General features: G+C 43.4%; 7 protein-coding genes and 2 long non-coding RNA genes across 19 annotated transcripts; 6 read left to right on the top strand and 3 right to left on the bottom strand.

Moving 5' to 3' along the window:
* Positions 1–20,439: 20,439 nt before the first annotated feature.
* On the bottom strand, positions 20,440–24,345 carry LOC120670107. 2 transcript variants are annotated; one of them, XM_039950102.1, is made up of 6 exons: positions 24,019–24,345; positions 23,111–23,745; positions 22,779–23,035; positions 22,119–22,696; positions 20,822–22,025; positions 20,440–20,747 (listed from the first exon to the last, which is right to left on the bottom strand). In XM_039950102.1, exons 2-6 carry the CDS (start codon positions 23,739–23,741, stop codon positions 20,652–20,654), a joined length of 2,766 nt encoding a protein of 921 aa, XP_039806036.1. In that variant the 5' UTR covers positions 23,742–23,745; positions 24,019–24,345; the 3' UTR covers positions 20,440–20,651. The 2 variants fall into 2 exon arrangements, with proteins under 2 accessions (XP_039806036.1, XP_039806035.1); XM_039950101.1 differs by having other exon boundaries at positions 20,822–22,696.
* Positions 24,346–24,817: 472 nt separating this feature from the next.
* Positions 24,818–30,290, top strand: LOC120670286 (probable sulfate transporter 3.4). The gene is made up of 10 exons (XM_039950377.1): positions 24,818–25,401; positions 25,558–25,606; positions 25,955–26,162; positions 26,240–26,411; positions 26,604–26,669; positions 28,387–28,494; positions 28,623–28,739; positions 28,863–29,553; positions 29,641–29,717; positions 29,853–30,290. Exons 1-10 carry the CDS (start codon positions 25,000–25,002, stop codon positions 29,988–29,990), a joined length of 2,028 nt encoding a protein of 675 aa, XP_039806311.1. The 5' UTR covers positions 24,818–24,999; the 3' UTR covers positions 29,991–30,290.
* A 17,269-nt stretch (positions 30,291–47,559) lies between these two features.
* On the bottom strand, positions 47,560–57,358 carry LOC120669596 (coatomer subunit beta'-1). 2 transcript variants are annotated; one of them, XM_039949387.1, is made up of 25 exons: positions 57,184–57,358; positions 57,039–57,059; positions 56,855–56,916; positions 56,695–56,749; positions 55,746–55,782; positions 55,322–55,647; positions 55,092–55,223; positions 54,858–55,006; positions 53,986–54,054; positions 53,318–53,468; positions 53,174–53,239; positions 52,832–53,020; positions 52,148–52,288; positions 51,992–52,066; positions 51,701–51,877; positions 51,485–51,576; positions 51,286–51,402; positions 50,774–50,888; positions 50,562–50,633; positions 49,879–50,075; positions 49,708–49,801; positions 49,488–49,594; positions 49,145–49,289; positions 48,743–48,915; positions 47,560–48,107 (listed from the first exon to the last, which is right to left on the bottom strand). In XM_039949387.1, the coding sequence occupies exons 1-24, from the start codon at positions 57,184–57,186 to the stop codon at positions 48,775–48,777; spliced, it is 2,733 nt and encodes a 910-aa protein (XP_039805321.1). In that variant the 5' UTR covers positions 57,187–57,358; the 3' UTR covers positions 47,560–48,107; positions 48,743–48,774. The 2 variants fall into 2 exon arrangements, with proteins under 2 accessions (XP_039805321.1, XP_039805322.1); XM_039949388.1 differs by having other exon boundaries at positions 48,822–48,915; positions 57,184–57,295.
* Positions 57,359–61,366: 4,008 nt separating this feature from the next.
* LOC120669639 (DNA-repair protein XRCC1-like) lies at positions 61,367–65,367 on the top strand. 2 transcript variants are annotated; one of them, XM_039949443.1, is made up of 8 exons: positions 61,367–61,544; positions 61,685–61,920; positions 62,006–62,194; positions 62,318–62,429; positions 63,213–63,307; positions 64,045–64,155; positions 64,299–64,385; positions 64,732–65,367. In XM_039949443.1, exons 2-8 carry the CDS (start codon positions 61,795–61,797, stop codon positions 65,056–65,058), a joined length of 1,047 nt encoding a protein of 348 aa, XP_039805377.1. In that variant the 5' UTR covers positions 61,367–61,544; positions 61,685–61,794; the 3' UTR covers positions 65,059–65,367. The 2 variants fall into 2 exon arrangements, with proteins under 2 accessions (XP_039805377.1, XP_039805378.1); XM_039949444.1 differs by having other exon boundaries at positions 61,374–61,544; positions 61,691–61,920.
* Positions 65,368–65,399: 32 nt separating this feature from the next.
* On the bottom strand, positions 65,400–69,867 carry LOC120669640. 3 transcript variants are annotated; one of them, XR_005672728.1, is made up of 5 exons: positions 69,816–69,860; positions 69,229–69,293; positions 66,112–68,070; positions 65,947–66,022; positions 65,400–65,844 (listed from the first exon to the last, which is right to left on the bottom strand). It is a non-coding gene; the product is annotated as an uncharacterized LOC120669640 (long non-coding RNA). The 3 variants fall into 3 exon arrangements; XR_005672727.1 differs by having other exon boundaries at positions 69,229–69,867; XR_005672729.1 differs by lacking the exon at positions 69,229–69,293.
* A 442-nt stretch (positions 69,868–70,309) lies between these two features.
* Positions 70,310–74,323, top strand: LOC120669960 (UPF0548 protein At2g17695). Of its 6 annotated transcripts, none has more exons than XM_039949892.1 (5): positions 70,310–70,512; positions 72,248–72,282; positions 72,830–73,137; positions 73,247–73,445; positions 73,518–74,067. In XM_039949892.1, exons 3-5 carry the CDS (start codon positions 72,857–72,859, stop codon positions 73,701–73,703), a joined length of 666 nt encoding a protein of 221 aa, XP_039805826.1. In that variant the 5' UTR covers positions 70,310–70,512; positions 72,248–72,282; positions 72,830–72,856; the 3' UTR covers positions 73,704–74,067. The 6 variants fall into 6 exon arrangements, 5 of the variants coding, with proteins under 5 accessions (XP_039805826.1, XP_039805823.1, XP_039805822.1 ...); XM_039949891.1 differs by lacking the exon at positions 70,310–70,512 and adding an exon at positions 71,058–71,344; XM_039949890.1 differs by lacking the exon at positions 70,310–70,512 and adding an exon at positions 71,058–71,344 and having other exon boundaries at positions 72,248–72,309.
* Positions 74,324–81,390: 7,067 nt separating this feature from the next.
* On the top strand, positions 81,391–84,052 carry LOC120670450. The gene is made up of 2 exons (XM_039950548.1): positions 81,391–81,825; positions 83,684–84,052. The coding sequence occupies exons 1-2, from the start codon at positions 81,391–81,393 to the stop codon at positions 84,050–84,052; spliced, it is 804 nt and encodes a 267-aa protein (XP_039806482.1).
* A 7,558-nt stretch (positions 84,053–91,610) lies between these two features.
* Positions 91,611–92,295, top strand: LOC120671026. The gene is made up of 2 exons (XR_005673473.1): positions 91,611–91,673; positions 91,746–92,295. It is a non-coding gene; the product is annotated as an uncharacterized LOC120671026 (long non-coding RNA).
* A 7,323-nt stretch (positions 92,296–99,618) lies between these two features.
* Positions 99,619–102,280, top strand: LOC120670449. The gene is made up of 2 exons (XM_039950546.1): positions 99,619–100,053; positions 101,912–102,280. The coding sequence occupies exons 1-2, from the start codon at positions 99,619–99,621 to the stop codon at positions 102,278–102,280; spliced, it is 804 nt and encodes a 267-aa protein (XP_039806480.1).
* The last annotated feature ends 13,598 nt before the right edge of the window (positions 102,281–115,878 follow it).

The following is a 115,878-nucleotide window of genomic DNA, read 5'->3' as shown; positions in this document are numbered from 1 at the left end:
AGCTCATGTGTGATGATCAAAAGTAGCAGTAGTTTTCTCTTACAACAAACCAGCACGAGCGCCACCAGCCGCAACCAACAGAACAGAGTGAGAGAAAATTACTCCTGGCTGGCTGGTAGCTGGTGCTGATTTTGTGTGAGAGAAAAACACTGCTGGCTAGCTGGTGGAGCAGCCAGTAGAACAGAGTGATTATTTCAAGCTACTTTTGATGACATCGCTAGTGATCCACTTTGTTGGTACTTTGAAAGTATTGAGTTGCATATACCGAGTACTGACCAATCCAATCTTAAAGTCTAAGGATCGGAAAAGGTGGGCAGTTCTCTTAAACTTTCAACGGACAAAAGAAAAAAAGTAAATTTCACCGTTAAAGGTCTAGCGATATACATAAGGTTTGATTTTTGAATTACATAGACAGAGAGACGCGAGTCGAAGCATGCTCGCCCAGTCGCCCTGTGTACATGTTTCGTGGCATGCATGTTCGTTTTAGTTTGGAGTTATTTGCATTGAATGCTCAAATAATCATCCAACTTTCATTCAGAAAAAGGTTAAAAACGAAAAAAAATTACCCAGTTGCTAAAGTAACTAGCGATATGTGAGATGACAAAAAGCTTCTCAGGAGAGAAAAGGTCACGGATCTGACTACTCTCGCGTGACTCGTGGCGCTCTAATCTTAGGACCAATTGTCTCTGCCTGACGCACACTCTGCCTGTTCAATGCCATTATTATTAGTGTGCCTTTTGCAGTAGTGCAATAGAATTCCTGAGTCCTCACTCCCCAGTGATGCCTAAAAATTGTGGGCACTGGGCAGCTTAGTAGAGCTAGTATTGGCAGAGCAACACGTGTCCCGGCTCACGTCAACAAAAAAGACATCCATTTCATAATAAAAAAAAGACATCCACAAATAAAGATGAAAGTAACATTTCAATATTCAGTCCTTCCATTTTCTTTGTTTCGACCCTTTATTATTACTATCAAATGACTCAATGAGCTGTGACAGAGGCTATTTTTACTATGGTACTCGGAACTTTTCAGAGACTGCAACGTATAAGATTCTGAACCCCTCGTGGAATTTTTCAGAGACTGTAAAAAGACTCTGTTACAAACGTAAACATGTGGGAAACTGAAACAAAACCAAGGTGCAACATTCAATACTTCAATTCCTTCCTCCAGCTAGATTGTTACTATATCTGCTGCCAAACCGTGAACTAAAAGTCCCCAGGTACTATGACTACTTAAGCTGGCTTTTGACTACTATTCGCGTGCATTTAGCCGCAAATCCATCATCCATGCACTTTAAATCTCTTTATCGCATCAAATCCAAACCCTTTTTGGAGCTGCAGGTCGTTGTCTTTGCACGCTCGCTAATTCAGTCCCGCATTTCTTATGTGCACACCTAGTTAATTGTTTACCTTGGCACGCCTAGAACAGTGGATACACCAAACGCACAACCCACTTACTCCAACTGTACCAAACCACACATTTTATACTGCAATCTCGCATGTACCTTGTACCATGCATGCCAGACATCCGAGAAAAGCAGAGGGTTTATTTCTGTCCTTCAAAATTTGTTAAAGAAAGATGCAGCGACGACCCTTAGACGTAAGCATCGTGTAAATTTTTTCACAGCGTTTTATACTTGCCTTTAGCAAAGTCAGATAAAAAAAGGACGAGTTTTCTTCTCAAGGAAATGAGTTGATAAGAAAACAATCAAATTAAGTGGACATATAATATAATCCATATTAAATAATTTGACTTTTGATAGCATCTTAATTAGGTGCCCTTGGATGGACTTGCTTGATAACATGTTCACTCTCACCACAAAAGTTTGTACCATGCATACATTGGGAGGACTCAAGGGCTTGTGCTCCAGAAGGGCACAGCAACAAATTGAAGGTAACTGCTTCATTTGCATTTCAATTAAATACTAAAAGAGATATATACAAAAACTATTTTTCAATTTTCTGCAAATCAGCTAGAATTCTAAATAGTCAAATACCCAGAGTTAACTAGACTGAAATCTTGATCCATAGTTTCAATTATTGAACCTAAAGAAGACTTTAGGAAATCCAGCAGACTGCATCTACCATAACCTTGTTCAGCTGAGACCTAATTAAACTTTTACGTTACGCCGGGCTTATTTCAGCTTTGTTTACTTTCGGCTTATTCTCTCTTACACAATACTATTAAATCAGTCAGCTTATTTTCTCTCACACAATACTATTGAGACCTCTTAAGTTTGAACAGGAATTATTGTCTGACAGCTCCTACACAAAATTTTAGCTTGAAAGAATAAAAAAAAAGGTGAGCCAGATTTGGATAGGAATTTGCAACTTTCAACATACGACTCCAGCATAACAAAAGGGAATATAGTTTGGTGGCTTGATGCTACTTCATCGGCAAAGGATTGAGACGATGATGATGGTGACACACTGACACTGCCGAGGCACGTACTGGGCGCAAGCACGTGAGTCATGACGTAGATTAGTGTATAACGAGGGATATTATAGCTACCTAAACACATGCTCTAAACTAACTCGAAGTGCATTCACATACTCACAGACATCAGCCATACAAAGCAAAGGTACATGCGTTTCAACATAAGATACCCTCATTGTGGGCAGCTCGGCAGCTCCTTTTTCCTATAGCAAAGAAAGATGCACAAAGACGGATTTCAGCAAAGGAAAACATGGAGTCTCTGTTAGCAGTTCCTAGTTTTGGTGCTCCACTCCTCTACCTATTTTGAGGGTGCATTTGCTGGCCGACAGTGTCATGTTGCCAAATTGTATTATTGTCCTCTAATATCAATTAGGGCCATATCTGTATGCATCTCACATGGTCATCCACTAGTTTATCGTCTTTCCTTGCATTCAAAATGTTTCTCAACGTTTGCAAGAAAATGTAGGGCGATAGACACTTATAGGTCACCTTTGGAAGGAACGTGTAGGCTATTGACTCCAAGGATGGGTAAATGAAAGATCCACTCTATGTGGCAAGTGATACATCATAGGCTTGCCTTGTCATTGAAATATAGCGGTTGGTATCTGAAAGTGATCGGACCATGCTCTAACCTAAGAGGGGGAGGGGGTGAATTATGCAACTTAAAAGCTAGACCTTTGGCTCCAACTAATATTAAAATAAAACATGCTATCTATATGTACAACTAAAGTTGTTCTAGAGTGAAACCCCTATCCCAAAGGAGTTTAGCAACCTATAGCCTTTCCTATCAAGAAACTACTATATGAAAATAAAGGCAAACAAGAGTTGCTAGTATGAAATGCGGAAGCTTAAAGAGCGGGATAGAGGGAAGCAAACTCTCGACGCGGGTGTTTATCCCGTGGTTTGGTTAGCCACAAAGGCACACCTACATCCACGTTGTTGAAGCACTCACTAAGAGTATCGTTTCTCGGCAATCTAGTCTCTTCCGCGGACTCAACCACGATCACCTTGATCCCGGGTTCCACTAAGGAGCTTCTCCACAAAGGATGAGGGTCTCTATGTCCCTCGCACAAGGATGTCGTCGCCACTCCACACCAAGTCGGAGGATCGATGACGTGCCGGCGAGCCACCAAGCTCCAAGGGACTGGCGCACCAAGATATCTTCTTGGTTCAACAAAGAACCACATCACAAAGGCTCAAGACCTTGCTTTCTCACTCACTAAGAGCTAACCTAGCACTAACACTCTCAAGAATGTGCTAAGGGCTAATGATATGATCACTAAGCTCTTGGATGGCTTGGAGATATTCATGGATGTGGGTGTGATGTTCTTGAACTCCAGCAACCTTGAAATGCCCGGGAGATGGCAAATATATAGCCCACCAAGTCCATGGAGCCATTAAGAGCCGTTGGGGCTTTCCTGCGTAAAGCACCGGATAGACCGGTGGTAGGGCACCGGTGTATCCGGTCACTCACGGCTCTGACTTAGCCGTTGGGCCTTCTGACAGACCACCGGGTAGACCAGTCAGTTGCACCGGTAGTGCACCGGTTCAACCGGCCATGAACATTTTCTCCTCGGCCTCCTTGATATTGCACCGGTGCTTTACTCCGGTGGGGCACCGGTGTATCCGGTCATGAAGGCTTGCTTGCTGGCCACTTGACATGCTCTCTGAGTAATAGCATGGTGGTTGCACCGATGCTCCCTTTTGACATCACCGGTGCATCCGGTAACACTTTGCTTCTCTTCACATGGCCTGGGCATTGCACCGGTGTATCCGATGCCAACCGGTTAGACCGGTGCTGTGTCACCGGTGCATGCGGTGCCACTGTTTTTGCAGAACTCGTCCAATTCGGCGTTTCTTTGAGTTCTTTATTCGTGTTTTGCTTTGCTTGGCCTTTTTGCTTCATCTCTGGGATCTATTAATGTTCTGTTGACGCAAAAATCAACACACTGGAATCCGAGGGAACTGTTCGCCGAGTCACGGAAAGTCAACCAAGCGTGCCAGTCAATTTGACCTGAAATTGACAAGGGAGAAAACAAAGTCAAATTCGAGAGCATATCGGCTGGGATTCCGAATATCTCTCAGATAAGCGTATCGGCAAGCTTTGCCGATACTATAGATGACAAAAGATATTAAATGCAAGCGCATAGTAAATGAGCGTATCGGCAGGACCAGGCGATACACTAAACGACAAAACTGGCTTTGGACAGCCGATCGTGTATGTATGACAAGATTTAAGCTACGAATGTGTAACTCAGATGATGTGAAGCTAAAAACAGATCTAAACCGGCTCTTGAGATAACAAAAGTGTTACTCCAAAACCTAAAGCCGATCTAGTATGTTTTTAGATGTGATAATGACAAAAAAGCATAGGAAAACCTACAAATCTAGCCGATATCGATTATTGGTGAATAAATCTAGACGAGACGACAGCGATGCGCCCGGAAGTCAAAGTCTAGATAAACTCGATAACTTTTGAATAGATTTGAATGAAGACACAGCGATGCGCCCGGTAGCTAAAGCTCAAATATACTCGGTAAAACAAAAACTCACCAGCAAATCAAGTCGCTCGAATGTGAGGCATCCTTGATCAACTTGAAAGAACTCGACGAAAAAAGAAGAGAAAAGGCGAAGTCGCCGAAAAAGTACAAAGGAATTGTAAAGTTTGTTGTATTGGATGTGTATCAAGTTTTTTCCGGTCCCTTACAACTGATATATATAGCCTAGCGCTACCAAGTCCTAGCCGATTACGGCAAACATTACTTGACCCTAAAGAAAAGACTAATCTAAAAGATAGACTACTTAAAATGTTACAACCGAATCATCAAGATTTTCGTAGAGTCCGGATCCTCCTCTCCTTCCTTGATTTCATCGGCAACTCTCCATCGGACGAGCACCAGAGCTAACAGATCAGTATCTTCGTAGAATATTCCTCTGGCCCATTGGACGGGCTCCATCGGCCAATTCCAACCCTGTGTATCTTTTGGTTTCTTCCAAATCAGCTATCTTCCCTTCACAAGAATCACCTTCCTTGACACGTGTCAAAAAACAGTGTCAACACATGCCTCCCAGTTTCGAAGTAATAGATCTGTTGCTTCGAAATTAATGTTAATTATTACTGCCAACGTTCAAATTTATCTAAATCTCCCAATTAGACGGTGTATCGAATTCCCATTTTGCCCTCGAGCAAAGGTTATAAATATCTCCGTCTTCCCTTCCGCTGGCACATTTTCTGTAGCACCTTTGGCTCCTCTCTTACTCATGAACACATCTGACCTGCCGCCGCCATCGCAGCCTGCTAGGGTTTCAAGGACCCAAGTCCAAGAATCAATCTCCTGGCAATGGCGTCCATCTCCGAGGTTCCAGAGGTACGTCTCCTTTCTTCACCCACAGCATTTGCTTTTCATTCCCCTTTTAATTTCTTCAGTCGCGTCATCTTATCTCTATCCTTTTCTTCTAGAATCTTAGGGGCAATATGATTATTCCGCTAGAGAACCAACCCAGCATGATCTATTTAGGCCCTATGGGAAACCCAGATCCGATCAACATAATCAATCTAGAAACCAACAGAATCCCCCTGAAGTCCTCCGATATGAATCTAGATTGGTCTCAGGCCTTTAGGTCTTGGCCGAGTGTCACTCCTGGGTGGAGAAATTGGTTTCGTAGGATGACCAATTCTCAGAGAACCAATTGTGAATAGTATGATATCAGCCAATGTCTGAAGTTATCTTTATCTGAAATGATTAGAAATGAGCCGATGCTCATATCAGCCACTTATTTTTGGTCTGACGCTGTTAATGCGTTCATGTTTAACCATGGGCCAATGACACCTACCCTGATGGATGTTGTGATGCTCACTGGCCTGAATATCAATGCTCCCGATAGACCTTTCCGTTTGCTAGAAAAAGCATCTTTCAAGATTGAAACAAAAAGCATCGGCGGACACCTCCAAAGTTCGAGAGCAAGCCCCGCTATTTTCATCAAATTTTGCACATGGACAGAGACTTACGTGGAAGAAAAAGTTGATATTCAAAAGCCCCATGAAATTTCCGTTCCAATGCATCCAAGATCAATGAATTTGAAGACCCGTACAAGGAGATATGGCAAGAACATTGGACGTTGCGCGTTCTGAAATTCGTCGGGACAGATTGCAGCGCTGGGATGAAATGGACATAACTCTCTTGTTCGGAATCAATTTTGGGCGAATGAGGACTTGTTGAAAAGGAAAATTCATGCACTTCGCAATGGAGCAATGTTTCAGTACATGTTATGTTCTGGAAATTGAAAGAAAAAATTTGTGAAGATGAGGTAGCAATGGGACAACGAGGAATTGAAGGAGGCGACGACGATGTGAAGCAATGATTGGGACCATGACGTAGTATAAGAAGAAGTTGAAGAAAACTGAGGCAACAAATATGAAGACACATTGAAAATGATATTCATACACATGAGGGGAAGGACTTCAAGAATTGCAAGATGATCCATCTTCTCCTTTCACGCCTAGCATCATGCTAAGCATGGGGGAGGATTTCGTTGACAAGGAAGAAAGATCTCATGGAGTAAGATAATCACGGTTGCCACAAGGTGCTAATGATTCTTTTTCCATGCTTATCACAATGCTTAAGTATGGGGGAGGCCGCGCTACACTTCATTACGAGCATCGAGAAGGACGGTAATTCTTCCTCAACTCTCTCTTTTTCTAAATGCTTGTACATATATGCCTTCAACCATAGATGTAACCTTTGTTTATCTCTCCCTATAATAACATGGCTACTAGGAGTACAACCTAGATTTGTTTTTGTTTTCAATGAATGATAACCACCATCACCTTGAGCTCACCACGATGATATTCTTATATGCTCTTGTTTATGGAAAAGTGATGAAAGTTGCTGTTTTGTTTTACCTATGCTATGTTGTATATGACTTGACCATTTGCTCTCAATTAAATGGAATTAAAATGATTAAAATACCGGCTCTTTTATTTGTGGAGGTTAAATGACTAAATTCTAGACCCACATATTCTATGTTGCTCTTTGATTTAAGTCTACCGATTACCTTACACCTTGTGTTGTTTAATTTGAAAACTTAATTCCTATGCTATCTACATTTGTGAATCTCTTGCAAATTTCTACCTACCAAAGCCTATACATACATATACTTTCTTGATGAAACCTTTAGATTGCAAACTTATATTTTGATGAGTTGGATTAAGATTGATTTCTTTGGTATGAGACTAAGAAGCTGGTCATTCTATTTTTTTTGTGTAACCTTCTTTTTGCTAACCTATTTATCCATGCATTGTGAGTTTCTACATTGGGAATTTTGCAAACATCGCTGGATATCCACCCTAAACCAAAAATATCTTTTTGTGATTACCTCATTGACCACAACCCAATTTGAGTATGGATTATCATTTTGACGGAATCAAAAGAATCAAGGGCACCATATAAAGAAAAGTTTTGGGAGACAAGGCTCCCCGGAGATTCAAGAGGTTCTACAATGAAGAAGGTGAATTTGAGATACTTACCCTAACTAGTTGGTTCTCCCACTATTCATACTCGAGGACGAGCAGTCGTTCAAGCATGGGGGGATGGCTGGGTAAGTATTCTATGTTATCAAAAGTTCTAAGGAGCAAAAAGAAAGAAAAATAGAAAAATAGAAAAAAAGAGGAGAAAAGAAAAATGAAAGAAAAAAAGAGAAGAATAAATACTCCTTAGTTCTTTTTGGCTTCATTAATTTTCCAAGTTACTTTGAAGAACTATTCCATAATCAAATCTTCCAACCATGTGCAATCCGATAATGAGAACTTCATTTGTGTCTCGGGATCATCCATTTGTCACTTGCACATGTCCACCTATCTAAATGTGTGTGTTTCATCTTTCTCCCTCTCCAACATTATTTTCCAATGGCCTTTTTGACAAGTCTTAGTAAATCCAATAGATCTCTCTCTTAGTTTGACAATATTTCAGATATAATGTTTTGCTAGGATTGTTTTTACCTACCAAGCTCCACATAAGCCTTCCACTTTTATATATGAGTAGAATAGGTTGAAGACAATCTAATGTAGGCTTGAGAGACTTGATGAGATGAGTATTTCCATGATCTTTTGCAAGAGAACCTCACTTATGTTTGATATGCATTCTTTTGAAAACTCTTCACGATGAAACAAGGTAAATGTTTGAAGTTCGCTTAAGTTTGAGAGCATTGCATTTATTTATTATTGTGACTTGTTCTTTAATTGCTAGTCTATCTTCCATAATGAAAAAGTAGCCAGTCACAACATGAACTTAAATGCTAAATACTTGAGAGCAATATGTCTTGTTATGTATGACTAAGTGCAGAGAGGACATTAAGGGGCAATGCTGATTTCTTTATAATCAAAGCTCCTAGACTTACTCGAGGATGAGCAAGGTTTAAGCATGGAGGAATGTTGGCACTCCTTAAGTACCCATTTTATCCCTTGTTTATCCTTGATAATGGCATGAATTTAATATAAAAATCACTGACCGTCCTAACCCCGGCCTAATTATTGGTCATTTTCATATTTGCACATATATTTTGGAGGAACTTCGTTTTTGCAGGTTTTTGGCCTATTTTGGAGCATGAAATGACGAGGCCCGTGATCGAACGCTAACACGGAGAAAGCCGAAGACCAAAGCCCAAAGGAAGGACCAATGCCCATGTTAATTTGAAGCCCATTCATGCACATCCATCCTCCAAGAGAGCCCAAAGGACCAAGCCCACAAAGATGAGATCAAGATACTTCGGGATTAAGCAAAGCAAATGAAGATTTAAGGAAAGATTCCCTATCATATCCTTTCCTCGAGGATATCTCCAAGATAACGACGTCCAAAGGGGTGCAATCGTGAAGGACATAAACTCTAGAAGATGCGAGGAGTCTACACGCGAAAGAGGAGACCGAGGCGGTCCCGAAAGAGGGTAGGCCGGCCGGTCTAGGCCCATGAGGCCGGCCGGCCTAGACCGTTTCCGAGGCGGTTCGGCTTCCCCTTAGACCGGTGGCTTCCTCGGCTTATAAATAGCTCGCACCGTATTCAACTCGGGGGATCAATCCACCCAGAACTCGACAAAAATCTATGGCCAAGGCTGGAGGGAGACGACGGCCGCCGCAAGTCTTCGAAGGTACCTAGGAGATGGCTTAGGCCACCCCTAGCCGCCATGGCCTCCCTGTGAGGTTGTGCCATGGTGGAGTTCGGGAGTCATCCCCAACATTCGTCGAGGTATGTACACACACGATGGTGATATCAATCTACTCTTTATTCTAGTTGTCTCGACTTTGGTCTACTTCAATGCATGCTTTCTTTCTCATATGTGATGCATCCATAAGTTCATAGTAAGATTAGATCTATTCGTGGTGATTAGTCTATATCTTGCGGATACGTTGAGGTAGCGTGTTTTAGCTAGTTGGTTGATTACCCCGGTGTGGTGACAGCATGGCAGAGGGAAAAGCCCTAGCGACGACATGATGTGGAATATGATCGATGGCGAGTATCATGGGAGTCGTTGTGTGGCCACCAAGAGGAGGAGCTTCGAGTAAGAGCACTTGGTGGGCGTTTGGGGTAAAGCTTTGGGAAACCTTAGGCATTAACACGCACCTCGCACCGGCGACCTTGGGAAAGTAGGCTGCTTGCGAGCCGTCTTTCTGAGAGATGATTTCGTGTACCTTTAGTTGAGATGTAATCTATGTTTTGATCACCTTTTTGACTAGAACTGTACCTAGAGACGATATGCCCTAGCTCCTTGGTTGTGTTATCTCATCTACGGTTGTGGGTGTGATGAACACTTATGCTTCATTCATATCTATCAAGTGTTCAGTTTATATGCAATCTTCGCTTCATGTTTAGGATAGGTTCGATAGATTAGATGGTAAACCCTAGTCGGTTCGCTTCCGATCCACGGATTGATAAACCTTGGGGGAGTACTCTAAGCGAAAAGCTATCACGATCCGTGCGCTTGCGGTACGTAAATTGGGGCTCTAAGGAGTGTCAACACCATCATCTAATGTTGACTTGGCCTCCCCCTAAATCCATCATCCCCCTTTGTTTTTCCCATTTTTGTTACTTCTTTGTTTCCCCTTTGGAATCAAAGTTGCTCCCCCTTAGGAAGATACTCATTTTTACCTTGCTTTGATCCAAACTTCTCCCCCTTTGTAATCAAATCACCTAAAAAGGCTTGGCAAACCAAAATAGCTCAAAGGGAAAAGTTAGTAGTCTAGGGAGTTAGTTCCATGAATTATGATTCACTTGTATGATATCAATGAAGATATCAATTGAGCAAGTGCTAAAGTGGATCACAAAAATACGAAACTAGCATGACATGAGCTAAGCTTTTCACAAAGTATGTGCACAAAATGATAATGTGAAAATCAAGTGCACAACTAGACATTTGAAAGAGAAAGCTTAGATCATATCATGCACGGAGGTAGCCCTAAAATAACAAAGAATTGACAAAGATACCAATTGAAGGGATTAAAGACCGTGCATTCCTCCGGGGGATAGTAGTTACCTTGCATGTACCAATTTGAAAGTGACTTATTTCAAATGATACCAATTGAAGTTGAATATCAATTGAAAATCTTTGAGGTCAAAAATACTTGGTACACCAAGGTGAGCAAATACATAAGCACATAGCCTATTAACTTAGATATGGAATTTTAGTTCAATAGACCATGGCTCAATAAGAGACTACAAAAGATAAGCTTGTAAATATGTTAGTCTCAAAATCACAAACCATAGGATGAACTCCCCCTAAATATGTACATTTAGTGTTTGAATCACTAATCAAATGTATGCACATTGTTTTTGACAACAATGGGAAGTTTACCCTATAGTTTGTGCTCATGGTACACAAATGAAACACATACCTCATGAAGTCCAAGTACCATGAAGGGTAACCTTGTGTAGCTTTCTACACACTTATCAAACCATGTAGGTTGCTCATGGGTTAGAATCATGACACAAGCAACCCACCATATATAACACTAGGTGATGCAATGCAAACAACCTAGAAAGGGCAATGAAGCTACATGATGCTTGAATTGAAATCTAGCTATCATTATCTTATGAGGGACTTGGGCAACAAATGTCCAAGATGCGAGCTTGTCTTCTTTAGCTTGAATTCTTCATCCTCTAGGTAGCCAAGCCTCCAAATCCCCCTTAAGTCTTTCTTGGGCTTTAAGTCTCCTTTGGAACCCACACCATTTGAGACCCCTTCATATTGGTGATGACATCCTTGGGCATCCAAATGGAGTGATTCCAACTCCTTTCTTGCTTCCCAACCTTGTGAGCAACCACCTTGTCATTTGTATTCTTATTGATTACATAGGAGGTGCTATTGCTTTTGTTCCTCCGGTTAGGCTAGGTGTAGATGAGAGAACTCTTGATTGTGAGTTTTCTCTTATTCTTCTCATCCGAAAGCTTCTTCTTTGGTTGAGTGCACTTGTTGGACTTGTGACCTTTATGATGGCACTTTGACCAAGTCATGGTGGACCCCTTCTCAAGCTTCTTCACCATGTCATCACGGTTATCTTGAGAAGGTTGGACATTGCTTTATACTTTTAATCTAGCCAAGTCTTTCATGAGCCTTTGTACTTCTTGTTTGAGTTCATCATTTTCCTTGGCAATGAGATCATCACATGATTCTACAATAACATTCTCATAGAATTTCTCATTGTAAGGGTTAGACTTATCAATTGAATCAAAACAAGAAGTCGAAGCATTATTAGTGTCATTAATGCTCTCAATTTTCAACTTGAGCACTTCATGCTCTTCGCTAAGCAATTTGAATTTGCATAACAAATTTTCATAATTTGTAGCGAAAATAGCATTAAGATCATTAAGAGCATTAATATTTTTAATTTTATTTAATTGCTTCTTAATTACTTTTTGGTGCTCATGAACTAGTTCAAGAAATTCTTCATATGAAGGAGAGTCGGAGTCATCATCACTTACATCGCTTTCCATACCTTTGGCCATAAGACAAATGTTTGATGATGATCCCATATTGGTGCGAGTGGTGAATTTCTTGCTTGATTCATCACTTGAGTTTGCGCTCGATCCTTCACCATCGCTTACCCATTCACCAAAGATGGCAAATGATTCATGTTTGGGCTTCTTCTCCTCCTTTTCTTTCTTCTTCTTAAACCTCTTCTCAACCTTCATAAGTTGGTGATGAGGCCCATCTTTGAAAAAAACCATATACCCCATTGAGTTGATTTCTTGCAAGTATTTGTTCATCTTTTTGACTTGCATGTAGAGGTTGGGGTCCATTGGCTCTTTTTCATCATTTGAGGAGTTTTGGCATTCCTGCTCTTCTTTCTCTTCACTTGAGCTACCTTTAATGGCCATCTTCTTCAACTTCTTGACTTGCTTGCATGCAAGTACGCTATGTGTTGGTGAAGAAGATGTCACTCTTGGTTTGATATCATGGCGTAGCTCGTGGGCGATCACCTTGTTGAGAACTTGATTTGGTGTCAAGGTGTTGATTTCCTTTTCATAAAGAATTGTGATCACCAAATCATAATCCGGCCTTCGGAGAGAGTGAAGAATCTTGCGAATGAGCTCCAAATCATCAATTTTCTTCACATCTAAAGAGTTAATCTCATTCACAAGAATATTCAATCGTGAGTACATAGTTTTGGCATTTTCATCATCAAATTGCTTGAAGCTATTAAGTTTATCAATGAGAACATGATATTTTTCATTTGCAACACCTTTTGTGCCTTCATGGTTCTCACTAATAGTTTTCCAAAGATCCTTAGCATTTTTACAAGCAAACACACGGTTAAACACATTGTCACCAAGAGAGCTTAAAATAGCACATTTGGCTATAGCATCATATTGCTTCTCTTGTTGACTATTGCCCTTCATTCCCTCACTAGTTACCCTCCAAACATTTAGGCCATTTGCTTGGAGGTGGGATTGCATTAAGATCTTCCATCGATGGAAGCCAGTGCCATCAAAATGTGGAGGAGGTCCTAAAGAATCCATCCCTTCCCCAAAGAGCTAACTCACTATGCAGCGAAGTCTAACCGATCAAGTGAGCCGGTAAACACAAATTACCAATGGAATTGACTTTCTTTGTGAGAGAAGTGAGTCACGGCTCTGATACCAATTAAAAGTGATCGGACCGTGCTCTAGCCTAAGAGGGGGAGGGGGTGAATTAGGCAACTTAAAAGTTAGACCTTTGACTCCAACTAAATTGCATAATATTAAACTAAAACATGCTATCTATATATGCAACTAAGGTTGTTTTAGAGTGAAACCCCTATTCCAAAGGAGTTTAGCAACCTATAGCCTTTCCTATCAAGAAACTACTCTATGAAAGTAAAGGCAAACAAGAGTTGCTAGTATGAAATGCGGAAGCTTAAAGAACGGGATAGAGGGAAGCAAACTCTCGACGCGGGTGTTTATCCCGTGGTTCGGTTAGCTCCAAAGACACACCTACATCCACGTTGTTGAAGCACTCACTAAGAGTCGCTTCTCGGCAATCAAGTCTCTTTTGCGGACTCAACCACGGTCACCTTGATCTCGGGTTCCACTAAGGAGCTTCTCCACAAAGGATGTGGGTCTCCACGCCCCCGCACAAGGATGTCTTCGCCACTCCACACCATGTCGGAGGGTCGATGACGTGCCGGCGAGTCACCAAGCTCCAAGGGGCCGGCGCACCAAGATATCTTCTTGGTTCAACAAAGAACCACAGCACAAAGGCTCAAGACCTTGCTTTCTCACTCACTAAGAGCTAACCTAGCACTAACACTCTCAAAAATGTGCTAAGGGCTAAAGATATGATCACTATGCTCTTGGATGGCTTGGAGATGTTCTTGGGTGTGGGTGTGATGTTCTTGAACTCCAGCAACCTTGAAATGCCCGGGGGATGGCATATATATAGCCCACCAAGCTCATGGAGCCATTAAGAGCCGTTGGGGCTTTCCTGCGTAAAGCACCGGATAGACTGGTGGTAGGGCACCGGTGTATCTGGTCACTCACGGCTCTGACTTAGCCGTTGGGCCTTCTGACAGACCACCGGGTAGACTGGTCAGTTGCACCGGTGGTGCACCAGTTCAACCGGCCATGAACATTTTCTCCTTGGCCTCCTTGATATTGCACTAGTGCTTTACTCCGGTGGGGCACCGGTGTATCCGGTTCTGAAGGCTTACTTGCTGGCCACTTGACATGCTCTCTGAGTATTAGCATGGTGGTTGCACCGATGCTCCCTTTTGACATCACCGGTGCATCCGGTGACACTTTGCTTCTCTTCACATGGCCTGGGCATTGCACCGGTGTATCCGATGCTAACCGGTTAGACCGGTGCTGTGTCACCGGTGCATCCGGCACCACTGTTTTTGCATAACTCGTCCAATTCGGCGTTTCTTTGAGTTCTTTCTTCGTATTTTGCTTTGCTTGGTCTTTTTGCTTCATCCCTGTGATCTATTAATGTTCACTTGACAAACTCATTAGTCCCATTAATTGCGCTGTTACTTAATCACCAAAATCATGAAACAATGGCCTAATGGGGCCATTTTCCTTATAGTATCATAGCTTCTTGGTGCACCTGTCACAACTGACGGTTCAGAAGTTACTAGCTCAATTTGTCTCTAGTGTGATGTAGTACTGCACCCAATAGTTACTAGCTCTTTGCTTTGAGTTGTCTAAGGATATATATAGTTTGGCTGCATTTATTCTTTGGGAAATTGTAATTCTACTACTAGTAGTCAATTATTTATTTTTGCTCATCAGTTAATAAGTCTAATTAAGTTAATAATCTCCTCCTGATTAACTGGCATAATATAATATCAAGCTTCTTGAATTATGCGATCAATCTACAAATATTTTTGTTTCAAAAAAAAATCTGCCAATACTTTTAGAACCCAATAGAATTTATTATAGAGATTTGGAGAATGGATACGATCATTTTGCTTTTTTTTTCTTTAGTAACACACGCTTTCCCAAAGTAACCATGGATGGGTCAAGCATGGATCTGCTCCAAACATCACTCCTAACTCCTCAGGCTACACACGTTACTTGCCTCCCCACACATGTGAGCCCAACAGTGCACACGTGGCGCCGACACGTCACCCAGAATCATTCTCTAATGCTTTCACTAATCATAGCTGAGCTCATAATAATTGAGCATGGTCACCGGATGGATATACACGACCGTTAAAATTGGGCACCCCACTAAGAGTGAGCACAAAAGCTAAGTGATCTCTGGGAACTTACCCCACCAATTGCGGGGAACCATTCCAGTATCCATCATCCAAGGGCCAAAAGGTATTCACCTTCCACCATGAGTTTCCTCCCTTTTTTTTACAAAGAGTGGTGAATCTGCTGCTTCTTTTTAACTAGGGGCGGCACTGGATTCGAGGCAGATTCACTGCTAGAGCAGAGAGATGATTTATGTTTTACTACCATGTAGATTCGGTTTCATCAGGAAATAAATTAAAAAGAAGCTGACCAGCAACCAGTACAAATTCAGACAAGGGTGAGAGACTAGAAAATCGGGCATGTTTTACTTGTGCAATGATATCCAAACTGTCAAGGTGGTCAGGTAATTTTACTACTAAGACCCCGTTCCGACCGGTTAGAGTTAATAGAAGGGATGTTAAAAAAAAAACTCTAGTATCACCTCCCTGCTTAGAATTACCCTTGAGAAAAAGAGAGGGGAAAGAAATCATGTTGCGACAAGGCTGTAGCGGTAAGGATTAGTTTTGTGCTGGTCCATCCGTTTCAGTATATTTGTCCATACCCTCAAGCGAATTCATATCAAACCTTCTGTCAATAAAAACGAATCCACAACACATGTATGAAACTGTATCCACTATAATTTCCAAATTAATGCTGCAAAATAAAAAAATGCTAACATATCATCAGTGTTATCCTAAATGCTAAACGGTAAACAGTCGGTCACTTTCCGTTTAGCCCATTATTCGAGCAAAACGGGTGTTTAAACGGGTAAAACAGCTGTTTAAACGGTCAAAATAACGGATTAAACGGAAACGGTGTGCCACTGTTTAGCGTCTAAATGGTGTGTAAATGGGCTAAACGACTGTTTAGGCGAACAGTGCATATCATGTCATTTAAGGCCAGTTTGGATCCACTTGGGCTGCGGAATATCCAGCCTTTCAAACTCTAGCGAATATAAACAGGCTATCTAATTTCCACAAGTTATCGTTCATAACCTGTGCATATATTGGGGCTTTTAAAACGGCGCTGACAAAACAAACCACCTAGCTAGCTGTTGGTGCAGCTTTTATATCCCCACAAGCCACAAGCTAGTTTCCTCAATCAAAATAGATTTGGATGGCCATTCCTCATTAATTTGTTCTGGATTTAAGAGATGGAATATCTAAAAGGGATATTAAAGTCAAATAAGCATAAAAAATTAAGAGTCGAGACTCCTCTGCAGTACTACAGAGGACTCGTCCCACTGACATGTGACCCACAGTATAGTTCCGCAGGCCAGTGGCACCAAGTCTATACCTGTAGTACTGCAGAGGAACCCGTTCCAAATTAAGAGACAACACGATTACACAGAATGAGAATTCCTTAATCCCAAGAGTGTTAGGTTCCCTGTGCCTCTGATTAATCCTCACAAGGCCGCCAGTAATAGACGCACCCAAATTAAGCACCCACACACCCAGGGGCGAAGCTAGAGCTAATGGGTGGGGGGTGCCGTGTGCACACAACTTCATCAAGATATAGTGACTTATACTCTCATAGTATAACTAATCCACAATTTTTAACATCAAAATTGAACTTCAATAATGGCAATATCATTTTAGTCACTAGTCAATACATTATACATACACAAATAGGCAGAGGATAGGGCAACAACACTTACCAGCAGTCGCCATGTATAGCAAAATAAATAAAGGAACACGACATTGATCACTTTAGCCAAAAGCCCGAAACGTTGACAAAAGAATTTCCATATAGCAAAATATATGATTCAACCTAAAGGAAAAAAAGAACAAATAGGTCAATTATTTAGCGAACAAATATGCTTTATGCTTTTTCTCACTATATTCAAACCAAGGGCCAAACTCATCAAACCATTCTCCAATAAATCTTCTTTGCTTCTCTTTGTCTCCAACCTTTTGCAAAGAGAAATCTATTGTGCGAGGTTGACAAGGTCCATTCTCCAAATATTTTTTTTCTCACCTTTTCTCTAAGGTTAGAATGATTAGAATCAATTTCTTTCCTTAAAACCGGGGTCATCCCAATTGATTTCATCTTCAGCCGGACAGCTAGCTTTCTGTCTAAAATACCTCTCCATAATAACATATAATATATTCATTTGCATAACCAAAATGAATTCACATGATGCAGATCAAAAATGGTAAAATGGATACCTAATTACCTAAACAATAAACTAAATAGTTAATACAAAATACATATGCTGCTAGCTACGCACCTAGAATCTGGAGAAAGACACGGACAACAGTCAGCAAACAGAGAGCAGAGACGACGGTTCTTGAGGTGCCTCTGATGGTCTCTGCTTAACTGACGTCGGAAGAGGTGCTTAACTGATGTCGCCTTTCACAATCCAGAGAGATGGTCACCGGAGACGCCAGATGCCGTCAGTTAAACAGAGAGCAGACGACGAGATCGAGAGTTCGAGACGGGCTGCAGACGCCGGGAGACAGGGACAAGGGCGGCCGGCGGCGGCGCGAGCGCGTGGTCGCTCGAGTCGTGGAATCGCAGGCGTCTGGGCGATGGGCGATGGCTTCTGGCAGGCAAGGCCATGGTAGGATCGATCATTTCGACTAGCGACAACAAATGGGCGGGCGACGGGGAGGCACAGAGTCGCGAGCGTGAGGGCAGCGACGTGAGTCTTCCGTCGAAAGCTAACGTGCTGGCGTAGCGTGAGCTGGCAGTGGGCCTTTGACTTTCTGGGCCTGAGGATGGAGGGCGGGGGGGTGCCTCGTGTTGGGCCGGAGGGGGTGCCAATAGGGCCGAGATCTACATATTGTAAAGGATTTCAAGAATTCTGGGGGGGGGTGCCTGGGCACCCACGGGCCACTATTGGGCTTCGCCCATGCACCCACCCGCCAATCCTATATATCTTCCGGAAGTTTTTTCTTACCCATCTTCCAGTGTTTGAGATTCGTGCAACTAATCCCATCCATCCATCCCCTTCACTCAACCTAACCCTCCTTCTCCTTCCTTCCTTGTGCGTCGCACGCCACCACCACCATGCGCCGCCGCCGCACCCCCGGAGCTGCTGCAACGCGCCGGCTCCGCGCCGCACCCCGGAGCTGCTGTCGCGCGCCGTCTCCGCGCCGGCTCCGCGCCGCACCCCGGAGCTGCTGCCGCGCGCCGTCTCCGCGCCGGCTCCGCGCCGCGGGCTCCCTTCGCCGTCGCCGCCGGCCGTCTCCGTGCGGGCTTCGCACCACGTGCCCCTTGCACCGCCGCCGCCGCCGCCTGCGACCTCCGCCCTGCGCTGCGTGCCTTGCACCACCGCAGCTCCGCGCCTGCGCGTGCCGTCGCCGCCGTGGTGCCTCCCTACGCGCGCGCCGCCTCCCCTGCGCTCGCCGGAGCCCCCGCCGGCACTGGAGAAGGTGAGGATTTTTTTTTTTGAGATTCAACATTTCAACATATTGATTCAACATTTTTCATATATTGGTTCAACATTTACAAAATATTGATTCAACTTTTTTAGAATATTAGTTCAACATTTTTGAAATATTATTCAATATTTTTCAGAAAATAAATTATCAACTGAGCTTTGATGCAGGAAGCTGATTTTACGGTTGACCGCATGTTGCGCTCGCTACGGTCGACGCGCATACACGTGAGATCCAAATGCTGTCCGTGCCTATTCTCCTCGGTTCCAGTTTCACCTTCTATTTTCTTTCTTTTCTTTTCCCATTTCATGTTTTTCCGTCGGATCCAGCACCATGGTGAGAGATAAGGTGACACCGGCACCAACAGCAGCACGGATGAGCGAGGCAGTCATTGGCCCGTGTTTTTTCTCTTTTTGCTGCTAAAATTTTATGCAATTTTCCCCCTTTTGCGTAATTTTTCCAGAACTTTTTTTTTGCTAATTTTCATGTTTTGGAATTTAATTTCCACCACTTTTTTCTTTTTGTTTTTTATCTTGCAAATTTGTGTCCAAACTTTTCAGCTGCCAAATTTTTCTTGAACAAATTTTTTCTAGACTTTTATTTCCAAATTTATCTCATATCCCATCCATTTTTTTATGAAAACTTATGGTAAATTTTTTCTTTAGAAATTTTCAAAGCTTTGTTGCAAATTTTTTATAAAAGTGATTTATAGAATTTTAGTTTATACAAACTTGTATATACATGTGCTTTTATCTAGTTAATATTTGTGTTTGTATAACTTTTGTAACATATAAATATGTTACGATAGAATAGAATATTGTTTAATTGAAGAGGGGAACCAGATAAGGTGACGTGAGGGGAACCAGATGAGTGACGTGACGGAAGGGGAACCAGAGCCGGTGAGGTGACGTCACTGACATGAGGAGAAGGGACGAGCGAGACGAGGCGCCAGGCGCGGAGTGATTTTGGTGATGTCGGAGATCGACTGTAAGGTTGATCGGAAATCGACCGTACGGAACCGGTGCGTACGGTTGACCGTAAATTAGAATGGCCCGCTTTGATGGGCTTTATAGATGAATTGGTTAACCATGTTCCATAAATGTATATAAGAGCCCCCGCCAGGGTTCACCTTACCGACGGTAAAGCGATTTTCGCCAACTAGCGGTATCGGTAAACCAGCGGTAAATCGCCGGAAACCGCTAGAAACCGCTCGAAATGACACTTCAAATTCAAAAAACCGGTAACCGTTGTGTACCGACCGGTAATCGATGTTTACCGACCGGTAACCGTCAGTTTTAACCGGTAAAGACCGTATGACTTTGGAAAATTAAAAATTTTGGCAGCATTTCACCGTAATTTTGTAAATATCATTACTGATGGTATATATTAAATAATTATATAACATTTACACATACATAGAATAGAAGTTCATATCCATAAAAATAGAAATTCACATCCATAGTCCATATAGATCATCACAACAATAGTCCATGCAAATCATCACAACTACAGTCCATACAAGTCATCACAATCATAGTCCATACAAATCATCACAACCGTAGTCCTTACAAACCATCATCGTCAATATACATAATACATAGTAGTTGACACGATACATACCACATGGAGTTTATTCTTCAGTCTCATCCTGTTGATATGAGCTATTGCCATAGGCTCCATAGGCCCCATATGCGCCATAGGCACCATATGTCGCATATCCTTGAGCCTGCGTATTGAACGTGATGAAATTTTGATGAAACAATAAAAATAATACAAACTAGTTGCTAAACCGCCATTTACCTGCACATTGTAAGCATCTTGCATGTTGGTGCTTGTATAGCCAACATAGGGGGGTGGCAAATAGGGTACTCGATGTGATGATGGATATGCATATGGTTGGTCATATGGATAGTGTGGATAAGTATAGTCTGTGTTCACTGAGCTAGAGCTATCATCATCATGGGGAATAGAATGACGTGCACTGCTTCTAGTCTGTCGTTGTGAGCTAGGTGCACCATGATCCGTATCTTGTGTGGCATGAGTGAACTGGCTCTCCCCGGTAAACCTCATACCCTCTCCACCTCCAACTACATCATCACCCCCGCCACCTCCGCCTACATATCCCCCACTGCCAATCCCATCATCACTAGCATCGGTGCTGCTGTCGTCACCCCCATCATCATGATCATCATCATCACCGACACTAGGATCAGGTGTGCTGTCATCTGTTCTAAATTCTTCCTCTTCAATGTCATCCTGTCTTTTTCCTTTCTTCCTTTGCCGATCCGATGGTCCAACACGTGTCTTTCTCTTACCAACATGTGTGTCACCAACAGTCTCTTCTGCCCATTCACGTACATCCAAATTCCGTAGCTCTGGAATATCACGTGCAATATCTGTAACGATGGTGCTAGGAACTGGGGTGTCACTTAAATCAGAATCCTCATCCAAAGCCGGCGCTGCATTGGACCTCCCTAGCTCCATCCACTTGCGAATAGCTGATTGTTGCCTATACAATGAGAGGTCCATCATACCGGCAATAGGATCGAAGTCACTTGGCTCAGGTGTGGCTTTAGCACGCTGGATACGAAGCCGAAGGTTGTAGTTGACAAACACCAATTTGTGGAGCTTCTTGTGACCCATCCTATTGCGTAGCTTTGTATGGATGAAGGCAAACGTACTCCAATTTCTTTCACATCCACTTGAGGACACACATTGTGAGAGTAGACGCATCGCTGCCCTCTGAAGTGTTGGTGTATCTGATCCAAACATAGACCACCAACTAGCTGGCGAGGTGGAGCGATCCATTGCCATCCTAATAGCTAAGTCGCTCCCAAATTCTCCATACTTCCTCCTGAAGTACTCATACTCCTGAAGTGCTTTGGTCGCTCTGGTTGTGTCAAACATCATTTCCATCCCCCTCTTCATATCTCCCAGTACACCGTCCGTCACTCCACTTACATAATTGACATATGGATGGAGTGTACAAGCAGCTTGCACATATGTGCCCATCATCACAGTAACCAGCCTTCGAGCGATGATATCATTTGTGATCTTTCGAAAACGGGCCTCATCATGAGCAAATTTGCTTGCATATGTTTGCCTTGTGTTTTGATATTCCATGAGCACTTCTCCCAAAGTTGGAGTCTTGTCATGATCAGCAAATCTCAAAAAAATGTATAGAGGCTCAACATCATCAATAACACTCTGCATGGCATTCCACCAGTCAAGTGCTGTGAGAGACCGAAATGCATACTGACCTTCAGGTGACTTGAAATGGCGTGAATTTCTGAATTCTGGAGACACCATCCATGCCATGAATTGATCCTTCTTCCTCAAAAAGGTCTCTAGAAACATGTAATTGGTGCCAAATCTAGTTGCATTCCATTTAACCAACTCACCTCCTATGGCTTTACTCATCATGGCATGTAGACTGTTTGAATTGTACATCCAGCTGCATATCCTCTGGGCACTTTTGATCATTGCATCGTGCTCAGGCCATTTCCCTATATCCTTCAACATGAGGTTGATGGTGTGTGCAAGACATGGCTGCCACACGATATGGTTGTACTCCTCATGCAACAACGCACATGCCTTCTTGAAGTTTGAGCCATTATCTGTGACAATCTGCACAACATTTTCGGGCCCAACATCACGTACAATTTTTTTGATCTCCTGCATGTGATAGCAAAATATAAGATTCAAGCATTATGAAGAAATGTACATCATCCCATGGTCTTGTGAGTTGTGAACATACCGTTAGCAAGAATGCATGGTCTTGAACCACACCAGTTGCATCGACAGACTTCCAAAAGTACATCATCCCATTGCTATAAATTAAGAAGTTGACGACACTGTTACGACTTACACCGGTCCAAGAATCACACATAATTGTCAGACCATGTTGTGGCCACTCTTCCTTCCACTTCTCTATCTCCTTTTCAATCTCAGTTATAGTAGCGTCCAAGTACTTGCCATCTATCTCCTTGCCAGTTGGCAGCTGGACACCAACTCCTACATTAGAACAACGTATTAGCTCAATATTTTGATTTATGTATACTCCTGCATTACAACAACACATTAGCTCACCTTGGTTTTGTGTCTCTATGATGGCTACCCTGAAATAGGGGTCATCCACTTTCCTACCAGGTATACCAAGTGCATGCAGTGCCTTTGCCCAAGCTTTTCCCACCCTTTCCTTCGCACTCCTACCCTTGTTGGTCCATGGTCCAGTATCTATCCTTGACTGCCGCGGTCCAGAGACGGTCGCTAGGTGGAAATCTCTAAGTCTTTGAGGGATCTGTGTCTGACTCCTCGTCAATCTTGGGCCACCTCCTGAACCAGAGCCACCACCCCTCTCATACCGTGGACCGGCCTTCTGCTGAAATTGAAACTCCTGACGTGATTGATGTAGGGCCTCTTGCATATCTGGATCATCTTCCTCATCTTCCAAGTGCACATAACTACTTCTAGCTGCCTCATCGGCCCTCATCTTTGACCGCTCCCTTTCCATCCTTTTGCCTCTGATCCTGTCAAGCTCACGGTTAAAAAACGTCTTCACTTCAAGAGGGACCGAAGGACAGTCCTTCGCATCCTTCCCACGTTGCGCCAAATGCTCCTTAAGCCTTGTTGCTCCTCCCCCATTCCTCTGTTGATGGCAATAGTTGCACTTCCATCCATTACCTCTCTTCTCTCCATGCTCCCACACCGGATCCACCATTTGCCTACAACCACGATACAACAAATATTAACACAACTATATATATAAAACTAACATGAAAATATATGTACATATTGCAAACATGAACACACATCTTTTTTATTATAGCTACCATGAACAAATTAACATCTAAATAACATGTATAAAATAACATCTACATATATATGCATAACACAATTATTAGTCCCCACTAAACCAACGCACAAACACATATCTACACAACAAACATCTAAAAATCAATGTTAAATCAATAAATACTCGGCAAACCATTGCTTACCGGTCCAAAAGCGACGAAAACCGCTCGGGAATCTCCAAATACCGCTCGGTATTAGCGGATCCCGCTCCACGACGGCCACACCGGTTTCTCTACCGACACCGTACCGTCGGTAATCGCCGCCTTACCGCCGGAAACCACCGATTTACCGACGTTTACCGACGTCCGCGGCAGGCCGGCGGCCGAGCGAGCGATTCCCGCTCCTACCTCCCGGCTTCCGCCGCCTTACCGGCGATAAATATCGTCTTGAAGCCGAAATCGACGGGGATCGCCTTGATATCGCCGGAGCTCGGGCGAAAGGGGTGGAGGGGGAGGGGAAAGTGACTCACGGGTTAGATGGGGTCATGGGGGTGTCGGTGGGGTAGTAAAAAAAGCTAATGGGTTAACGGGTCTTAACGGGTTCCGAATGTTTTTTTATTTTTTTCGGTGCCCAAATGGTCAAATATTTGAACATGTTCTATATCAGAATGATGTATGTGATCTCTACTTTCTTACCATATTTTTGCGTAATTTATTTCAAAATTTTTTGAAAATTTTAAACTTTGGCGAAATTTTTCATAATTTACCGCCGGTTTGTGTTATCGTCTTTCACCGGTATCGGTAAAAATCGGAGGTAACCGCCGGTTACCGATCGGTAAGGAAAACCCTGGCCCCCGCACCCACCCCACCCACCACAGTAGTATGTGCGCATCTCTCTTGGCTTGGAGATCTCTTCTTCATTCACTCGTCCACACCTCCGCGTGGCGCGTGCCTTCTCCCGCCTCCCGCCCCCTCCCTATAAAAGGCTCCTCCGCCTCCTCCGCAAGAATCCATCGAGCAAGCCCACAAGGCAACAAACACCGCCCCCCTCTTCACTCTCCCTCTACCTGCAGCCCACGCCAAAGCCGACAGGGCCGCGTCGGTCGCCGCCGCCGGCGGTCGATCGATCACCGACCACGCGACCAGCAGCAGGCGGGGCTTGACGACACCACACCAGCAGCAGGCATGGTGGTGAACAACAAGGTGGACAGCCTGTCCTACGACGTCGAGGCGCCGCCCCAGGGCGGCGCCGCGGCGGCTGCGGCGGCGCCACCGCCGGCGCCGCCGGCTCGGCACCACGCGCCCGCGCCGCCCGCGGTGCGGGAGGGCGCGGCGGTGCTGGAGCTGCACAAGGTGTCGCTGCCGGAGCGCCGGTCGACGGCGAGGGCGCTGCGGCAGCGCCTGGCGGAGGTGTTCTTCCCCGACGACCCGCTGCACCAGTTCAAGAACCAGTCCTCGGCGCGGCGCCTCGTGCTGGCGCTCCAGTACTTCTTCCCCATCTTCCAGTGGGGCTCCGCCTACAGCCCCCGCCTCCTCCGCTCCGACCTCGTCGCCGGCCTCACCATTGCCAGCCTCGCCATCCCGCAGGCACGTGCTCCGTCCATCTGCCCCTGCTTCGTCTTCCTCCCTCCCTCTCTCGCCTTCATTCAATTCCTAGCTACTTTTGGCACGGTTGTTTATGGCATGGCACGGCCCCAAATATGGGCGGCAGCAACTGACACCGGTCGTGGCCTCGCCGTGCAGGGAATCAGCTACGCCAAGCTCGCCAACCTGCCCCCAATCATCGGCCTATGTGAGTTTTCGTTTTTCATCCTAGCTGCAAATCGGCCGAGAATTTTTTTTCGATTCATCGGTAATTTAATGTTTGGCCGGCCGACGATCATTCCATGGATTGCTAATCTTGACTTGTTGGCGGCGGCGGCTCGCCGGCCGGCGCGCATGCGAGCCAAGGTTTTAAATCTCCCGCTATAGTTTTCGCTATAGCCCGCTATAGCTATTTGAGGCATGGTACCGCTATTTGAACTCATGTTTAATTTAGCCGTTATAGCCCGCTATAGCTTCATTTAGCCCGCTATTAGCTGTTTTTTGAGTCCAGCCACTAAACTCCTTAGCCCGCTATTTAAAACCATGATGCGAGCAGATTCCAGCTTCGTGCCGCCGCTGATCTACTCGCTGCTGGGGAGCTCGCGGGACCTGGCCGTGGGGCCGGTGTCCATCGCGTCGCTGGTGATGGGGTCCATGCTCCGGGAGGCCGTCTCGCCGGACGAGGAACCCATCCTGTACCTGCAGGTCGCCTTCACCTCCACCTTCTTCGCCGGCGTCTTCCAGGCGTCCCTCGGCTTCCTCAGGTCCGGCCATGACCATTCCCAATCCATCGTCGACCTCCACTAGTACTGCTCCATTGATCTCGATCCATTCATTGCAGGCTGGGCTTCATCGTGGACTTCCTGTCCAAGGCGACGCTGACCGGCTTCATGGGCGGCGCGGCCATCATCGTGTCGCTGCAGCAGCTCAAGGGCCTGCTCGGCATCGTCCACTTCACCTCCCACATGGGCTTCGTCGACGTCATGCGCTCCGTCTTCAAGCGCCACGACGAGGTACGTACGGCGGCGGCGGCCTCGACGACATGCGCGGCCGCCGCTTGGCTTTGTCGCCGCCTGCCGCCCATGATCCGTCCACCGCCAACGACAAAGCCCAGACCTTGTCTGGCTCTGGCGTGTGCTCACGTACGTTTTAGCCCAGCTACGATACAAAAATATAACGCAGTCGTGCTGTTGGTGACGATGCAGTGGGAATGGCAGACCATCACCATGGGCACCGCCTTCCTCGCCATCCTCCTCTTCACTCGCCAAATCGTAAGTTCTCCTTCTTCTTCTGCTTGATCCCTTCTTCACCATTAATTTGCGGTTAACCGCGCGGCCTTCGACTAATCTCCATCATCGAATCAATCGAAAAATAAAAAAAAAGTAAAATCATTGAGCTAAAGTGATTGCTATTAGTAGCAAAAGGTTACATAGACACGACTAGGCGCCAAAATAGTAAGAGAGAAAACAAAGCTGGAGTTAACAATGGCCGCACGTACACAAAGAAGCAAGGTGATGTCAACCGTCTGTATTAGTGATTTTACGTTTCTCCTGCGACAGAGACCGTTGTAAGACCCGGGTAGGATCAGAATGGATACATATGCATCTGATCTTTCTGTCACTTCTTTTTTTTTCTTTTGCAAAATCATCAGTCGGCAAAATTCTTTACAATTATTTGACCATGGTTATGGGCAGGTAGCTTAGCTTCTAGGAAAGATGGGGCTGGGAAAAAGGGAAGGTGGTGATTCAAGCTTAGAGTTCATGGAGGGGCCCAAAGGGTGCCTGCCACTAACAAGGAATTTGACTCCACTGAATAGTTTAAGCAAAAAGGCAGATAACTCATGGGGGAGGGGTTAAGCTAGCTCCTGCTTGTTGGGACCTTGTAATGTGAGATATTTTTTCCCCAAAAAAGGCACTGAGGAAGGAAAAGAAATATTCTATGACAAAGATCAGCATGGCCTGGTTCAGTAAATGAAGATCTTGTCAAGTGTTTTAATTAGTTGCCCAGATAAATACTACTATGCTTTAGGCTGTACTAGAAAAAAGCTTCAGAGTTACTTAACTAAACAGTAGGTATGCCAATATGAGTTAAGTCCTTCCCCAGGCCTAATCTTCCATGTTATCTAACTAATGGCTGAAACATGGTGCCAAAAAAGTGAGTCCTCTTTGATCAGGTTGTGTATTTATAAATTGGGGATAGTTTAAAGCAACCATTTCCTTCCCCTTTCCTTTTGGAGAAAAGTGCTATTATAGCTGACAGGCACACATATTCTATGAAGCAACAGTCTTGTTTGAATAGTTTAAGTCTGGTGTTAAACTTAAACCACAAACACTAATTGTGTGTATGGAGTGTTAGCATTCACATGACAAACCACATGCATCATATAAAGTAAGGCGCGTGTGTGGCTTTAGAATCTATTCTAATAAAGCAGGTGTCCTATGGAACCTTTCCCTTGCCTCTCTTGGGGAGAATGCATCTGATTTGGCCTCTGATGTGTCACCTGCTGGGTGAGCAAGTTGGCCATGGCCATCTGTGCATGAGATTTCACCATTTCCGATATCTCCAGAAAACGATTGACAAGCACCGCCATGAGACTGTAAGCGATGTGCCGTTAGGCGTGACAATTGGCTGCAAGTTCAGAACTCTTTTGCTCTGGCGGGGGCAAATTCTGCAGAGGATTTGCTTAGGAATAACTCCGTTCCTAGTCACTTGGTATGGTTAAAGGGTCAGACAGAGAATTCCACTCTCCTGAGGCCATGCATGCCATGCCAGAGAAATCCTCTGAAGATGATGCACTGGGGGCCTCAAAAATCAAGTGCTTTTGTCAGTAAATCATTGAAATCAGTATAATGAAATTTTAGTTAAATGGTTGATTTTTTCTTAATAATTTAAAGTTTGTAAAAATTCTGCTCTTTTATGTGATTATTCAAGCAATAACAGGAAGGTTGACTTATCAAGTGCTAATGTTTCCTGCTGTTCTTTTTTCAGAGTGCGAGGAATCCAAAACTTTTCTGGATATCAGCAGGTGCTCCCCTGACCTCTGTGATTATCTCCACCATCCTCTCCTTCATCTGGAAATCCCATAGCATCAGCGTTGTAAGTATCTTCAGTGTTGCTTATCTGAATCAGCAGCAGACACTGACACCTTGAGATCTTAAAAACAGTTGTCACTATTCACTAATTCATCTGTCAGTAACTTTTTTTTTATTTTTTTGCAAAACCAGATTGGCATCCTCCCCAGGGGAGTGAACCCTCCTTCAGCTAACATGCTCACCTTCAGCGGCTCCTACGTGGCGCTGACGATCAAGACCGGGATCATGACAGGAATCTTGTCCCTAACTGTAAGAACCATGCAAAGATTGATTCTTATTAGTCACTGATCCAGTCTCAATGCTAGCTGTGAGTTTGATACGAGCATCAAGTCTCAGTTTTTACCAAATCAAATTTTTTCGATGCAAATGCAGGAAGGGATTGCAGTAGGCAGGACGTTCGCGTCGATCAACAACTACCAGGTGGACGGCAACAAGGAGATGATGGCCATCGGGATCATGAACATGGCCGGCTCCTGCGCGTCCTGCTACGTCACCACCGGCTCCTTCTCCCGGTCGGCGGTGAACTACAGCGCCGGCTGCAAGACGGCGGTGTCCAACATCGTGATGGCGGCGGCGGTGCTGGTGACGCTGCTGTTCCTGATGCCGCTGTTCCACTACACCCCGAACGTGATCCTATCGGCGATCATCATCACGGCGGTGGTCGGCCTGATCGACGTCCGCGGCGCCGCCAAGCTTTGGAAGGTGGACAAGCTCGACTTCCTGGCGTGCATGGCGGCGTTCCTCGGCGTGCTCCTCGTGTCCGTCCAGATGGGGCTCGCCGTCGCCGTCGGCATCTCGCTGTTCAAGATCCTGCTGCAGGTGACGCGCCCCAACATGGTGGTCAAGGGCCTCGTCCCCGGGACGCAGAGCTACCGCAGCGTGGCGCAGTACAGGGAGGCCGTCCGGGTGCCGGCGTTCCTCATCGTCGGCGTCGAGTCGGCGATCTACTTCGCCAACTCCATGTACCTCGTCGAGAGGGTCATGCGCTTCCTCCGGGACGAGGAGGAGAGGGCGCTCAAGGCCAACCAGGCCTCCATCAGATGCGTCGTCCTCGACATGAGCGGTGAGTGGCACTGCCAAATCTTTGATCGGTGGAAGAATTCTCAAGGATTGATCTTCTGATCAGAGACGAAATTCATTGTTGTTGCAGCCGTCGCGGCGATCGACACCAGCGGTCTCGACGCGCTGTCGGAGCTGAAGAAAGTCTTGGAAAAAAGAAACATCGAGGTACATACATGCAGCAGCTGATCGATGTTGCTGCAATGCAACTTCATCATCTGACAAACTGCTCGTTCATGAATGGTGGATTGCCAAATGTTTCAGTATCTGACAGAGGTTGTGTTCATGATGAACCTCTTGCAGCTGGTGCTTGCCAACCCGGTCGGGTCCGTTGCCGAGAGGATGTTCAACTCGGCGGTGGGCGAGCTGTTCGGGTCGGAGCGCCTGTTCTTCAGCGTAGCGGAGGCCGTCGCGGCGGGGGCGTGCAAGGCGCAGCCCTGACGGAGGTGGGTAGGCCAGCAGCAGGCACGCCATAGATGATGATGCATGGGGCACGGGTCCTCTGACCAGCAGAAGCAGTAGAAATAGGTGCTTCTCGGAGGAGGCTACTAAACTAGTTGTGTTCTTGTGTTGGATAATTGGATTAGGGGAGATTGAGACGGGCAGGAATAACGTAAGAAACACCGGCTTGCTGATGTGATGGCCTCTTCCGATCGAGGGGAAGAATTTTTGAAGGATGAATGTGTAGCTGTTGCTGTAGTTCCTCTCCAGTAATGGAAAAAGAATATGGTTCTCTAGCAATTCATGCCTCTCACTTTATTTCCTTCAAAAAAAAATTCAGGGCTTTCACTAGAAAAATCCTACAAGACAAAGTGGTGGCGGTTAATTTGGGCACTAGAAGAACAAGTTTTTTTTTCAAGATTCCAAAGAAAATTTGTCAAATGAGATGCTTAAAACCCATAAACCTCAAGTTACTTACTTGTAGATAAAGTGTTTCTATATTTTTTTAGATTAAGGAGCAATTCCGGCATTGATCATCCACAAGCGAATGACTACAGCCACTAAACAAGACACAGCACGCAGGCTGCTAGAGCAACAGCTCAAACACTAACAACGACCTAACACTGGTTTAACTGTTGGGGGCACCACCTTCGGCCACCGAAGGCCCGCGCGCAATTTGACTGCAACGACAAGGTCTCCTCCAGGCTTCGTGCGAAGACCAAGGCGCCTGCGGCGAGGACCGGTTCGCCACAGGCGAAGACGAAGAGAAGCGAAGAGTGGCGAAGACTGGGGCGCCTGCGGCGAGGACCGGTTCGCCACAGGCGAAGACGAAGAGAAGTGAAGAGTGGTGAAGACTGGGGCGCCTGCGGCGAGGACCGGTTCGCCACAAGGCGAAGACGAAGAGAAGCGGAGAGAGGCGAAGACCGAGGCGCCTACGGCGAAGACCAGTTCGTCACAAGGCGAAGACGAAGAGAAGCGGAGAGAGGCGAAGACCGAGGCGCCTACGGCGAAGACCAATTCGTCACAAAGCGAAGACGAAGAGAAGCGGAGAGAGGCGAAGACCGAGGCGCCTACGGCGAAGACCAGGGCGCCGACTGCGAACTCGGAGACCGGAAGGGAAGGCGTCAGAGAGTGAGCGCTTCGAAAGCCGCGCGGAAAATCTTGTAATGGGCCCAATTGGCTGTAATGGGCCCAATGGGCAGAAGAGGCTCGGATGTAATTTACCAGATGATGTGAAAATACGGTTGTACCCTGGGAATATAGTTGTTAGAGGGCATTACGGTGTAATAACGGAGGGTGGTAGGTGAACCGTCACCTATAAATACCCGACCCCTGTACATTGATGGGACACATTGAATACAGAGAGAGAATCCAATTTACTGTGCGAAGGCTTGTTTCTGACTTGGAGTTGTTCACTTCGTCTGGTGCGCTCCTTCACTGTTGTAGTGTTCGTCCGTCCCGGAAGCACTCGCCACCAACATTAACCAACCCTCAGCACTTAGGCTACCGGACTGTCCAACAACCACAACCACAAAAACTGTCCAACTGAGACTCCCTAAACACCCAAAACCCAAACTGAGACAGCGAGACTATTGCTCAATTCTACTTCTGAAATTCCAACCTCGCCTGTTGTAGAGCTCCATTATCACCCCTTCCAAACGCTGACAATTGCTCTTTATTAGCTGCATCGCTTCCGCTTCAGATAGCTGCGACCAAAACCTTGCCCAGTATGTCGCCCTGAAGAGTACCTGCAAATACGAGTTAGGCTTGTTTCGTTGAAATACAACTTCATTTCGACTTAACCAAATGGCCCAGCACATAGCTGTTGCACCTATTAGCAGCAGTTTTCTACTTCTTAGATTAAATCCCCTAAGCCAAGTTCCTAGCATGTTGGTAATACTGCTAGGAGGGACAATTCCAAAAGTAACAAACACGACATTCCAAACAAACTTTGCTACATGACATTCAAAGAACAAATGTTGTATTGATTCATCATTATTGCAGAAACAACATTTTTTATCCCCTTTCCAGTTCCTCTTAGCCAAGTTATCCTTGGTGAGAATCACTCCTTTCTTCAGGTACCACAAAAAAAATTTAATTTTAAGTGGAACTTTTATCTTCCAGGAAATAAGGTTCTCGAGAACCCTACTATCTTGCATTAGGTCTTTATACATTGATCTTACCGAGAAAACTGAATTCCTATTCTATATAAGTCTAGTGGAATAAATTAAGCCATGATTCTCAGTCTCGCCTTTGTAAGAACTTCTGCTTCTTGTCGGTCTCTTTCCTGAATTCGAATCAGCATTGTAAAATATTAACAACTCTGCTCTAGAATCTGTCCGAGAATCCACTCTGTTCGAGTCTCAAAAAGAAACCCAAGATGCAGATTCATCACTCCGGTAAAAGAACAACTGGTGGAAGGTGAATATGTCCTTTTCCCCTTTGGGTGATGGATTCAGACGTCCATGGTTCATGGTCACACGAAATTGGTGGGGGTAATAAGTTCCTTGGATCGCTTTATCCTTAGTTAAATGGACAAATTGGATCAAAGAAACATGCAAATGAATAATGATTAGTATAAGCTCACTTACTGTATATCTGGTGATCGACCATGGTTAATAATGAAACAAACTTTGATTAGTATAAGCGGAGGGTGACACGTGTGCACTGGTGGGCCCACACGTGTGCCGCCAAGGCATACACGTATGTCTGGATGGAGCGTGCCACGTCCATAGTTGCTTTGGGGAAGGGCTTTGCTATTAAACAAAACAAACAAAACGATGAAATGCATCCATTTCCCCAAATCTGAACAATATATATACTGGGATATGGATGCCAAACATATAGTGTCTTATCGAATCATTCACAAAGAGCTTGATAGTTCTATAAAAAGGCAATTTTTGGCAACAAAGAGAGACCATATTATTCCGCTTGATCGGAAGGAATTTCTTTTGTGTAGACTTATCGTTGTTCCAACTTTCTACTTTTGCGAATGCCAATTATTGATCTGTAAAAAATAGCACTAATCAAATTACTCAAAATTCTTTCAACACGGAATTGAAGATCCCACAACACATGATAGCATAAGAAATTAAAGCATAATGCCTGTTAAGGGTATAATAGTCAAGGGTAGTATTGTAATCTCCTAGTGTCTAGAGTTTGGGTGCTTTCATGTATATATACCCCTTTGGGACTATTGCAATACAATCTAACAGTTTAGAGTCTCTTCCTCCTCCATTCGTAACATGGTATCAGGGCGTCGGTTCCAAACCCTATACACTAGGAGATTACGATACTACCATTGACTATTATACCTTTAACAATGCCAACTTATCCTTAAGCTCAAGATGCCATGCAAAGCTATATTAGAATGCAAATAGTATAGAAGTGGGACACTGCAGCACAGATTAAGAAGAGCCATTATTGAGAGCAATAATAATCGATGAACACATTCTTGACACATGTTAAGGTAGTAGTTTCTGAGCCGTTAGTTGTGACAGGAGCACCTAAGAACAAAGCCATGATATTTCAATGATGATATGGCAGTCTATAACTTACAGCATATAGAGTGGAAATTCCATGCACCTATATCCGTTGAGTCAATAGCCTATAGCTTCCATCCAAAGGTGCCCTATTTTCTTGCAAACCTTGAGGAACATTTTGAATACAGCAGAAAAGAATCGCCTCTGGCTAGTGGATCACCATCTTTAAAGTACCTATTGCCAACCCTAATTGTGGTGAGGATGTGATATTAGAGGCCAATTGGGCAACAAAAAACTGTCGGCCAGCAAATGCGCCCTCAAATAGATAGGTACAAGAGTGGAGCACCAAAACTAGCAAATAAACGCTAATAGAGTGAGTAGGCGACGTGCACGTGTTTCTTTGCTGAAATTTGCCGTGTATATGTGGACCTGTCACATGTGGTTTGTCCCAGCCACCTTGGGTAGTTCTCGATTTGGGGCTTCGATCCGTTGGTTTGTAGAAAAAGTTCTCTCCTTGAAGGTAGCTGTCCATACTCCCTCCGTCTCGAAAAATAAGTCACTTTAAAAATTTTAGGATAGATTAAGAAAATGATAAAATGACCTTACTTGCCCCTATTTATTAGCCATATTTAACACTAATTGATTCTTACATACTCATACACATACTTAATAGGGTAAGATGACATATTTTAGAGATATTGAATCCTATAATAATTTGTTTTTTAGGACGGATGGAGTAGTTACCAGCAATGAAGGTGTTCGTGCCAATACACGCCAGCTAAACCAATGCATTGTCTCTAGTTATATAATCGTATCTCGTGGTAGTTGATATAGTTAGTAACATGTTTACTTAGCTAAAATTAAAGTTACCTTTACATTTGTATAGCAAAAAAATATTGCATATTAGCAAGGATGGTCTAGGACGTGCCGCAAAGGGACCGCGCCCCAGCGTGCAAGCGCCGAGGATCGAGCCCGGGTGGGGGCGCTCCCCACCTAGGAGACGCACCAACTAACCGAGCTATCTTCGGCTTGCAACATCACTGAATGTCAATGTCATCCTCTCAGTCACCCTCACCAAAAAAAAAGCTCCAAACACAACCATAGCGTCCACCCTTTCTCATTTTTAGTTAAACCAATGCATTTTTTTGTTTTTTAGCCTAATATTGAACACACGCAAAGCATATATGGTGGAGGGAAGAACATATACTATACAGCAGCAACAGGTTTGGTCGGGACTCGAGGATTCTGTTCAAAACTAACATAATGGGACAGGGGCAGTTTGGTCACTTGACTTGCGCTGCAAAAGGAAAAGGAAAAGGAGAAGAAAAGAAGGAAAATGAGGGAAAGGATGAAGAAACACCTATATCGAAAGAATTGGCTGCATCGGTGTTAAATTTTGAAAGGCACACATATTGAGTGGCAAATATTAAAATTTCTTGCCAGGAAGCGATGAACGTCCACATTGTTGTACACATGCATGACCACAATATGGCGAGAAAAAGTAGAAGAAAGTACGAAAACAGAGTTTATTCGTTACCAGTACTAGATAATTGAGAAAGTCTGTCTCTAATAATGCGTCGCTTTTAATTTGTGACTATATGAATCTCTATAGAAAGATAGGGAGGCTCCTCAGCAATATGGATTCTCATCGATGGCGAGAGAAAAATCGGATCGGAGCTCCATCGATCTTGTACATGTGGCCGGGAGTTGTGGATTGTGGCCACCAATTGGATGACTAGCTCTTGTTCATGGAGAAAGCACGTGCAGGGGACGCGAGGCAACCCGGCCGCGGCCGGCCGGCCTAATTTTCACGGGGAAATAAAAGATGGCGGCCACGACCAGGCCTGCCGGCGGGCGAAGAACCTGCCGAGAGCCCGCCGACCCCCAGCAGCCATGGAAGGAAAGGAAAGGAAAGGAAAAGGAAAAGCCTTTTCCTCGGTCCACCACGTCGCTCGTTGCATATTGCCTCGCCACGGCACAACGGCACCACCGGCAGGTTCCCGCCCCGCGCCTTCCGCTGCCGCCTGCTGCGTGGCCACGGCCAGTCAGCGGCGTCTCGGCTCCGGCGGGCGGCGGGTTCGAGCCGGCTGCCGTGTCAAGCAAAAGGGGCCTTTTTCACACGTTCGAAACCGAAACGATGCCACTGACAGACGGGTTCGCTGCACTGGTGACCACAGGTTAGTGGGATGAGTCCCCTGCAGCTGCAGCTGCAGTACTGAAGGCTCGTCCGTCCGGCCCCGCCGACGGCTAGCTGCTCCGGGTGACGGTTGGTCGTCCCTCGTCAATGTCAAACAACTTACCACTGGTAAAGCAAAAATCGACCCGGCCGATGACTTGCTGCTGGAGCAATACTGCAAGTCTGCAAGACTCCCCTAGCCTCCAAGCCTGTAGGCTGCTGCCCCCCGCCGCTGTATTAGTATCCGAGACAGTGAATTGAAGACAGTAGCTAGGCCGCCCCAGTGGTCATCAGATGCTGAGGAAGCTAGCAGCTGCAGACAACAACAGAGCTACTAGGGTAATTCACTGCCGTTGCTGACGAGTCAGGTACTTGTTGCCGTTGCATTGCAGGGCGACGGTGAGAGCTAGTCCTCCAATTAGCCGGCCGGCCGCCGTGGTGATCGTCTGAGCGAGGGGATATTCCGAGAATATAACCCGATGATCCTCCGACACGGCATCGTGCATCGTCGTCGTCGCACAGGTATCCTTTCCGTCTTCCAACCTAGGATCGGAATAGCTCCCTTTGCCTTTGCTTTGGCTTTGTGTCACTGTCACTGTCACACCACCATTAGTTGATTAGTTCCACGAGCCATGCATCCACTCGACGTCTAAACTCAAAACTTTGATCGATCATATTCAAAATCCATGCAGATTCTAGCTAAATTCCTAATAAAACACCAGATTCAATTGGCGAGTTGTCTTTACATGTACTGTGCGTACTCCAATGATGCATGCTACTGGCTAGCTAGCAACTTTGTCAATTATCGCTGTGTTCGCTTGGCCGTGACCGATGGCTGGTGCTGATTTGTTATGAGAGAACAGTACTGCTGACTGGCTGGTAGTTGGTGGCTGATGCTGATTTAGTATGAGAGAACGGTACTGCTGGCTGGTTGGCTGACAAGCCAAGCGAACACAGTGTATATCTCTCTCAAATGATCCAACTATTTCAGCAATTAGCTAGTGGTGCACAATGCAAAGCCAAGCCCTGCGCCAAATTAAATGCATGCTGTTCCAAAAAAAAATACAACTCTCGTTTGCCGAGGAGTTAAACAATTTCAAATTGGACTAAATTTTTTATTTTAAAATTTGCTAACAAATATATTTTAAATAGATTTAGTATAAAAATTACTCTGACTTCACCAGCTGCTAGCCCCCACTATATTGATCCTTTAGGTTGCAGATGCAACGACTAGGCTAATGCAACTAGGGGCCTAAATGCAACAGTAGTTCCCTATAGCACTAGTCCACCATTCTTCTTACACCCAAAACGACAAGATCTTGGCATTTGCACTCAGACACTCAGATCTTGGCAAAACGGTTGGTAGAAGATGATAAGAAGAAATGCCCTCCACAGATATCAGTTCCTGGGTCAACTCAAAGCTGCCACCATGCTAAGTAAAGCGGAGCACTGTAGCTTAAATTTCACCACACATGGATACGTCACCCTTTTCCATTGCCATTCTTCATTTTATGGAACCTCTCATGCAAGCCGAGAATCCTTTTTCAGGTACTGACACCATCTTTTCTGCTACCATGGTGGTGGACGAAAACGAAAACGCACTTGGGTATTGCAGGTGAATCGATTTACTTTTTGGTTTGTTTCACCAGGATCCACTTTGCTGGTGCGTCAATCAGATCCGGTACCCCAGTCAAAGGGGCAATGACTAGTTCGACTTGGTAGCACGGTAAAAGTTCATTCTCTTCTCGGAATATTTTTCTACTTGCTAGGGGTGAAAGTAAGACAGAAAAATTTCATATTATGATACCGTTTTCATTTTTACAAAATCTAAAAAATTAGCATTTACACTTAATTTTATAGTCGTTTTCCACTATATTTAATTTTGTTAAATTTTTTTTGATATTGTAATACCGATTCCGACCGTTTTTATTCTTTTGAGACAAGGAGGCTCCCAAACAGCAGTGGTGCTCGTATGTATCGCGTCGTCGGAAATCAGAACCATCATCACAAACAAACAGGAAACGCCGGCAACATTGTCAATCTGGCAAAAAAGGGTACGAACAGCAGTTCGATCGGGACGTCGCTCGTGGCCACGTTGCTGCAAAAAGCAACGACCCTATATGAGCAGGAACGCCAGGCAGGGCAAGCAGGGGGATGATGCCAGGTGACACACGTGGTCTCTCGCTGTCCGACCCCGTGGTGCCGTCGTCTCGACGGAAACCTCACCGTCACCGCACACCAGAGGAATTGGCTTTCGCCATCGCAGAGGGATCGGATGGTGCTTCCCGGCTTCGTCTTCTCCCCTCGCTCGTTCTCTCGCACGCACAGCGATGTTCGTTCACCTTGGTTTTCCTCAGGAATCACGCTGCTTTCAGATCAAAACTTTCGAGGTACAGGTACGGTTCTCCCCTCGCGGATGCAGGGTGGTGTCCGGTTTGCTTTGTTTTCCTCAGGAACCACGTTGCTTTCAAATCGAAACATTCTCTCTGGGACATTTTGTTCCTGTACATCTCAAGTCGGCTTGCACGGATTCGTAACCATCCACAATCGTCCATGCATTTTGTGGAAACGGGCCATACATGAAGGCATCCACAATCCATGCATTTTGTGGCACTAAGTACAAATGATTCCTGGACTCTCCTAGCTACTTTCTGTGAAAGCAACTTTCACCATGTTCTATGGTCTCAACTCTGCAGATATTCAGTCACCTAGCAGAGATATGTTAGTGCTACATGTCGCCACAGTCAGTACCGGATTAACTTTCAAAGATCATGGTTGGAAACAAACAATCGACATGTATTCGGTGAGACGGTCATCCAGAGAAAGTTGAGTTGTCAATATGTGGAACAAGCGACGGTAAGGTAATGAAAGGAGCATGTTAATTTCAATGTAAATTCTTAGTCTCGCCTTTGTTAGAACTTCTGCTTCTTGTCAGTCTCTTTCCTGAATTCGAATCCGCATTGTAAAATATTAGCAACTCTGCTCTAGAATCTGTCTGAGAACCCACTCTGTTCCAGTTTCAAAAGAAACCCAAGATGCAGATTCATCACTCAGGTAAAAGAACAACCGGTGGAAGGTGAATATGTCATTTTCCCCTTTGGGTGATGGATTCTGAAACCCATCGTTCATGGTTACTCGAAATTGGTGGGGGTAAGTTCCTTGGATCACTTTGTCCTCAGTTAAATGGGCAAATTGGAGCATGAAAAATGCAAATGACTAATGATTAGTTTAAGCTCACTTACTGTATATCCGGTGACCGTGGTTAATAATGAAACAAACTTTGATTGGTATAAGCGTAGGGTGTGACACGTGTGCACTGGTGGGCCCACACGTGTGCCAAGGCATGCACTGGTAGACATGCTGTCTGGATGAAGCGTACCACGTCCATAGTTGCTTTGGGGAGGAAGGGCTTTGATATTCAAAAAAAACTATGAAATGCATCCATTCCCCATATCTGAACAGTATACCGGGATATGGATGCTAAACATATGGATATGGTGGCTTATCAAATCATTCACAAAGAGCTTGATATATAGTTTTATTTATAAAAAGGAAAATTTTAGCAACAAAGAGAAACCCTATTATTCCACTTAATCCAAAGGAATTTCTTTTGTTTAGATAGACTTATCGTTGTTCCACCTTTCTACCACCATCAGAGTAGTTTGTATAACTGAAGTTGTTCGGGAATATTCAACATTTACGATGATAATCCATCGTATTCATTAGCCCGCACAAACATTCATAATGTGCTGATGGGGTTGCAATAGATTGCAATATCTGAAACTCTACGCATCATCATTATTTTTTATCCCTATCTTGACATTTGGTTGCTCCAGAAGAAATGGATTGATTGAGTTCGGCAATGATTTTGAGTAGAATCCAGTGTGCTTCATGCAGCAGCATGTACTGCAGGACCTTCTTGAGACTAAGTTGGGATTCGAAATCTCAAGCAAAGTCTATGGTCATGTCGTAGTGTAGAGCGTTCCAAAGATTTTTGAAAGCAATTATCTCTTTCTATAGTACAGATACAATACAACTATGGTCGTGCTGTCACGCTTATGCTATTGCCATATTTTTTTGCATCTTTAAGGAGGGTTAATGCGAGACATAGATGGTAACGTGAGTTTTTATGTCATGCAGAATCTGTATTTAACTTTAATTGGATACAGACACTTTTGGGTAGTTCAGAATACTGCATCTTCATTAAATTGGACATGGACACTTTTGGCCAATTTAGACTGTTAGATCTTCATTACAATTTAGACTGTTAGATCTTGATTAAATTGAACGGTGTAAATCCTATACACAAATATTATTTAGATCTTCATTAATTTGGAGTATTTAGTAAATTTATTTGGCATAGAACTCAAATTTTGGTTTTTATTATTGCATTTGACCTATACTATTTATTTAGCTATTTTCCTTCTTAATATGCTTCTTAATCACTACACACATCAACAATAATTTTTTTTATTCTAGTACTTGCATTTATATATTTATTAGTCATATTTGATGCCAATTTTTTTATACTTTTGATTTTTAATTTAGCTAATTGGCTTTTTTATCGAGTGCTAATGCTAATTTTCTTAATTTATAATTCTGAATTTGCCTATTTAGTAATTGTATTCAACATGGACTCTTTGGTAAGTCCTAATTTCCTTATTTTTTTTTAATTCCTAATTAAGTTATTTACTAATTGTATTCGACATGGACTCTTTGTCATGTCCTAATTTTTCTTAATTAGCTATTTATAAATCGTATTTGATATGGACTCTTGAGTTATTTTGAACCGTTAGATCTTCGTAAAATCCAACGGTGCAAATCTTTCTCTTTTTTAGATTAACGTAGAATTTTTTTTAGACTCTCTCGACGAACGTGGTGGCTTCTTTTAACACTTCCTTAATAATATAATAAAATTTTGTACTTTTAATTTTTAATTTAGCTATTCGGTTAATATTATTTTTTTGTCAAGTGATAATGCTAATTTTTTTAATTTTATAATTCTGAATTTGCCTATTTAGTAATTTATTCAACATGGACTCTTTGGTTAAGCCGTAATTTCCTTATTTTTTAAATTCCTAATTAAGCTATTTACTAATGGTATTCGGGCATGGACTCTTTGTCATGTCCTAATTTTCCTTAATTTTTAAATCTAAAATTAGCTATTTATTAATCGTATCTTATATGAACTCTTGAGTTAGTTTGAACCGTTAGATCTTCATAAAATCTAATGGTGCAAATCCTTTTCTTTTTTAGAATAATGTGGGAATTTCTAGACCCTCTCGACGAACGTGATGGCTTCTTTTAACACTACCTTAATAATATAATAGATGAAAGTTTCTTTTATATAGCCAAAAACATCGTATTGATATCTGCAGCATATTGCAGCGTGGTGCCTCATCACTGATGAATGTCACCGTCATCATCTCAGTCGACCCTGGCCAACAAAAAATCTCCAAACACTAAGGTGAATTTTTTTTCAAGTCCCCATAAACTCTATTAATTGACCTAAATGTTGCGTTAAAAGATTTTCAATGAAAAGTTTGTGTGGGTCACCACCTCTACCCTTCGAGTAATTTCAAGTTGTTGTGTGGGTTTTTTCTTCTTCTGGTTTTCCTTTAATAACTGTTCATTTGTAAGGCATTCAAGCAAAAATTTTCAAATAAAACTCTTTACTTCTATACTGAATTGCAGAAATCCCTTGCCCTTTGAAGGTTCTTTGAAAAAAACATAATCTATTATCTAATAGGCATTATACTAAGTTTGCTTCCTTTCAGCTAGCTATACTAAATTATCTAACATCCGTTTTATCCAACTTTATTTGCAAAAGATCACTGAACGCGAGGGGATAAAAGGCACACGTACTGCGTACATACATGTAAAAAGGTCACTACTACAAAAATTATTTTTAGCGATGAGTATAATTGCATTTGTAGGGGCTGCCACTACTAGAAAACACGCCAAAGATCCACCCCAAAAACAGCAGTATAAAGATGAACCGGTACCGATTCATCTTCGTACCGGTACTTTTGGGGTGAATGGAACCTATGGAGAGCCTTAGGTACCGGCAACCGGTACCTAAGGCTCTCCATAGGTACCGGACGGTAACTTTTACATTAGTACTGGGTGGTACCACCAATTAATGCCTATGGATGAGCCTTAGGTACCGGTTAATGTTACCAACCGGTACCTTAAGAGCCTTAGGTACCGATTGGTGTTATCAACCGGTACCTTAGGCTCATTCATGTGTTACTTCAAAAGGAAAATATCTATCTTCTCTTTAGAAGTGATGTGTAGGCGAGATGGTAAGAAAAGTACACGCGAGACAACAGATCCTGAGTTCGAATTCCGGCTAACCATTTTTGCCAAAAATACTAGCCTAAAGCACCGGTTATTTTACCCCGTGTTCATGACCATGACTTTTGATCTCGGTTTCCGGGTACCGGTTCAAAAACCGGTACCTAAGCCCCTTGCTAACCGGTGCCTTTGGGGCTCTTTCCAGTAGTGTACTGCAGTATCCACTCCTGCTTTTCACAACTAGAAATAGTTGTTTGCAGGAGCCAGCAACATACCCGCCCCTGCAAATACATGCAAATTGCGGAGTTTTCTTTCATATTTCATATATATGCCACATAACCAATAAATAATATTTCCTTGAAAATATACGTTAGTCACAACGGCAAGAATAGAAGATAGAAGAAAACATTATGAATAAAGACGGAGATTGTTACTAGATAATTGAGAAAGTCTCTAATATGCATGCACCTACCGCTTTTGTGACTGCAAATATCTATAGAAAGACACGGATCCTCAGCAAGTAAGCAAATGCGTGGACATGCAAAGTAGTCCACCATTCATGTTTCGGTATCATTGATATTGGTCGACAAAAACTTTAAAGAGATGGAGCAAGTATTATAAGACACAGTCAGCAGGCTAAATGTAGTTCCATGTCAGCAGAATATGAGGTGGAGAAGTGAGATTAGAAGAGAGAGAATGGAGCGGGGGCCCCCTTTGCCTCGGGCCACGGGCCGCGGGCCGCCACCGAGGCGCCCTCTGCCGCGGGTCGCGGGCCGCCGGTGAAAGTGCATCTAGGCCCCTAAATGATTTTGGTGAATTTTGACAATCACAATTTGGGGATATGATGCTTTCAAGAAAGTGTGTGCAGGAATAAAATGAGAAAATCAAGGAGAAGATGAAAAGAAGGCCCCCAAATTTCAAATTAAGTATGGTGGATTCTATCGGAGATTTAATTTTAATTTTCGATTTGAATTTGAGTATAGATTCACCGTACTATCAAGAGGGACGCATTTGAATGAATTTTAGGTTGTCAAAATGCTTCATTTGAGATGACATACTTGAGAGACACGCTTTTCACTCACAAAACACTCTTACAAAATCTTTTTGTACGGGGTCGGATCATCCTGGGTTACCCCGGATGATCCGGCCAAACAGTGATTTTCAGCACTGAGTAAGTCCGAATGATCCGGCCTTGGTCCGGATGATCCGAACCTGGGGTTTTGTGAGCGCCTGGAAGGGCCAGGCCGGATGATCCGGCCCTACACCGGATGATCCGGATCTGGGAAATTCAAGTGTGTTTTTAGCCTATTCTGTCACTACCCCGGATGATCCGAGATTACTTCGGATGATCCGGGAACCATCAGAAAACACACAACGGTCACTTTCGGGGGTGGGAGCATATATACCCCTTCACCTCCTTCACTTCTCTCTCTCTCCCCCGACCAACCACGCCTCCCTAGCCTTCAATCCTTCACTTCTATCCATTCTAGAGCTTGATTCTTGCAAGGAAACACATTGGGATTGAGTGGAAGTGAGATTTGAGGTGTGATTTGAGAGCACTCCACGAGCTTGCACTTGTTCATATCGATTGGCATTTGAAGCAACCTTTGATTCGTCGATTCGCGTTTGTTACTCTTGGAGCTTGGCTCCTAGACGGTTAGAGGTGCCGGTGAGCTTCCATTCCTTTGTGGTCGAGCCCCGAAAGTTTGTATTACCCCGTCCTTCGTGGACATTTTGCTAGTGAGCAACTCAATCCTCCTACGTGGTTGATTGAGTGAGGGAAAGGGTTATAGGCAACTCTGCTCTTTATGAGCACCTCAACGGAGACGTAGCTCCTTCGTGGAGTGAACTTCGGGTTAAATCTTGTGTCTCCTTTATTTATTGTTGTTCTTATTGTTCTTGAGCTATTCTTGACCTGATCTACTCGTTAGTTGCATTCCTCTTGTGCTAAACTGATTCACACGCTTAGCTACTTTATTTGTCAACTTTGTATTCAAAGGGATTCGTCAAAAGCTAAGTAGATTTTAAATCTAGTGCAAGTTTCTTTCTCTCTGTCGGATCATCTGACCCTACGCAGAATCATCCGGGCCTGAGAAGGACCGGAAGATCCGACATAGGGCCGGATCATCCGGACCTGACATTTTTCTGCCAAGTTTTTCAGGAATTTTTTTTAAACAGGCCCATTCACCCCCTAGGCCTAGTGTCGATCCCTTCAGCCGGCGGGGCCCCCCTTTGCCGCGGGCCACGGGCCGCGGGTCGCGGGCTGCCGTCGGGGCGCCCTCCGCCAAGGGTCGCGGGCCGCCGCCGGGGGTCGCGGGCCGCCGCCGGGGGTCGCAGGCCGCCGCCAGAGGTCTCCTCGCCGCAATTCCACGATGCCGCCGGGGGCCCCCTCCGCCGCGGTCGCAGGCCGCTGCCGTGGCTCCCGCCACTGCCAGTGCCCCGCCGCCCCAACTGCTGCCGGCGCCAGAGCAAGCGCCCGAGGTAGAAGAGTCCTCTGCCATGTGGGACCTGCTTGGAAGTGGCCTGATGAAAGGTGTGCCGAGTTGGGCCTGCGGGTTGGAGGAGCTGGGCTGTTGGTTGTGCAGTGGGCTAGCCTGCTACAGCTGGTGGAGTGGAGCCATAGATTAGCCAAACACTTTTGATGGAGTGGAGCTAGGAAGTGGAGTGGAGTTTGTGGAGTGAAGCAGGATTTTTTTGAGTGGAGTGCTCCCAAACAGACTCTTAGTCACCCATTTTCTAACTTTAGTCATTTAAAATGTAGTCTCTACTCCATCAGCACCGACTAAATAGACTAAAAAATAGTGAACCCTATTTTTGGTAGCCTAAAAATGAGTTTTAGTCACTCCACTGGAGTTACTATTAGCTATGCTCTCACATGCATCTACTCCACCTAGTGTTTGACCTCTCGCTTTGCCCTTTAATTAATGGTGGGCTAGATTGCCTTTTTTGGCTACCTAGTACTCATACACGTAGGTGGAATGAATATTCATGGTAGGTAGATTCGATCTCTTCTCTGCGCAGTAAGGATTTGATGATGGAGCTACCAACCAAAATTAATGATATGGATTCTCCGTTGAGCTAGCTAGCATAGTATCGATGGCGAGAGAAAAATCGGAGCTCCATGGATCATCTTGTAGTTACTCCAAGTTGTATACTCCTACGTGGGTGTGGATTCTGAGTTTGGGCTGCATGGTTCCGTCCCTGATCTCCCAACGATCGGAATCAGAGCACGTCGTCCTCGGATGGATCATCGATGGGGCAAGAGGAAACGAGAGCTCCGGCCTAATTTTCACGTGGAAATTAATTAAAGATGGCGGAGGTAGATCGATCGGCCGGCAAGACAAACCCGTCGGCCTGTCGCTGCGGCACGGTGCCGGCGGCCGAACCTGCGCCGACCCCCAGCACGCAGCCGTGGAAGGAAAGGAAAGGAAAAGCCTTTTCCTCAGTCCAACCACGTCGCGTTGCATTGCCTCGCCACGGCACGGCATGCAGCTTCGCGCCTTCCGCTGCCGCCTGCTGCGTGCCTGCGCACGCTGGCCGCCTAGTGCGTGGCCACGGCCAGTCAGCGGCGTCAAGAAGCAAAAGGGGGGCGGCCTTTCTCACACGTCTGGCCCGGCCCCCCGACGGCTAGCTGCTCCGGGTGACGGTTGGTCGTCAATGTCAAACAGCTGACCACTGTAAAAAGAAAAAAAAAATCGACCCGATGACTTGCTGCGCGCTGGAGCAATACTGCAAGTAGGCTGTAGGGTGTGGACTGCCCCCCGCTCCATCACCGCCCCGATTGAGTAGGTGAATTGAAGACAGTAGCTAGGCCGCCCCAGTGGTCATCACTCAGATGCTGAGGTAGCAATGCGGTAATTCGATTCAGCTGCAGGCAACAGAGCTAGCGCAGCCATTGCAGGACGACAGTGAGATCGGAGCGAGGGTATATTCGGAGAATATACCACCCCGATGATCCTCCGACACAGCATCGTGCATCGTCGTCGTCGCACAGGTCTGGGCTCCTCCTTTCCGCCGGTCCGGCCGCTTCTTCCTAGCTATATATACACCTGCTAGGAGTAGCTCCCTTTGCCTTTGCTTTGGCCTTGTGTCACCCCACCATCAGTTCCACACGAGCCATTTACTCAACATATATTGTCACATCTAAAAGTGGTTTCCTTCAAAAAAAAAATCTAAAAGTGGTCATACTTTTGTTTGGGTTGTGTTAGAGCTGCATTTCGTTTCTAGAACGCGAATTAATATCGTGCTTCACATGCTCCAAAGCATAAACTCAAAACTTTGATCATACATGAACACCCTAGCAGCGAGTTGACTTTACATGCATGTATACGTACTCCAATCCAATGATATATGCTACTAGTACCTTTGCTAATGACTCCCTCTATCCTGAAATGTAAATCATTTTGCTTTATCCTAAGTCAAACTAGTCTAAATTTGATCAAACTTATAGAAAAAAAAGTAACATCTAACACATCAAATAAGGAAATTATGAAAATATATATCATAATGGATATAATTATTCTCATTTGACCTTCAAAATATTATTATTTTTTTTATAAATTTAGTCAAATTTAGAACAGTTTGACTTAAAACAAACCTAAATACCCTACATTTCAAGACGGAGGGGGTATCTCTCAAACGACCCAAAGATTTTGGGAGAAGTAGCTGGTGGTGCACAATGCAACGTCTATAGCAGTACGTACCACACCATCTGGCATTTGGCACCTTGGCAGCAGAGCGCGCGCCCACACACATGGAGCTCGCACAAGCGTTGCCTACAGGCTAGGTCGCGTCTTACTTCACCAGCTAGCTAGACCCCCTTATTGATCCGATCCTTAGGTTGCCAGCGCAACGAGTAGGCTAATGCAACAGGAGTTAGTTGCCTAGAGCACTAGTCCACCATTCTTACACACCCTAAACGACAAGATCTTGGCAATTCCACTCAGATCTTGGCAAATTGGTTGGTAGAAGATGGATAAGAACAAATGCCCTCCACAGATATCAGTTCCTGGGTCAATTGAGAAACGCTACTCACAGCTGCATGCTATCATGCCAAGTAAAGCGGGGGGTACTGTAGCTTAAATGGATACGTCACCCATTGCCATTCTTTTATGTAATCTCTCATGGAAGTCGAGAATCCTTTTCCAGGTACTGCTGAGTGCTGACACCTTCTTTCCTACTACTATGGTGTTGTTGGTGGACGAAAACGCACTCGCTTGGGTGGTCTACGTCTACCTCCTCCTGCAGGTGGATGGTTGGAAGCATGCAATGCATTGACCGATCGAATCGATTTACTTTTTGTTTCACCAGGATCCACTTACAACAATCAGATCCGGTACCCCAATCAAAGGGGCATTTTTTTTAAGAAACCAGTCAAAGGGGGCAATGACTAGTTCGTCTTCGTAGTCGTAGCACGGTAAATGTTCATTCTCTGAACATTTTTTAAGAAATCAGTCAAAGGGGGCAATGACTAGTTGTCAATATGTAGAACAAACGATGGTAAGGTAACACAAGGGCATTCCAATTTGCACTTCCGAGCTCGCTTATAAAACATCATCATTACTAATAGCACGGACCATTATCACCTTCGACACATTGCAAGAATCTGCACTTGTAAAGAAGCAAACAGAATCCGAAGCTAAATCTCCAATGGAATCATACATGGGCAAGCTTTCTGCCTGCAATCATATACTATATATAACCTTACAGATAGCATCAAATTACACTGAGCAGCGAACAAAAACTGTGATCTCCTAGAAGGCATGGCATTGGCTATGTTGACCTGGCATATGCTACATATATCTCTATAACAATTATTCAAAGCACTATTCATTACAACTGGTTCCCCACCCCATGCGTTGATTTCTGGGCGTGAAAATTGGGTATGTAAATGTTGCACGAAAGAATTGCCTATGTTGTTGCCAAGAGAAGCATTCCCAGGATGGCCAGACTGGCATCAGTTCTAGCATGCTTCCATTTGTCAAGTTTGTTGTTCATTTGAAGGATTTGACAAGCAAAAGGTGGCTCTGATGGCACCAGCACCACCAATTCCAGTGCTTCAGAATAACACTTCGGATGCATGTCAGTATCTGGCACCCTCAGAAAGAACATGTGCAACCAATGAGCTGTGCATCCCTCTGCCCTATTCATGTTGAGCTAGCACTGCAAGAAGAAAACAAGAACTAATTACTCACATAAAGAAAACATTCTGGAATTAATAAAAAATTATCTAAAAGTGTGTCATGTTTTCAGGAATTTGCTTGTAGGCATCCTCACACTATAAAGCTCCTTATCAACCCCATGACATTATTCCGCAAAACTGATAAGGCATTTGGCAATAAGCAGGATTCTATAAAGCAGCACAAGCATTAAAAAGCTTAAAAAAAACTCGACCAGCGAGGGGCAAGCCGCCCCCCGGGCATTAATGTAAGAAGAAGACCTCTCACGCAGGCCGAAAAAACCCCCGAACCCCTGCCCCACCCTTACACAGGGGCGCCGTAACCCATACTGTAACCCGTGTGAGAGCGGGCCGGGGTGAGCCGGGACCTATTTCCATGTGCTTTGGCGTGTAGGCAGGCGAGGGGATTTTTTTAACCTCAGCCTGAAATTCACTCTCACCGGGAGTCGAACCCAGGACCTGAGGAGTGCTGCTGAGGCTACCTAACCAATATGTTAATCTATGGCTGTATTCTAGTCCCCTAACCAACCAAATGGTGCGTATCTGAAATTTGGACTAGAATTGGTTTAGCTGTTCTAGAACTCATAGGCAAAGGCAGTGAATCATCAATAGACAAAACCTGGGAGTTTTCACATTTGCGAAACTATTCTTTCAGGCTGACGCGGCTTCTTCATTGTTCGCACTGGACTGTTCCTCACCCTCATTTCCATTTTCAAGAACTGCTTCTTCATGTTCATCAGCACCAACTGGGACAGCTTCATCCGTGTTCTCCATTTCATTCTCTTCCAACGCCTGAGAACCATGATATTAATTATTTGCAAAAAAATAACAAAAATGGTATAACAGTCATCAGGCATCAGCAAGGAGAAATAATGAGCAAACAGTATAGAAATCAATACCTGAGGAAAGCTTGCTAATGTGAAACTAGATCAGCATATATAGCACGTAAGCATTTTTAACAGCATTGCACATAGTTGAGAAATGAGAACTGATAATAAGAAGCAAAATCCACATGCTATACCTCTTGATCAGGCTCTCCATTTTCCTCATCTGGGTCTACAGGTTCCACGTCCTCAATGACCTGCATCCTTTTGAAAGCCTCCACAAGAGTAGAATCCGACTTCTCAGCATGGTTCAAGTAATCGACAGCAGGAGGGTAGAGGCCCCTGCACATAAAGCATTATTATTGCAAAAGGTTTACTCAATTGAAAAATATGAGTTCAGCACAGATGTTATAATATATTTGTTACATAACTGTGTGGAACAAATATGAGCAACTTATATGATTCTACGACATATATATGTATGTATTTTTTTACCTATGATAAGCAATACTTGGGAACAGTTTGTGTGATAATTTTTACCTCTGAGAAGCAACACTTTTTTCTACAGTTAGTGCAACCTGCCAATCATCAAATAAATTTGGATATTCAGAAGGATCTGCAAGAGACTCTGCAGCTTTTGGATTAACCTGCATACAAGGAACAGATAAACACTAAACAGAATAAGATAGTAGCATAGAATTTTATCATGTCACCGCACTTTTCAGAATAGAGACTAAGAGCAGAAGATTAAGAAAATTACTTTACTGAGGTCATTTCTCCAAATTGCTACTATCTCTGAGACTTTGCTAGGAAGATATGAACGCGCCATTAATGCAGCTTCAGGTATACGATTGCTGCAGAATACACAATAACGTTTAGCTCTGTGAAGGAAGCGCGCCACAAGGATTTAGTCACAGCCAACAGAATGTACCTGTCTATGAGCAACTGTATGCAATCTTCCAATTTACCAAGCATAAAAAGGCAGAGGAAAGCAACGTTGTTTTTCCCATGTCCTTTTGATAAAGAAGCAAGCTTTTCGATTCCTTCAGCATCTCCGAGGGACGAGTATAATAACAATAAGCCACTTAAATCCTTTGCTTGATGAAGGCATTCTTCCGCCATCTCTAGCTGCAAAGCAGAAGTTGTGGCAAAACCACACCAGTAAAGCATGTATGAGCTGATACAGATGGAATATCTTGATACGAGTTATTTCTCAACTGATATCCAATGTTGCAATTAGGTATGCAAGTTTTCGTTTCTGTGGGTCAATGGATTGACCAAGAACAAAGTCAATAGAATTAGCCCAGATTTCAAGGGAAAAGAAATGGGATGCAAATGAACTAAGGCTGTGGCCCAGAACTCCCCATTGGGTCACTTGCATCCCTAGTTGCAATATTGACCATTACCTATTCCCAACTTACCACTACCAGGAGAGGTTTGGCAAGAAAATCAAGTTGTGTCTAAGTTTTGAAAAGATTAAAAAAAATCCAATCCAAAACCATTAGATAACATCTCAGACTACATAAGTGGTACTATATCCAGAAAATTTATTCCCTAGCACAGTTATTTATATGTTGCAATACCAACATTATTGCATAATGTTTAAGAGCCTACCTTGCCTGTAGACATGGCGAGTTCGCCCAACTGCTTCCATTTAGATTCAGTTTGTGCTTCTATGGCGATAGCCTGTACAGTAATAACCACGAATGGAATGTTTACAGTATATGTTACTCAGATTGTAATTTGCAGAAATGAAGCATATAGGAAACCTCAAAATATACTCTACGACATTAGAAGAAGAACATAAGTGATAATATGTTCAGTACCTTTGCAACATCTAATTTTCCAAGCTGCACAGCTAGATCAAATTTATAGTCAGCATCAGTGGCTATCTCAAGAGCCTCTTCCAACATACCTCTAGACTCCAAGAAATGAGCGACACTGCCACATGAGAGGAAAACCAGAATCAGAAAAGAGGTTAGACAATAAAGTTGGACAAAAACACATGGACGATGAACAAAAGTAAGTTTATTTATTTGGTAATATGACACTTTCGTTAGTCAGCTAATTATGAAGATACACCATAAAAGTCAATGTGTAGTTTTTACAACTTGACTGTATGTTCATACCCTTAAAGGAGTCTATTTAGATGTGACATTTACCAGGGCAGTTATCAGTTATGTGATAATACATACACAACTTTAGCATATATATATGACCTTTTTCCTCCAAAAAAAAAAGAAAAAAGGTTATAAACTCTAAAGCAAAGGTAAATTAGAGAAACAAAGAAGAATAGAAACAAATTAATTAATCATGGAACAAACTGATAACCACAAACCTATTATATTGTGCCTTTGGTATGGATGGTAAAATTTCATTTGCGCGTTCCAAATCCCCACGCATCACAAGGGTTTTGTACTCAATCAAACTGAGAAGTAATGTGTACCCAATGACGCTGCAACAAGCATATAGTTAGTCACAGAAATCAACAACAGATGCTATAGAAGAAAGGAAGTAATTTTTTCAAGCAAACGTACTTAAACTCCTTATCGATTAGATAAACTCGACTTTGGTTCGCAAGATATCCCAACAAATACATAGGGCGATCCAAGTGATACATTGTGGTAACCTGTAAATATAAATATAATAAAGCTTATAACAATCAAAACAAATGAAATTATGGTACATAATGTGCCCATACAGAGAAAAATAACAGAAGAAAATGATTTTGAGGAAGAATACCCTATCTTTACCTCACCACCAACACAATAATTTAGGCGCCAAGATGAATTGTTATATATGAAGCAGTCTCCAACCCAAATCCCAGTACGCACTCGCTCATTGACCTCATGAAGCAGCTCAAAAGCATCTTCAACACCTTCCTCGTCCACAGGCTTTCCACCTTCTAGATAAGAAGCAACAACATCTCTCTGCAGAGCACAGATCAACAATCATTGTGTCATAATCCCCATTCAATGCAAGATGGAGAACTGGGGAAGAAACAAGAAGTAAAATAATAATCTTTTAAGGATACAATATCTTACATTGTACTTGAGGATGTAGACTGACGTATCACTTGCTATTGCAACTAGGTCACCGCTATCAGCCCAGTAAAGGTTCTACATGTGCATAGTATAGAAAGGTTAATGGTAAACCCATACATTCGAAATTTCCACCAAAGAAAATAATAATTGACCCACCTTAACAGTGACATCAATTCGGCGTATTAGTCTGCAATCAACCCAGTCATAAAAGCAAATGAAGTCACTAGAACACATTGCCAACAATATCCCACCAAAAATACGCTCCGCTGAAAATGTAGGCCGGATACTTTTCTTCTCCTGAAAATCAAATAATCTAAATCAAAACAGAATGGAAATGACAAAAAGACAGATTTATTTTTGACAAATCACAAGAAAAGGCAGCTCGATCACATAGCAATGTTACCAATTACCCTCATTTCTACAATGTCTAGGGCAGTTGTATGGCTAATAAATGTTCGTGGACAAGGTGCAATACAAGGAGCATAAATAATAGATCTCCAATAAAATGCAAGCCTTAGTTTAAAAGACCATAGGTAAAAAGACTAAGCACACAAATCAAAGAGCATGTGTAGAATTTTATACTAAATTAACTCCAGAGCTATAAAGAAACCTTATTTGATTAATGGAAGGAAAGAAAATACTAAATTAACCCCAGATTTATAAACAAACCTTAGTTGATTAATGAAAGGAAAGAATGAATAATAGAGCAGTCAGCTGCATAGGTGCAGGATGCATATTTGCATATGCCAAAACAAGTGGTAGGGCTGAGGTAATTATAGACGAATGAGATACTTGAATCTGAGAAAGCAATTCAAAATAGTAATTAAGTAGACCGTGTACCTGAAATGATTTATTGAAAATTTTAATTCTTGATGTACTTTCCCTGATTGCATATTCTCCTTCTGATGACCAAACAAATTCCAATGCAGATCCAAACGATCTATTCCTCCAAGCCAATGCAGTATAAATTATGTATTCGCCATCTCCACATACAACGACGAATCGGCCATTAGGGTTATGCTTCAAACTCTGACCAAACCAAAAGATTACTCAAAATTAGATTAAAGAGAAATGACCACTGCCAAATAAAAAAGGAAAACAAGTTCAACCATGTAACCACACTATAAATCTATAGTAGTAACAAATTTCAAATGCAAAGAGCATAGTAGCATCCAGAAGTACCTGTGGGTATAGATCGCAGCTTCCTAACTCTTTTACAGCCAGGGGTAATCTTTCTCCATCTGTGACCTGATTTGCAAAACATGATAACCCATCAGCAAGGCCTTTTCAGTTATCTCATTTTATAATGGAAAGGGACCAACTTACCTCAAAGCCTGCACCAACAATCTTAATATTTACAGTTTGTATTTCATTATGTTTGGCCCAAATGATTTTCCCACTGGTGTCCATACTTGCTACAGGTACTTCACGGCCCATTTTAATCATAATAGTTCCCTCATCATAACCAATCACCATCCTGGACAATAGCGGAACATATACTTTTCAAAATCAGAAAATACATAATAGTACACAAGAGGGCAAAAAAAGAAAGAAAATGCATACAAATAGGACCTCCTAGCTATCCAAATAATTAAGAATGTGAATGACTTTACAACGTCAACATTGCAAGAAAAATAAAAGTGAACAGGATAGAAGGCATATATTATAGAAACTGCCATCTATCAACATATTGGGTTTTGAGAACAGATATGGTAATACCATCAGTCGTATCATGTTGCCCGTGAAGGTCTCAGCCAACTATAATTTTACTTTCTCAAAACCAAAGATAAAGTAATTTATAAAGAGGATTTCAAGTTCATTTATAAGAAGCAATGTACAAATATTACATATCCACCATTAAGAAATTCACTTTGTATGACACTTCTAATCAAAGTACAAAACACTATATTATTAGCTAATGTCCATTACTTCATATAACTGACGGCACTATTGGAAGAAAACAAAAAATAGAATGCAACTGATCTTACACTTACCTTCTTGATCCCTTCATGTATCCAACAGCCCAAACTCTCTCAAGGCCATAGTTTAGTGTGTTCTCGAGTCTACAAAACAATTAATGCAATATGAATAAGAATATCTCACAGTTGACAAAATTCTAAGAGTAATACAAGTAGTGTTCAGCCTCATAAATCAGTATAACACGTTTACCAGATTATCAGAGGCATAAATATTTAAGCAAACAAATAGTACTTAGTTTTAGTTAAACTGATTGTTATCCTTTTTGTTTCACACCCTCCATGATTTCAGATACAACATTAGTAACTGAGTAACTGAACTTTCTAAGATTATTTAAAACGATGTGTAACAAATGCACTTTCATCAAGATCGTTTTATTAAAGAATTATTGCAGAAGGCATATTTCCTATACTCTTATCACATGCTAAACTTCCTCTGATACACATCTCCATGCACATATATCAAAAAAAATATTTCCGTACAGACACATGAGAGATGTTCAATCAGATGCTATATAAGAAATAAAACAAAACAGGAAAAAAAATGCTTTCATAGGAGGTAGGAATAAAGCATATTTTTTCCAAGAGGATGGAATCTAAGCTCGTGGGTTCAAGTTTGCACACCATGGGATTATAGTAAGTTAACATGGGTTTGAACTAGGTGAGGACAAACAACTACTCAAACACCAGAGTCATGCTCATAGGCCCTTATATTGGAAATTAAAGGCGCCGTTTTTACAAGGAGAAATAATATTGTGGCCTAGCATTCAGGTTTATGAGAAAGCCAACGTAATAGGATAGAGAAGTGATAAATGGCCCAAGTATTGTAACTAGGAATAACTAACACATCTCAAGCTCACGCAAATAAGCAACCATAGAGATAAAGCAACCTATAAGTTGTCGAATGCCATATACGAACTGTGCCATCTTCCGATCCAGTGATGATTATAGGAAGCTCAGGATGGAAACAGACAGCAGAGATGTTATGTGTATGCCCTTCAAGTGTCTGAACACAGCTCTTTGTTTGGTAATCCCAGACCTAGTTTGCAATAAAATGCAGTGTCTTAGGATTGCGTAGAACTACAAAACATTCAAAATATACAATGGGGTACAAAAAAACATACCTTTGCAGTGGAGTCATCAGAACCAGTAATCAAATAGGGCCTGTCACCACCAGTGAAGTAGTCAACACAATTAACACCCTTTTGATGTCCATCTAGTGTAAAGTTTGGATCTGGAGAACCCAAACTCCATATCTGTCATTTCATACATAAATGTATGAATGAATCAGATCACATATTCGCATCATGACTCATTCACAACTAGCATCATGCTGCATATCAGATCTACATACCTTTGTAGTGCGGTCAAGAGATGCACTTGAGAAGGTGTTGGTATCCTTTGAATTGAAAGTAACCTGCATCACATAGTGTGAATGTCCCTCAAAGATTTGAGTGCACATCCACCCTTTATCCCAGTCCCACAGTTTTATCAACATGTCATCAGATGATGACAGCACATATGGTAGAGTTGGATGGACAGCAACACATCTGATGTAATCAGTATGGGCCTCAAAAACTTTAACTTTGTCCATGGTATTGTAGTTGTAGACACGAATGAACATGTCATCTGCACCAGCTACAACCCATTGTTTTCTAGATACAAATTTTGCCGACCGCACTGAAATAAGTTCAAAGATACACTAGCATCATGTCCAGGCACCATATAAGCTCTCTTTCATGTGAACATAAGAGCTCTGCATACAGAGCTCTGCATACCTGGCAGTTCTGAAACTTCAAATGATTTCACCATAGCCTGCAACAATATGCATAAAACATATTAAGGAATAAAATTCTAAGGCAACAGCTTTGTTTTTGTGACAGAACACTACATAAATATTTGTTATATATAAGCATGATGCCAAAATTGTAGCGGTAAATCATATCCATTCACAACAAACACATAACTCATCTAGTTGGATCCTAATTTCCCAGTAACTGGATAATGATAAAAATCATCTTAATTTCTTATTGTACCTAAAGGAAAATCTATCACTTCGTGCTAAGCATGTTGGCTTGCAGGACTGCAGTTATGCATGCTGTGCAAAATAGTTTGACAATGCAGACTCAGATATATATTGCTTCAGATCCACATTCCCATAATTACAATAGTTATGATTGGTAACGGATATGAAACAGAAACAGGTCATATTATTAGATTATAGAATGATGTAAAAGGTCATTACATCAATGAATCAAAATGTGATTAGGTCACAGAAATCTAGACGGACTAAAACAAGAAAAAATGCAAAATGATAGGCCAATCAGCAACTTATGAAGTTGAACTAAATAGGAACCCAGGGATGAGTATTGACAGTGTAGAAATGTAATATTGTCTCAGAACGGTGCTAGGAACAATCAAGTGTATTGCTAACCACATAGACAGTTTCCAGGTTGCGCAAGTTGAATAATAGTATGTAATGAGAGCAACAAACAAGCAACGTAGGTTATCACCAAATTCTTAAAGCTCATAACTGAACATAAGACGTGCAAAATTCTACAGAGCCAAAGAATAAGAAAAACCATAGATCAGCAAAAACGTCTGGAATTAGGCTACAGCATTGAGAGAGCAAGTCCCAGCTTTATGCTTAGTTCATGTCCTATTTGCTAGCATCAGTATGAACTCATGTTGTCATGCACATAGCGTTTGTGAAAACCAGCCGTTTACCTGTGCCTGGTAATCCCAGATGCAGACACTCCCCGAGTAGAGGCTTGACAGAATCCTGCAGAATGCAAAACCACACAATTAGCAATAAGCAGAAGTCCATCAAAACGGTAAGCACGAACAGCAGAAATGGCTAAAAATCAAAATCGGAATCGAAACTCACCATGGCTCCGTGGGGTGAAGATCCACCGACTTGACCCTCTCTGACCGTTGCGCGAACTTCCGCTGATCACGACCAGAAAACAAAACGAAACCGAAATCAGCGCAAAATCAAAGCGGCGCGAACCCGCACGAACAATACACCGACGACGCGGAGACCGAGATCCAGTGAGGTCGGGCAGGCGCACCTTGATCTCCAACCTGAGCGGCTGCAGCAAACACAGGCAGGAAACAACATTGGTCAGATCTCTGCGCGTACGTCGCGAACTGGACTCGAGGGAAACCGGCGCCCGGATTGGAGATTCGGGAGCGGGCAGGGTCAGATCCGCGTACCATGGTGGCGATGGCGAGGACGGCGCGGGGTCGAGCCGGGCGATTGGGCTAAACCCTAGAGATCCCCAGCGCCGACGGGTGTGGTGTGGCGCGGCGAGGAGGGAGCGAATCCGATCGCGAGCTGCGGAGCGGAGCGAGGAGCGAGGGATGGAGAAAACAGAAAAGTTACTGACAGATGAGGGAGGTTTTGTGTGTAATTTGATTAGTTTGATTCAAAATAGCAACTGGAAATTATTGTGTCTCCCAAGTGGAATTTTTTTGTCAATCTTGAGTTTTACAACCTGAGATACACATTGTCCTTTTAAAAAGAATTATAGTGTTCTATAACATCATGCATATAGGTTACAATAACACATTATATTATTATTTGAAAAGAATTGTATCATTATGTAACATCACATTCATAGTCTACAATAAAATATTTTAATATTTAATCAACTATAATCAGATTTCTTTATTTGTTATGAAATTATGTATATGTACAAACATATTATACCGCTCAGAATCCTATTAAAAAGAGCTCATTACATGGCTTTGTAACCTTATTACAAAAGAGAAATCAGCCGAAAGTATAAGCACTCATATAATTGAAGACATAAACTTCAAATTTTAAATATAAAGTTGTTTTTTTTGAAAGAGTTCTGACTTTTAGTTTTTATTTAGTGATGTGAGCGTTGATGTGGAGGATCGCATCCAAGTAGACCAGCAGGCAATCACGGACACCTTCATCTAGAAATATGAGCATTTACCGCAAGGTATATCGTCAACGCTGCCATAGAGGACATCAGCACCGCCAGCACCAGGAGATGCAGCCGCCTCCGCTCCGCCCGGCGATGCTCGCCATGCCGTTGGCGTGGGGGCTGAGGGGGCTCAAGCCCCCATATCCCCAATAATTTCATGGAAATTAGACGTGGGGGCTGAGGGGGCTCAAGCCCCCCTACCGCAAGAACTTCATGAAAATTAAAGGAAAGAAGAAGGGAGAGGAAGAGAGAAAAAGGAAGATGAAGAGAAAAAAAGGGGCCTAGAGGAAGAAGAATGAGAGATGGACCCTTTGGCCCCAATTCCTACATCTGCCCCAACCGTTGGTCACCGTGATTTTGTACCTCACGCAGGAGGTCAGGTAGCATGAGCTGACGATGACTAAAGAGAGTAAGTAGTTGAGAGGCCCACGGTTTTAGGTGTTGAAGGTCGCCGTGCACTCAGACGATGAGTCGTAGCTGCTCTGCGGCGGTACCACGACAGAGAATGCGAAGTCGAAGATGGCGGCTTAGAGGATACCAAAGAGTTACACCTTGGCGATGGTCTCCTTGAGTGTGCTCATTGTCTAGCTAGCTGCTGTGCGTGGAGGAGGATGGTATTGGGAAGAAGAAGCAAGCGAGGTAGAGGAGGGGCGGTGGAGGAGGACAAGAGGATGGTGTTGGGAAGAAGAAGCAAGCGAGGTAGAGCAGGGGCGGTGGAGGAGGATAGTGTTAGGGAAGAAGAAGCGGGCGAGGTAAAGAAGGGGGTGGTGGAGGAGGACGATCAATGTTGGGGGAGGAAGAAGCAAGCAAGTTAGAGAAAGAGTAGTGGCGGATTTAAACTTCAAAAATTGAGTGTACATAATATTTAATAATTTTTTTGCACTTAACTATATTCTAAATAAAAATCATTATGGCTAGTTTTCAACATATATTATTTTTCAAGCTAAAATTCATTAGTTAAACATACATTATATCCCCTTTTGACAGTAGCTTTTCGAGATCAAATAATAAAAAGTTCACATATCTTGTGTATGGATGTCTACTGTTTTATGTATAGCTTATGTTAGTTGTTATATAGCTGACACATAAAATATCTATCAGTGTGATATTTTGCTCCACTACATGATTTGAAGTGTTTCAGAATATGTTTTCTAATGTTGAGGTAGAATAAGATTTTTATTTAGCTAGAAAAATTTGTTATGATATTAGTAAATATGCTTGTGGGTTGCTATGGGTGATACTGTGAAGCATTTATTAACCATATCGGTTTTCATCACGACATAATCAAAATTTCACATGACAACATCTCGATCAAAATCCTTTCAAACAAATTTTTGACCTCTAGCACTTCTTAACTATTTCATACATGGCACCCATCCCCCTTCCTCAAAAAAATTTTCTATCATCCTACATGATGTTGCTGCCACGACCTTGACTGTAGCAATGATGAGGGTGCCCACCTTATTAGCATGCATGCTCGTCGCGACAACGTGGTCTGATGAGCGAGCCAACCCATCTTTTGCTCGTCAATTGTTCGCTCGCCGATGTTGTCACCAACTTTCTTACGTGGTTACCTTATGAAAGCTGTCTCCATGTTGGTGGCGCGCTCTACTTCATCCTCCTCACGTCCTTTCCCTTCCTCTCTTACTAATCATCCATATATAAAGAAGATAAGGCGACATCAATTCCAAATCGGAGGAACATCGATTCCAAATCGGAGTAGACTATAATCTAGACGTTAACTCCGTCCACTTTCAATTCTGTATCTGATAAGAATTTTAGTGACCAAAATTAAAATTAATTATGAAAATAGTCTATTATTTAGAAATTAGTGCAGATTTTATTTGAAATGTTAGGAACAAATATTTAATAAATTTGTATGATAAAGTTGATATAATTTAATTTTCTATACTCTATTTTAGAAACATATTCATTTTATTGCAAAGTACTATGCTAAAAAGATCGGCTAATAAGATGCTCCAAATGGTGGATCATAAGTTGCTAACCTTTTCAATATTTTCGATACCATCAATCCGAATATCATTTGTTATAAGCACTAAATCAGACGATTCATATCATTATTATTTTTCTTAGTCACATTTCTTAAACTGCCTTCTAAAATCGAGTTGGAGAAGACACCATGACTTATTTGTTAGATATATATTTTGTAGATATGTGACGTCCTCTTTGGAATTTTGCTTATGAGTATTTATATCGAATGCTATCTTCTCAATTTATTCGCTAAAGTTTCATATTGTGCGTACCTATGTAAGATTTGGATCAATAATCAACATCGAAAAGATTGGTCCAATACGATAATAATTAGATGAGAACCTAATTTAATTGTATAACATGTTTATGTACCTAAATAGGTCATTAGTAAAAGGTGATCAACTAATTTTATTATTTCATCTATTATATTAGAAATAAAAGATATTAGTATAAAATAAACGAGAACGAGAGTTATTGAAATAAAAAGCATCGCGACTAGCTTATTTATACCTGCTGAGCAATCACTATTCACTCTTATTCTTAAGTAGGGTTACCAAAAAAGCTTAAAATTCACGAGTTATTTATATTTAATTTGCTAAAATTCAATTCAAGCTAAGCTATACTTAGAATCAAACCAAGTTTGAACCTAACATGGAGTTCGCGAGCTCCAACGGTTCGAGGATGAGGTATACGGTCCGAGGATGAGGTATTCAATGAAACTCGAGTATTTTCGATTTGTGTGGCATATGCATACACCCTACTAGCTTTATTAATTAAATTTGCAACCATTCAATACTGTGTTGCACAAACTAAAATAGGTACAAAATAATACTCCCTTTGTTCTTTTTCTATTTTGATTGTTCTATTTCATCTTAGTACAATATCAAGAAGAAGAATTTTGCTTATCATGTCATTAATCAATATTCCTCATTTTTTATGTTATCTTATACTTACACTAGTATTTTTTCAAGAGAGTTATTGTGCACGGGAGTCGAATGGCCATCCATACTATTCTCAAGATGTCAACTCAAATGAGAATAATTCAGTTTTGAAAATACGACTATAAAAAATAAAGAGAATAAAGCTAAATGTCCAGATATACTTTTGGTTATTTATTTATCAAATTAAATTAGTCTTTTAAACTAATCTCAATGTATAGTTTTATTGTACTACTCCCACCATCCCGAAATATAAGATATTCGAGAGTTTAAAATTTGTACCTAAATGTAAGACATTCAGGTCCTTTGAACAAAAAAGACATGCTAATCTCCTTGATTTATAATTACTAGATCTTTTTAATTTTAGTGTGGGTAAGATAAAAAAAGCATATTAATAAAAGGTACGTACATTCGTCTTTTCTCCATCTTCATCTGTGTTATAGAAAACTCACGATGTTCTGCGTTTCAGGATGGAGAGCGTATTTCCAATAGTATGATCATCGATGGGTGTTATTGTCACGCTCGAGCTCGGCCCATTGACAGCCGCCCTCCCGCTCGAGGTTCATCTCCTCCCTCTGTTTCTCTTCTCCGACCTTTCCCTTCTCTCGAAGAGAAACTCTCTCCTTTCCTGGCGGCGACGACTGGGCGAGCGGTGGCCCAGCCCTTTGCCGGCGACGAGTGCATCCTCCAGGTATGTCGCGCCCGCCCCTTCTCTTTCCTTGTGCTATGCGAGACGGAGCACCCCAAACCCTAACAAAACTATCTGTATTCGGATCTTAAATCCAGTTACAATATATTGAGCTACCTACTAACTTGGATTTCGTTTGCAAGAACAAGAATTATCGGGTGTACATGTGTACACCAATGTCGTATGCTGGGTCCGCCCCTGCCATATAGGACTTTAAATTGAAACCGAGGAGTGGGTGCTTTTTATCTTTCCAATGTCCAAAAGAAGCCTCCCTTCTTGGATGGGTTCTTCTAAAGATGGAGAGGACGATTCAGGCAAGAAGAAACATACAGGCACCTCCCAGAAGGCTCAGAAAGGGCCTGATTTTTCCAAACTTTTGGTACTTATCTATTGGCCACTCTACATTCAGATGTATACTGTTCCGTGTCCATGTATACATGTGGTGATTCTGTATGTCTGGGCAGGATGGGGTCGTCTTTGTGCTGTCAGGGTTTGTGAATCCGGAGAGGAGCACACTGCGGTCACAAGCATTGGATATGGGAGCTGAGTATCGGCCCGATTGGACATCAGATTGCACCCTTCTTGTTTGTGCATTTGCTAACACACCCAAGTTTCGACAAGTTCAAGCTGATAATGGAACCATTATCTCAAAGGTTGATTCTCAGTTATTTGTCTTTCTAGTGAACTTTATGTCAAGCTCCTTCAAGCAATAATTCTTTCCCACAAACTTTCAGAATTACAAAATAATTGCTTCTGATCCTCTTGCCTTCTCTCAGGATTGGATCTCTGAATCTCACATGCAAAGAAAACTTGTGGACATTGAACCTTATCTTATGCATGCTGGAAAACCATGGCGGAAAAATAAGGAGACAGTTGAATCTGATCAAGGTGATAGATACTTTCATCAGGTTTAGCAGGCAATGGATCCTATTCTGCCTTTGAATGTTTACGCAGACACATATGTCAATTTAGGGTGCTGTCCTGCTGCATGCCCAGCCCATAACTTTAGTCTGATATACATAGCCACATGTTTCTATAGAGTGCATGATCATGTTGGCATGTCAATAATTTGTCACTTATTAGGTATTTAGGTGGCCCCAAAAGTTGTTCATTTTGTACTTATATATTTCCATTGTCTAGTTCTCAGTTAACCCTACTAGATGTACACCTATTGCATTAATAATAAGATGCCCAACAAAATTAATCTTACTCTCTGTCATATCTGATCAGCATACTACATGGATTGTGTTCCTAATGTGGTGCCCATTTGCTCAAATATTCCAAATGCTATTTTAAACCATCCTTACTTCTGCATTTTGAAAGATGGTACTTTTTTTTTTTGTAAAACCAGTCAAATGTACCTTCAACTTCACATTTGTCTCGCAATTGCTGTAATTTAGGAGTGCTCATTTAGTCATAGGCATACATACCAGACGTATATGTACACCTTTTAAATTGGTACATGCTATTTTTGGCTTTTTTTCTCTCTTTTTTAGCAAAGTTTTTGGCTTTTGCTTAATGTTAACAGTTTATTAAAGCTGTGGTGAGAATTGTTAATTTTGGCATCATCATAGTTCATAGAAGCACACATGATGGTCAATATTTGATTTGTTAAGATGAATCAGCCTTGCAGATTTGAGTGTTATCATTTTTCCTTTGTGATTTGTTTAGGTCCTGCTGATTTAGATCAGAAGGAGATGCGTAAAGAGCATAAAAAGCAAGTTCAACGGTCTCACATCAAGTCATCTGTCTCTGCTACCACAGAGGTTTGTTCATTTATGAAACAGCATTTCTGAATTTTTACCAGTAACTACTATTCAGCTACTTGAATAGTTGATTTTTTTTTTGAAAAGAAACAGCAGGGGAAACCCCCACTGAATAGCTGAATATGATATCAGCATATTGGCAACATACTTCCAGGCAACCTGAATACTTAAATTATCTGATGGCTTGATCTGCCTCTAGCCATTTAATGTCTGCTTAAAGTATTCCATTTTTGCGAGGAATATCAGTATGTATGAAACATTAATTGTACCTTTTCCTATTGTAAGAAAAAGGGCACAATCAATGGTGTGCATATCTAGGTTGGAACAAACTAGTATGAAACAGAATTTCTGATGCTCGTTCAGGATCATGTACATCTTTATGATCCTTCTTGTTAATTTTATGTGTTTTGTTAAGCAACTGAATCCACCAAATACCAAAGACAACATGAACAGTATGGAACAGTATCTTTTTAATTAACAAGTAGTTGACTGTTTTGTTAGGACAGGAAATCCTGTTAAATCCTTTTTCTTTCCAAAGCTCATTGATTTTGTTCATTACTTGTTTCCTTGTGAAATGCCCTAAACCAGAGAACTTTTCTACATGGAACAAGGCAACACGAGTGCCTGCAAACATATCGGCATGTTTTACTCTTTTGATAAATAGCTTTGATGATTCTGCTGTATTTTTTTTTGTCCCAAAAACCTCAGAGTATTTTTTTTTTACCCATTTTCCACAGGCGGGACATTCAGACTCTGGAAACATACACTTTTCTCCCTCAAAAATAAAACAATGGGCAATGGATGATTTGACGCAGACTGTGTCATGGTTGAAGAGCCAAGAAGAGAAGGTGGGTGTGCCTAGTGGTGAACGAAATGCATCTATTTATGTTGTATTTCTTTGTCTGCTTGCCTAAGGTTCGTTTTAATATATAATAAATCTAAAGCTTGTCTTGCTGACTGACTTGTCTTTCTCTTGCTTCTTTCCTGATAGCCAGAGCCAAGTGAACTGAAGGCAATTGCTGCTGAAGGAGTTATTACTTGTCTGCAAGATGCCATCGAATCCCTCGAGCAAGGCAATGTAAGCAATGCAATATCTCCCTTTTCATCCATAAAGTGATGTATTTGCATTAACTGTACTGCTGATCATAAAACATTATGCTTCATATGAATGATTGACATTGGAGTACATGTAGACTGAGGCACTGGTCTTAAGTACTTATATTGAAAGATTGAAATACTGCCTAGATTCCCAATCTTGATCTGGGTTAATTGTCACTGTGATTATACTTCCATTGAGATCCTCAATAACATGAGTGAATAATCAAAACCCGGTAGAGCAAATATCTTCTCCATGTTAATTTGTTATTTTTCTTACCGGTGTTGTGGCTCTTACTGTCAGTTGACCATGATAATCTCATTTTCAGGATATTAAAGGAGTGGCGGAGCAGTGGAGCTTCGTCCCCCATGTTGTCAACGAACTATTGAAACTGGATGGAAGCAGAAAAGATGCATCTTTGCCTAAAGAACAGCTCTTGCAACTAGCAATCAAGTGTAAGAAGATTTATCAGGCCGAGTTTGCTCGCATGGACAGTGACGACAAGAAGGGGACGAAGGGGCAGAGCAGCTCGCCTGTAACTAAGCATCGCAGGAAGACCAAGTCGGATGATGATTGCTACGACAGCGACGCCACGATAGAAATGACAGAGGAAGAGATTGATCTGGCGTGCAGGCAGCTCCCTGGGCTATGTTGATAAGCTAGGTTAGTAGAGGCGTGCGTGTGTCCCACTGCCCCCTCAGAACTGAAGAGGAAGAATGCTGGATGGCCATCTCCAATCTTTTCCTGCTGCCACCCAAATAAACCGTATGAGAATTAGGTTGTTAGGCAAATTGACGAGCCCAAGGTTGTAATATTGATTTTAATCTATACTAGTGGTTATGCACGTGCCCAGGCACGTGTTTATTTAGTGGTTTTGCACATTTCGAGTCCCAATGTTTAAAACTAACTCTGTATAACTCTACGAAGCTACATAATATACTCTATGGTGTAAGAGTTCCGCCAAGTAGTCAAATCAATCAAGAATATGCTCCACAATCAAGTAAACAAAATAAAATTAATAATTAATAACAATAATAATGTAACATAAGAACTTGTCTCAATCCATTAATGTTGATTATTGATTGATATGATAATTTAAAATATGGCCAACACCAGCATGCAAGACTTAAAAAATGTAGCAAGATCCATCCATATTTCTTGCTCAGATCAGCCATGGTATGCGATTAATTTATCTAGATATATTTCTCCATGCAGGTGTTACATATGGTCTTTATAGCTCGAGCTATATCTTCAAAAATGTTATCTTGGACCTCGTTTCAGCCATGGTATGCGATTAATTTATCTAGATATATTTCTCCATGCAGGTGTTACATATGGTCTTTATAGCTCGAGCTATATCTTCAAAAATGTTATCTTGGACCTCGTTTCATAACCACTTCAGTAGATCTATGACCAACCACTTCCTTAGAACTCTCGCATCCTGGTATACAATGCATCACGACAACAAAAAATGTTAGTTACATGGCTAATGGCATAGCATCATCATAGCAAGAGCATTTAACTTTGACGAAGTGTTACTAACCACACACAACAATTGATGAAATTGTTTACCATCCCACATGTCCATGAGATTGGCAGCAATAAACCCCGTCAAATTACTGCAGTAATATAGAAGTCCATCACCCGCACTATAGACTTTAATTTATAATAATGTATGCAAAATTCATATATTCATATCTAAAGTTACCAGTCAAATGTTTTTGGTACGACTCCTGGGTATATATTTGAGGCCAATCATATACATCCTTATTCCAAGCAGGATTTACCACTTCCATAACATGACCAAATGCTTATGCAATTTTCTGAACTATAGGAAGATAGTAATAGTATGGGTAGACTGGTGGCCAGGGGTGTCAATTACAAGCAAACCAGGAACTTTGATGGTGACATCAGCTTTCAGGGAGGACCTCTCCCTGATATTCTCAATTGGTAAGTAGGTGGCACCAATCTGCTGAGTGATTCCCCCAGCCTCTCCACCCTGAACATTGCTTCGCCGGATGCAATCAAGCAGCTTTGTCTTTCCAGCATCCACGTGCCCAAGGATACAACATATTGGTGCTCGAAGCTCCCTATCAACCCCATTGCCTGCAACATCATCCTGAAGGATAGAGACCACATCTTCCCCAATATCTTCAGATAAACTCATCGAGCTAGCAATCGGAGCAGCAGAGTACACATGCTTTTCCTCTGTTCGCTTCTTTGCATACAATTCGAATAGAGCTTTAGTTTACAATATGAATTATAAAGCTATTTTGTTGCTTCTTTGCTTCCTCAAATTCTAGCACTTGTTCAGTTTGCTGGTCTTTGTGAGATAGGCAAATTTTGTTACGGAGATAGAGCGTGTGAGCCAACCGGGTTGTCCCTGAACTACATGACAAGAAAAATAGGCCTACAAAATTGATTTGCAAACCAGTGGTATATTTGAAAATCATATACCCAGCTCTATGATTACATTGAACTAAAGTTATACCAATTCAAGCCTTAGCTATATGCGATTTGGAGGCCTCACACAACTAAATAATATGGCTTCAGTTTCAATTAGTCAAATGATACCTAACAAAATTAGGTAAAGTTTGAACTGAGCTTTATCTAATTGCATTTCACAAATAGCATCACTAACTATGCATATTGTTTCTGGTTCACCAGCAGAGCACTTCTAAGCAAGAAACTCTCCAGCTAGATTCCTATTTAAGAGCATATTTGATATCTTTCATCAAGTTGCTCACTATTACAAGCTAGTTAGGGTGATTCTTAAAAGATACCGGCTCACGAATTAAGCAAGAAACTCACACATTTGCACCGACACACTGCCTCCATGTTATCCAAGCACATGAGAACGGAAATGGTAGGACTTTTTTAATGTTCTTTGGGTAAAGGCGCTTGATACAATTACAGAAAAGCGGGAACCAAATCAAAATTGAGAATTCAGATAGCTATATTGAACAAAAGAAAACAGTTACTAAGATGTCTACAATAATCTGAAATTCTAAGCACATACTGATCAAGAAAGAAATCTGTTAGGCAATGGTTTATTTTCCTAGCTCTAAGATATACTATTTTATAAAAAAGGTTATCCACCCATTTGTTTTCATGCTTGGGAGACTGGGAAACTGAAGAATAACTGGGAAACTAAAGAGTGAATGACTTATCATGATAACAAAAAGAAATAATTAATTCCTAGCGAACAGAAATTATGGTGTCTTCATGGAACAGAAGGTTGTAGCACTTTGCTTGAGTGTCTTAATTACAATAGACAGGAGGAACATATTCTAATTTCAAGCAAAACATTAATTTGAAAAATACTAAAAACTTTTAGGAGCTAAGCATTTTTCATCTGCAGTTTACCAATGTAGATATATAAATACTAATAGCATATAGATGTATGGATATGTACTCCAAAATATAATTCCAGGCTAGAGGCTACAGCAACCAGTAATAAGCAGAGAACATATTACCAGCATTATTACCAAGTAAACTGTAATTCATCAAGAAACCAACAAAGTGAGACAATAAAGATAAAATAATATATTAAACGCAATGGGAGTTTTAGTTAGAGAGCACCTTCTCACTGTCATAGCATCCCCATCGCACTCAATGCCAAGGCAACCAGGCAGATGATTATGTTAATCAATTATTGACCCAGGTACTGAAAGAGAATCAAGCAGAAACAGAAACTTACAATATCTTCCATAGTCTAATGAAGCCAGTGAAAGGCATATAAGTATATAACTATGCAGGCCATTGCTTGAAGAATGCCATTGCTTCAAGAGGAATTTAAACATCAAAGAAGAACAAGACCATACAAACCTTATAAGTCAGGGAACATAGTATAGCTTAGAATGCAAATATCACTATATGAATAAAAATCATGGCATAGCTCTAGGCTCCATCTTTGTTCCTAGCATGATAGTATTGAGCACACCACAACCTAGCTTTTCTAGTTGAATCAGATGGCAGCTCATGTATGATATACATAGTAGTGCAGACATCATGATGAAAGAAAATATTTCATTTTTCTTTGCAGCAACCAACAATGGAATTGTTGACAACCAAAATTGGCATTCGACAATACCGACCGGTCTAACCGGTACGCCCTAGCGGTCTGACCGGTCAGACGCTGTAGTCCGTCCGGCAGCAGCCGACCGGTTTGACCGGTAGGGTCAACCGGTTTGACCGGTCCAAGTGGAATCCGAGTACAACTAGGGATTTTAATAGATTTAGATCTTGTAATAGGATTTCTTGCGGGATAAGTCCACCCCACCATATAAATATAAAGGGTCATGGCCGATTAGGAATCCAATCGATCAAATCAATACAACTTTTATCTTTTTACTTTTCTCTTGCCCTACCTTTTCCAATCTACTATTTGCTGTTCCTCCGTCGTCTCTACGTCGATTGAGGGCGTTCTAGGTGGCCTGCCGATCCTAGAACAACCCTGCGTGCGCCTGCCCCGACGGGTCCTTCCCGGGTGACGTTCGTTGGTCTCGCTGCCGGTCTGCTCGGCGACAACCGGTCTGACCGGTATACCCGACCGATCTGACCGGTCTGAGCATCGGCGCTGCATTGTGCCGTCGCTCGCTGCGCGTTCAAGCGTTTCCGTGTGTTGGCCCTAGTTCCGCGTCAACAGGAATCTTTGATTTTGACAGTAACTTTGAAATCTAACTTTTTATTGCCAGGGCTCAATAGCAAACTTTCTTTGCATCAGTTGCATCCATTTTGGCAAAATGTCAACCATTTATGAAAAATATATGCTGCAATCTGAGATGTTAATAAAAAAATATAACCAAAGCAATAATCTACAAACCTGCTAATACCAGCACAGTGGTCACGTGGTTTATGAATGATCATTTTGCACACGGTATATTTTACCTGAAGATGAAAGACAACAACTCCTTCACCCAAAAAGAAAATATTATATTTCCATATGCTCTTCATTACGCATCTGACCACCTTAGAAAAATAAATATTACACAAATAAAATCAAAATTCCTAACTTGCTACACTTGCTAGTACAAGCAATTAGCAGTTAGATACACTTGCTAGCTACATGGCAATGCTTGTCCAATGTATAATTTGGGAGAAAGTATAATCTAGCTAGTGAATTCACAAAGTTAATTTTCAGTTTGCTTCCTTCCTCTGGCCTCAGCTTTACACATCAGAAACATGCACATGACTACATGGATCTTGCAACACACCTGATGGCTTTACTGCACACTACTTATCTGATGGACACCTAGATTAGCAGAGGACTCCACCATGCACGTACACAAGTTTCAGGAATCACAAGATTTCCATGAACCAGGAAATCCAAGATTGAACGCCGAGCATACAACAGAGCAATAGGGATTTGGGAGATGGGAAATGGAGCAGGAGGTACATTTGTTTAATTACCGTCAGAGGAGGAGCTCAGTCCTCGTAATCCAGTGCAAAATTAGATAAATAACCCTTCCCAGAGGTTTTGGAAGGTGATTTTGTCTTTTGTCTTTTTTATTTATTTCGAATGAATTATCGAAAAATCATAGTAAATTATAAAAAAATCATAAAATAAAAAATTCAAATTTGTTGGATTCCACATTAGCAGAACTACACAGTGAACATATTATGTTTTAATACAATTTTTTTCTATACATTTTTATATTTTTTTATAATTAATTGAATAATTCATAGCTGCAGTTTCTATAGTTCAATTATAGTGAAATTTTTATGGTGATATAATTATTGTATGCTTGAGCGGCAGTAAAAATTTCGTACTAATTGAATCATACATAACTTAGCTATATACTTAACAAACATAAACCCCTAAATAAATTTATACATTATCTAATGAGCCACCTTTCGATAAAAAGACCCGGCCTGCAATTCCTGCCCAACCGGCCCCCCCTTCGGACCCCGACCTCGCCGCCCGCCCAGGCCTCCGCGCCGCCCCGCCGGAGGTGCCCCGAGTCCGGCGCGCCGCCTCTCCATCGCGCGGCGGTGCCGGCCCCTTTCCCCGACCGCCAGCCTCCTCGATCGCACCGCTTCAACGAGCACGACGGGCCCGTCCGCGGTGTCCACTTCCACGCCACCCAGCTGCTCTTCGTCCCCGGAGGTAACCCACTAGATCTCTCCTCGTCTCGCCCGCCTTGTGCGCGATTCATCATGGGCGCCTGCATTATTGCGGTGCTGCGCGCGTGTTTCTGTTCTTCTAGAATTAGATCTCGTTCAATGACAAGTGCGGTGGTTAAGAAAATATAGTTTGGTACGACATCTGGTCCTTGTATATCATCTGTGCTTACGTTGACATGTTTGATAAATAATTCCCTTATTGCTTGATTTTCTAGTCTGTGCTTTGCAGCGACGATCTCAGTCTCAGGTTCTCAGTTAAAGAAAATCACATTCTGGAGTTCGAATCTATAGTTTACTGATCGTGCTAGCTTAAATTTCGTCACTGTTTTGTGTTGCTGGAGTCTGCACTGAACCTTGCCATATGTGAACTGTTTTGCCCCTGAACCTTGCCTGAAGAAATATTCAGATACCCATCGGTTTCGCTCAGGTTGCAGGTGGGGCGGGTAAATAAACCCACATACCCGCCCCACAAAAATAGCTTTCGTGGCCAATATGGCCCAGTGCAAAATTTCTGCGGGTTTGTATTGTACGCCCGACGAATCCAGTGGACATGAACACCGACCCACAACCCGCGAGAAGCCGCAAGAAATTTAGCGCTACTCCGCCGCCGCCGCAGTCCTCCGATCCATCAGCATCTCTCCTCACACGGTGAACAAATGGGATAGGGGAGAAGCGCCGCGCCGCCTCCATATCTCCCTTCGTCTGCATCTCCTCACGAGCTAGGAAGGGGTGCCGTCATCGTCACCCTTCGTCTGCATCTCCTCACGAACTAGCGGTGAAGTGGGGAACGGAGGCCGCCGGCCCCTCCAGTCCTGGTGAGCTCGATGTTCTCTCTTCCATGAGGGCATGGCCATCTGGTTATGGGGAATCTGGTGCGGGGTCATGGTTTTGGATTTTGAGATTTGGGGGGATTTCAGATCTAGAGAGACACAGTGAGAGGGCTGCAAGCTTGCTAGTGTGTTTTGCTATTCTCTGCTCTGCTCTGCTCCACTCAAGCAGGATTCCAAACTCCTGAGATGAACAAGGAAGCTGATTTAGAATTCCGGGATGCAAGATTCCAAGCAGGACATGTTTGGTGTTTTTTGATTTCATCAACTGTGATGATAACATGGAGAAGCTAATCAGATGTTGTTCGTATCAGATAATGTAATTTATTCTGAGTAGGTTTGATTCAATCGCATAGAAGAATATGAGGATTCTGAATGTTATTGCTTTTTAGATCAGTTGTTTTGCTTAGAATTTTTTTTACCTTTTTAGAAATAGAGCCAAGCTCTTTGTATCAGTGGCGGACAAGCAAATGAATAAGTAGGCCAGCAAGCTACCTGTGCGGGTCATGCGGGATTCTGTATCCTGCCACCATACCCACAAAATATGTATGAGCGGCATTGTTAAATTAGTGGGCAGCTGCAAACCCTCGACATTAGTTTGGTGGGCAAGCTTTACGGGTTTGCGGTCAACTGCAACCCGCCCCACCTGCAATATGAGGTTTCGCTTGCCCCCTTTTAGCTGTTCCTTGTTTTTGCAATTGTAAGTATGGTTTGTCAGAGCAGCACCTCGATCAAACGTCGACCTTTTACTTCAGCAAGCCAATTTTCATGATACGTAGTCTGATGGCACCTTTTACTGCAGTAATGCAGCAGTCTTTGTACACTTTGTTTGATTTGTGTTATGTCTGCTATCATGAACTGTACAAGTTAACAGTAAGTTTTCTCATGCAGGTTCAATGGAAGAATATCATGTTTGATCACATGAAGTATGCAGAAAATGGCTCATTCAATGAGTAGGCTTAGTTTTGTGTGTCATATCAGCTTCCAGTCTCTCTTCTAGAATGTCAGAACATCATATGTTTATCTATCACTTAGAAGTATTTGCTTAGCTCATACGTCAGATGTTTGTCACCTAGCAGTAGCAAAGTAAATATAATGTAGTATGTTCTTGTACTGAGAGTTTATGTATTGGAAGTCCCAGCTTCACGATGTCCACAGCTTGCTTGCCTTGCTTTGCTTACTTGCATGCTTCATGATACAATGGGAGTTTGATGCACGTTGTATCCATGGGTTGAACCTGCTGCTGCTTGCTTTTGGTGCACTGTACTAAGTTTTCGGGTGGGGGTGGGTCGTCATTTGATTTGCAGAAATTTTGGGTTGGGGCAAGCCCCATTAGCAGGGCTAGCAATGTCCTCTATGAAAATTAAGGGCTCTGATGTGTAGCTTGTTTGTAGAGATTCCTAATATGCCTCACTCTTGATTTGAATGTGAGCAATTTGACGTTATGGATTAATCTCCCACTTTTTTTTTCAGGATAAGGCATTGGTGCTGCAAGAAGCCATGGTGTGGGGAGGTCTGTTCTTGAGCTTGGGTCGGCCCACACAGGAGCAGCAGAAGTCCTGCCTTGCGGCGGCCGGTGGCTTCAACTACGATGCAGATCTCCGTGGCGCCACACGCCTGAAATCAGCATCAGCCTCGACCTCTGAATCTGCTGCTGGTGCTGCTGAAACAAGTGACAAGGCTCTTATGGAGCACGGCTTCTTTGTGAACCGATCGCGTGTTCTGATCGGGTCAGGTGCCGACACCTTCGTCCAGGCCAAATCCGCGCTCCTGTCTTGGAGGTAGGTGGAAACGGAATGATATCCTTGCTGTGCTGCACACGCAATCTGCTCTGTTTGCCTCTTTACTGCAGTACTAGTTAGTAAGGTTTCCGGGAAATGGTTTTTGCAGGCACTTGTCATTGGGGTGGGCGAATGTGGACCCGGAGACGCCGGTGAAGGTGGGAACCAGGTTCTGCATCTGCTACAAGGAGGTGATCCCCTGGGTGATGCTGCCGCTGCAGATTGCCTATGTGATTGACGGCTCCAAGTCAAAGGGGGGCAGCAGCATGTTTGCTTTCGGTAGCGGCACGCTGCAAGGCCATCTGCTGGTACGTACTACATTCTCTGCATGAAGGCACAGATGAAGAAAGATGAGAGATGGGTGTGTGTGTGCACTGCAGGCTGGGGAGGAGCGTTTCTCAGTGGAGGTGGACGAGGAGGATCGGGTGTGGTACGAGGTGGTGTCCCTGTCGAAGCCAGCCCACATTCTCGCCACACTCTGCTACCCCTACGTCCAGCTCAGGCAGAAGCATTTCGCGCGCCAATCGGGCCAGGCCATCCGCAAGCATCTATCCGCCGCCAAGTAGCTACCTACTCTAGCTAGCTGGCTGCTCATTTCTTTGTTGATGACATGACATGAGTAAGCAGTAACAAAGGTTTAGTGCTGATGGATGGGATCGTCTGCCTCTCTTTATCCACCCAACCCAAGAATGTACAGATATATACTGGTGGACGAGGAGGTTGGCACGTCGTGTGCAGGATTGCGCCTCTCTATAGAGGGTCCATCTATAGTTTGATATATAGTCCAACCGTTCATTTGCAGAAAGATTGTGGGAAATTCAAGTTTGGGGTTCTTTTCTATACTGAAGACGGTAGGGATTTGTTAATCTGCAAGTTTCAGAATCTGCAATACTTTTCAAGAGATTAACTTGTTATACATTTGCTTTTTCAGACTATGCATTTTAGTCATGCCTGCGTGTATGTACCCAGATAGGCTGACACCCTACCTTAGACTTTCCATGCAACCTGAGCAATCAACCAACTGACGTGGAGCCGTATTTTGCACCACATAATATAGCCAATGATGACCAACTGTTATTACCAGATTTAGTGTGAAGTTTTTTTTACTGATCGTGTTAGAGCAACTTTGTATTGATTTAGCTCTTGGTACAGAAGTAAATTGGTAAGAGAAGTTCTGTTTCTCTTATTTGGCTTTTCAAGTTCTGTTCAAAATTAAAGATGGGTGATAAGCACACTATATATACTTGTTAATTTCTTTACCTAAAGTTACTATAGTTGGTGTTATACTTTGGGGTCTCCTATTCGAAATGCAGGAGTCACATGTGATTTCCCTACTCTAAAAGTATCACTTGGTAAGTTAGTGGCGCGCGGTTGTATGATGATGCGAAATTCGATATTTGTTCCTAAGTGTAGCAACGCACGGGTATAGATCTAGTATCATGTAAATTACGAAATTATTATTAACCACATTGAAGGCAAAATAATGTCTTTCTATAACTAGCCTGCACATATTATAGTGGGCTAATAATAATAATATTTCTTTTCATAACTAGCCTCTGCATATATTATAGTGGGCCAGCCCATTCTTTTTCCGGGCTGAGAGCTGCTTCTACCGCGCTTTTTTCTTTTTTATATTTTTTAAAAATAAAAATTTCAAAAATATATGTCAGTTTTGAAATATTTCAAAAATACCCCCTGGTCGCCCCCCATAGGGCGACAGGCCTTAAGTGTAATTTTTTTCTTCAAATTTGCAACGATGTCCCTGGAAAAAAAGGGGGCATGTCGCCCCCCCCTCGGGCGACAGGGGGGCCTGTCGCCCCCCCCCACGGGCGACCGGGGCACCTCCCCCTATATATGGTCCAACCCCCTCTTCCCTCCTCATTTGAGCCCGAAAATTCCACCAAAAATCCAGAAAAAAAGAGAGAGGTGAGGAGAAGGGAAGCGGCGAAGCCCTGCCGGATTCAGCACTTGTGATCTGCAGGTTAGTACATTTAGTTTATATAATTTTTTATTTAAGTACTACGCATTTAAGTAGGGTGAGTAATTTAATTTAATTAGTGCTATAGTAGAACCATTTAAGTAGGAGTTTAATGATACTTTAGTTTTTAGTTACGTAGTAGTAAATTAGTTTAGAAAATTAGTACTACGCATTTATTATTACAATTGCAGTACTATTAGAGACGCGTTTATAAATTAATTACGATTTATAATAGAATTTGGCATTGCAGTATAGAATTTGAGTGTCATCACGTAGTTATGAATACTTATACGTTGTAGTTGAATTCCATACTTAGTTTTTACGGATTATTGAATAAGGTAGTGAAGTAAAGAGTATAACTCGATAAGTATTCTGTGATATACAGATATGTCGAGCAAGATGCAGTTTCAAGTATTTTATGGTGACTACAATGTTTTGTATGGGCCAAATGGAGTAGATCTTTCTGCCTTTAAGTGCACATCAAGCGCCATAGATAAACCTCTGGAAAAGAGTTTTGGTTCTATATGTAAGTGGCTACAGCGTGGGTTCCGTGTTGATCCGTTGACACATGTGATCACCGTCCAGTCTCTTGTTAATTAGGAGGTAGAAAGTGATTCATGGCAATTGATGATGATACACAGCACTGATGACTGGCAGAAGTACATGCAAGCAGCTCTAGAGCGTGGGTGGCCTCTGGCCATTCTTGTTCAAATCCGGGAGAAGACAGAAAATGAAATCCAACATGGTGCAGATCAAGCAACTTCGAGTATTCGAAGAGAGACCAATTATGTTGAGCAAGAAGAGACAGAGAACCCAGAGAACCAAAACATGGGACCACAGGGCCTTGCTGATGAGGGAGAGAGGATACATAGCATTGTGGACGAGATGGAGGCAGAAGACCAAACCGCAATAGAGATGGAAGAATATGAGGGCTCATCTGATGACGACGAGCAGTACTCATTGCCAAAAGAGTGGAAGGAGCATGGTTTTGGCAGTCATGTCGCAGAAGACGTACGAAATCAGGAGTGGGAGTACAGAGGAAATGAGATAGTGCAAGGTGCAACATATCCAAATATTGAAGACGTAAAAGATGCTGTGAGACTATGGGCAATATCATTGAAACGAGAATTCAGAGTCGTAAAGTCTGGCAGCAAAGAATATGAGGTGAAGTGTGTGAATGATGGATGTCCATGGCGAGTACATGCATTCAAGGGAAAATGAAAGTCGAACTGGAAATGTTCCATTGTGACAGAGCACACTTGTTTGCTGTCAGAAATTCTTCCCTCGCATCGCAATATATCATGCGACTTTGTTGCAAAGCAAATGTATGGGTTTATTATGGACAACCTAAATTATGAGCCGAAAATGATTGTTCGACACATTGAGCAGACTTTCCAGTACACCATCAGTTATTTGAAGGAATGACGGGCTAAACAAAGGGTGTTGGAGATGCGGTTCGGCACATACGAGGCATCATATGATAACCTACCTCGTATGTTATCCCAGGTTGCCGCTAGAAATCCTGAAAGCTTTTATGACACATACCTCGTACCAGCCGTGACTAGGGGGCAAAAAATTATGCAACGAGCCTTCTTTTGCATAGGTGCTTGTGTTAGAGCATTTCAGTTTTGTCTTCCGGTGATCTGCATTGATGGCACATTTCTGACTGGAAGGTATAAAGGTCAGATACTCACCGCAATCGGTGTAGATTGTAACAACCAAATAGTTCCACTCGCATTTGCATTTGTTGAGAATGAGAACATAGACAGTTGGTATTGGTTCCTTGAACGAGTCAAGGTTCATGTTGTTGCTGCACGTCCAGATGTGTGCCTTATTAGTGATAGGCATGCAGGTCTGCTGCAATCAATACTGAAATTGCAACGTGGAACTGCGACAACGCCTCCATTGTGGCCGGATGTCCAAAACAGGTGGTGCATTAGGCATATGGGTGCAAACTTCTATGACCACTTCAAGAACAAGGATCTTAAGAACCTGTTTAAGAGGTTGTGCACCCAAAATCAACAGAGAAAATTCAATGCATTATGGCAGATGCTTGATCAGTTGACTGCAGAGCTAGTGAAGGTAAGGGCATTAGGAGCAGGCACGAGTCAGGCTGCAGAGGCTCGACCGAGGAAGACGGGGGCATGTACGGCGAAGAGGAGGACGAGAGGCCCACTATGGGAACTATCTGGATCTGGCGTCAGGTACGCTCTTATACATCTAATTTTGTTATTCATTGTTACATGATGCATTAGTGCACTTTTAATGTTACTTATTCCGAATGCAGAGGTCCTGGGCGCATGCGTAGGTTAGACGCGCATATCCTGAGTTTGTTTCGGAGCTCGACATGCTGACGCCCGAGGACGTTGTCTGGGAGCCTTACAGCCCAGAGGCTGTGGCTACCCGTGCACCAGCAGGCCTGTCTTCGCACTGCTCCGCGAATGCGAGCCTGTGGCTTACTTCCGCCGTCCTGGTTTATGACATCGCGGTTGAGGCATATTGCCCCTGGAGAGTCAGGAGACAGTTTGGGCAGCGCCAGGAGTTTCCGGTGCCCACCGCGTTGGAGCGTGTCAGTCGCCAGGACCACAGGTAATTATGAATGAACTAGGCTCATACATTCGTGTCGAATCTAACGATTCTTTGTGGTCCACTTTGTAGGTTGTCAAGGAGTGGCTTGTCGTGCTCTGATGATTGGCTCACCAAGATGCAGCCGTGGGTGGACCAATGGGAACAGGCAGACGAGCACTTGGTCCATCCAACAGGACCACACACAGACAGCTCCTTTAGGGCTTACCTCACCTGGTACTTACCCCGGACTCGGGCTCGTATGGTTTTTGTTGACACTCACCCGCAGCCACACCAGGCGAGGACTCAGGATGGCTATGCCCGACACCACGTGGAGGCACTAGCTGGCGCGGTGAGTCTCTTGATCATATTTGCATATATATATAATCATATTCATAAGATAATTCATGTGTTTGTAACTGTATCTTTACTGAATGGATGCAGCTTCGCCTTTGCAACATGATGGAGACGGACTGCTCGACTTACTTGACGAGGGTACGTGCCGGATCCCCAATGACCCAGTTTGAGCAGACAGAGGCATGGTCGAGGCAGCGTGATCAGTTGCGTCAGGTAGTGCACAACTTCGGAAGCCGTGTGCAGTACGAAGACAGCCACGGGTCGTCCCAGGCCTCGTCGTCGTTCCCGTGTCCGTCGACCGTGCAAGGGCCGACGTCGCAGTTCTTCCCAAGTGCAGGTAACGTACATATCTCTTTAAAATTAGATCAAGTGTTCCTACATATTTACTAATATCACATACAGGATACGATCCAGGTACTGGAATGTTTAGAGGGACAGCACCAGTTGGCGGACCGTATCCAGGGATGGTACCGGGGCCACAGATACCGGTCTACACAGGTTAGTTTATGTTTCGTATTTCGGTTTCTACATGTCATGACAAAATATACGAGCGTACGCTAACATCCACATTTTTTGTGTAGGATTCTACCCCCATGCGGGCGCCGGACCTTCTTCTTCCTCCTTTCGACCAGATAACGAGACATTCACCTTAGACGACTTCGACAGCTTGAGTCCAGAAGAGCCTGCCGCGCAAGGTGACCCCGATGTCTTGGGGTATTCACAGCTAGGAGGAGCACCACTTGGGATATCTCAGCAGCAGACACCGCAGCCCCTTGCGCGTCCTGAGCGACAGTTGAGGTCTCCAGATGTTCTCACCTACTCCGAGGGCCATGTCCGTGCCCAGCAGAGGGCTAAGAGGGTCCGACGCCCTAGGGGTGGTTAGATATATCTGATGTTTGTATCTCTGATGTTTATTTGTAATGAGATAGCTGTGGACCGCTTATTTGTATCCGATGTTTATGATTGTGCTAGTTTACTTGTCATTTGTTTCTATGCATACTATTGATGTGAACTTATTATGTTTGTGGGTTCCATAATGCTCGTGAAATAAGGGAAGTTCTTGCGATTTTTTCGCGTGATACTACTGAAATTGTAATACTAAACGAGTGTTCTAAAGCACCAAATCTAATTCAGCTAATCCGCTAATTAAATTTAATTGTTATACAATATCAATGGATTCATACGGAAGTTACCGGTAGATCACAAGTACGCAATTCGGCAGAGCTTCGCCGTTTTTCTTCTCCTCACCCCTCTATTTTCCCGAATTTTTTGGCTCAAATGACAAAGGGAATGGCGGGATATGGCGGCATATGGCGGCCAGGGTGTATAGAGGAGGGGACCCTGGCGCCCCGCCCCCAACGGGCGACAGGCCCCTATCGCCCGTTGGGGGGGGCGACAGGCCCCCTTTTTTTTCTAGGGACATCGTTGCGAATTTGAAGAAAAAAAATTAAACTTAAGGCCTGTCGCCCTATGGGGAGGCGACCGGGGGTATTTTTGAAATATTTCAAAACAGACATATATTTTTGAAATTTTTATTTTTTAAAAATATAAAAAAGAAAAAAGCGCGCTTCTACCCACAAGTTGGGCCCTTCCCTTCGTTCTCGGCCTGGCAAAAAGGTGTTAACCATTGGGCCGCACATGCCAATTGCCAACGTTGCTGCCCGCACTTTTTGCATTTTGATTTTTTTACAAAATAATTTCACATTTAGACCTTTGGTGAAACGAATTGTGTTTTTGGACCAAGAGGCTTGGCGCCATGATCTACGGCGTTGAGGTAACACGTTTTGCCACCATAAATTATGGTGCCGCGCTTTGCGACCCGATCTAGCCGCTGACCCGCTCTAACACGTGGGGGTGATGTGACACCACCTCGGCGTCGTGGATCTTGCCGCTGACCCGCTTCGAAAAAGAAATTTTAGCTTACTAATTAATATAAGCTTGATTTTGCCTTGCAGACCCAAACTCGAACCTGGGCGCTCAGGCACGGAGGCTAGCGTCTTCACCATCTGAGCTAGAGCATACAATTTGTATATTTACTAGAACAATATTACTTATCTATTTCAAAAGCCAAATTATATAGGTTAAAGTTTCGATGCCGAGACCTATGTCACCGATCTCGGCACCAAGATCCATGGCGCCGAGCTCGGCGCCAAGATCTGTGGCACCGAAGTGGTGCCACGTCGCTTCCACGTCGAACGCCATATTGATCGAAGTGGTGCCACGCCGAACGCCATATTGAATCGACGTATTATCTAGGCGGCGTCCAAAGGCGCAATTTGTTTCTCTAGAGATCTAAATGTGAATTTTTTAATAAAAAGAGTTAAAATGTAAACAGTACGTCGTTGCTGTCTGCTGGCCTAACTACCTAGCGTGCTGCCTATGCTGGCCTCTCCATCTTGTTAGGCCTAATTTGGAGGAGCACTAGGAAAGTTTTCATGCACGGAGCCAATTATGGTAATGCGTAAATTTGTTCCACGAGGAGCAAATGGTATGGTATGGTTCGATTATATATATCCACGAGAATCTTGGGTATTTCGAAATCAAATTCATCAGTGAATTAATCCGGTCGCAACGCCCGACCAGATGCATGCGTATGAAAACATGAGAAATATGGTAACGTTCAATCCAAATTCTTCATCCAACATTATATTAGGAATGCAATATATAGAATGGATAAGAATTCGTATGTGTGAGCTGGCATACAGATAGGCGCTGTTCCACCTTGTGCATGCGTGGGCGTGGCTCCCCCTAACGGCCTAACCTCTATATACACGTTGTCAGCTTCTTGTGGTCTCACACATCGACCAATTAGCATCATCGTCGTAAAACCAGATAGAGAGATCGATCATTAGCTAGCAGTGCCCCCATGGAAGAAGCAGCAGCGTCGGCGTCTGCTCTGAGGGTGATCATCATGTTGCTGCTGGTAGCAGCAGCAGCAGCAGCAGCAGCTGGAGACGGCGCATCCGTTCGGAGAACCATCGAGGTACGTACGCGTGTCTGCACACCTTGCGGTCGATCTGACAGGATAAATAAATGCCGTGTGTGCTGAAGATCGACGACGTACAGAGCGACGACGACGGCGACGTGATCGACTGCGTGGACATCTACCAGCAGCCGGCGCTCAAGCATGCTCCGCTCGGGAGCCGAGTAATTCAGGTCGGTCTCTCGCTCTGATTTTCTTTAACCCCCTTTAGATTAGATTAAACAACACTTTGCATATATTGTTATTAGTAAAAGGAGAAAATTTTCTATTGTTTCTCCTTCGCTGATTTGGGCTCCTGTGATCCATCTCCCATGCACGGCAACATGCACCGCGCGACCTAAAGGCCAAGCCGGAGATCACCATGGAAGCGATGGTGGCGGCGGCGGCGCCCTTGGCTTCGAAACCGCAGCAGCTGCACCAGACCTGGTGGAAAAACGGGAGCTGCCCGGCAGGGACCGTCCCGATCCGGCGAGACTCCAGCCGCGCCAACCCTGAAATCGCCGAGCTGGTGCGCCGGTCCTCGCCGTTCGGGCGCCCCGGCAGCAGCCGTGCGGGCAGCTACAACCAATCCGCCATGGCCGCGCCGCCGGGAGGCAAAGTGGAGGTGGCAGCTGCGTTCGCGACGAACGCGCCGTACCTTGGTGCTCGGGCGCGCTTGCCTTACTGGAAGGTTAACGTGCACCCTGCAGGCGAGTTCTCCATGAGCTACATTCTGATTGGGAACACGCTGGACACCGACTACGTGGCGATCAAGGGGGCCGACCCGCCGCCACATCTTACCAACCAGATTGCGGTTGGTCTTGTGGTAAGGCTCTCGTCTATCCATCTCGACTGCAAAACTACGTGGCAGTTTTAATTTATTTTAGATTATTTTCATTTCACAAATCGTGTGTCCAGTATTTACAAACGTACTGTCATATGACCGAGTGTAAGAAAAAAGCCTTTTTTTTTTCAAGAGAAATGTGGAAACCGGTTACTTTCATTAATATTTGTGTGAACATGGTGATGTCACAGGCTTGGCCTTCTCTCTTTGGAGATTCCTTATCAAGAACATTCGTCTATTACACTGTAAGTACTCGATTCAAGCTCTCGTCGTTTATTAGTATATCATTAGCAAAATATTACTGATCGATCAGGCACACCTCATAGTAGTGAATTATTCACAAATTAAGTAAATATCATCTCAACATCAATTTATCAAGATAGGTACAGTACTAATTAAATTGCTAGAGTAAATATATCAAAGTATAGCTAGCTATATATCTAAAATCTTGAGATGAAAATCAGGGACATATATTGTTATGTTTTGTTAATTTACATGTACATGCAGAATGACGAAGGAGTAGCAAACAATTGTTTCAATCTAGACCGTGGAGGATTCGTTCATACGGGAAACGACAAGCATTTTGCTCTTGGAGGTTCATTTTTCCCTGACTCGCAAGTGGGAGGTGATTTATTCACTGTAACATTTGGTATACACAGGGTACGTGTACGTGAAGCTTCCATGCCTCCCATCAGCATCCACATATATATAGACACACACACCGTAGACCACCTGAATAAAACCTTTTTCTTTTATATTACAAAGATGCATACTTTTTCTGCGTATTCGAGGAAGAACACTAAACATTTACGGAAAAAGTCTACATAACCCCCTCAACTATTGGACCTGGACTACTTAACCCCCCAAACTACAAAACCGGTTATTCTACCCCCTAAACTTTCCAAAACCAGCCAAACAACCCCCCATGATGGTTTTGGAGGGTGGTTTTGTCTTTTTCTTTTTTATTTATTTCAGCTGAATCTTTGAAAAATCATAACAAATCATAGAAAAATCCAAAAATTGTAAATCCAATTTTGTTGGACTCTACATGAGTAGATCTATATAGTGAATATATAATATGGTATTCTTTAGTACAAATTTTTTGTTGTAGATTTAGGTCTATACTTTTTTGCAATTAATGTAAATAATTCATATATGCAATTTTCATTGTCCAATTATACTGAAATTTTTATAGTGGGATAATTAATGTATGCTTGAACTTTAGTAAAAATTTCATACTGATTGGATCAAGTATAATTTAGTTATAGATTTATTTAAATTTAACCAGCATGAACATAAATAAATTTATAACAAATGTATACATGATCCAATGAGTATAAAGTTTTTACTAGAGTACAAGCATACAATATTTAGCCCACCATAAAAATTTCACCCCATAACCATGGAAAATGCAGCTAGAATTATTCTATTTAATTACAGAAAAACATATATCTAAATCTACAACAAAAAAATTATATGAAAGCAAACCATATTATATGTTTACTATGTGGATCTACTCATGTAAAGTCCAACAAAATTAGATTTAAATTTTTAGATTTTTCTATGATTTGTTATGATTTTTCAAAGATTCAGCTGAAATAAATAAAAAAGATAAAGATAAAACTACCCTCCGAAACCGCCTTGGGGGGTCATTTGGCCGGTTTTGAAAAATTCAGGGGGTAGAATAATCGGTTTTGTAGTTTGGGGGGTTAAGTAGTCTAGGTCCAATAGTTGAGAGAGTTATGTAGACTTTTTCCAAACATTTACACGTACATACCCCCCCTTTTTTTCCCCTTGTCATTACATCACACCGCATGCTACATGTCTCGTGATAACGCAGGATCCTGCCGGGAATAGGTGGTGGGTTTCGGTGATGGACCAGGAGATCGGCTACTACCCTGAATCCGTATTCAACACGAGGTTCCCTGACGCCGCGTACGTGGAGATGGGCGGGCGGGTGCTCGACAGCAGGCCCGGTGGCAAGCACACGACCACGCCGATGGGGAGCGGCATGCCGGCGTGCGCAGGCTGGGGCTTCGCGGCCACCATCATTCAGTACCTCGGCGTCAGCTCCGACGGGGTCCTCTTCAACGACGATGCCAGCAAGACCATTGCAACGACGCTGCTACGGAGTCAATACTCTGGGCTTGGACAAGTCGAGGGGTGGTTTCGACATTGTGTATGGAGGGCCAGGTGGAATCCACTGTGACAAGCAGCAGTAATATCGATCAAGTAATATTTGAATACAGCTAGTAGCTAGTTAGAAAAAGGTGGGAATATATCCGGTGGAAATCACAACTTTCGTGAAGACCCATGCAAACCACGACAAAAATTTTTCTAGATTCACCAAAAAAATCACAATGCAGATGATAAGATGATACACAACTTTGTAAAATATCTTGTCCAAGCTTCAGCTGTGTGAGCATGGGTAATTTTCATCAATTATTTGTCTGTTAATGACAAGAACTGGGTCGACAGATTTAGCAATGGAAGATGATTGATTCAAAGTAACAGAGAGGCAGTGATGCAATGCAAACTACTACTGACTGCTGCTTGATTAATTGATTTGCAATTTTTAGGGTAACTATTAATTGTTTCACGAGTTTGCCAGTTTGGAGAGGCTGAGAGCAGAAATTAAAGGCCGAGCATGCACCCCGGCACAAGCACAAGCGTCCGTACGTCAGCACAAGTTCGCTTTCTTGCATTGCCTCCGTGGCAGGTGCTGTGCTGGTAGCGCATGCATGCATGCACGCGCCTATTGGACCAGTCATCCTATTCATAACTGGCACTACTACAGAAATTATTTTTACCATCGGTATTTTCACTACCGGTTGTTATGGAATCGGTATTTTCACTGCCAGTTGTTATGAAACCGATCGACGGTGAAAATATTTCACCACTTGCTCTAAAGTAGGTGACCATAGTGGACTATAGGATCGGTGGTGAAATCCATTTTCACTACCGGCTTCTGTTACGGGACGGGGTGAAAAACCTTGTCACCGCCGCATTCACAAACGTGCCAGCGGTGAAAGGCCCCACCCGCCCACCTCCGTGCCGCCCTGCCGGAGGGCCCCCAATTCCGGTGGCACCCCTGACCTCCGGCCGGACCGCGTGGCCTGAGCGCCGACCCTTGGTTGCTCTTCACAAAATTGCCGCGGCACCAGATGCTGGTGGCCTTCACTTGCAACGCGTGTGGGCAGCATACTACCAGGGCCCTCCATCCTCATGCCTACACTGATGGAACTGTGTTTGTTCAGGTATGAACTCTGTGATACGTGTAACCAATGTGTTAATAAGAGTCCAAGTTGATATGATCCTTGTTCTGGCTTGGCTAAGTGCATTCGATGCATCTTTGGTGGTTGGTTCTGTCTAAAATTTTCTAACCTGTGGTATGTTATTAGTTCGTTACACACGATTTAGATAGCTAGCCTTCTTAATATCAAAGAAATTTCTTAAATGAATATCCTGCAGTTATTACCATGGGCTATACGTTCTTCCTCAAAGTCAGGCGTTAGTATAGTTGGAGTTTGAAGAATTTTGTTATCCTAGAGATGATAGATGAGGATCACTTGATATTGTACTAGATTTGTAGTGTGCTGACCCGTTTGCGTAAATCTATAGGTGTTAATTAGTGACCCTTAGGTGCACCTCCAATCCTTTTTAGTTCAAAATTTTATACTACTTCTTCAAAATTAGATCTCATTTTGAAAAATTAGTACAAAACTTTGAACTAAAGAGGGTTGGAGGTGCACCTAAGGGTCACCAATTAACACCCCTACGTAAATCCATCCAAGTGAGGCCACTGCACTAGGCTTATGCCACTTGTACTGTTAATTCTGACCCATATTTGGTCCTCATAAAATTTACACGCAAAGCTTTTGCATGTCTATTAGCTATGCAATCTCTGCGTCTACTGCATTGCTTCTCTTGTTTACAAGCAATGCTTCCCCAGATTGTGATTTCTTACTGTTCTCAGTTAGTTTTTTTTTGGTTAGCTCTGCCCTTGACTTTCTTATTGTCTTGATGAACTCCGAATAATAAATCACACATTGTTGGAGTGATTTCTGAAATATAATTAGCTTCATTTTGAAATTAGCTTCCCCACATTGTGATTTCTGACATATAATTAGCTTCATTTCTGACATATAATTAGCTTACAACAATGTGTGATTTATGCAATTTGTTCTTTTTCACATTTGGATGTTATGGTTTTCCTTCCCTGGTCCTTCATTGTCTATCTAGTTATCTACTTTTATATTTCTCCATATTTGCTGAATTGTTGGTCTATTGGTGCAGTGTTGTGGTCGCAATGTATTCCATAAGTTGGTCGACAATCTCATTGCTCTCTTCCTGTTAACAGTTCAACAGCTGCACAAGCTCTGGAGCATGAGTAAGTAACTAAGTACTTTCGCATTTTCATTGCTCTTTATTTTCCTTGTGGTCTGGCTGTACATTTTGGCCAATTCCAACATGCATATAATTAGCCTTTTATTTATCGATTTGAATATATTGTCAGGATCTACCTGGCAACCTTGTAAAAGACAGTATTTAACACACTGGAACCATCTTGTGGACCATTGTGACCAGTTCTTGTCAAACTCAGAATCATGTTCTAGCCATTTGTACTCATAGACTTCAAGTAGTCACTACACAATGACTTGGTTAAACTCAATTATGATATATATAAATATTGGCTGTCAATTTGAGTTTTATATGCGATCTAAAAAATGGCTCGTAGCTGTGATTATAAGGATACAGAACAAGAATAGTCATTTATTGACTCACTAAAAGCAATGAGCATTCAGACACTGTCCCAATTAATCATGTTCATTGTGAAGAACAGCCCAAAATAACAGCTTTTCAAATGATGCATTTTTGTCTTTTTCTACTCAATGTACTGGACATTACTCTATGTAGGGCAAAACTTCGGAAAGATTGGTCAACACATATAGCATGATAGCACGCCACTCTTGAATATCCAAGGTCTTGATGGTTGCAGCACTTGCACTTCCGAGTTGGCCTCGGAAAAGACTCAAGGTGGAGTTAGATTCCACAGTATTGTAATGAGGGAGTGGATTGTGGACGCTAGGAAGGTTGTCAGCATAGTATTTTGATGTGAAGTTTGATACCTCCTCCAAAATATATGCCTCTGCGATGGAAGCTTCAATTTTGCATTTATTTTTACATTTAGTTCTAAGTATCTTTTGACATCTCTCAATTGAATAGCACCAACGGTGCTGCACGGGCCCACCCATTCGTGCCTCGTACGGGAGGTGCAAAATCATATGCTGCATCGGATTGAAGAAGCCTGGTGGAAAAATCTTCTCCAGCTTACAGAGCAACACAGGCGCCATTCTTTCCATTTTTTCAACTACTTTTAGAGATAACTCCTTAGCACAAAGCTGGCGGAAGAAAAAGCTCAACTCTGCCAGCACTTGCCAGATTTGATCAGAGAGGTAGCCTCTAACCACAACTGGAAGTAGCCGCTCGATCCATATATGGTAGTCATGACTCTTGAGCCCGTTGATTCGCATAGTGGTTAAGTTCACTCCCCTTCTCAGATTCGCCGCATACCCATCAGGGAACATCAAGGTTTGGAACCATTCTAGGACTTGTCTCCTCTCGGGCCTCGTCAGAACGAAATCGGCCTTAGGCTTTCTCCACGCCTTGCCTGATCCGGGAGGCCTCATTTCTAGCTTTGGTCTATCGCATAACGTTGCCTGATCCACTCTGGCCTTAACATTATCCTTTGTCTTATCTGAAATGTCCATGATTGTTCCGAACAATGCCTCGCCGACATTCTTTTTGGAGTGCATCATATCAATGTTATGTGGAAGAAGAAGGTCAGCCATATAGGGGAGCCTCCACAAGCCCGACTTCTGCGCCCAATCATGTTGCTCACCATATCCCACAAAACCCCCACCTTCAGCATTGATCACGAGACCATCTAATTGAGCACGAATGTCGGCACCCGTCATCATCTGCGGTGGATGGTCTTTAACTTCAACACCTTTTGTAAAGTTCTTCTTATCTCGTCTGAATGGATGGTCAAGAGGTAGGAATTGTCGATGTTTGTCGAACGAAGAATACTTGCCACCCTTCCGCAACCAAATGAACATCAATGCTGCCTTGCATACTGGACAAGGGAACTTCCCGTGGACACACCAGCCACAGAATATCCCATACGCCGACAGATAATGCAGGGAATAGTGGTACCAAACATACATTCTGAAGTTTGTCTTTGTAGCTCGATCGTATGTCCAAACCCCATCGTCCCAAGCACGGAGCAAATCGTCAATCAGGGGCTCCATGTACACACTCATATTATTTCCAGGGTGTCCAGGAATTATCAACGACAAGAATATGTTCTGTCGTTGAAAAATAACGCCAGGTGGGAGATTCAGTGGGATAACGAACACGGGCCAACAAGTGTAAGGGGCAGCCGACATTCCATAGGGATTGAAGCCATCTGTCGCCAGCGCAACACGTACATTACGAGCCTCCAAAGCTTTGTGACGATGAATCTCGTCGAAATGGGTCCATGATTGAGCATCGGATGGATGCACAAGCTTATTAGGATTGTAACGAGTTCCCATTTTGTGCCATGTCATCTGCTTCGCGGATTCCTCGGTAATGAATAGACGTTGGATTCTTGGTATGGGCGGCAGGTACCGTAGGACTTTCACGGGTACCGCGAGCTGCCTCTTCTGACCATCACCAGAGTCTACCTCCATGAACCGAGAGAATTCACACTTTGGATAGTACTTTGCTTCAGCGTGTTCTTTCCTAAATAAGATGCATCCCTTGGGACAAGCATGTATCTGTTCATATGGCATCTTCAGTGCACGAAGGAGTTTTTGTGCCTCATACATGCTCTTTGGAAGAATGTGCCCTTCTGGAAGCATGCTGCCAATAACTTGTAACATAACATCAAAGGCGTCTCGACTCAAGATAAATTGGGACTTCACGGCCATTAGGCGGCCAATGGCATCTAATTGTGAAACCTTGGTATGACCGTGAAGGGGTTGCTGGGCTGCAGCCAACATGTCATAGTACGCCTTCGCGGTTTCCTCTGGCTCCTCCTCCTCCCTACGTCCTTCATCGAAATGTGCTTCATGAAAGTCATCTAACATGTCTGCAACCCCGGCATCAGCGTCATGTTCTTCGATGTGTTGACTAACAACTTCGTCTCTCATACGATTGGCTTCGCCATGGTAGGTCCACCGGGTATAATTTCTCGTAAATCTATAATTGCAAAGATGATTCGTCATGATTTCGCGTGTTTGTCAACGCGTGTTTGCACATTTGTTGCACGAACACCAGGTGGTATTGCCTCCTTTGAGCTTTGCAAATGCTCCGTCCAAGAAAGCCTCGGTCTTGTCAATCCACTCCCCGGACAACTGACCCCCACATTTCCATCTAGTATACATCCACACACGGTCATCCATCCTCTATCATATCAATGAGTAATATAATATAAAAGATCATCCTTGCATGTACACGATGTCTACCAATTCTAATAGGTTAAGATATGTCCTAATCCCACCCGAGAGGATGCGTAGCTGGGGTTGGTTCTCATGCTCTACACCGATCCGAGGCAGAATTTCGGCAGCACCTCCCCGCTGTTCTCCAAATACACGTCCCGAAAAAGGAGATTGTGTATCCGGAGAACAACGAGGAGATGATGCCGAGACTCTGTCTCGAATCGGCGTAGACCATGAGAACTAACCCCATCTACACACCCTATCAGGTTGTCCAAAAAACGTGGACAATTCGAAACAGATACGGTCATACATATGCAAAGATCTTCATATATCCAACCGTATCTCCTTCGAACGGGTGACGCCTAACTCGGTTACTCCTATACGAACATGAGATGGAATGAGGGGCAGTTTGCACGTCCTCACCTAGGGCTCGAAGGCGGGCGAGTCGATGTCGCACGTGTCGGTGCCGACGCCTTGACCACGGTGTGCAATAACCTCCCCTGCCAAAATCAAAACAAATAAAGTGGTGTCAATTTAAGTTTCCAAACCCTGCAAGAAAAATCATGCTCTACACTAGAGATCCTACAGATGCAAACCTACGACGGCCGGTCGGGCTCCGAGACACCTGGGCGGGGCTGTTTGTTCAGGCAGTCGGCTCAAGGCTGCCCGAGCGTGGCGTGGGGCTGTGGCACGGCGGTAGGGCGACGGCGTGCGGCGCAACGGTGGGGAGGAGCCCGGCGCCGTGGACGGGCCGCGCGGCCGGCCTGGCGTCGGGGCCGTGGACGGGCCGCGCGGGCGGCTCTGCGTGGCTGGCGGCACGGCTAGGTGGCGGCACGGCGCGTGCGGCGGCACGGCAAGGCGGTGGCTCCGTGAGGCGGCACGGCGAGGCGGCGACACGGCGCTCGCGGCACCACGGCGAGGCGGCTGGGCGTGGTGGCGGCTCGGCGAGGCGGCGGCAGGGTGAGCGTGGCGGTTCGGCGAGGCGGCGGCACGGCGAGACGCCGCCACGGCACGCGCGTCGGGTCGGCGAGGCGGCGGCACGGCGATGCGGCGGCACGACGAGGCGAGGCGGCGGCAAGGCGAGGAGGCGGCTCGTCGAGAAAAGTGTGTGTGCAAGGGGCCGGGGCGAGAGCCGTTACGGCTAAGTGTGGGCTGGCCATTTGCCGTGTGCCCAGATCCAGGGCTCTGGGCACACGACAAACAACGTCTTTGCCGTGTGCCCTGATCCAAGGCACACGGCAAACAAGTTTCTGTTAAATTTAAATTTCACCCAACTAATTCGATTTAAAAAATTATTTTATATAATTAAATTGAATGGCCAATCAAAAAACATTACCAAATACAGTAAACAACTCATGTTTTATGATTGTAACAAAAAAAACTATTATTCCATGCGTTTCAAATTGTATCAAACAAATCGTTTCCATATCCATATCGTGTTTAAACAAATTTGATTTAACAAAATTTAATGTTTTTGTCTCCCAAAGTGCATAAACATTGCGATTTTGATGATTCTTTGAGAAAAAAACATTATTTCATGTGGTTATAGCTCAATTTCAATGTATGTTGACATGATATGATTTAACTAAAAAAAGAAAATTAATAAATGGATCTGAAAAAATCCCAAATTTTGGCAATCAAGAATCTAAGTACGATATTACATATATAAAATTTTTGGAATTGAAAAATGGATTGGACCAGCACTCTGGCTCAAAATATGAAAGATTTCTTCTCGAGTTCACGAATCTTCTTCGGATTTGCTTCTATTACTAAGGACCATACGTCTAACATTTGCGAAACCTACTCAATTTTTTACCATAGCATAATCACAGGAAATTATTGAATCATGAAAAATTTTAGAATTTTTAGACCTCATATGCTATTTATAAAATTTTAAAATGGTTCACCCTCATGTTACCGGGCATGGTTCGAGAAAAAGGGTTCTCGATATTGCATCTGATTTCATGGATACGACCTCGGAATGGACTCAACGACATTAATTTGATTTTTGGATGAATTTTACTACATTTGTCAAATCAGTTCCAGTTCAAATTGAACTTAATTTTAAGAAATGTGTTTAATGAAATTAAATGACTAAATATAGCGAATAGATTTTAAAAATACCAGATGTTTATATCAAGTCCCATATAAAATATATGTATTTTTGAAAATTTTGGGAGTGATAATTTAATTTTTTTCTCCAATACTTTGCCGTGTGCTTAGGCTCTGGCACTCGGCAAACAGAAAAAACCCACGGCAGCATGTGATTGACGGCTCCAAGTCCATCTGCTGGGGGGCAGCAGCATGTTTGCTTTCGGTAGCGGCACGCTGCAAGGCCATCTGCTGGTACGTACTACATTCTCTGCATGAAGGCACAGATGAAGAAAGATGAGAGATGGGTGTGTGTGTGCACTGCAGGCTGGGGAGGAGCGTTTCTCAGTGGAGGTGGACGAGGAGGATCGGGTGTGGTACGAGGTGGTGTCCCTGTCGAAGCCAGCCCACATTCTCGCCACACTCTGCTACCCCTACGTCCAGCTCAGGCAGAAGCATTTCGCGCGCCAATCGGGCCAGGCCATCCGCAAGCATCTATCCGCCGCCAAGTAGCTACCTACTCTAGCTAGCTGGCTGCTCATTTCTTTGTTGATGACATGACATGAGTAAGCAGTAACAAAGGTTTAGTGCTGATGGATGGGATCGTCTGCCTCTCTTTATCCACCCAACCCAAGAATGTACAGATATATACTGGTGGACGAGGAGGTTGGCACGTCGTGTGCAGGATTGCGCCTCTCTATAGAGGGTCCATCTATAGTTTGATATATAGTCCAACCGTTCATTTGCAGAAAGATTGTGGGAAATTCAAGTTTGGGGTTCTTTTCTATACTGAAGACGGTAGGGATTTGTTAATCTGCAAGTTTCAGAATCTGCAATACTTTTCAAGAGATTAACTTGTTATACATTTGCTTTTTCAGACTATGCATTTTAGTCATGCCTGCGTGTATGTACCCAGATAGGCTGACACCCTACCTTAGACTTTCCATGCAACCTGAGCAATCAACCAACTGACGTGGAGCCGTATTTTGCACCACATAATATAGCCAATGATGACCAACTGTTATTACCAGATTTAGTGTGAAGTTTTTTTTACTGATCGTGTTAGAGCAACTTTGTATTGATTTAGCTCTTGGTACAGAAGTAAATTGGTAAGAGAAGTTCTGTTTCTCTTATTTGGCTTTTCAAGTTCTGTTCAAAATTAAAGATGGGTGATAAGCACACTATATATACTTGTTAATTTCTTTACCTAAAGTTACTATAGTTGGTGTTATACTTTGGGGTCTCCTATTCGAAATGCAGGAGTCACATGTGATTTCCCTACTCTAAAAGTATCACTTGGTAAGTTAGTGGCGCGCGGTTGTATGATGATGCGAAATTCGATATTTGTTCCTAAGTGTAGCAACGCACGGGTATAGATCTAGTATCATGTAAATTACGAAATTATTATTAACCACATTGAAGGCAAAATAATGTCTTTCTATAACTAGCCTGCACATATTATAGTGGGCTAATAATAATAATATTTCTTTTCATAACTAGCCTCTGCATATATTATAGTGGGCCAGCCCATTCTTTTTCCGGGCTGAGAGCTGCTTCTACCGCGCTTTTTTCTTTTTTATATTTTTTAAAAATAAAAATTTCAAAAATATATGTCAGTTTTGAAATATTTCAAAAATACCCCCTGGTCGCCCCCCATAGGGCGACAGGCCTTAAGTGTAATTTTTTTCTTCAAATTTGCAACGATGTCCCTGGAAAAAAAGGGGGCATGTCGCCCCCCCCTCGGGCGACAGGGGGGCCTGTCGCCCCCCCCCACGGGCGACCGGGGCACCTCCCCCTATATATGGTCCAACCCCCTCTTCCCTCCTCATTTGAGCCCGAAAATTCCACCAAAAATCCAGAAAAAAAGAGAGAGGTGAGGAGAAGGGAAGCGGCGAAGCCCTGCCGGATTCAGCACTTGTGATCTGCAGGTTAGTACATTTAGTTTATATAATTTTTTATTTAAGTACTACGCATTTAAGTAGGGTGAGTAATTTAATTTAATTAGTGCTATAGTAGAACCATTTAAGTAGGAGTTTAATGATACTTTAGTTTTTAGTTACGTAGTAGTAAATTAGTTTAGAAAATTAGTACTACGCATTTATTATTACAATTGCAGTACTATTAGAGACGCGTTTATAAATTAATTACGATTTATAATAGAATTTGGCATTGCAGTATAGAATTTGAGTGTCATCACGTAGTTATGAATACTTATACGTTGTAGTTGAATTCCATACTTAGTTTTTACGGATTATTGAATAAGGTAGTGAAGTAAAGAGTATAACTCGATAAGTATTCTGTGATATACAGATATGTCGAGCAAGATGCAGTTTCAAGTATTTTATGGTGACTACAATGTTTTGTATGGGCCAAATGGAGTAGATCTTTCTGCCTTTAAGTGCACATCAAGCGCCATAGATAAACCTCTGGAAAAGAGTTTTGGTTCTATATGTAAGTGGCTACAGCGTGGGTTCCGTGTTGATCCGTTGACACATGTGATCACCGTCCAGTCTCTTGTTAATTAGGAGGTAGAAAGTGATTCATGGCAATTGATGATGATACACAGCACTGATGACTGGCAGAAGTACATGCAAGCAGCTCTAGAGCGTGGGTGGCCTCTGGCCATTCTTGTTCAAATCCGGGAGAAGACAGAAAATGAAATCCAACATGGTGCAGATCAAGCAACTTCGAGTATTCGAAGAGAGACCAATTATGTTGAGCAAGAAGAGACAGAGAACCCAGAGAACCAAAACATGGGACCACAGGGCCTTGCTGATGAGGGAGAGAGGATACATAGCATTGTGGACGAGATGGAGGCAGAAGACCAAACCGCAATAGAGATGGAAGAATATGAGGGCTCATCTGATGACGACGAGCAGTACTCATTGCCAAAAGAGTGGAAGGAGCATGGTTTTGGCAGTCATGTCGCAGAAGACGTACGAAATCAGGAGTGGGAGTACAGAGGAAATGAGATAGTGCAAGGTGCAACATATCCAAATATTGAAGACGTAAAAGATGCTGTGAGACTATGGGCAATATCATTGAAACGAGAATTCAGAGTCGTAAAGTCTGGCAGCAAAGAATATGAGGTGAAGTGTGTGAATGATGGATGTCCATGGCGAGTACATGCATTCAAGGGAAAATGAAAGTCGAACTGGAAATGTTCCATTGTGACAGAGCACACTTGTTTGCTGTCAGAAATTCTTCCCTCGCATCGCAATATATCATGCGACTTTGTTGCAAAGCAAATGTATGGGTTTATTATGGACAACCTAAATTATGAGCCGAAAATGATTGTTCGACACATTGAGCAGACTTTCCAGTACACCATCAGTTATTTGAAGGAATGACGGGCTAAACAAAGGGTGTTGGAGATGCGGTTCGGCACATACGAGGCATCATATGATAACCTACCTCGTATGTTATCCCAGGTTGCCGCTAGAAATCCTGAAAGCTTTTATGACACATACCTCGTACCAGCCGTGACTAGGGGGCAAAAAATTATGCAACGAGCCTTCTTTTGCATAGGTGCTTGTGTTAGAGCATTTCAGTTTTGTCTTCCGGTGATCTGCATTGATGGCACATTTCTGACTGGAAGGTATAAAGGTCAGATACTCACCGCAATCGGTGTAGATTGTAACAACCAAATAGTTCCACTCGCATTTGCATTTGTTGAGAATGAGAACATAGACAGTTGGTATTGGTTCCTTGAACGAGTCAAGGTTCATGTTGTTGCTGCACGTCCAGATGTGTGCCTTATTAGTGATAGGCATGCAGGTCTGCTGCAATCAATACTGAAATTGCAACGTGGAACTGCGACAACGCCTCCATTGTGGCCGGATGTCCAAAACAGGTGGTGCATTAGGCATATGGGTGCAAACTTCTATGACCACTTCAAGAACAAGGATCTTAAGAACCTGTTTAAGAGGTTGTGCACCCAAAATCAACAGAGAAAATTCAATGCATTATGGCAGATGCTTGATCAGTTGACTGCAGAGCTAGTGAAGGTAAGGGCATTAGGAGCAGGCACGAGTCAGGCTGCAGAGGCTCGACCGAGGAAGACGGGGGCATGTACGGCGAAGAGGAGGACGAGAGGCCCACTATGGGAACTATCTGGATCTGGCGTCAGGTACGCTCTTATACATCTAATTTTGTTATTCATTGTTACATGATGCATTAGTGCACTTTTAATGTTACTTATTCCGAATGCAGAGGTCCTGGGCGCATGCGTAGGTTAGACGCGCATATCCTGAGTTTGTTTCGGAGCTCGACATGCTGACGCCCGAGGACGTTGTCTGGGAGCCTTACAGCCCAGAGGCTGTGGCTACCCGTGCACCAGCAGGCCTGTCTTCGCACTGCTCCGCGAATGCGAGCCTGTGGCTTACTTCCGCCGTCCTGGTTTATGACATCGCGGTTGAGGCATATTGCCCCTGGAGAGTCAGGAGACAGTTTGGGCAGCGCCAGGAGTTTCCGGTGCCCACCGCGTTGGAGCGTGTCAGTCGCCAGGACCACAGGTAATTATGAATGAACTAGGCTCATACATTCGTGTCGAATCTAACGATTCTTTGTGGTCCACTTTGTAGGTTGTCAAGGAGTGGCTTGTCGTGCTCTGATGATTGGCTCACCAAGATGCAGCCGTGGGTGGACCAATGGGAACAGGCAGACGAGCACTTGGTCCATCCAACAGGACCACACACAGACAGCTCCTTTAGGGCTTACCTCACCTGGTACTTACCCCGGACTCGGGCTCGTATGGTTTTTGTTGACACTCACCCGCAGCCACACCAGGCGAGGACTCAGGATGGCTATGCCCGACACCACGTGGAGGCACTAGCTGGCGCGGTGAGTCTCTTGATCATATTTGCATATATATATAATCATATTCATAAGATAATTCATGTGTTTGTAACTGTATCTTTACTGAATGGATGCAGCTTCGCCTTTGCAACATGATGGAGACGGACTGCTCGACTTACTTGACGAGGGTACGTGCCGGATCCCCAATGACCCAGTTTGAGCAGACAGAGGCATGGTCGAGGCAGCGTGATCAGTTGCGTCAGGTAGTGCACAACTTCGGAAGCCGTGTGCAGTACGAAGACAGCCACGGGTCGTCCCAGGCCTCGTCGTCGTTCCCGTGTCCGTCGACCGTGCAAGGGCCGACGTCGCAGTTCTTCCCAAGTGCAGGTAACGTACATATCTCTTTAAAATTAGATCAAGTGTTCCTACATATTTACTAATATCACATACAGGATACGATCCAGGTACTGGAATGTTTAGAGGGACAGCACCAGTTGGCGGACCGTATCCAGGGATGGTACCGGGGCCACAGATACCGGTCTACACAGGTTAGTTTATGTTTCGTATTTCGGTTTCTACATGTCATGACAAAATATACGAGCGTACGCTAACATCCACATTTTTTGTGTAGGATTCTACCCCCATGCGGGCGCCGGACCTTCTTCTTCCTCCTTTCGACCAGATAACGAGACATTCACCTTAGACGACTTCGACAGCTTGAGTCCAGAAGAGCCTGCCGCGCAAGGTGACCCCGATGTCTTGGGGTATTCACAGCTAGGAGGAGCACCACTTGGGATATCTCAGCAGCAGACACCGCAGCCCCTTGCGCGTCCTGAGCGACAGTTGAGGTCTCCAGATGTTCTCACCTACTCCGAGGGCCATGTCCGTGCCCAGCAGAGGGCTAAGAGGGTCCGACGCCCTAGGGGTGGTTAGATATATCTGATGTTTGTATCTCTGATGTTTATTTGTAATGAGATAGCTGTGGACCGCTTATTTGTATCCGATGTTTATGATTGTGCTAGTTTACTTGTCATTTGTTTCTATGCATACTATTGATGTGAACTTATTATGTTTGTGGGTTCCATAATGCTCGTGAAATAAGGGAAGTTCTTGCGATTTTTTCGCGTGATACTACTGAAATTGTAATACTAAACGAGTGTTCTAAAGCACCAAATCTAATTCAGCTAATCCGCTAATTAAATTTAATTGTTATACAATATCAATGGATTCATACGGAAGTTACCGGTAGATCACAAGTACGCAATTCGGCAGAGCTTCGCCGTTTTTCTTCTCCTCACCCCTCTATTTTCCCGAATTTTTTGGCTCAAATGACAAAGGGAATGGCGGGATATGGCGGCATATGGCGGCCAGGGTGTATAGAGGAGGGGACCCTGGCGCCCCGCCCCCAACGGGCGACAGGCCCCTATCGCCCGTTGGGGGGGGCGACAGGCCCCCTTTTTTTTCTAGGGACATCGTTGCGAATTTGAAGAAAAAAAATTAAACTTAAGGCCTGTCGCCCTATGGGGAGGCGACCGGGGGTATTTTTGAAATATTTCAAAACAGACATATATTTTTGAAATTTTTATTTTTTAAAAATATAAAAAAGAAAAAAGCGCGCTTCTACCCACAAGTTGGGCCCTTCCCTTCGTTCTCGGCCTGGCAAAAAGGTGTTAACCATTGGGCCGCACATGCCAATTGCCAACGTTGCTGCCCGCACTTTTTGCATTTTGATTTTTTTACAAAATAATTTCACATTTAGACCTTTGGTGAAACGAATTGTGTTTTTGGACCAAGAGGCTTGGCGCCATGATCTACGGCGTTGAGGTAACACGTTTTGCCACCATAAATTATGGTGCCGCGCTTTGCGACCCGATCTAGCCGCTGACCCGCTCTAACACGTGGGGGTGATGTGACACCACCTCGGCGTCGTGGATCTTGCCGCTGACCCGCTTCGAAAAAGAAATTTTAGCTTACTAATTAATATAAGCTTGATTTTGCCTTGCAGACCCAAACTCGAACCTGGGCGCTCAGGCACGGAGGCTAGCGTCTTCACCATCTGAGCTAGAGCATACAATTTGTATATTTACTAGAACAATATTACTTATCTATTTCAAAAGCCAAATTATATAGGTTAAAGTTTCGATGCCGAGACCTATGTCACCGATCTCGGCACCAAGATCCATGGCGCCGAGCTCGGCGCCAAGATCTGTGGCACCGAAGTGGTGCCACGTCGCTTCCACGTCGAACGCCATATTGATCGAAGTGGTGCCACGCCGAACGCCATATTGAATCGACGTATTATCTAGGCGGCGTCCAAAGGCGCAATTTGTTTCTCTAGAGATCTAAATGTGAATTTTTTAATAAAAAGAGTTAAAATGTAAACAGTACGTCGTTGCTGTCTGCTGGCCTAACTACCTAGCGTGCTGCCTATGCTGGCCTCTCCATCTTGTTAGGCCTAATTTGGAGGAGCACTAGGAAAGTTTTCATGCACGGAGCCAATTATGGTAATGCGTAAATTTGTTCCACGAGGAGCAAATGGTATGGTATGGTTCGATTATATATATCCACGAGAATCTTGGGTATTTCGAAATCAAATTCATCAGTGAATTAATCCGGTCGCAACGCCCGACCAGATGCATGCGTATGAAAACATGAGAAATATGGTAACGTTCAATCCAAATTCTTCATCCAACATTATATTAGGAATGCAATATATAGAATGGATAAGAATTCGTATGTGTGAGCTGGCATACAGATAGGCGCTGTTCCACCTTGTGCATGCGTGGGCGTGGCTCCCCCTAACGGCCTAACCTCTATATACACGTTGTCAGCTTCTTGTGGTCTCACACATCGACCAATTAGCATCATCGTCGTAAAACCAGATAGAGAGATCGATCATTAGCTAGCAGTGCCCCCATGGAAGAAGCAGCAGCGTCGGCGTCTGCTCTGAGGGTGATCATCATGTTGCTGCTGGTAGCAGCAGCAGCAGCAGCAGCAGCTGGAGACGGCGCATCCGTTCGGAGAACCATCGAGGTACGTACGCGTGTCTGCACACCTTGCGGTCGATCTGACAGGATAAATAAATGCCGTGTGTGCTGAAGATCGACGACGTACAGAGCGACGACGACGGCGACGTGATCGACTGCGTGGACATCTACCAGCAGCCGGCGCTCAAGCATGCTCCGCTCGGGAGCCGAGTAATTCAGGTCGGTCTCTCGCTCTGATTTTCTTTAACCCCCTTTAGATTAGATTAAACAACACTTTGCATATATTGTTATTAGTAAAAGGAGAAAATTTTCTATTGTTTCTCCTTCGCTGATTTGGGCTCCTGTGATCCATCTCCCATGCACGGCAACATGCACCGCGCGACCTAAAGGCCAAGCCGGAGATCACCATGGAAGCGATGGTGGCGGCGGCGGCGCCCTTGGCTTCGAAACCGCAGCAGCTGCACCAGACCTGGTGGAAAAACGGGAGCTGCCCGGCAGGGACCGTCCCGATCCGGCGAGACTCCAGCCGCGCCAACCCTGAAATCGCCGAGCTGGTGCGCCGGTCCTCGCCGTTCGGGCGCCCCGGCAGCAGCCGTGCGGGCAGCTACAACCAATCCGCCATGGCCGCGCCGCCGGGAGGCAAAGTGGAGGTGGCAGCTGCGTTCGCGACGAACGCGCCGTACCTTGGTGCTCGGGCGCGCTTGCCTTACTGGAAGGTTAACGTGCACCCTGCAGGCGAGTTCTCCATGAGCTACATTCTGATTGGGAACACGCTGGACACCGACTACGTGGCGATCAAGGGGGCCGACCCGCCGCCACATCTTACCAACCAGATTGCGGTTGGTCTTGTGGTAAGGCTCTCGTCTATCCATCTCGACTGCAAAACTACGTGGCAGTTTTAATTTATTTTAGATTATTTTCATTTCACAAATCGTGTGTCCAGTATTTACAAACGTACTGTCATATGACCGAGTGTAAGAAAAAAGCCTTTTTTTTTTCAAGAGAAATGTGGAAACCGGTTACTTTCATTAATATTTGTGTGAACATGGTGATGTCACAGGCTTGGCCTTCTCTCTTTGGAGATTCCTTATCAAGAACATTCGTCTATTACACTGTAAGTACTCGATTCAAGCTCTCGTCGTTTATTAGTATATCATTAGCAAAATATTACTGATCGATCAGGCACACCTCATAGTAGTGAATTATTCACAAATTAAGTAAATATCATCTCAACATCAATTTATCAAGATAGGTACAGTACTAATTAAATTGCTAGAGTAAATATATCAAAGTATAGCTAGCTATATATCTAAAATCTTGAGATGAAAATCAGGGACATATATTGTTATGTTTTGTTAATTTACATGTACATGCAGAATGACGAAGGAGTAGCAAACAATTGTTTCAATCTAGACCGTGGAGGATTCGTTCATACGGGAAACGACAAGCATTTTGCTCTTGGAGGTTCATTTTTCCCTGACTCGCAAGTGGGAGGTGATTTATTCACTGTAACATTTGGTATACACAGGGTACGTGTACGTGAAGCTTCCATGCCTCCCATCAGCATCCACATATATATAGACACACACACCGTAGACCACCTGAATAAAACCTTTTTCTTTTATATTACAAAGATGCATACTTTTTCTGCGTATTCGAGGAAGAACACTAAACATTTACGGAAAAAGTCTACATAACCCCCTCAACTATTGGACCTGGACTACTTAACCCCCCAAACTACAAAACCGGTTATTCTACCCCCTAAACTTTCCAAAACCAGCCAAACAACCCCCCATGATGGTTTTGGAGGGTGGTTTTGTCTTTTTCTTTTTTATTTATTTCAGCTGAATCTTTGAAAAATCATAACAAATCATAGAAAAATCCAAAAATTGTAAATCCAATTTTGTTGGACTCTACATGAGTAGATCTATATAGTGAATATATAATATGGTATTCTTTAGTACAAATTTTTTGTTGTAGATTTAGGTCTATACTTTTTTGCAATTAATGTAAATAATTCATATATGCAATTTTCATTGTCCAATTATACTGAAATTTTTATAGTGGGATAATTAATGTATGCTTGAACTTTAGTAAAAATTTCATACTGATTGGATCAAGTATAATTTAGTTATAGATTTATTTAAATTTAACCAGCATGAACATAAATAAATTTATAACAAATGTATACATGATCCAATGAGTATAAAGTTTTTACTAGAGTACAAGCATACAATATTTAGCCCACCATAAAAATTTCACCCCATAACCATGGAAAATGCAGCTAGAATTATTCTATTTAATTACAGAAAAACATATATCTAAATCTACAACAAAAAAATTATATGAAAGCAAACCATATTATATGTTTACTATGTGGATCTACTCATGTAAAGTCCAACAAAATTAGATTTAAATTTTTAGATTTTTCTATGATTTGTTATGATTTTTCAAAGATTCAGCTGAAATAAATAAAAAAGATAAAGATAAAACTACCCTCCGAAACCGCCTTGGGGGGTCATTTGGCCGGTTTTGAAAAATTCAGGGGGTAGAATAATCGGTTTTGTAGTTTGGGGGGTTAAGTAGTCTAGGTCCAATAGTTGAGAGAGTTATGTAGACTTTTTCCAAACATTTACACGTACATACCCCCCCTTTTTTTCCCCTTGTCATTACATCACACCGCATGCTACATGTCTCGTGATAACGCAGGATCCTGCCGGGAATAGGTGGTGGGTTTCGGTGATGGACCAGGAGATCGGCTACTACCCTGAATCCGTATTCAACACGAGGTTCCCTGACGCCGCGTACGTGGAGATGGGCGGGCGGGTGCTCGACAGCAGGCCCGGTGGCAAGCACACGACCACGCCGATGGGGAGCGGCATGCCGGCGTGCGCAGGCTGGGGCTTCGCGGCCACCATCATTCAGTACCTCGGCGTCAGCTCCGACGGGGTCCTCTTCAACGACGATGCCAGCAAGACCATTGCAACGACGCTGCTACGGAGTCAATACTCTGGGCTTGGACAAGTCGAGGGGTGGTTTCGACATTGTGTATGGAGGGCCAGGTGGAATCCACTGTGACAAGCAGCAGTAATATCGATCAAGTAATATTTGAATACAGCTAGTAGCTAGTTAGAAAAAGGTGGGAATATATCCGGTGGAAATCACAACTTTCGTGAAGACCCATGCAAACCACGACAAAAATTTTTCTAGATTCACCAAAAAAATCACAATGCAGATGATAAGATGATACACAACTTTGTAAAATATCTTGTCCAAGCTTCAGCTGTGTGAGCATGGGTAATTTTCATCAATTATTTGTCTGTTAATGACAAGAACTGGGTCGACAGATTTAGCAATGGAAGATGATTGATTCAAAGTAACAGAGAGGCAGTGATGCAATGCAAACTACTACTGACTGCTGCTTGATTAATTGATTTGCAATTTTTAGGGTAACTATTAATTGTTTCACGAGTTTGCCAGTTTGGAGAGGCTGAGAGCAGAAATTAAAGGCCGAGCATGCACCCCGGCACAAGCACAAGCGTCCGTACGTCAGCACAAGTTCGCTTTCTTGCATTGCCTCCGTGGCAGGTGCTGTGCTGGTAGCGCATGCATGCATGCACGCGCCTATTGGACCAGTCATCCTATTCATAACTGGCACTACTACAGAAATTATTTTTACCATCGGTATTTTCACTACCGGTTGTTATGGAATCGGTATTTTCACTGCCAGTTGTTATGAAACCGATCGACGGTGAAAATATTTCACCACTTGCTCTAAAGTAGGTGACCATAGTGGACTATAGGATCGGTGGTGAAATCCATTTTCACTACCGGCTTCTGTTACGGGACGGGGTGAAAAACCTTGTCACCGCCGCATTCACAAACGTGCCAGCGGTGAAAGGCCCCACCCGCCCACCTCCGTGCCGCCCTGCCGGAGGGCCCCCAATTCCGGTGGCACCCCTGACCTCCGGCCGGACCGCGTGGCCTGAGCGCCGACCCTTGGTTGCTCTTCACAAAATTGCCGCGGCACCAGATGCTGGTGGCCTTCACTTGCAACGCGTGTGGGCAGCATACTACCAGGGCCCTCCATCCTCATGCCTACACTGATGGAACTGTGTTTGTTCAGGTATGAACTCTGTGATACGTGTAACCAATGTGTTAATAAGAGTCCAAGTTGATATGATCCTTGTTCTGGCTTGGCTAAGTGCATTCGATGCATCTTTGGTGGTTGGTTCTGTCTAAAATTTTCTAACCTGTGGTATGTTATTAGTTCGTTACACACGATTTAGATAGCTAGCCTTCTTAATATCAAAGAAATTTCTTAAATGAATATCCTGCAGTTATTACCATGGGCTATACGTTCTTCCTCAAAGTCAGGCGTTAGTATAGTTGGAGTTTGAAGAATTTTGTTATCCTAGAGATGATAGATGAGGATCACTTGATATTGTACTAGATTTGTAGTGTGCTGACCCGTTTGCGTAAATCTATAGGTGTTAATTAGTGACCCTTAGGTGCACCTCCAATCCTTTTTAGTTCAAAATTTTATACTACTTCTTCAAAATTAGATCTCATTTTGAAAAATTAGTACAAAACTTTGAACTAAAGAGGGTTGGAGGTGCACCTAAGGGTCACCAATTAACACCCCTACGTAAATCCATCCAAGTGAGGCCACTGCACTAGGCTTATGCCACTTGTACTGTTAATTCTGACCCATATTTGGTCCTCATAAAATTTACACGCAAAGCTTTTGCATGTCTATTAGCTATGCAATCTCTGCGTCTACTGCATTGCTTCTCTTGTTTACAAGCAATGCTTCCCCAGATTGTGATTTCTTACTGTTCTCAGTTAGTTTTTTTTTGGTTAGCTCTGCCCTTGACTTTCTTATTGTCTTGATGAACTCCGAATAATAAATCACACATTGTTGGAGTGATTTCTGAAATATAATTAGCTTCATTTTGAAATTAGCTTCCCCACATTGTGATTTCTGACATATAATTAGCTTCATTTCTGACATATAATTAGCTTACAACAATGTGTGATTTATGCAATTTGTTCTTTTTCACATTTGGATGTTATGGTTTTCCTTCCCTGGTCCTTCATTGTCTATCTAGTTATCTACTTTTATATTTCTCCATATTTGCTGAATTGTTGGTCTATTGGTGCAGTGTTGTGGTCGCAATGTATTCCATAAGTTGGTCGACAATCTCATTGCTCTCTTCCTGTTAACAGTTCAACAGCTGCACAAGCTCTGGAGCATGAGTAAGTAACTAAGTACTTTCGCATTTTCATTGCTCTTTATTTTCCTTGTGGTCTGGCTGTACATTTTGGCCAATTCCAACATGCATATAATTAGCCTTTTATTTATCGATTTGAATATATTGTCAGGATCTACCTGGCAACCTTGTAAAAGACAGTATTTAACACACTGGAACCATCTTGTGGACCATTGTGACCAGTTCTTGTCAAACTCAGAATCATGTTCTAGCCATTTGTACTCATAGACTTCAAGTAGTCACTACACAATGACTTGGTTAAACTCAATTATGATATATATAAATATTGGCTGTCAATTTGAGTTTTATATGCGATCTAAAAAATGGCTCGTAGCTGTGATTATAAGGATACAGAACAAGAATAGTCATTTATTGACTCACTAAAAGCAATGAGCATTCAGACACTGTCCCAATTAATCATGTTCATTGTGAAGAACAGCCCAAAATAACAGCTTTTCAAATGATGCATTTTTGTCTTTTTCTACTCAATGTACTGGACATTACTCTATGTAGGGCAAAACTTCGGAAAGATTGGTCAACACATATAGCATGATAGCACGCCACTCTTGAATATCCAAGGTCTTGATGGTTGCAGCACTTGCACTTCCGAGTTGGCCTCGGAAAAGACTCAAGGTGGAGTTAGATTCCACAGTATTGTAATGAGGGAGTGGATTGTGGACGCTAGGAAGGTTGTCAGCATAGTATTTTGATGTGAAGTTTGATACCTCCTCCAAAATATATGCCTCTGCGATGGAAGCTTCAATTTTGCATTTATTTTTACATTTAGTTCTAAGTATCTTTTGACATCTCTCAATTGAATAGCACCAACGGTGCTGCACGGGCCCACCCATTCGTGCCTCGTACGGGAGGTGCAAAATCATATGCTGCATCGGATTGAAGAAGCCTGGTGGAAAAATCTTCTCCAGCTTACAGAGCAACACAGGCGCCATTCTTTCCATTTTTTCAACTACTTTTAGAGATAACTCCTTAGCACAAAGCTGGCGGAAGAAAAAGCTCAACTCTGCCAGCACTTGCCAGATTTGATCAGAGAGGTAGCCTCTAACCACAACTGGAAGTAGCCGCTCGATCCATATATGGTAGTCATGACTCTTGAGCCCGTTGATTCGCATAGTGGTTAAGTTCACTCCCCTTCTCAGATTCGCCGCATACCCATCAGGGAACATCAAGGTTTGGAACCATTCTAGGACTTGTCTCCTCTCGGGCCTCGTCAGAACGAAATCGGCCTTAGGCTTTCTCCACGCCTTGCCTGATCCGGGAGGCCTCATTTCTAGCTTTGGTCTATCGCATAACGTTGCCTGATCCACTCTGGCCTTAACATTATCCTTTGTCTTATCTGAAATGTCCATGATTGTTCCGAACAATGCCTCGCCGACATTCTTTTTGGAGTGCATCATATCAATGTTATGTGGAAGAAGAAGGTCAGCCATATAGGGGAGCCTCCACAAGCCCGACTTCTGCGCCCAATCATGTTGCTCACCATATCCCACAAAACCCCCACCTTCAGCATTGATCACGAGACCATCTAATTGAGCACGAATGTCGGCACCCGTCATCATCTGCGGTGGATGGTCTTTAACTTCAACACCTTTTGTAAAGTTCTTCTTATCTCGTCTGAATGGATGGTCAAGAGGTAGGAATTGTCGATGTTTGTCGAACGAAGAATACTTGCCACCCTTCCGCAACCAAATGAACATCAATGCTGCCTTGCATACTGGACAAGGGAACTTCCCGTGGACACACCAGCCACAGAATATCCCATACGCCGACAGATAATGCAGGGAATAGTGGTACCAAACATACATTCTGAAGTTTGTCTTTGTAGCTCGATCGTATGTCCAAACCCCATCGTCCCAAGCACGGAGCAAATCGTCAATCAGGGGCTCCATGTACACACTCATATTATTTCCAGGGTGTCCAGGAATTATCAACGACAAGAATATGTTCTGTCGTTGAAAAATAACGCCAGGTGGGAGATTCAGTGGGATAACGAACACGGGCCAACAAGTGTAAGGGGCAGCCGACATTCCATAGGGATTGAAGCCATCTGTCGCCAGCGCAACACGTACATTACGAGCCTCCAAAGCTTTGTGACGATGAATCTCGTCGAAATGGGTCCATGATTGAGCATCGGATGGATGCACAAGCTTATTAGGATTGTAACGAGTTCCCATTTTGTGCCATGTCATCTGCTTCGCGGATTCCTCGGTAATGAATAGACGTTGGATTCTTGGTATGGGCGGCAGGTACCGTAGGACTTTCACGGGTACCGCGAGCTGCCTCTTCTGACCATCACCAGAGTCTACCTCCATGAACCGAGAGAATTCACACTTTGGATAGTACTTTGCTTCAGCGTGTTCTTTCCTAAATAAGATGCATCCCTTGGGACAAGCATGTATCTGTTCATATGGCATCTTCAGTGCACGAAGGAGTTTTTGTGCCTCATACATGCTCTTTGGAAGAATGTGCCCTTCTGGAAGCATGCTGCCAATAACTTGTAACATAACATCAAAGGCGTCTCGACTCAAGATAAATTGGGACTTCACGGCCATTAGGCGGCCAATGGCATCTAATTGTGAAACCTTGGTATGACCGTGAAGGGGTTGCTGGGCTGCAGCCAACATGTCATAGTACGCCTTCGCGGTTTCCTCTGGCTCCTCCTCCTCCCTACGTCCTTCATCGAAATGTGCTTCATGAAAGTCATCTAACATGTCTGCAACCCCGGCATCAGCGTCATGTTCTTCGATGTGTTGACTAACAACTTCGTCTCTCATACGATTGGCTTCGCCATGGTAGGTCCACCGGGTATAATTTCTCGTAAATCTATAATTGCAAAGATGATTCGTCATGATTTCGCGTGTTTGTCAACGCGTGTTTGCACATTTGTTGCACGAACACCAGGTGGTATTGCCTCCTTTGAGCTTTGCAAATGCTCCGTCCAAGAAAGCCTCGGTCTTGTCAATCCACTCCCCGGACTGACCCCCACATTTCCATCTAGTATACATCCACACACGGTCATCCATCCTCTATCATATCAATGAGTAATATAATATAAAAGATCATCCTTGCATGTACACGATGTCTACCAATTCTAATAGGTTAAGATATGTCCTAATCCCACCCGAGAGGATGCGTAGCTGGGGTTGGTTCTCATGCTCTACACCGATCCGAGGCAGAATTTCGGCAGCACCTCCCCGCTGTTCTCCAAATACACGTCCCGAAAAAGGAGATTGTGTATCCGGAGAACAACGAGGAGATGATGCCGAGACTCTGTCTCGAATCGGCGTAGACCATGAGAACTAACCCCATCTACACACCCTATCAGGTTGTCCAAAAAACGTGGACAATTCGAAACAGATACGGTCATACATATGCAAAGATCTTCATATATCCAACCGTATCTCCTTCGAACGGGTGACGCCTAACTCGGTTACTCCTATACGAACATGAGATGGAATGAGGGGCAGTTTGCACGTCCTCACCTAGGGCTCGAAGGCGGGCGAGTCGATGTCGCACGTGTCGGTGCCGACGCCTTGACCACGGTGTGCAATAACCTCCCCTGCCAAAATCAAAACAAATAAAGTGGTGTCAATTTAAGTTTCCAAACCCTGCAAGAAAAATCATGCTCTACACTAGAGATCCTACAGATGCAAACCTACGACGGCCGGTCGGGCTCCGAGACACCTGGGCGGGGCTGTTTGTTCAGGCAGTCGGCTCAAGGCTGCCCGAGCGTGGCGTGGGGCTGTGGCACGGCGGTAGGGCGACGGCGTGCGGCGCAACGGTGGGGAGGAGCCCGGCGCCGTGGACGGGCCGCGCGGCCGGCCTGGCGTCGGGGCCGTGGACGGGCCGCGCGGGCGGCTCTGCGTGGCTGGCGGCACGGCTAGGTGGCGGCACGGCGCGTGCGGCGGCACGGCAAGGCGGTGGCTCCGTGAGGCGGCACGGCGAGGCGGCGACACGGCGCTCGCGGCACCACGGCGAGGCGGCTGGGCGTGGTGGCGGCTCGGCGAGGCGGCGGCAGGGTGAGCGTGGCGGTTCGGCGAGGCGGCGGCACGGCGAGACGCCGCCACGGCACGCGCGTCGGGTCGGCGAGGCGGCGGCACGGCGATGCGGCGGCACGACGAGGCGAGGCGGCGGCAAGGCGAGGAGGCGGCTCGTCGAGAAAAGTGTGTGTGCAAGGGGCCGGGGCGAGAGCCGTTACGGCTAAGTGTGGGCTGGCCATTTGCCGTGTGCCCAGATCCAGGGCTCTGGGCACACGACAAACAACGTCTTTGCCGTGTGCCCTGATCCAAGGCACACGGCAAACAAGTTTCTGTTAAATTTAAATTTCACCCAACTAATTCGATTTAAAAAATTATTTTATATAATTAAATTGAATGGCCAATCAAAAAACATTACCAAATACAGTAAACAACTCATGTTTTATGATTGTAACAAAAAAAACTATTATTCCATGCGTTTCAAATTGTATCAAACAAATCGTTTCCATATCCATATCGTGTTTAAACAAATTTGATTTAACAAAATTTAATGTTTTTGTCTCCCAAAGTGCATAAACATTGCGATTTTGATGATTCTTTGAGAAAAAAACATTATTTCATGTGGTTATAGCTCAATTTCAATGTATGTTGACATGATATGATTTAACTAAAAAAAGAAAATTAATAAATGGATCTGAAAAAATCCCAAATTTTGGCAATCAAGAATCTAAGTACGATATTACATATATAAAATTTTTGGAATTGAAAAATGGATTGGACCAGCACTCTGGCTCAAAATATGAAAGATTTCTTCTCGAGTTCACGAATCTTCTTCGGATTTGCTTCTATTACTAAGGACCATACGTCTAACATTTGCGAAACCTACTCAATTTTTTACCATAGCATAATCACAGGAAATTATTGAATCATGAAAAATTTTAGAATTTTTAGACCTCATATGCTATTTATAAAATTTTAAAATGGTTCACCCTCATGTTACCGGGCATGGTTCGAGAAAAAGGGTTCTCGATATTGCATCTGATTTCATGGATACGACCTCGGAATGGACTCAACGACATTAATTTGATTTTTGGATGAATTTTACTACATTTGTCAAATCAGTTCCAGTTCAAATTGAACTTAATTTTAAGAAATGTGTTTAATGAAATTAAATGACTAAATATAGCGAATAGATTTTAAAAATACCAGATGTTTATATCAAGTCCCATATAAAATATATGTATTTTTGAAAATTTTGGGAGTGATAATTTAATTTTTTTCTCCAATACTTTGCCGTGTGCTTAGGCTCTAGCACTCGGCAAACAGAAAAAACCCACGGCAAAATTTTGAATTTGCCGTGTGCCAGCCCGCGGCACACAGCAAAACTGACGACCCGTTACGGTTTCAAAAAAATTGCCGTGTGATAAATATTTGCCGTGTGTTTTGTCCGTTAGCACACGGCAAAGACGTGAATCCGTTACAGTTTGAAAAATTTTGCCGTGTGGTTATTGTTTGCCGTGTGTCTCGTTCTTCTGCACACGACAAAAGAGTCCTTTGTCGTGTGCCTTTTGTTTGCCGTGAGTTTCATTTGAGGTACACGGCTAAAGTTTTTTGTCGTGTGCCCGAGTTTTGACTCACGGTAAATAATTAGGCACATGGCAAATATTTAGTTTCCCGTAGTGCTTGTTCCATTAACTGCTAAGGTGATGCAGTAGCGCTGTTTCGTGAATTCGTATTCTTGTGTTGCTTCCATTAATTTGATTGGACGGCATCGTCCTCCCGCACGCCGCGTAGCGGAGGAGGCTTTTGCCCGGGCAGCTGCATGCTCCTGCCTGCCGCTGCCACGGTAGACCAGGCAGGGCCTGCAGCGGTGCAGGAGGCTGCAGAGCCATTTGATAGCCTGCACAGCACTGGTAGGGGCAAGGCTCGAAGGGGCCCGGACAGTGGACGCTGCTGCCATCGGGTACGGCGCTGGTGACTAGTGAGACTACTGCATAGGATCACAGGACGAGCGAGGGGCAATGGGGACGCAAGCCACTCAATGTCGTAGCTTCCGCCAGTGAGCTCATGCGTCTTGGTTTTCTCACCGTGGGATCTTGATCGAATCGAATCGTCAACAGAAGGAACATCATCCAGCCTTGGTGTCAAGAACTGATTTGTGCACGCTCTACCTTGTCGCTGCCGCTGCCGCTGCCGCTGCCTCTGCCACCCTCCTCGCACACTTATTGATTAGGAAAGTGATACTACATATATTTCTTCCTTCACATGATCACATCCAAAATAACAGCTTTTCAAATGATGCATTTTTGTCTTTTTCTACTCAAAGTACTGGACATTACCTGTTGAGACATTCTCAGTAGCTATATATTTTACTGCTACTAATTGGAGGTTTATATTAATGGTTCGACCTTAGTCTTAGGTGAAAACTCTAAATAATAGATAAATTCTATAAATTCTCATAAATAATAGATAAATTCTATAAATTTTCATAAAAAATAGAAGCATCTGACAATCAATCCGACAACTCTAAACATAATAGCCATCAGATTTATTATTTTTTCTTATAAATTACCTCTGCCATTATGAAAATATGCTAAAGTAACCATCTAAATATGTATCTAAATTACCCACACTACTACAAATCTGAAGAAAGAAGACGTCATATCACAGTTGCCTAACTAAACGCGTCTTTGAAGTACAACTAGAGACGTCAGAACCAAAATGCGTCTGTGATTTGTCACTTACCACAGACGCATATAGCAAACTTGCGTCTCTGATAACATCACATATGTGTGTTATGAAACAGAGTCTCAGATAGTATACTAATTATAGGCACGGATAAATTCTACAATCATAGCCGCGTGTGAGCAATACGCATGCATCTCCGATAAGGTATTTATCATAGACACTTTTGCTTGAGACGCGTCTGTGATAGCCTGGCTGGATTTATAATTAAAATATGTTAGTTTAATCCCTGTCCATGAGTTCTATCATTTTCAGTCTCCTTTTAGTTCCAGAGTCGAGTGTCTTTACAGTTTCAGAGTCACATGCATTGCTACTTCTAGTTTTGAGTTCTTTCAGTTTTCGAGTCATTTCAGTTTCTATCGGTTGTAGTTTTAGAGTCTAACGTTTATATAGCTATATTTAATCCTAATGGATTTTCTCCTTTTACATGACAACAAATAGGAATTTGAAGTGCCGACTGAGCCCCTCAGGTCAAGTGAACTCTTCAACATTCGGGAATGGCTCGCCTCATTTTTTGATGCGCCAAGTCATCGACAAGAATTGAGAGTTCCATTGTGCAAATCTTGGCTTTTGAAACAAGTGTACCATATGTGATAATGATCTGAATGTACTAGATGCATTGTGACATTGATCTGGATGTACTGGATGCATTGTGATAGTGATCTGCATTGTCTCATGTATCTCATACTTGTGTTTGCCTTTTGAAACTAGTGTACTGGATGTAATAGTGATCTTTTTATAATTTGTCAAGCTGTGATGTAGCCCATGGCCACCAGTTAATTATGCTGATTGCAAGTTGTAATGGTGCATTATGTTCATTGCCAATTAATGTGTTCGATGGTGAATATAGGCTACGGGGGATGGTTCACAAATCACACGGGTGGGAGAGAGGGCCTTTCAGATGCAAGTTAGCTTGCCAGTGTGATGTGGAAGTCTTTACAGGCTCAAGTTTGGCTACGCAGGTCTGTGATGTGATGCTGACTATAGATGCATTTATTATTCCCGATTCTATAATTTTTCCTATCATAGACGCGTTTTATTCCAGACGTGTATGTGATAATGATAATTAAAGACACGGTTTTATAAACGCACCTGTGATAAGGCGAAACAGAGATGCTAGTTTTAAGGGATTTGTCTGTAATAGTTGTCATTAGAGACTCGTATCTCTAAAGCACGTCTATAAATAATGCTTACCACATACGCAGATTTACGTGTCTATGATGTGAAATTTTGAGATGCAAAATAATTACGTCTGTGATGTGGGTTAATACGTGTATGTGATAAGGGTGTCTGTGGTAGTGCCACCTCGTCCATTATAAAAAATAATCTAAAATAACTCCTTAATCTTCATGCAAATTCTTATGTCGTTTACGTATTCTAAACCGATGGTTCAATTAAATACACATCATGTGTGATACAAAGTGAAAAATATTGTTACTAGCTAAACATATTACAACTTGATAATGATGAGTATGTATCTTTAGAGCATTGTAGGTTGGAATATTTAACAAATTTAAGAGAGCATGGAATAAATAATTATAACTATTAGCTATAAGTTTTTTCTTATATTAATTCTAATTAGGGAGGATGACATGTAATTACATTAATTCTATTTAATATCAACACCGAAATAATTAGGGTGTCTGACATGCAGATACGAAATCCCCCACCGAGCTGTCAGCTATGTGTGATGATGAGGCGTGAAAATCCACAAGCTCACAGCCACAAGGCTAGTTCTCTACTAGGCTCTAGCCTACATACAGGGGTGCCATCATGCTCATGCAATAGTGCAGAAGCGTCAAAAGACAGCTGGACTTGCTAGCTTCTTCTTCTGCAGGCTTCAAGTCACAACTGAGCTTGCAACTGCGCTGCGACTGCGAGTTGAGTTTATATAAATGTGTGGCCTCCCTGCCCGATTGCCGTGGTCCATCTCTCTGCAGCAAGACAAAACCGGTGACTGGGAGCTCCATCTCTCCTCCCTCCCTCTTCTTCTTCCCTACCTCCCTCGCTGTGAACGGTGGCCAGCTCACCGATGTCTATTGCCTGCACGTGCTGAGGCATTTCCTGGGCGCGCTCGCCTTGCCTCCGCCGCAAGCACGGCGACGACCGCCACGGCAACGCCGCACCCGCATGGGCGCGCGTGTGTATACGCCTCGCCTCGCCGCGCCACTCACCCATCCAGCATCCCGCCGAGCACTTGCATGACGCCCTTTTTGCAATATACAGTTTAATTTGTTGCTTCCGTTTCTATCCGCAGGCAGACAACGGCCATCTTCTACAAGACCGGCAAGCAGGTTCATTAGACGAACGCGGCCATATGGTGCTGTTCATCTTCGGCCCCGAACTGTCCCTGCCGGTGCACTCGTCGATCGGGCCGTCGAGCAGGTGCGCCGTGCCTGGTTCTACGAGCAGGTGGCGCTCCTTCACAACATCTTCCTCGTCGCCATCCTGGCGTCGTGCTACCTGGCCAGCTAGCCGCTCCTCTCCATCGCCACAGAGGAGGGCAAGAGCCTGCAGGCGCTCGGTGCGGCCGGGAAGCTGAGGACGCGGATCGGGCTACTCCTCGCCATCGCTTTCTCTGCCGCCGCAGACGGCTTGGCTTGGCTCTCGGAGTGTACACCTACGTCCTGCAGATGAGCCTATGCAGATCAAGTACACCATCTTCGCATGCATGTCGGCCGGAGTGCGCTGCATGGTCTTTGGTGCAAAAGCAGTGGTGGCAGTTATCTGCGCATACACGTACTATGTGTTCACCAGCTCTGCTGTCTTCGGTGTTTAGATGTAGACTAGCTTTGCTGCTATGTTTTAAATGCATCATGCATGTCATTTTAAATCGGAGAAGCCCGACCGGATCAGCAGGGCAAGTTGGACACCAAATTAAAGTGTAGTTGTGCTAGCCAAATTACAAAGATAACTAGTACTTTTATAGTATCATACTTAGAAAATGTTCACTTTATTTTTTTAAGTAGCGATGATGATATTTTTGTTTTAAAAAATCTTTATCTAGAACCATCATTGAAAGAACAAAAATCTTTATCTGGAACCATCATTAAAAGAACAAAAATCTTTATACTGTATTATATTGTCTTGAAAGAAGTATATATCTGTTTGATTTTAATAACATTCTAAAAGTACCTTTTACCAAGGTAAGATATTCTAGAGGTGCAAACTGACATATTGAGTTATGGTAATACTTTTTAAAAATAATAGATTAAATAGTTCTATCAGATTTGGACCTTCCGTGTGCACGCTCCACCCTTATTGCCATCCATTGGCGCCACCTTCGCCATGCACTGTCTGTGCTTGTTGCGACGCCCCGTGCACAACATCCCGACGTGGCTTCTCATGCTTGTTGCAACACCCGTGCATAACATCCCGCCATGACTTCTCGTGCTCATTGCGAGTGCTAATCCCCACCGCGTTCATCACTTTGGTCTATTGATGACGTTTGTATCCACTGCGTGATGCTAGTGCTTGCCATGATGGTCCCATAGCTACCAAAGAATAAATAAAAAAACCTAGCACTTCATAAATGTCGATCTTTGCTTCCGAAGATGTTGAATCTATCATGTGTATATGTAGCTATAGAAAATGCTGACTGTACTATACTTTCTACAAAATATCGATATATATTTTGAAAAGTGTAGTCTAATTTTTTTAATGTTGTATAATTTGTTACTTTGAAATATTAATTGCATATTATACATAACTAGCCTATTTACCCATGCAGCCACATTTGAGCTTGTGGTTTTAAAAATAGGGAATATATCATGTGTAAACCAACCTTTCCGTGCAAACTATACAAACTCCAATCTGGATTACCAGATCAACATTCAAGGGGCATGGAGGGATTGGGTAATTTTACAATTAACCGCCCAATCTTGAATTGGGTAATCACACTTTTGCAAATCCCCCTTCCACTCCCTCTGTGCCCCCCTTGAATGTTGATCCGGTGGTCCAGATTGGAGTTTGCATGGTTTGCACTTAATATGTTCCCTTAAAAATATCATGATATAAGCAGTAGAATTTTGTGAAAAATATACAATACAATCTTATACTATTCGCTATACCATCATCTATAAAAGTGAGTACTTTCCTTTCTAGTGATATATACTATAACATGATAAATACTAAAGAAGATCTAGCGCTTGCTGATGTATATAAACTTGTTATTGTTTTGGTGTTTCGTCTCCAAAAGAAACCTCTAAGATGTAACTACTTCATTATAAATAGGGTTACATTCACATGCTGTTTGGTAGAAATATAAAGGGTAAGTTGGTCTTTTGAGTTTGTTAGAAACCAACGGAAACGATGAGTGCTTGCAGCCCTGTTTCGTAAATTCATGTGCTTGTGGTGTTTTTTTTTTTTGAAATCAGGCCTGCTTAATTAATTGCTTATGGTGCTATTTTGGAGACACCAACACACTGTGAGAGACCAGTGCCATTTTGTGAATCGCCCGCTTAATCGAACTGGCTACGTACTCCATGACAACAAATCAACATTGACGCACTCCACCTCCACGTAGACACGCACTATTTCCTATCGGATTCGACGACATCCTCGCGTAGCGAGAGGAGGCTTTTGCTCGGGCAGCTGCTCCTGCGCCTCAGTTCTTGGCGATGCACCCCGTCGTCCTAGAGTTGCCACTGCCACAGTAGCCAGG

This window comes from Panicum virgatum, chromosome 4N, assembly GCF_016808335.1.
Source record: "Panicum virgatum strain AP13 chromosome 4N, P.virgatum_v5, whole genome shotgun sequence".
Taxonomy (NCBI): domain Eukaryota; kingdom Viridiplantae; phylum Streptophyta; class Magnoliopsida; order Poales; family Poaceae; genus Panicum; species Panicum virgatum.
Note: the sequence above shows the minus strand (reverse complement) of the source record. Positions and strands in the feature narration are given on the sequence as shown.

Coding starts and splice junctions, on each gene's coding strand:
- LOC120670107 (XM_039950101.1), bottom strand. CDS start 23,741: ATGGTGGATCCGGTGTGGGAGCATGGAGAGAAGAGAGGTAATGGATGG. Junction 22,697..22,778: donor ACCATGCATTCTTGCTAACG/GTATGTTCACAA, acceptor TATCACATGCAG/GAGATCAAAAAAATTGTACG. Junction 20,748..20,821: donor AAGATGCTTACAATGTGCAG/GTAAATGGCGGT, acceptor TTCAATACGCAG/GCTCAAGGATATGCGACATA.
- LOC120670450 (XM_039950548.1), top strand. CDS start 81,391: ATGGTGGCGGCGGCGGCGCCCTTGGCTTCGAAACCGCAGCAGCTGCAC. Junction 81,826..83,683: donor AGATTGCGGTTGGTCTTGTG/GTAAGGCTCTCG, acceptor GTGATAACGCAG/GATCCTGCCGGGAATAGGTG.
- LOC120670286 (XM_039950377.1), top strand. CDS start 25,000: ATGGTGGTGAACAACAAGGTGGACAGCCTGTCCTACGACGTCGAGGCG. Junction 26,412..26,603: donor TCTTCAAGCGCCACGACGAG/GTACGTACGGCG, acceptor GTGACGATGCAG/TGGGAATGGCAGACCATCAC. Junction 29,718..29,852: donor TGGAAAAAAGAAACATCGAG/GTACATACATGC, acceptor AACCTCTTGCAG/CTGGTGCTTGCCAACCCGGT.
- LOC120669639 (XM_039949443.1), top strand. CDS start 61,795: ATGTCCAAAAGAAGCCTCCCTTCTTGGATGGGTTCTTCTAAAGATGGA. Junction 64,156..64,298: donor TGAAGAGCCAAGAAGAGAAG/GTGGGTGTGCCT, acceptor CTTTCCTGATAG/CCAGAGCCAAGTGAACTGAA. Junction 64,386..64,731: donor AATCCCTCGAGCAAGGCAAT/GTAAGCAATGCA, acceptor TCTCATTTTCAG/GATATTAAAGGAGTGGCGGA.
- LOC120669960 (XM_039949892.1), top strand. CDS start 72,857: ATGGTGTGGGGAGGTCTGTTCTTGAGCTTGGGTCGGCCCACACAGGAG. Junction 73,138..73,246: donor TCCGCGCTCCTGTCTTGGAG/GTAGGTGGAAAC, acceptor TGGTTTTTGCAG/GCACTTGTCATTGGGGTGGG. Junction 73,446..73,517: donor CGCTGCAAGGCCATCTGCTG/GTACGTACTACA, acceptor TGTGCACTGCAG/GCTGGGGAGGAGCGTTTCTC.
- LOC120670449 (XM_039950546.1), top strand. CDS start 99,619: ATGGTGGCGGCGGCGGCGCCCTTGGCTTCGAAACCGCAGCAGCTGCAC. Junction 100,054..101,911: donor AGATTGCGGTTGGTCTTGTG/GTAAGGCTCTCG, acceptor GTGATAACGCAG/GATCCTGCCGGGAATAGGTG.
- LOC120669596 (XM_039949387.1), bottom strand. Junction 51,403..51,484: donor CTAATCGATAAGGAGTTTAA/GTACGTTTGCTT, acceptor TGCTTGTTGCAG/CGTCATTGGGTACACATTAC. Junction 49,595..49,707: donor GGAGAAATGACCTCAGTAAA/GTAATTTTCTTA, acceptor CCTTGTATGCAG/GTTAATCCAAAAGCTGCAGA.